General features: G+C 39.8%; 2 protein-coding genes and 1 pseudogene across 4 annotated transcripts; 1 reads left to right on the forward strand and 2 right to left on the reverse strand.

Moving 5' to 3' along the window:
* Positions 1-24368: 24368 nt before the first annotated feature.
* Positions 24369-105981, reverse strand: PIWIL2 (piwi like RNA-mediated gene silencing 2). 3 transcript variants are annotated; one of them, XM_072634896.1, is made up of 23 exons: positions 105868-105981; positions 99739-99972; positions 97735-97822; positions 97446-97590; positions 96704-96910; positions 95261-95371; positions 84942-85059; positions 84343-84467; positions 82906-82986; positions 82435-82548; positions 57817-58005; positions 57006-57090; positions 55990-56079; positions 50004-50144; positions 47608-47721; positions 46766-46954; positions 41578-41679; positions 40935-41051; positions 40518-40606; positions 34861-34966; positions 26014-26267; positions 25391-25498; positions 24369-24656 (listed from the first exon to the last, which is right to left on the reverse strand). In XM_072634896.1, exons 2-23 carry the CDS (start codon positions 99922-99924, stop codon positions 24500-24502), a joined length of 2916 nt encoding a protein of 971 aa, XP_072490997.1. In that variant the 5' UTR covers positions 99925-99972; positions 105868-105981; the 3' UTR covers positions 24369-24499. The 3 variants fall into 3 exon arrangements, with proteins under 3 accessions (XP_072490997.1, XP_072490998.1, XP_072490999.1); XM_072634897.1 differs by lacking the exon at positions 105868-105981 and adding an exon at positions 105541-105608; XM_072634898.1 differs by lacking the exon at positions 57817-58005.
* Positions 31463-32303, forward strand: LOC140529835 (bifunctional phosphoribosylaminoimidazole carboxylase/phosphoribosylaminoimidazole succinocarboxamide synthetase pseudogene; annotated as a pseudogene).
* Positions 105982-117374: 11393 nt separating the features above from the next.
* POLR3D (RNA polymerase III subunit D) lies at positions 117375-127785 on the reverse strand. Its single transcript, XM_072634899.1, has 8 exons — positions 127488-127785; positions 121046-121089; positions 120432-120583; positions 120132-120256; positions 119752-119920; positions 118770-119032; positions 118296-118448; positions 117375-118142 (listed from the first exon to the last, which is right to left on the reverse strand). Exons 1-8 carry the CDS (start codon positions 127650-127652, stop codon positions 118020-118022), a joined length of 1194 nt encoding a protein of 397 aa, XP_072491000.1. The 5' UTR covers positions 127653-127785; the 3' UTR covers positions 117375-118019.
* Positions 127786-144179: the final 16394 nt, after the last annotated feature.

A 144179-nucleotide genomic window follows, 5' to 3' on the forward strand; every position in this document is an offset into this window, starting at 1 on the left:
CCGGGGTGGGCAGCGTGTCTCGGGCTGCTGCAGGAGCGCGCGAGGGGAGGCCGGCTGCCCCACTCAGTAAAGCTCGGGCGGCCAAGCGAAGCCTACCTGCTTTCAGCATGGTCCGGCCTGGACGCTGAAAGGGAGGCCAGCTGCGGAGCTCGAGCCAGCTCCGTGTGGGGACAGCCCAGGCCGCTCCCAGGCCCCCCTTTCTCTGGGGCTCCTTCCGCACCGGGGTTCAGGCCCGAGCGGGTCCTTGACCTCCAGGAGGTTTATTTGTGCCTTTTTACTTCATTTAATATTTCCCCATTGCATGTAAAAAATTAGCCATTTAAAAAATTTTGATTTCCAAATTTTCTCCCTTCCCCCCCAGAAGAAAAGCAGTTTGATTAAGATGATACATATGAGGCCATATAAAACATTTCCATATTAGCCATGTTGCAAAAGAAAACAGGAAAGAGGATGCTCTGGTCTGTACCCTGAGTTCCTCAGTTCTCTGTCTGGCTGCGGACAGCATTCTTCATCATGGATCCTTCGGAATTGTCTTGGATCACTGTCTTGATTGGAGTAGTTTATAATCCTTAGAATATGCTGTCACAGTGTACAACGTTCTGGGTCTGCTCACTTCACTTTGAATAAGTTCCCATAAGTCTTCTCAGGCTTTTCTGAAACCATCCTGCTCATCATTTCTTATAATAATAATATTCCATCGTAACACATCACAACTACTTAACTATTCTCCAATTGATAGGCATCCCCTTAATTTCTACTTATCTGCTAAAATAAAAGAACTGCTATAATTATTTTTGTACAAATAGGTCCTTTTCCCATTTCTTTAATTGCTTTGGGACACAAACCTAGTAGTGGTATTGTGAGATCAAAAAGAATACATCAGGTTTTATAAGCCCTTTAGGCCATAGTTCCAAATTATTTTCCAGAATGAGTGGACTAGTTCACAACTCCACCAGCTGTGCTTTGTGTCCTACTTTTTCCACACTCCCTCCAGCATTTATCATTTTTCTTTTCTGTCATTTTAGCCAATCTGATAGGTGTGAGGAGTTATCCCAGAGTTAATTCACATTTGTCTAATCAACAGTGATTTAGAGTATTTTTGTGTGACTACTGGCATCTTTGATTTCTTCTGAAAACTGCCTGTTCATATCCTTTGACCTTTTATCAACTTGGCTTTTATTTTTATCAGTTTGGTTCAGTTCCCTATATATTTGAGAAATGGGGCTATCAGAGAAACTTGCTCCAAAAAATGTTTCCCAGTTCCCTGTTTTCCTTATCATTTTGCGCCTCAGGATATTTAAAAAGAAGGGGCCTAGGCAATAAACTTGCCAGGGTTATAATCTTACATCTAGAGAAACTACACTCCATCCTACTCCCCATCCCTGAAGCTTGCTCCACTGGTCCAGTTTCCCCCTCACTTTAATATGAATTAAAAAATGCTTATTAAATACTCATTTAGTAAAAGGCAGCTTACTCTCGCTTTTCTTTTTAATACCTATGAAACTGACTTTTTAAATTCATAACTGGCACAGCTCTCTCTCCTCTCCCACTCCCCAACATCGAAGGAAGGAGGGGCCCCCAAAGCTGTCAGACAGAACCAGAAGCTGGGGAATCATCTTAAATCCAATCCAGAGCTGATGGAGGAGGCATCCTTGCAGGCCTCATCCTTGCAGAAATGGAGTTGGGGGCCTTCGGGGTCGATCAGGGAAGTCACAGCCCCTTTCTTCAGTTTGATTAAAAACCACACTTGCCTCTAACCAAGACTACTTGCCTGAACCTTGTGGAGTCTAGATTCTCGGGTTCCATTGCTGCACAGCTCCTTATCCCTGCCCCACTCCCAGAAGAGATGAGGAGGCTCATATTCTGCCCAGCAACCTGAAATTGTTTAATTCTAGAGAGAAAAGGGCAAAATGGCTATTCCCACTGTTATTTGCTTTTGGGCTGGGCAGACCTTTGTTTTTCAGAGTTCCAGCTTTCCTCATACCCTGTAATTAAGGTGTGCCAGAGATGAGGAAGATTATATTCCTTCTGTTTTCCAAGTAATTTCAAAGTAATAAGGTCATCCAACTGAATTTCCCTTTGGGGCCCTTTTCATCTTTATAATAGCTCTTTATAACCACCTCCTTTTGTCTTTGGAATGCAAAGAAGTTTATTATTTAGTCTCACAGCATCTTAGAACAATTGGATACAATAATAAGTGATAAATTTATGGAACACTTTCAAGTTTAAGAAGCACAGGGATTCGTATCTCCACTGAGAGAAGGAAAACTGAAGCAGGACAGTTGAAGAATGTCACATCCTACATCAGGGTCAGGAATGGGAGTCAGGATCCTTGACTCAGCACAATATCTTACCCAATGAAATACCCAAGTACTTCTGGGTTTTAATTTCATCTTTAAATGGCCAGGTCAGGAATGATCCAATCTTGCCCTGCTTCCTTTTATGCTGGGGAAATGAAAGAGGAGAGGGGGAGGGAAAAAGAGGGGTGCAGGGTGGGTGAGGAGGCTGAGGGGGAGAGACAATAAGAGAAAGAGAGAGGGGGGAACAACAAAGTCAGAGAGGCAGAAAGAAAAGGAGAAAGACAGAAAGGAAAAATAGAGAGAAAAAGAGAAAGCCTCCCAGGGTAGGAAATGGCAGGATGGTCAAGTGGATAGAGCTGGACTAGGTATCAACGTGATGTTCAAGGCCTCCCTCTAACACATACTGGTCTATGTGACCCTAACCAAGTGGGTTACTTACCTTCTCAGTCCTAAGCAACTAGGACTATACATTGAACAACTGGTATAGATTTAGGGAGTTAGTTTATTGGGAGCTACCTACATCAAGGCCAGAATTAGAAGCAGAGCTAAAGGAGGTGAAGAAGACAATGCTTTAAACCTGTCTACAATATGGATCCTGTTTAGCTCTCAGGACCATGAGGCCTAGAAGACTTCTCTGCTCCATGGCAGTTCTCTGTTCTTTAAAACTAACATGGAACATGGCAACCCCAAATGTAGCAGTGAACAGCACTTGCCAAAAGGATTGCTCAAACTATAGGGTGGACAGGGGAGGGCATGGCCCCATGATTTCTGCATGGGCCTACTGCTGTTCACTGTTTGCTCCTTTGTTGTTTGCAAGTTGACCCAGGTTATAATTGCCAAAGTCCACATGGGTAGTGTACCACTAGCCAATAAAAGCAGATAAGCTCCTATCAGTAACCCATTAGGAGAATACAGTTACTCATTAACAAGGCTCAGAACCACAGAACTGGAGAGTGGGAAGAGGAACTCGGCAGCCCTCAAGTGCAAACCCTACATGAAGGAGATATGTACTATAAATACCCAACTTCTGCTGGTTCAGCCTCTGCTTAAGACCTCCAAACCTCCAAGGACAGAGAACTCACCACCCTCTAGAGGCAGCCCATTCCACTTCTGACCAGAATGCCCAATGTTTTAACTAATTCTTTATAGCTAGAGGCCTTAACCTCTGAAGAGCCTGATTACCCTCCCACTAAGCAGTGCCTGCCTCGGTTCTACCATCACGTTTCCAAAGTTCAGGCTTTATGTAATATCTAAATAGAAGTCTGAAATGTTAAGTGGCTGCTGTTTCCTTCAGCTCCCATGGTCTTTCATCAAGTTAGCCCTACAGTGCCAAAAGCCAGTGAAAAAGGGCTCATCAGGAAGCTGAGGAGAGTAACATAGCTTTGAGAAAGAGAACAGAGAAGTTGATCTTGATGAGATTGGGGGGGCTGACTCTCAACATCAAGGACCCCTCCATATTTTTTATCTCCAAGGGACAGGTAGTGTTAACCTTTTGCCTCTCATCAGTAACATGAGGCAAGAAAGCTTTTCTGGTGAATGTCCTTCTTCAAAGATGACCTGGGCATGAATGGACAGGGGTTTTCTAGGAAAGGGAGTTCTTCCTCCTCCACTCCACTTGGGCTTCAATGTCATCTTATGTAAAACCGGTTTGAGAAGACTCAGAGGAAATGAATGTGGTATATTTTATTTTTCCAACACTACCATTCACAACTAGATGGGAAGGAGGCTCAATTGCCTTCTGGCTTCTCTTGTCAGTACTACAACTGAAGACTGATGACAAAGCCCCTCTCTAGAGCCTCACTGGGATGTGGCGGTCACCTTGGGTTTTCAAAGTCTGTGCCTCTAGAGCAAAGGCTCTTACAAGTTGTTGCAAGCAACAACTTACTTTGCCCATGTCAAAGTATGATCAAGTGCTCAGTGCTTCACAGTGCCTGTTTCATGGCTGTTGGAACAAATTGTTTTCATCTGCCCATTTGTCCTAGGAAAATCTTCACATGCCTGGGGAAGATACCTCCCCCCAACTCATTGATGGGTTTGATGCTGGGTTTAGCCCATCTGCCAAGATGGTTTACCAGGGTGTGACCACTGCACATGTTATAGCTTCTTGGAGGTACAGTTGAGAGCTGAGTGCCAAACAGAGACCAAAGGTACATGAGCAGTCCTAAAAAAGGCTCAGCCAAGTCCTTACACCAGAGGTGCTGGTCTTCACTGAACACTCCATACATCTCAGATGTCTGAAATAGTGGTAAGAAGAGTGAAGAGAAGGAAAGAGGCAAGAAGTAGCTAAAAGTTTAATTTCTCTACAGCATGGGAGTGGAAAGGATTTGGAGCTGGAAGACCAGGTTCTGTCTTTTGCTAATAACTTTCTGATTGTCAGGTTCCTCATCTATAAAATGACCTCTCAAGTCTCTTCCAGCTCTAACTCTAAGAACCAATGAAAGCGGCTTCTGTTTGTCAAAGGGCTTTGGCAGGAACCTAAACACTGATGAACAAGGGGACACATTGCAAGACAGGGAAAAACCCAGAAAAAAGTTGGGAAAGCATGCCAAAGTTATAAAGCTTCAGGAACCTCCCCAGCAGCCTCTGGATATTGGCCACATAAGTTGGCAAAGAGTAATAAGAGAACTGAGTGTTTCCGTTTCAGTTAGTAAGGAAGGGAAAGAGAATTTTCCAATAACCTGCAGAAAGTACACTGTGTTTCTAACATTACCAAGTCAAAGCCACATATGCACAAAATACAGCACAATCTGCTTACCAGACTTGATGAAAAATTGCAATGATACCTCTACTCAGGTTATCAGGGATAAAGAAAATGCCCCTTTAAAAAAAAGTACTTGAGAGAAAATAAGAAAAGATATCAATGAAATGTATTTTTTAAATAAGAAAAAATAGTTTTACTCATAGACAATCTTGGGAAGAAAGGACAGAAAGCAATGAAGGGAATCCTAACTTTCCTTAGGGGTTAGAAAGCAGAGGAATGACACAAAAAAAGGTTAAGAAGGAGGACCTCCTCTAAACTTTGGGAGCAATGTGATAGGCACCACCAAGCCTCTTTCCCTAGAGGTGAAGTAAGGCTCCCAGGAATGCTGATGGTGATCTACCCAGGCTTTTGTGAGAAAGGTCATCTGATGCTGGTCAGAAGAGTTGTCTGAGTAGTGGAGGCTGCACAACTTTGGGGAAAGGGGGGTGGCAGAGTACTAAGATGTCACTCTGATATGAACAGCAGCGACGCACACTCTTCTCATCAGGTATGGGTCAGAGAATAATGTCCTGAGGCTTGTTAAACCTGATGGCCACTAGCCACTTCCAGGGATTACATGGGGGAATGATTGCAATAAATGGAACCTAGAAGACAAAGATGATGAAGACTTGGGGAAAAAACCCCAATGATGTGAGAAATGCAGGGAATATTTTCACAACTGTTGCTGACTGGAGATAGGGGCTTGACAAAAGAAAAGTTGATTTGGGAAGGTGGTATTTGCAAATAGGATCTGGTCTTCTGATCACAGCTTAAGATAGAGAATTGATGGACTGCTGGCCAAGAATGCCTGACATGGGAGTCAGACCCAAGTCTGGATCCCAGCTTTGCCATTTACTGGTTATGTGATTATGTACTTCTCAGTTTCTTCATTTGTAAAATGGGAATAATAATGGTATTTACTATCTACAGAGTTGTTGTGAAGAAAACACTTTGTAAAACATGTGAAGGGCTACACAAATGTGTCCTTAATAATAAAAAATAACAAAAATAATTTTAAAATCAAAATAATAATAATAATGATAATTGGCCTGGAGAATCATGAACTTGTTACAAACTAAACAAGGGAAAAAACTGCTCATGTACATTCACCTGGCCAGAATTGTATGAAGAAAGAAGAAGCAGGTAAAACAAAGGAAGAATATCAGTGGAGGGGATTAGTAATTATCAGGAGAACAATATCCAGAAAAAATACCATCACTAAAAACAACAAGATGTATCTGTATAAAATTCACAAACTATAGATAATAAACAAAATGAACTAGAGATATTAACATAAGGTAAATATGCCATCATAAATTAAGAGTGAGACTTGGTGTGATGTGACTCATGTCTAGAATATGGTTATTGAATTATTCACCTTAGATCAACAACTCTCAAAATGTAATCCCCAAGAATCTTTCAAGGGGGTCTGTATGGTCAAAACTATTTTCATAATAATGTTAAGATGTTTTAATTTCTAATACAGTAAATATTGGTAGATATAATTTCCATAAAAAAAGCTTCTTGGGGAGTCCTTAATAATTTATAATAGCATCAAGGGTCAAAAAGTTTGAGAACCACTTAGATATATAGGACTATCGAATAATAGCATTCTATATTAAAATGTTTTATGGTAAAGGAAATTTGGGAAATGCTGGAGATGTAAACAAAGGATGATAATAAAATATATTTCAAAAATGAAAAAAAACATATTATTTGTGAAAAAATCCACAAACTAGCATAGAGAACATCTGGATGAGGATGAATAGGAACAGAGAAGTTATAATAAGATCCAAATGGATAAATTACCTAAATATAAAAGGTAACATCATTTACAAAGATTTGGAGAGAAATGGAAAGAAGTACTTTGTACAACTATGACAGGGAAGAATTCTTTACCAAATAAGAGGGGTAATCATGGACAATAGAATAGACAATTTTGACCAAATATAACTGAAAAGTTTCTGTATATACAAAATTCATACAGCTAGAATTAGAAGAGTTGGTTGGGAAAATATTTTGTACCAAATATCTTTGAAAAAATGTCTATTATTATTTAAGATGTATAGTGAATCATTCCCCAATAAATAAGCGGTCAAAGGACAGGCAGTTTTGAAAAAAAGGAATTCAAGATATCATCATGCAAAAGAATACTCCAAATCATTACTAATTAAAGAAGTACAAATTAAAACAAGACTGAAGTTTTATCTTACAGTCATCAGGTTGCTAAAAATGCCAATGGGTATTTTACCTCAGGGGCTGTGGAAAGAAAAGCATATTATTGTATGATTTTGATTGGTAGAGCTGTAAATGGATTCACTCATTCTGGATGGCAACTAGGAAATATGCCAAAAAAAGTAACCAAACTGTATATGCCCTCTGATTCAGTGGTGGCACTGCTAGAACATATGCCACAAGGAAGTCAAAAGGAGAGGGACACGTACAAAAATATTTACAGCAGCACTTTTGTAACTACGAAGAAATGGGAGAAGAGTGAATTCCGTAGGCTGGAAAACAAACTGTGGTATATGAATGAAATGAAATATTATTGTGCTGTTTAAGAAATTACAAATATGGGTAGAAGGGTGGACCAAAATGATGGAGTAGAAAGACAGACCTGCTCTAGCTCTCCCTCCATAGCCCATAAACTATCTGTAAAAAATGACTCTAAACAAATTCTAGGGCAGCAAAAGCCACAAAATGACAAAGTGAAACAGATTTCCAGTCTAAGACAGCCTGGAAGGCCGACAGGAAAGGTCTATTGCACCAGACTCAAAGAAGAGCACAGCCCAGCCTGGGCCACGCAGCACAGACAGGACTGGAGCAGGCTTCAGAGCACAGAATCATGAGTAGCAGCTACAATTCCCAGATTTCTCAACCCATAAATGTCAAAGACAGCTTCAAATGTCAGTAAGAAAGTTCTTTCACCTGGGTGAGAGGGGAGCGCAGTTCAGCCCAGCCAGGACCCTGCAGCAGCATCCACTTTTGGAGCCCTCTGCTTAAAGAATCAGTGGCTGATCTGGGTCTCAGTTCTGAGTGGAGGTCCTGGGGGGAGGAGGAGCACTGGTGTGGTGGAGCTGGTAATGGCTGTGGAGAGGGAACTCTACTCACAGTTCCAGGGCAGAAAAAAGTGCTTTTGGTTGCTCACAGACCAGAGCACAGGCCAGGAGAGGACTAAACTCCTTTCCTTTGATTGTGCCACCCAGAAAGAACTGAGAACTTACAGGTCCCTACTGATATCTCAGAGAGCAGATGCACAAAACTTCTGAAGCCTAGGGTAATATACCCTGCACTTGACAAAGGACTCAAAAATCAAGTAACTGACTGGGAAAATGCCCAACAAAAGGGGAAAAAAATAAGACTATACAAGGTTACTTTCTTGGTGAAAAGGTATTTTCTTCCGTCCTTCTGAATGAGGAAGAGCAAAGCATACCATCAGAGGAACACAGCAAGGTCAAGGCTTCTCCATCCAAAACCTCCAAAATAAATATGCAATGGTCTTAGGCCATGGAAGAGCTCAAAAAGGGTTTTGAAAATAAAGTAAGAGAAGTGGAGGAAAAATTGGGAAGAGAAATGAGAGGGATGCAAGAAAATCATGAAAAGCAAGTCAACAGCTTGCTAAAGGAGACTCAAAAAATGCTGAAGAAAATAACATCTTTAAAAATGGACTAACCCAAATGGCAAAAGAGGTTCAAAAAGGCAAAGCAGAAGTGGCCAAATGGAAAAGGAGGTTCAAAAGCTCACTGAAGAAAATAACTCTTTAAAAACTAGAATGGAGCATATGGAAGCTAACAATTTTATGAGAAACCAAGGAGTTATAAAACAAAACCAAAAGAATGAAAAAATAAGAGACAATGTGAAATATCTTACTGGAAAAACAACTGACCAGGAAAACAGATCCAGAAGAGATAATTTAAAAATTATTGGTCTACCTGAAAACCATGATCAAAAAAAGGGCCTAGACATCATCTTCCAAGAAATTATCAAGGAAAACTGCTCTGATAGTCTAGAACCAGTTATTACAGACTAACCTAAATGGCAAAAGAGGTTCAAAAAGCCAAATAAAAATGGAAAGAATTTCCATTTTTTCCTGAAAGCGATCCCAAAAGGAAAATTCCTAGGAATATTGTAGCCAAATTCCAGAGTATCAAGGAGAAAATATGACAAGCAGCCAGAAAGAAATAATTCTCATATGCAAAAATGCTCTAAATCACTATTGATTAGAAAGATGCAAATCAAAACAACTCTGAAGTGCCACATCACACCTATAAGATTGGCAAACATGACAGAACAAGAAAATGATAAATGCTGGAGAGGATGTGGGAGAGTTGGAACACTAATTCATTGTTGGTGGAGCTGTGAGCTGATCCAATCATTCTGGAGAGCAATTTGGAACTATGGCCAAAGGGCTACAAAAATGTGCATATCCTTTGACCCAGCAATGTTGCTTCTAGGACTATATCCCCAAGAGATCATAAAAATGGGAAAGGGTCTCACATGTACAAAAATATTTATAGCAACACTCTTTGTGGTGGCCAAAAACTGGAAATGAAGGGGATGCCCATCAGTTGGGGAAAGGCTGAATAAATTATGGTATATGAATGTAATGGAATACTATTGTGCTATAAGAAATGATGAACAGGAAGACTTCAGAGAGGCCTAGAAAGACTTATATGATCTGATGCTTAGTGAAAGGAACAGAGAACTTTGTGCACAGCAACAACCACAGTGTGCAAGAGTTTTTTCTGGTAGACTTGGAACTTCATTGCAATGCAGGGACTTAAAAAAATTCCCAATAGTGTTTTAAGGCAAAATGCCTTCCACATCCAGAGAAAGGACTATGTAATTCAATTACAGAATGTAGCAGATCATTCTTTTTTGTGTATTACGTTTTGGTTTGTTATATGATTTCTCCCATTCATTTTAATTCTTCTACACAGCATGACTATAGTGAAAATGTATTTAATAGGAATGTATGTGTAGAACCTATATAAAATTGTATGCCGTCTTGGGGAGGGAGGGAGGAGGTAGAGGGGAGGGAAAGGAAAAAAAAATCTAAGTTATATGTAGTGATTGTAGAACACTGAAAATAAATCAAATTAATAATGAAAAAAAAAAAGAAACAATTCAAGTATGGTGGATATACAATCAGGATAACACAAGATTTAGCAGCTTCTACACTAAGGGATCGAAGGGCTTGGAATATGATATTCCAGTGGTCAAAGGAATATGATATTCCAGTGATCAAAGGAGATAGGATTAAAATCAAGAATCAGTACTCAGCAAAACTGAGTATAATACTTCAGGGGGGAAAAATGGAATTTCAATGAAATAGAAGACTTCCAAGCATTCTTGTTGAAAAGAACAGAGCTGAACAGAAAATCTGACTTTCAAATACAAGAATCAAGAGAAAGATGAAAAGGTAAACAGGAAAGAAGAAACCTTAAGGAACTCTTTAAAACTGAACTGTTTACATTCCTGCATGGAAAGATGATATTTATAACTCATGAGACCTTTTTCAGTATTAGGGTAGTTAGAGGGAATATATATATATATATATATATGTAGATGTATATGGGTATGTATGTATGTATATATTATATGTGTGTAGGTATGTATATGTACATGGGTATGTGTGTATATACACACACACATACACACACATTGACAGAGGGCACAAGGTGAGCTGAATATGAAGGGAGAATACCTAAAAAAAATTAAATTTACTGTTAAATGGAATGTACTAGGAGTAAGAGAAAGAGAGAGGTAGAATGTAGCAAATCATCTCACATAGAAGAGGGAAGAAAGAGCTTTTCCAATGGAGGAGAAGAGGGGGAAGTTGAAAGGAAATAATTGAGCCTGATTCTCATGAGATTTGGCTTAAGGAGGGAATAACACATGCTCACTTGAAAATGGAAATCTATTTTACCCTACAGGAAGGCAAGGGGGAAGGTTATAGAAGAGGGAAGATGATAGAAGGGACAGCAAATTGGGGAAAGGGATGATCAGAAGCAAACACTATTGTGGGAGGACAGGTCAAGCGAGAAAATGGAATAAATGGAGGGCAGTACAGAACAGAGGGAAATGTGGTTAGTCTTTTACAACATAACTATTTTGGAACATGTATGACCTATATTGAATTGCTTGTTTTCTCAATGAAAGTGGGTGGGGAGGAAGAAGAGAATATGGAACTCAAAGCTTTTAGAGTGAATGTTAAAAATTGTTTTAGCATGCAACTAGAAATTAAGATATACAGGCAATGGAGTATAGAAATATATTTTGCCCTACAGGAAAACAGAAAGGATGCGGGATGTCAGAAGGATGGGTAATAAAAGCGAGGACATACTGGAGGAAGGATTGGATGGGGTGCATGCTGTCCTGGGGTGGGAGGTAGAGAGAGATGGGGAGAAAATTTTGAATTCAAATTCTTGTGGAAGTGAATGTTGAGAACTGAAAAATAAAGAAATTATATATTTTTTAAAAAGAAATTACAAATATAGAAAAACTCAGAGGAACTTGGGAAGACTTGTAGAAATTGATGTAGAAAGAAGACAGAAGCACCAAGAATTATAATTAACAACATGACTGCAGTAATATAAAGGAAAATAATACTTGGATTAGTATCAGTAATCAGAGAACTTAGATCAGTGTAGTGAATAATCATGTCTTTAGAGCACTTGATGGTGAACCTCCAGCTCTTCACAGAGAGGTAACAGACAGTAACTGAAAAACGATGTGTACAATTCTAGACATAGCCCATGGATTGATTTGTTTTGCATGACCGTCCTTATTAAAAGAGAAGGTTTGGGATGAGAGACAGTCCCTAACAGGCAGCTATGCGGAGCAGTAGATAGAGTGCTTAAGAGTCAGGAAGAATCATCTTCCATGAATTCAAATCTGGCCTTAGACACTTCCTAGCTATGTGACTCTGGGCAAGTCATTAACCCTGCTTGCCCCAGTTTCCTTTAAAATGAGTTGTAAAAGAAAATGGCAAACCACTCTAGTGTCTTTGCCAAGAAAACCCCAAATGGGGTCATAAAGAGTTGGAAGCAACTGAAAAATGACTAAGCAACAACGACATGGTCCCTTGAAAGTAAGTGATGTAAAAACAAAAAAAGAAGAGATGTGTCTCTAAAACATTTATAAAGAGAAACACTAATTTAAAAAAAAAAGAAACGAGAGATTGAACGGTAGTATACCATAGCTAACTCAACCAGGTGTTTAATGAAACTAAAAAGGAATAATCATTTTTCTTTGACTAGGTAAAGAGGCCATTCTCTGCTTCACTTCTTATTAAGCTGTAATCACTGAAAGGTCGTTGCCTTAGTCAAACTGAGACCTGTTAAGGACTTTAGCTGGAAAATGCCAAGGTCCCCCACTGCATCCTGGGCTATCTCCAGTTGTCCTGATCTCTATCTGGCCACTGGACCTAGATACTTCTGGAGAAGAAAGTGAGTCTGGTGACTGCACAGCCGTCCCTCCCTCCAATCTAATTCACTTCCACGTAGTGGTACTGCCTCCCTGATGTCATGAAGGACAAACAACAACAACCCTGGACAAGTCACTTAACCTCTGTTTACCTTCATCCACAGGAAAAGAAAACAGCAAACCATTCCAGCATCTTTGCCAAGAAAACTCCATGGACAGTACTGGTGTGCTGGGGTCCACAGGGTCACGAAGAGTCAGACGTGACACAACAATATAAGATGAAGAGAAGAGTGACATGATCCTCAATAATACTGCTGACAATGCTAGAACTAGATGGAGCTGATGTAGACACTGAAGGCTAGACACAACAAAAGGCCTACAACCTCACATTCCTCAGGCCTTCATCCCCTCTTATGAACCAGTTGATTTTATGACAGTTTCTGTCCTCTCCAATCCTTCACAGAGCTGCTAAAACAATCTAATGCACACAAGTCTGACTACACCTTTGGTCACAAACCTCTGCTGGCTCCCTGTCATCTCCCTCCTCCTGGCTCTAACCTTTCCTTCTATCCTTACTTCACATCATCTTCACTCATTTACTTTATAGCCTAGCCAAACAGGACACTGGAGGTTCTCCAGTCTGATGTTTTTATCACCCACCTCTGAGCACAGATGCAAGCTGCCCCTTGAGCCTGAAATGCACTCTCTCCTCTCTCCCTCCACTTGTTAAAATCCTTTCATTCCTTCAGTGCACACTACAGGTACAGTCTCCATGAAGGCTTCCTTATATCCAGAGTCTAAAAGTCTTAAATTCTCTTCCCAAATTTCTTTGGTCTGCCTCAAAACATTTTACCTTGTATTATGCATGCTTTTTTCTCTTCAGGAGACAGAGAGCCCTGTGTGCAGGATCTAAATTTTTCAGCTCTTTATCTCAGCACATAACAAGGTGCCTATCGTAGACACTTAATAGAAGTTTTTAGAATTTTCACTCAGGGCATAAATAAAACCAAAAAAAGAACAGAACCTTGCTAGGGAAGATGGAACAATGGTCAACAGAATGAAAGTAGGGCCATTCAGCTCTTGCTGTGTTTCTATTTCTTTTGAGAAGGAGGATGACTTTTGGACTGAAGAGAAGAAAAACAGTAAACGGAGCTAAAACAAAATAAACAAGATGGTGAGAACACCTATTGTCTTCAATGAGTTCAATCACAGGTGGATGCGCTTACTGAGCCACTATCTGTGGACTCTTGAAGAATCAGGGAAAATAATAACAATCTACATGAGACAGTCCTTACTCTGTGCCAGGTACTGGGCTAAGCACTTTACAATTATTCTCTCATTTGGAAATCACCACCACTCTGGGAACTTCAGGTCTTCCTGACTCTAGGCTTGGTGCTCTATCCACTGCACAATCCAGCAACCAACTTCAAGACGCTTACTAGCTGTGGGACCCTAGGCAAATCACTTAACACAGTTTGCCTCAGTTTCCTCATCTGTCAAATGGCCTAGAGAAGACAACGGCAAACTACTCCAGCATCTTTGCCAAGAAAACCCCAAAAGGGTTCACAAAGAGTCCAACATGACTAAAAAGAGGTGAGCAACAACAAACTGGAAAAGGCAAGATTGGAAATAAAGAAACGAACATATTCTGATCTTTAAAAAATTAAATAAAGGCTAGCAGTTCTTTCAACCTATTTCCCAGAGTTTAACTTTTGCCAAAATTACAGATTGCCTAATTAAAGAGATGGTCTGCAAACATTTAGAAATAAAATTAGTGATTGCTAAGAGCTGGCATAGGTTTAAAGAGACTCTCATTTTCTTTTTTGACACAGTGACTAGATTCGTAGACTAGGGAAATGCTGATGACATAGTATACCTGGACTTACAAAAGTCCTATGGCTAGTAAATTCTTACCTCTTACGGCCAGTCCCTGAGATTCAGAATACCTATGTGCCTGAGGAAAACTGCTCTCTTCCCTATCACCAATCGCCATTTCCTCATCCCCATTCACTTCAGTCCTATCATTCCCATGTTCTAATTCAACTCGTCCTGTTCATTGTGCCTTTGGGAATCCCTATTAAATTTTCCCTTACTTTAGACCTCTTACTTTGTTTCTTCCACCTTAGGATCATAGATTTGTAACTGGAAGGGACCTAAGAGATCATGTAGTCAGGGCCCCCCCTCCCCCTTATTTTTCCAGTTGAGTCTCAGAGAGGTTTGAGTAATTTGCCCAATGTCATAAAGGGAGAGGCAGAACCAAGGTTTAAACCTAAGGTATTCATTCTCCAAATCTAATGTTCGTTGCATTGTACTCATGGAAACTAGGTTCCCCTCCTCCTCCACACCAGAAACTGCATTAGACACTGCATCCTGGGCAGAAGCCTCTACTTGGACCCTTTTTCCCTTCCCTTCCAGTTTCCTTTGGAAAATTGCCCTTTACGCCACCCCACTTATCTCCTGGCTTCCTTCCCTGACGCCTACAAACTTCCAGGTTTTCCCAATCTTTAAAAAGTCCTCACTTGATGCCATCCTTCCTTCAAACTCACATCCTTTATTTATCTCTTCTTCCTTGTAGAGCTAAAGTCTTAGTAGAAACTATCCAGTCATCACCTCCACACTTTTCTTATTTATCTCCCAATCCTTTGCAGTCTGGCTTTCAACTTCATCACTCAACTGAAAACTGCTTTCTTCAGGGTTACTAATCATTTCCTAATTTCTGAAGCCAGTGGCCTTTCCCCAGTTCTACCCTTTTTGACTTTTTGGCAGCATCTGTTCCTCTTGGATACTCTCTCCTAAGTTTGGTGATCTTGCTCTTAGTCCTCCTATTTGACTTTTCATTCTTAGTCTCTTTGGCTGGCTTGACATCCATGTCCTGCCTCTAATTATGATTATTCTCCGAGTCTCTGTCCTAGGCTCTCTTCTTTCTCTAGGTAACCTGATCAGCTCCCCTAGGTTGAATTATCATCTCCATGCAGATGACTTCCCCAATATTCTGTGTGTGTGTGTGTTTTGTCGTTGAGCCGTCCAACCCCATTTGAAGTTTTCACTGGAGTAGTTTGCCATTTCTTTCTTCAATTCATTTTACAGATGAGAAAACTGAAGCAAAGAGGGTCACACAGCTAGTAAGTATCCGAGGCTAGATTCAAACTCACATCTTCCTGATTTCAGGCCCAGAGCTCTAACCACTAGCCCCCCAGATCTAACACACACACACACACACACACACACACACACACACACACACACACACACACACACACACCCTAGTTGCCTAGATCTAGTACACACACACACCTCTAGTGTCTCTTGAAGTCCAATTCCACCTTCTTGCTTATTGAGCATTTCAAAATTGATTCCAAATTCTTATAGGCACCTCAAATTTAAGATGTATGAAACAGCATTCATTGTTTTCCCTCCCAAAGTCCACCTTCATTCCAAACTCTCCTATTCCCCCCATCTATCTATAGTCAACTACATTTACAACCTTAAAGTCATTCCCTCCACCTTCTCCTCACACAACCAATCAGCTGCATAATCTTAATGATTATCCCTCCACATCATTTCTGATATTCCTCCCCCTCTCTCTCCATTCATATGGACACCAAAGTGAGACTATTAATTCCCTCATTCTGGATATTAACAGATTACTAGGTATATGCCCCAAGGAGGTCAAAGGCAGAGGGAATGGTAGCACAGATTAAAAATACACACATACAGAGATACTTATTAATATAACTACATATAATCTCTCTACATAAAATTATATACATTATTGTGTATATATGTGTGTATATATACATGTGGGGAGCCCCACAGGTGACCCAAGGCTGTTGCCCTCTGTGTCAAAGCACAAGCACTGGGGGTAGGGGGAGCCAGGTGTCATTGTGGTGCTGTCTGCTTCAGTCTCCTCATCTGTACAATGGGGGGCAAAACAGTCCCACTCCCATGATCGTCTCGAGGGTCAAATGAGATCCATGTCAAGTATCATACAATGTCTAAAAGTCGTAGTGCCGGTTTAAGCCATTTATTACATAAATGACATTATCATCATCAGTACTATTATTCCCATCACTCTGCCATGCTGGGATATAGCAAGAGCACTGGGTCAGAAATCAAAAGGCCTTTGGGGAAAGTAACAAATGAACAATCCCCAGTTTAAAACAAGGATGGTGATCTCTCATCCAGATGTGGATCAAGTATAGTCAGCTTTTAGCCTTTAGCTAACCTTCCCGCCATGTGGCAGCTAGGTAGTGCAGTGGATAGAGCACCAGTGCAGGAATCAGGAGGACCTGAGTTCAAATCTTACCTCAGACACTTGACACTCACTGGCTGTGTGACCTTGGGCAAGTCACTTAACCCCAACTGCCTCCTCCTGGGTCATCTCCAGTCATCCTGATGAATATCTGGTCACTGGATTCAGATGGCTCTGGAGGAGAAGTGAGGCTGGTGACCTGCACAGCCCTCCCTCACTCAAAACAAAGTCAAGTGCAAGTCATGTCATTACTTCTCTGATGGCATGGTCTTCTTTGCCAATGAAGGATGAACACACATATATATACATACTTTTGTAGTGGCAAAGAATTGGAAGTAAAGTGGTTGCCCACTGATTGAAGAATGGCAAAATAAATTGTGGCATATCAACATAATGTGTTGGTCAGAAAGAGGCATATGAAAAAAATCAGAAAAACTTAGGAACTATTCTATGAGCGGATCCAAAGGAAAGTTAGCAGAATTAGAACAATTTCCATAATGCCAACTATTAATGAGGCAAAGGGACACAAAACTGAAAAATGAGAGCGTTCTGATCATTGCTGCTGCCAGTGATTTCCAAGAACTATGAAACACAGAGGTGGTGGACACTAAGTGCAAAATAAGGCATAACATTTCCAGACACAGTCAATGTGGTGATTTATTTTTCACAAAGATCCTCACTTGTTACAACAGAAAAGGGGTGGGAGAGCAACGCTGATATAAAAGAAAGTATCAATGAAACATTAAAAAAGAGTAGGGACAGTACACTGGGACTCAACAGAAATAACATGGCCATTAGGATGCTTTAGTGACTATATTCTCTTTACAACAATATAAGGGCAAACCATATTTATTTACTAGTTTTTGAGTTCAGAGGAAATGGCCAAAATGAGTGCTTTTAGGCATTGTAAGGGCAATTTTTCTGTTGATTTATCTGATCTCTTGAGAGAAAGCAAGGCGCAGTTCATGCTGTTCGTGGTCAAGGCTAACCTCCATTCTGACTGGAGTCAAGCATAGCTAGATCTGGAGCTCTACCCATTTTCTTGTGCTTTTAGAGGTAGGATTACCTGACTGCAAGACAGCAATTACATTTACATAGTATTCAACAGTTATGAAGCATTTTTATGAAGTGGTCCTAATGATTAACTTCCTAACTCCCTTTTTAGATACATTTAGGTGAAATGACCTCCTCAGGCATACCCTACCTCAATTAGCTGAATCTTAAGTGAAACCACCAAGGAAGCAGCTGCACAGGAACACTGCTGGCCACATCCTGCTCTTCTCAAGTCAATGGTTCCCTGTTGCTTGCTAAATAAGGACAAACTTCTTTGCCTGAGATTTAAGGCTTTCCACCACTTAGACTCATCCTAGTTTTCTTTTTAGTATTTATTTTTTTTTGTTACATTTTGGGTTCCAAGCAGTTTCCCTCTTTCCCTCCCAACCCCACATGAGAAAAAGCCAACATTTGCCACATACACATATGTGAAACCATCCAATACGTACTTCAATATAGCAGTTCTTTCTCTGGAGGTGGATAGCATCTTCTTCATCGGTCCTTTGTAATTGATCTGAATAGTTATATAACTCATAACAGCTTAGTCATTTATAGTTACTCTTCTAAGAGAATTGCTGTTACTGTATGAAATGTTCTCTTGGGTCTGCATGTCTCACTCTTCATTATTTCATGCAGGTCTTTCTATGTTTTTCTAAACTCAACCTGCTCATCATTTCTTACAGAACAGTAGTATTCCATCACAATCATATACCACAATTTGTTCAGCCATTCCCCAATTGATGGGTATTCCTTCAATTTCCAGTTCTTTGCCACCACAAAGAGAGGTGCTTAAAACATCTTAAAACATATAGGTTCTTTTCCTTTTTCCCCTGATCACCTTGGGAAACAAGACAAAACAAAAACAGTAGTATTTCTGGGTCAAAGAGTATACACAGTTTTAACTCTTTGGGCATAATTCCAGATTGCTCTCCAAAACTGTGTCCCAATTTTTCCACATTCCCTCTAATATTTTTAGCCAATCTGATAGTTTTGAGATATTATCTCAAAGTTGTTTAATTTGTATTTCTCTAATCAACAATGATATAGAGCATTTTTTCATATGAATATATTTAGGTTTGGTTTCTTCATCCAAAAATTGCCTGTTCATATCTTTTAACCCTTTTATCAATTGGGAAATGGCTTATATTCTTATAAATTTAACAAAGCTCTCTATATATTTGACAAGGTTTTCTATATAGTTGAGATGAGGCCTTTATCTGAGAAACTGTCTATAAAAAACATTCCCCCAATTTTCTACTTTCCTTCTAATCTTGGCTACACTGGTTTTATTTATACACACCTTTTTAATTTAATGTAATCAAAATTATCCATTTTACCTCTTGCAATGTTTTCTATCTTTTGTTTATTCATAAATTCTTCTCCTATATAAATCTGATAGGTAACATGTTTCATATCCTTCTGATTTACCTTATGATATCTCCCTTTATGTTTAGGTCATATGTCTATTTTGATCTTATTTTATAAGATACTGGTCTATACCTAGTTTCTGCCAGATTGCTTTTCTAGTTTTCCCAACAATTTTTACCAAATAGTAATTCTATCCCAAAAGCTTAAATCTTTACATTTATCAAACCAAAGGCTACTATAGTAATTTACTACTATATATTGTTTACCTATTCTATTCCACTGATCCACCATTCTATTTCTTATCCAGGAACAGATATTATAGTGTTATAAGACAATTTAAGATCTGGTGCTGCTAGATATCCTTCCTTTGCATGTTTTTTTCATCAGTTCCTTTGATAATTTTGACCTTTTGTTCTTCCAAATGAATTTTATTATTTTTTATAGATCAATTAAATAATTTTTTGGTAATTTAATTGGAATGGCACTGAATAAGTAGATTAATTTAGGCAGAATTTTCATTATATTAGCTTGGCCCACTCATGAACAATTACTATTTCTCCTGTTATTTAAATCTGATTTTATTTGCATAAAAATATTTTATAATTATCTTCATGTAAATTCCTGGGCCTGTCTTGGCAGGTATACTTCCAAGTACTTTATATTGACAATGGTTATTTTAAATGAAATATCTCTTACTGTCTATTCTTGCAGGGCTTTGTTGGTGATATATAGAAATGCTGATGATTTATGTGGATTTATTTTATATCCTATTACCGCTAAAATTATGGTTTTAACTAGCTTTTCTGTTCAGTCTCCAAGTATAGAGATCTTATTGTCTGCAAAAAAAGATAGTTTTCTTTACCTCATGGCCCATTCTGATTCCTTCAATTTCTTTTTCTTCTCTTACTGCTATTGCTAACATTTCTAGTATAATACTAAATAAAATTGGTTACAATGGGCAAACTTGCTTCACTCCTGATCTCACTGGGAAAGCTTCTAGTTTATCCTTGTAACATACGGTGCTTGCTTATGGTTGGAGGTAGTCGCTTCGTATCATTTTAAGGAAAAATTTATTTATACCTATGCTTTCAAGTGTTTTTTTAATGTGTTATATTTTGTCAAAAGTTCTTTCTGCATCTATTGATATAATCATATGATTTTGGTTACTTTTGTTAATTGATATAATCAAGTATGTTAATCATTTGCCTTATATTGAGCCAGCCCTGCATTCCTGGTATAAATTCCACTTAGTCACAATGTATAATATTTGTGATGTATTTTTGTAGTTTCCTTTCCAATACTTCACTTGGGATTTTTGCATACATATTCATTAACGAAATTGGTCGATAATTTTCTTTCTCTGTTTTTGCTCTTCCTGGTTTAGGTATCAGCACTATATTTGTTTCATTAAAGGAGTTTGGTAGGATTCTTTCTATTATTCCAAATAGTTTATTTAATTTTGGAATTAGATGATCTTTAAATGTTTGGTAGAATTCACTTGTAAATCCATCTGGTCCTGATGCTTTTTTCTTAAGAAGCTCATTTAATTTATTTTTCCAAAATACGCTTATATTTAGATATTCTATTTCCTTTTCTGTTAATCTGGACAGTTTATATTTTTGTAAATAGTCTTCCATTTTACTTAAGTTGCTAAACTTATTGGCATATGTGTGGGCCAAATAACTCCTAATAATTGCTCTAATTTCACCCACCCTATTTTTCTAGCCTTCTCTCATACTCCCTTGTAAACTAAGTTCTAGCCAATCTACACTACTCAATATTCTTGATACACATATTTTTCTGCCTCTGCTTACGTTATTCCCTGTACTTAAAATGCTCCCTGCCAACCAACTACTGTATCCCCAACTATCTTTTAAAGGCCATCTGAAATGCTACCTCTACCAGGAATGACAGCAGCTGATGCTTACACACCTTGCAAAGTGTTCTATATACATTTCTACATTTGCTCTTCGTAAGCAAAATAAGATGCATTTCTGAAAGATAAAACAGCGTCACTCAGGCGGTGTCATAGGCAGGATTTAAAAACCAGGTATCTCACACCTTTAAGTGCAATATGCCTTCTACTATACCGTCACGTCCTTCCCTAATTTCAGTCTTTTCTCCAAGACCTTTCATAGCACTATATATCCTTTTTCCCATGTCTCTTGTTTGCTAATTAATTTTATGTCGTAACTCTTCTTTCTAACTATTGTAACAGCACACAGAGGATAAACTAGCTGACTAAGCTTATACCCCTACATGCAGTAATAAATATATATTGAATCAAATCATAAATAGATGATAAGATGAATTACATCATTTCAACTTTTTGTAACTTTAGAGTGGAGGGTTCAGCTATATAATTTAAATTATGCTATTAGAAAATGATGTCAACTGGAGCAGCTTCACATGGATTATGCTCACAAAATTGCATCAACATAATTATATTTTAACTGTTATATACTGTATTTTCAGCGATAAATTTTACTCTAATTTTTTGCAATTGAAACTACAAAATTTGGCCTCTTATTCAAATGAATTTTTTCATAAAACATCCTGGACAATGAATCTGGCTGACCCTTTATTTAGAGACTATCAGGAGAAAAGTCTGGTGTGACTTCCCTTTGGACTTTGTATTCTGCTCAGCAGCGTAGAGATAAGAGCCTTGTCATGTTCAATTAAACCTGGTGAACTGACGGAGGGGCTGAAGTATAAAAAACACATTAGAGGAGGAAAAGTAACATTCACTCAACATGGCTGATGAATAGCTGATCATGTGGGGCAGCTTCTCTGTTGACCATGGCCCTCACACCCAAAGCAGGAGTAGTCAAGGGGCAATTCTCATAAATGGATAAGATGATCAGGCTGATGAGGTGGAACAGGAAGATCTAAATGACATCAATGTGTACAGTGGAGGCACAACACAACGTGGGATCTAGAGTGGCAGAGAGCTCACGGCATCAATATTTCATATTGCTCTCGCAGGCTTATAGATAATAATATGGTCAAAAGCACTGAGGAAACTCTAGGGCTGTGTTACGTAGTGATGTAACTAAGGTAGAGAGAAAAAGCTTTATCAAGACACTCTAGTAAAGAGTCCTAAAGATGAAGCTGGTGATCAGGACACCACTCACAATTAGGAGGGGTTTGTCTGCCAACTTATTTGTAGTTCTGTTTTGCAGGTGACATTGCTCTTGGTAAGTAAACAACTAGTGCCTCAGGTTCGTTTGGTACTGTGATAAAACACAGTTCCAAAGCATCAGTGGTAAAAACCAAAACAAAACTCCAGTGGTTTATAGTCACTACAATATACTAGCACAGGTTCATTGGCCAAGAATTTTGGAACAATGCTAATGAATCTATCCTCTACTAGGAAAGTACTTAAGGAATGCATCAACCTTAAATGATAAATTACACAATTTTTTTGCCTTCTACTTCTAATTATTCAACATTAAGACTGAAAAATGAGGCTAGGAAACTTAAAACAAAAAGTGAAGGCAGATTTTCATTACACTGAGGTACTGTTTTTAACTCTTCCAACTCTATCAGATAGACAAGATATTAAGAAATACAACTTCAAAAGAAAAATTCAAAATGCTTGCAGAGAGAATCATATCGGAAAGCTATCTGTCAAGTTATAGACCAGTGATTCAACATATTTAGTTCAATGTTCTTAAAATTCCAAATTCTTGGCTTCTTTTCTTCTCCCACTGTCAACATCTAAATATGAACAGAAATGCACCCAAGAAATGACATGGCTCCTATATCACCAATCTCCTATGAACTCTACTGTAAACGAGAACAATTTTCTAATTTTGTTTTTCTAAAGAGTTTTTGGCTAACGTTTCTTTTTTCTCACAATTCACAAATAAAATATACAAGTCTCCTTCCTTTCTTGGGGAAAGAGAAAGATGAGGAGAGGAAGGAATTAAATAAAATCAATTCTTTTAAACAGCAAAAAAATACAATACAATACAGGTGAAAGACTAAAAGGTTAAGAGGGAGACCAAATTGGCCTTTCCAAAACAAAGGGGAGTACATGCAAACATACTGGCATGCTCCTAATTCTAAAGAGGAAAGGAAGAAGCCTTCTTTATGTATGGAAATTTTGACACCTGGACTTTCGTATGTGCATCACCTTTTTAAAAGCTGAGTTGCTAAAAAAAAAAAGTCCCAGCTTTAGAAAACTTTCTAGAAAATTGAATGGCCAACAAGAGGCCACTGTTCAAGGAAATTAAATATTTCAGTTTTCTTCTACATATAAATAAAAAACTGGTGGGAAAGTTGTATTATATTTGAACATCCCTAAAAAAAGGTATCCCATATGCCAAATGTCTCCCTTCTAGGTTTAAGAATCTTTTCTTTAACAAATAGATTAACATATTAATAAGTAAAACAAGGCAGAAGCATTTGCGGTTAGAAGGCAAAATTCAAAATACAAGAATTTAAATCTCTAGGTTGGCAGCTCTAATGCTTAGCCCAACCAAGAGAACTAGAAAGCACATGAAACACAGAAATGGTCCATTTGAAATCTTTGGAGTGCCAGAGACATCTAAAGTGAAGGTTGAAAACAGACTTTTAATACACCTCCCTCAATTCTTTTTAGAGGTGGAAGACTAGAGGTGAAGATGAGTTTTTTCAAGGTTATCTGGTTAGCTTTGCTGAACTGCTTTGTTCTCCCTGTTTTTTATCATTTGTTACAGGGCTGGCTTTCTGTGGGAGGGAAGGACAAGATTAAACAGTGGGAAATTTAGGTGATGTAAAAACAAAGATATTAATAAAAATTTATTTAAAAAAATAAAATAGGCTTTTATGTCAGAAGTGTCATGAGAAATGCTTGCTGAATTGAGCCTATTTCCACAGAAAGGCTAAGCACCAGGCCAGCAGGAGCAATGCCTATTTTAAAGAAACAGTTCTTTATCCTTTCCCAATTGTCCAAATATCTCCTTAAGGAACCTGTAATGACCACATATTTTCTCACCTACAGCACCAGAAAGGATAACAGGGTTTGGAGAATAGAGCTGCTACAGATTCATACAGAACTATTTATCTGGCTTGGAGGCTCTTAAAAATTTTTTTCTATTTTTTCCCAGACCTCCAAAAGTGGCAATGTTATCTCCTTCCCACATGGGGAATGGTAATTTTCAAGTCACATAGGGCTGAAATGACTTACAGTTTTCTTAGCAATAGCAGGTTGAAAAAATAAAATAAATATTACTAGGTTGGGAAAGGGGAAAACAGCAACTCAAAAATGCCACCTGTTGTCTCTGTTGATCCTGGAGAAGTCATAGCTGAAGATTCTACACAAATCCAGAAAACTCATTTTCCTCTTTCTTCAACTTGCTTGCTGACTCTGGGTTACAGGAAAAAGAGCTTCTCACACAACTGGATGGCTGGTTCATGATGTAAGACTTGTCCAGACAGGAAAGCTAGCTTGTGGGCATACTTGCAGGGAGCTGGGACTCTGATGGTGCCAGGCCAATTCCAGTACATGTGGCAAAGCTTGAAAGTTAACCTGGAGGCCAAGAACAGAACAATGCACTCAAAACTACTATATGCTTAAAAACATCTATTTCTCCTGTTGGGCACGCCAACACATCCTAAAGTTATTCTTAACAAACTGAGAACCTGAGATGGGCTGCAGAGTTATTGGAAACTTTCCGAATTGTTTCCCTACAGGGAAGATATTTCTGGTATTATAATTAACTTAATTAGATACTTTGGACAAATTAATTGACCTGTAAGCCTGCCTCTCCTGCTTACTAGATCAAGAAAACTTTCTACCAAAAACAAATAAATTCTTCCAGTTGGCCCAACCAAGAGAACTAGAAATTTAATGATTTCAAAAAAGACTACAATTATGCTAAGAAAATTAAGTATTTTTGTACTGTCCAAATTTAAGCTATATTTTTATCCCCTTGAAAATACTAGTCAAAGATTTCAAGGAATTCAATTGGCAACTGTTCCTATAGTTGGGTCAATCTTAATTTGCTGGATTCAGACTTAACTCTAAAGTCACAACTCTCAAACAGGACCCACAGGACCCCTTTACACTCTTAAAAATTATTGAGAACCCCCCAATCAGCTTTTGTTATGTGGATTACATTTGTCAGTATTTACTGTATTGGAAATTGAAGTGTCTTAGTATAATTATGATAATACTTTTGACCTCATGAACCCCATGAAAGGGTCTCTGATTCTCAAGACCACACTTTGAGAACCACTGCGCTACAGTAAGAAAGGGCTCACCTCTGCATATGGTCAGGGCTCAAGTTTGCAGTGTTGAGAACGCATACATAATGTGTAGGAATGCCACAGCCTTGCCGCACATGATGAGCAAGTAGGTAGAAATCCACCCTGGCAAGAAAAATGATCAAACTTGTGATACAGATCGTATTGCAGAATCACACAATCTCAAGAGCTGGAAGAGTTTTATTCAATATCTATGCAGGAATGCTCTCAATGCAACATCTCCCAAGAAGCCTGAAGACTTCTAAAAAATGAAGAACTCACTAAATGTTCAGGCAGTCCCTGATGATTTTTGTCAAGCTCTATTTTGACTTTGGAGATCTAGATAAGAAAAAAAGAGGACCCTAGTCCAGTTGTTATTTCCTGGAGAGCTGGGAGACATGTATATCATCTCCATCTCCATCACTGTTAGGTTAGGGAAATCTCTTTATCTTCACCAGTTTATTTCCCCAAGCATCATAGGCAGGAGGCAGAAGATTAAAGGGTGTTTTATATACATATAGCCTCTAAGAACAACCCTTCTAAACTGAATCTAGAAAGAGAGAATTTACCAAAAGTAAGTGTCCTCCAAAAGCTGATCTCCCATATCTCCCCAAACGTGAGGTAAAAGGCAGCCTACTCACCACTCTCTGCTCGTGATGGTGTGGTCCACTACAGTACCTGGAGAGGGAGTCACAAAATTATCTGTAGCAGCTGAGTACAGGTTAGTGCTAATTTTTTTCTGGACCACAAACACCACCATCTTGGGTTGGTAGTTTTCAAAAGCTTCAAAGCACTTTTGCAACTGGGGGATCTCATAGCTGGTGACTGTCTTCAGCTGACCATCGGATACTCCATCTCTGTACACCACAATTTTCTCTGGCAGGCAGTGGTTTACCTGAAGTGAAACCACAAATAATACAAATTCCTTATTCTCTCTGAGGATAAGGAATCACTAGACACAGTGCTCATCAGCGAAAGATTCAAACTTGAATTCTTGGGCATATTACATCAGATATATTTGAAAGACAGGTCCAAACATGGTCAGTTTTGCTGAAAAAAGTTCTTGTTCATTTCTAGACTTCCACAGGATAATGAGAGGTCAGGAATATCAAAAGGAGTCATCAAACAGTACACAGAGATAAGCAGTCAAGCAGATCACAGATTTAGAGCTGGGACGTTTTTGATTCAACTGTGTAGGAAAAGGTGAAAGGCTAGTCAGGAAAATGATGGTCCCAATTCATCTGCCTTTCAACTTGGAGTTTATACTAAACCTTCATAATAATGAACCATCATAAACCTTCATAACAATAACATTAGTTAACACTTTTATAGCGCCTACTAGGTACCAAGCACTGTGCTATAAGCTTCACAAGTATTATCTCATTTGTTCCTCACAACAACCCTGGGAGTTATGACCCCAAAAAGAGGTTAAGGTTGCACAGGGTCATGGTAGCAAATTCCTAACCCACATATAAAACAAAACAAAACTTTTCCTTGGCATAGGTATGCCAAGTAAACCACAATTAGTAAAGAACAGTTTATGATGAGTTGGCTTCCCTAATCTGTCTCCCTCAGATTATTATGTGGCAAGCATACCCAAAGATGGAGACTCAAAAGGTGATGAAATAAAGCTAAATAAAACATTCTCGTAGTAGTTACCTTGAAATATTATGGATGTTTAATTCTTTTTAGCTTTTATTTAATATTTTATTTTCCCCTACTTACATGGAAAAACAAATTTTTAACATTTATTTTTAGAACTCTGAGTTCCAAATTCTCTCCCTCCCTCCCTCCCCACCACACTCCCACAGAGAAAGCAAACAACTGCACATAGGTTACACATGTGCAGTCATGCAGAACATTCATAGCAGTCATGGTGTGAAAGAAAACAAAGACAAGAAAAAACCTGCAAGAAAAATCAACAAAGTAAAAAAAAAAGCACATATCAACCTGGATTCCGACACCAACAGTTTTTCCTCTGGAGATGGTTAGCATCGTTCACTGTAAGTCCCTCAGAGTCGTCTTGGATCGCTGTATTGCTGAGAATAGCTTAGCCATTCATGGCCAATCACCTCACAATACTGCTGTTAATTTGTACACAGTCCATTTCACTTTGCATCAGCTCATGAAAGTCTTTCCAGGTTCTTCTGAGAGCATCCTGCTCATGATTTCTTACAGTACAAGAGCATTCCATCATAATCACATACCACAACTTGTTCAGTCATTCCCCAATTGATGGACATCCCCTCAACTTCTAATTCTTTATCCTCAAAAGAGCTGCTACAAATATTTTTGCACATATAGGTCCTTTTCCTTTTTATCTCTTTTGGGATACAGATGTTTAATTCTTTAAAACTGTAGCTAAACAACACACCATAGCATAACTTGAAAAAAATGAAATAACCATCCAGTTTGTTGAATGTTTTGAGGTTCTTATTTATTTATATTTATTATTTAAAAATTTAAAGTTCTTTTTCTCTGTGAGCTAGTTTGCTAGGTTTTTGTGGCATACACATTTTTTTTAATAGTTTAGCTCACAATTCATTGGAAAAGATATTTTTAGTTCTTGTTCAGTACTGCTGAATTCAAAGTTCACCACTGCCATATCATCTGAAGGTATATTCTGCCCAAACAGATAAAACTGGACAATTTCTCAACTTTATTCTGCATAATGCACTGCACAGAATGTACCTAAATTGAAAGTATGTACATGCTTGAAATCAAAGGAACCCTGCCATGAATACTTCTGCAATAAAACAACAATTTAGATCATATTTCATACTTTTATGCATGTCTACAATATCATTCTCCTGAGAAACTTAACATACTTCACATACAGTTACATAACTCATTTGCACATTCTGAGACAGGGGTACAATGGGAAGGGCATTGGTTTTGAAATCCAAAGACCTGGATTCAAATTCCACCCCTGTCACTTACTACCTGTGTAACTGCAAGCAAATCATCAGACTTCTCTGGCTCTCAGAGTTTGTATATATGTAAAATAAGAGATTTAGCCTAGATGATCTCAAGGTCCCTTCCAGTTCTGAGTCTATGATCTTGTTATTCTCCTTATGCTAGAGACCGGGAAACGGAGGCACAAAGAAGTTACACCTTTCTTTGGTGAAAGTAAGAAATAGTCCTATCTTCCTGTTAGCCCCCACCACAACCAGTGAAATGGCCACCACCGAAGGACTGCAGATGGGTAAGAAGCTTGATGAGAAGTCTAAGAGTTGTTGGATAGTCCTGGGAAAGTCCTCTTGCAATCTAAAGACCCGATCACAGCAGGCAATGCAGCTAGAAAAAAATCACCTGGATGGAAAAGCTGCAATCTCAAATAAAATAACTGCATGGATTTTCGAGTTGTTGCAGGAAGCAGGTATCCAACTGCTTTCACTAATAAATGTGGTGAGACAGCTTTCATTTGTACCTCAATGTGAAATGATTCCAATTGAATAGGTATGTAGAAGAATTGCAACTGCTTCTTTTCTCAAAAAAAAATTCTGGTGTCAAAAAGAAGGATACAAGTTCTACCCAACTAAAGTGGAGTTGTTCTTTTTTTTAAATTTATTTTTAGATTACAACATTCATGTCCACAAAATTTTGAGTTCCAAATTTTCTCCCCAGTTCTCCCCTTCCCCACCCCATAACACCTTGCATTCTGATTACTCCTTCCCTCAATGTGTCCTCCCTTCTGTCACACCCTACCCTTCCCTTATCCCCGTCTTCTTTCTTTTCTTGTAGGGCAAGATAAATTTCAATACCCCATTACCTGTATTTCTTATTTCCCAGCTATATGCAATAACAATTCTTAACATTTGTTTCTAATACTTGGAATTCCTACTTCTCTCCCTTCCTCCCTCCCCACCTATCCCCAATGAGAAGGCAAGCAATTCAATACAGGCTATATATATGTCATTTTGCAAAAGACTTTCATAATAGTCACGTTGTGTAAGACTTGCTATATTTTCCTCCATCCTACCCTGTCCCCCCTTTATTCTATTCTCATTTGACCTTTCCCTTCCCAAAAGTGTTTACTTCTAGTTACTCCCTTTTCCCATCTGCCTTCCCTTCTACTATCCCCCTCACCCCACTTGTCCCCTTCCCCCCTACTTTCCTGTAGCTTAAGATAGATTTTCATATCACATTTAGTGAGCATGTTATTCCCTCCTTAAGCCATATGTGAAGAGAGTAAGCTTCACTTTTCCCCTCTCACCTCCTCTTTTTCCCTCCATTGAAAAAGATTTTTCTTATGTTTTGAGTGATAATTTCTCCTATTCCATTTCTCCCTTTCTCCTCCCAATATATTCCTCTCTTACCTCAATTTTATTTTTTTTTACAGATATCATCCCTTCTGATTCAACTCAACCTGTGCTGTGTGTGAGTGTGTATATACTGACAAGAGTCTCAAGAGTTATAAATATTTCCTTTACATGTAGGAATGTAAACAGTTCAGCTTTAGGAAGTCCTTTATGATTTCTCTTTCCTGTTGACCTTTTCATGCTTCTCTTGATTCTTGTGTCTGAAAGTCAAATTTTCTATTCAGTTCTGGTCTTTTCATCAAGAATGCTTGAAAGTCCTCCATATCATTGAATGACCGTTTTTTCCCTTGAAGTATACTTCAGTATACTTCAGTTATTCAGTTATTACAGTATATACTCAGTTTTGCTGGGTAGGTGATTCTTGGTTTTAATCCCAGTTCCTTTGACTTCTGGAATATCCTATTCCAAGCCCTTCGATCCCTTAATGTAGAAGCTGCCAGATCCTGTGTTATCCTGATTGTATTTCCACAATACTTGAATTGTTTCTTTCTAGCTGCTTGCAATATTTTCTCTTTGACCTGGGAACTCTGAAATTTGGCCACAATATTTCTAGGAGATTCTCTTTTTGGGTCTCTTTCAGGAGGTGATCAGTGGATTCTTTCAATATTTATTTTGCCCTCTGATTCTAAAATATCAGGGCAGTTTTCCTTGACAATTTCATGAAAGATAATGTCTAGGTTCTTTTATTGATCATGGCTTTCAGTAGGCCCATAACTTTTAAACTGTCTCTCCTGGATCTATTTTCCAGGTCAGTTGTTTTTCCTAGGAGATATTTCACATTATCTTCTATTTTTTTATTCTTTTGATTTTGTTTTATAATTTTTTGGCTTATCATAAAGTCATTAGCTTCCCTCAACTCCCCTCTCATTTTTAAAGAACTATTTTCTTCAGTGAGCTTTTGAACCTCCTTTTCCATTTAGCTAATTCTGCTTTTTAAAGGCTTCTTCTCCTCATTGGCTTTTTGGACCTCTTTTTTCAGTGGGGTTAACTTATTTTTAAAGGTGTTATTTTCTTCAGCATTTTTTGGGTCTCCTTTAGCAAGTTGTTGACTCGCTTTTCAAGCTCTTTCATGGCCTGAACCCACTGCATATTCATTTTGGAGGTACTGGATGCAGAAGCCTTGACTTCCTCTGACAGTATGCATTGTTCTTCCTCATCTGAAAGGATGGAAGGAAATACCTGTTCCCCAAGAAAGTAACCTTCTACGGTCTTATTTTTTTTTCCCCTTTTTTGGGTATTTTCCCAGTCAGTTATTTGACTTCTGAATCCTTTGTCAGGAGGAGGGTCCTAATGCTCCTTCTCTCCCTGGTACAGTGTTCAAGGTTGAGATTCAGATCAGCTGCTCAATTCCCCCAGTGCTTCACAGATGGACACTGCAGCTGCTGCCACCACTGCTGCCACTGCCGCCACCTGGGGCCAGTGTTGGGGGAGGTGGGGACCCGCTCCCTTTCCACCCAGTTGGGAAAGCCCTCTCACTGACCTTTGAAGCTTTCTTCGGCACTTGTGGGTTGAGGGATCTGAGGCCCTCCCTCCTGGGGATTTTGCCCTGGAGGCCTGTTCCAGTCCTGTTCCTCCCAGTGCCACATGGCCAGGGCTGGGCTCTGCTCCGCTCAGTGTCCTGTAGGATAGACCTTTCCTGTCGGCCTTCCAGGTTACCTTTGCCTGGAAATCTCTTTCATTCTGTTGTTCTGTGGCTTATGCTACTCTAGAATCTGCTGAGAGTTATTTTTTATAGGTATTTTATGGGCTGTGGGGGAAGAGCTAGAGTATGTGCATCTTTCTGTTCCATTTTGGCTCCGCCCTCCTGGAGTTGTTTTTCAAAGATGATGCCAACAATGATCCACAGTGGTCTGAAGAACAAGTTATTGTTGCAAAATGGTGTTTTGCTGGACTTAACATAGGTCTAACTGAAGTGGACATTCCACACAGTCTACTTTCGAAATACTGGAAAAATCCTAGTTACCTCAGAACTATACACTGGTTGACATGAAGACTGAATTTGGTGTTGAAGTAATTACAAAAGAAATTGTTCTTGCTGATGTTACTGATAATGATTCCTGGAGGCTCTGGCCATCTGGTGATACAGCCCAACAGAAAGGCAAACAGTCATATCAAGATCTTAAGGAAGTGACTCCTGAAGACCTCCAGATGATGAAGGAAAACTCTGAATGGGTTGCAGAAAGAGTGGAGTTGCTTCATAAATTGGAAAATCCATGCAGAGTTGTGGTATTGATGGGCTCAAATTCTGATCTTGGTCATTGTGAAAAAATTAAGGCATGTGGAAACTGGAATTCCCTGTGAACTTTGAGTAACATCTACCCATAAAGGACCAGATGAAACTCTAAAGATTAAAGCAGAGTATGAAGGAAATGGTATTCCTACTATATTTGTGACAGTAGCTGGCAGAAGTAATGGTTTGTAACCAGTAATGTCTGGTAACACTGCATATCCAGTACTCAACTGTCCTCTTCTTACACCTGACTGGGGAGCTCAGAATGCCTAGTGATCTTGGTTGTTCAACTACACTTTCATCTAAGGGATAAGCTCAATCTGCAGCCCAGATATTTGGGTTAAATAACCATTTGGTATGGGCACATCGGTTTCCTTGAATTGGCAGATAAGAAAAGATAAGAAGAATGCAGTGCATTTTTAAGTGTGGAAAACAAAAAGATTCTAATTTAGTTTCAAAAAGCATTACCAGAGATCATTCTAAACTAATCACAGAAAAATATTAATAAAATTTTTCACTTGGTTTTATGTTTAAAAAAAAGTAAGAAATAGACCACTGAGTGATCTACTCTAGTTTTCTATTAAGATATCCCTTTTGTTAGTTAGCAGCCTTTACTAGACACAACGTGCAATTTCTACCTTGTAGAAACTTTAGTTACAAAGGAAATGGAGGACGTTGTCCCTAAGCTCAAAGAATTTATAATCTAATCATACAGATATGAAAAAATACATTTAAGTACAACTAATATATTACTGAATGCTACTCTACTTAAACATAAGGTACAACTATAAGGTAATGAGATATTGATTCTGTGAGTCCCAATGAGAAAATCATCATTCACTATGCCTGTCATGAACATATTCTGTAAATTAGAAAACCAGGGCACATGCTACATATGCTAAAGAATGTTCCTTTTTTTTCCTTTTTCTTAAAAGAAGAGAATACCCCAGAAAATCCAGGATGAATAGTCTTGCTTTCTTCACTGCTCCAGCCAGACCACTAACTCATCCCTCTTACTTCACCAGATTCTTAGCATTTAAGATAACAGAAGCATAACAGATTAGAAGATTGTGAACCTTAAAACCCATGTATCATTAGGAGTTTTAATTTTGTTTGAGAGCCATTCAGTGATTGTGAGGAACAGGAGAGAAGTGGGAAGAGAACTAGATTTGAAATGAGAGAACAAACCTGGGTTCAAATCCTAACTTTGCTGTTTATGACCTGTGTGATGACTGGCAAGTCACAACTTCTCTGGGCCTGTTTTCCTTCAACTGTTAACATGAAGGTGTGTTGGACTTGGTGATTTTTAAAGTCCCTTCTAGTTTTAAATCCTATTATAAAAATAGACATACTTCAATACTTTAAGGATCAGCATGGGTTCTCTCTCTAACACAGATCATAACCTCTCTTTGCCTTAGTAGATGATTTTCATCAGTGGTATGGTACAGCACAGAAAATTCATTCACTCTATGGCCAAACTTCAGGGGATGCCTCTTTCCTCTGGTCCCTCTTAGATAAGAGGTCTATAGGCTATCCCAGGCTCATACTCAAAGGCTTTCCAGTTTGGTCAGATATGAAAGAAATTATATTCTGCGGTAATAGAGTCAAACTTTAGTGGTGGCATCAAAATATATTTAAGGAAAATGATTCTTCCTGCTATGTATAGCACAGAACGGAGGCCAAAAAGTTGAAGGCAGGTGGATTTGGCAAATGCAATGAATCACTGAGTTCAGAAAAGATTTTTTAATCTAGGTTTATTCTAGTTCAACAATTTTAGAAATTTCCATATGACATGATGGCAAAATAGGATTTTTCTCCCCCAAGTTTTGGTTTGGTTCCTTGGTTCCATTCTGAAAAACTAACACTGAAAACAATTGTTTGGCTTTGTTTTGAGGCTCAGCTAAACAGCAGGTTCATTCTGAATTTAGTACATGGTTGGACTCAGGTGCTGTTCTAGGCAGTAATTAAAGAAGTGGTTAGGAGCTGAAACAGGGCTGTGGCTCTGAGAAAAGAAGAAAGAAGCCAAGCCAAGAAACAGAGAGGAAGACTTGTACCTGCAGTTACACTGAGATCTCATGATGTAACAGAAAGAGAATGGGACCTGCAGTCAGGAGCCCCAGGTTCCAGTTTATCTCTCCCTGCTTCTGTATGAATGAAACAAATAATTTACCACCTTCTTTATTTGTAAAATGAGATCCTTTTTAGTTCTAAAATGACAAGATGCTTCGCAGGTGTCTTTACAGGAAAAAAGTAGACTACAGATCATTAAATTCTGCTGTAAGTATGACATTAAATTCGTTGGCAGGAAGTTGGAGTAGAAAACTTCTTCATATGTATGAAAGGAACAATTCTACAGACCAGATTTAGTCTTAAACAATTTTCATAGCTTACTTTTCACATGGGCTAAATCCATCCTTATGAAGGCCAAGTCACGTAGATCTAGGTGTACTGTGAACACCTCTATGACAGGCTAAGAACATTGCCTGGCCACTTCTCCAGCCCAGTATCAGCTTAATGGAGGTTACGTGTCAGTTCTCATGGCTCAGTATACTTTAGATATCTGGTCTAGGGTGACGGGGTAAATTTATATTTGACTCATTAAAAGATGAGAGGATTCAGTTGGCAATGACCTCATCATAAGAATCAGGTAAATTCGTATGCCATACTAATGATTTAAATAAAGTCTCTGATAACAGCACTGCTAGAGGAGCATAAGGTCGAAAACATGGAAAGCAATACTGCCAAACTGAAACCTTATTTCCCCTGGTTTGATATGTACCAGTAACTGCTGAACTTAAGACTGTTGAACTTTGAACCTGCTTAAGAAGTCCAATAAATATGATTTGGGTTTCCTTCTACTAAATCATATTTGCTGTTAATTTACAGAGGTCAAGTAGGAAGAGATCCCAAAACTAGAAAAGTCTGGCTTTCCTCACCTCATAGTACTTCTTTAAGGAACCCACCAAGCACAGTTTTAAGCTATCCACAATCTCTTGATGAGGCATCTGGAACACCACTCGGGAATACCATTTGGTGAGAGAGCTGATAAAGGAAAGAGAGAGAAGAGAAAAGACATCCATGGAAGTTTGAATCTCAGACACTAAAGGGTAGGTTTGGTAATTAACCAATCAACGTTTATTATGTACTAGGCACTATGGGGGAGACAAAAAAATTCTTGGTTCTTATTCCCAAAGATTTTACAAACAAATTTGAGAGATTCACTTTAATTCAGCCAATATTTATTAATCTCCTACTATGTGCTGTGCTAGACACTGAGGATGCAACACTCCCTATTACCCTTCTGGGGAAAGAGAAAATTCTCTGGTATTTACAGCCCTTCAGTCTAGTCTCCCCTTACCTTTCTAGCCCACCTGCACCTCATAGTGTACCCACATTGGCCTTCGTGCTGTTCCCCCATACTACCCAGATTTCATTTCATCCTTCTCCATCCTTCTCACTGGGGTTTCCCTGCACAGAATATGCTCTGTCCTTACTTCTGCCTTTCAGAAGCAATCATTTCATTCAAAACTCAACTCAAGCTTCTTCTACAGCTTCCCTTTAGTCTACATTCCTGCCCTCAATATTGCGCTGCAGACTTCAGACAGGGATAAAAGTTGAAGCTGAGATCCTACTCCACTCTATGGGTCAGTGCCACACTGTTCCTATTTGTTTATGAACTTTTTCCTTGCTCAGTGTATAGTCCATGGCTCACAACTGCTGCCCATTCAGGAATGTCACTCTTGGATGCAGACTATTTCTCCAGCATGCCTTCGATGTCTGACCAAGAACTGAGGAGTAAGTTAATAAACCGACAGCTGGGCACAATCCTGCACCCTGTGTGCAGTTCCAGTGCCCCATAGAGGTCTGGGATCTCATCTTGTCCCTGGGCACAGCCTCCATCTTCTTGGAGTCCCTGGACACCAGAATGGCATACTTCTAGCCAGACTCCATTCCCAGGATCCACAGACACCCCTCCTCCCTCCACCCTGTGTTGATGTAGGCTGAAAAAATGATTCACTGCTGACTTTTTCTTTCATTTCCCCATTAGGATTTGGTCTGGTGCATTTTCTTTTATCTGTTAGCAAGAGTTTTGTTGGGAATAGCTTGCTAAACTTCTTATTTTATTCTATTCCATTCCATTCTGCCATCTTGGCTCTGACTATGAGACAGTCTTGCACAGCAGGCAATTTAATGTGGTTTTTGTTTGGTGCAGAGTGTGTGTGTGTGTGTGTGTGTGTGTGTGTGTGTGTGTGTGTGTGTGTGTACACATACATGATGTTATGTGATCAGACCAGTATGTGCGGGATGGGACTAAAATGGAGGGGGGGTAGGAGAAGAGGAAGACTGCAAGTAGGGTAACTAGTTAGGAATCTCCTGCATAAGTCCAAGTGAAAGGTAATGAGGTCTTGAATTAGCATTACAGTTCCAAGCAATGTGTTACTACAGTGCTTGGCACATAGTAGGTGCTTAATAAATGCTTGCTGATTGATTAGAGGCAGCAACCCAGCTGAACTCACCCAACATTCTCCTCCTAACAACTTTAAAGTAACACTTTAAATCAAATTCTGGAGTAGCAGAGTCAACAAAAGGTCAAGACAACTTCGGAGCTCAGCAGGAGAGATAAAAGGGTGAGGGCTAGCCCAGAGTGTACCTTGTGGCAGCAGCTATTTTGGGTGTTTTTAGCCTTAAGATGGTAAAGGGATTAGACAACTGGTCAGAAAGAGACCTTTCACAAGGGACTTTTAAGCTGATACTTGGCATAGGGTCAGTTGTTGTTTGACAGCTCCACTGCTCATCCTCAGTTCTGGATCACAATTCCTGGGCAGAGAGGACCACTTGTAGTCAGTCACAAGAGAGCAGTGGCCTTGGTCACAGTTCCAGGGCAGGGAGAAACACTAGCACTTGCAGCTGCAGGGGAGCAGGGTAAAGACCACAATGAAGACCAGGAAAGCAAAGGCCAGACCTCTTCCTAAATCATACCACCTTGGAAGCAACAAAAACTTGCAGGCCTCCAGGACTAACTCTGAAAACAGCATCACAAAAAAGCCCAACTTTAACATAAAGTTCAAAAGGCAAGAAATAGGCTAGAAAATGAGCAAACAATCAAACAAAAAATAACCTGACCAAAAAAAACTACTATTGAGGTAGGAAGATCAAGACACAAATTCTGAAGAAGATAACACTATGAAAACAGATATAAGCAAAGCCTCAAAGAAATATGCAAATTATACAGAAGTCCAACGAGAATTACTGAAGGAATACGTACAGTAGGGTAAAAATGGGAAAGAAATGAGAGTGATGCAAGAAAATTATGAAAAAGAGAATTAATGGCTTGGCAAAAGAGGCACAAAAAATACTGAAGAGGAAAATCTTAAGAAATAGAATTAATCAAATGGTAAAAGAGGGACAAAATTCACTAAAGAGAAGGACTCCTTAAAAAGCAGAACTAGCCAAATGGACATCAAGAAACAATACAACAAAGTCAAAATAATGAAAAAAATAGAAGAAAATATGAAATATCAAATATCTCATTGGAAAAATAACTGATCTGAAGAAGAGATCAAGGAGGGATAATTTAAGAATTAGTGAAAGCTATGATCAAAAAAAGAACCTAGATATCATACTTCAAGAAATTATAAAGGAAAACTGCTCCAATATTTTAGAGCCAGAAGGTAAAATAAAACAGAAAGAATCTACTGATCAATTCCTAAAAGAGATTTCAAAATGAAAACCCTAAGGAATATCACAGCTAAATTTAGAGCTCCCAGACCAAGGACCATACCTATGGTATGAGAGAAACAAACAGAATAAAAGAAAACTTGGAGATATGATCATGTTAGCCCCAAAGCATAACAAGCTTACTGGCTTCTAACATTTGAAGTGATGCGCTCTGGAAGAAAGACTAAACTTAACCTGTGTGGATCCATCAAGTACTTGGTAGAAATTATAACAATAATTTTAGCTTAATACAAGAATTTTGTCTGGAGTGGTACAAAAACAGATGGGCTGACTCATCAGGTAATAAGTTTCCACCTTGCTAGGAATCTACAAGCAGAAGCTGGATAACCACTTTTCAGGAATGTTAAGTGGGATGGGGGAGGGATTTTGAATGACATAGGTTAAATTAGACAACCTTTAAGGTCCCATTTAATAAGTCATATACTTCCACAACCCTCTAATCAGTGTTTCAAGGCCCCTATGTCTTTGACCACTTAAAGACTATTTTCATTTGGCAGTGTTTCAAGGCCCCTATGTCTTTGACCACTTAAAGACTATTTTCATTTGGCAGTAATACTTTTACCTCAAACTCAATTTAATTTATCTTCTTTTTTTTTAATTTATCTTCTTTAGAAAACTGACTTCCCTGTCCAGATCCCTCACCTGCCAGGTGGCAACAGGACTCTCTGGATAGAACATAACCAGTTAACAAGGAGCAGAAAACCAAAAAAACACCTAAATCTATAAAGTACCTTAAGATTTACAAGGTGATTTACATTCATTATCTCAAACCCTCATGAGATTGGGAGGAAGAGCTCACTTAACTGGATGAAATGACCTCAACAGATAGGATGATTAAATAATAACAGCTTGCATGTCTAGATCATGTGAAGGGTTACAAAATGCTTCACATCTTATCTCATTTGATCCTCACAACAACCCTGGTCTGGTACACAATATCATTATTCCCATTTTGGAATTTAGGAAACAGGTGGAAAGAAGTAAAATAACTTCCTACAGTCAGAGCTGCTGCTCAGCAACTGTCTTAGGCAAGACTCCAAGTTCAGCACTCTATGCACTTCACTACTTAGCAGCCACTTAACTGAATCTAATAAAATAAAACGGAAAGTTCTCCATTTGGGTTACAATCACCTTCTCTAGTACAAGATGGAGAAGGCTTGGCGGCTCAAGTGAAAAAAGGTCTCAGAGCTTCAGTGGCCTGAAAGAACAGTAGTATGAATCAACAGGGTGAAATAACAATTTAAAAAATGCTTTCCTAAACTGCATCAATAAAGCATTGCTTCTGGGATTAAAAGTTAATTGCCCTGCTTTTTCTGTCCTGGTTAACACCCTTGGATTATGTTTGGATCTGGAGAGAACATTTTAGGAAGGACACTGACAATGTAGGCTGTGTCTTAAAGAAGGTGACTAGGATTATAAGGGGAGGAGAGATCATGCCACAGGAGACCCAGCTAAAGAAGCTAAGAACATTTAACTTAGAGAAGATTTATGGGACAATGATCTACACCTTCAAGAATTGGAAAAGCTTTCATGGAAAAGATGATTAAGATTTGCTTTGCATGGGTCCAGAAAGCAGAACTAGGAACACTGAGTGGAAAGATTCATAAGAGAGATTTAGGTTTAATGTAGAGAAAAAATTCCTAGTAATTGAAGCTGTCCCAAAATAGAATGCACTTAGTAGGTGATGTGTTTATTCCTGTCTCTCAGCAACCTAAATGAAGATGATTACCCACCTGACTTTCACTTCCTATACAAAGAAACAGATCCTTTAGGACAATGACTAATGCTAATGACAATATAGGCACTCAGCTGGTTGACCACTTATTAGAGGTATTTGTAGAGGGTTTCATTGGCCAAGTACAGGTTGGACATTAAATGGTCTCTGAAGGTTCCTAACTCAGAGATACTGTGATTATCTGAAACATCAAAACGTGAGTCATCTTTATATTCTCCAGGCTTATAGTAAGTATTTGTTGAAATTAATAATTCCTCATATTAAGGCTGTTATTGAATTTCATGAATTCTTCCTTCAAGATTTCTTTTGAATCTCTCTTCTCCATTCCAATTGACGATATGCCAGTCTAGACTCACACTACTTCTCTACCTGATTTTTAAAATAGTCCCCTGACATGCTGTAAAAAATGGGCATCTATTTGTCCATCTGATTAATCTCTTCCTAGTTTAATCTAATTTCCTTAATTATATACCAAAGTTGGGCTTCCCTGCATATTGCTCCCAGAATATAATTATATTTCTCTACTTCAAAGCCTAACATTATAACCTCCTGTCTACCACCTTAACTTTAAACTCCCCTGACTGGCTTTCAAGATTCTACAAAATCTGTCTTCACTCTACCTACCTAATTTTCATCTGTTCTCCCCTAAAACAAACTATCCACTCCAATAATGAACATCTCATGGGGCCATAGGTTTAGAGCTAGAAGGGACTTTTGGGATCAAGTAGTCCCACCCTCTCACCTTACATATAGATCCAGAGTGGGTGAATGATTTGCTCAAGACCACAGAGGTAACAGATTTAAACTCAAGTTCTCAGACTCCACTCCAAAACTCCTATGTCCTCACTTATTCTGCAGGGCCCTTTTCACTGCCTACTTCCTCTGTTACTGAATGCTACTGTCCAAAGAGATCTAACCGTTTTCTGAGTTACAGTACTCATCTATTAATTATACAATGTTTTATATGTTCTTATAATAACTTTTCATATGTGTTGGTCTTGGCTCCTCAAATAAGCAGAGTAACCAGGCATATCATTTTGCCCATATAATAGTTGCCCATATAACACATAACCAAAATAAGGTGAAACATTAGAGGAACCAAATATAAGGAGCACTTACAGATTGATGCTTGCAACAAAGCCAACGACAGAACGCATCCCCCTACTGGGGTCATGGTAAACATCCATCCCAATCACCATCAGTTGTTTCTGGAAGAGAAAAAGAACAGCCTATCACGTCCTCCCTTCATTTACTATCTGATCCCCAAAACATCCCACCTAGCATCTTTTATATGCTAAAGAGCTATTTTTAAAGAATGGGATAAATTACTACCTACCTGACTTTTACTTCCTCTACAAAGAAACAGGTCACTCAGGAAAATGGCCAGTGCTAAAGACAAGCAGTGGAAGTAAGAAAGCTAAAAAGGTACCTGAAGACTATGAAAACAACTATTTTGGACTCTTAAGGAAGACTAATATGAATGGGTACAAATATCTCACTTTTTATCCAGGAACTGTGTATTTAAGTTCCACTCACCAATGGAATGTCCACTCCCCAAAGTTCTCCACCTAATTTACAGTTAATCTGTAGTAAAATTTTTTGGGCCACACTCCATAGCTTGGTGGGCTGTGCAATAGTTCGAGCATTGATTACCTAAGATGAAAAGAAATTAAAAAAATAAAAATCAGAACCCCTTCATTTTATACTAATCTGATCAGAAATCAATATAAAATAGTGAATATTACTTTTTTTCAAGAAATTATAGTTGGTAGGTGCCATTATCTTATGAACAACCTCAACTTTGGGTTTTCAAGGGAAATAAACTTTCAAAATCTCATAAAAAAATGAAAAAATATTTCTGAGCAAAGCTAATGGAGAAAAACCACTTTTCTTTTTCAAAGCAAAGCCCACATTCCCAAGAATCAGCCCTGTAAAAGCTATCATGGCTTATCTTCTCAAGAGGCAAAACTACTAACCAAATGTGGGCAATGAGCTGAGCATTCATGAAGGGACATATGTTGCTCATCTGGACCCCTCTCATCAGAAGGACAGTAACCAGAGCCAGAATACAATCCGAGTTCTGATAGTGTTCTACAAAATATTTTTCTCCATCTCCTCAACATCCCAAAGAAATCTTGGGGTTGAGCTTTCTGAATCCCCCATGCTAACCCCAGCTCACTTGTGAGGGCACTGGAGACTGCACACAGCACAGCTTCTTGATGGCCCCATACAGATCGTCTCGTGTGCCTGTGATGATGCAAACCACCATCTGAACTTTCCCCTTTAGAAAACAAAACAGATATGTCAGAATTCTGCACTGGAAAGCCAAGCCCTTTCTTGGGACCGTTATTTGGGGCATTCACTGCTCAGGAACACAAAAGAGTCCTTAACAGTGAGCAATAAATCAAGTACCTCAGGTTCCGAGTTTCTTAAATATGGACCAATATTGGATCATCTCAGAGATCCTCCTGGATGGGAAGACTTTTTGTTAGTTTGTTTTTTGTCTCTGCAGGCAGATGTGTCTGGAAATCCATTTTGAAGGCTCCTCTTGAAAGGCTGCTGTAGTAGTTGTGGTGAGTGACAGAGTGGTGCTGAAGGCACTGAGATCTCAGCAACACCCATCAAGAATTAAAATGAGAATTCTAGCACAACTGCCTTAATCTCTCAAAATTTCCAAGGATAAGTTTTTTGGAGCTGGTGATGCTGAGAGCAGATCTTTGAGGGAGTCCTGGCCTGGAAATTTATCAATCTAAATTTAAAATGTCTGAAAGGTCACTTTGGGTCTTTAAGGATCAAACCAATGAGTAGTATGACATATCTTCTACTATTTTCCTCAAATGAGGGTCAGAAATCTGGAACAGTGTGTGTTTATATGCCTGCAAACTAAGAATGGTTTTTACATTTTTAAAATACAACAAAATTTTACTTAAAAATATAAAAACCATTCTTACCTTGGACTTTTCAACCTCTTGTCTAAAGCACACAAATCACAATGGAGCCTGTACAGAAATTTGGTATAGCCCCTTAAGAACATAATCCTAAAGGCCCCATTGCAGGAAGAGGGGGTGAAAGAGGGCTAGGAAAATGGCTAGTAAGGATTGTCAGGAAGGCAATTCAAACAGATACATAGCTCCATTCACCAATGTGACTTCAATAGGCATTTCTAAAATCCACAAGTGCCTTTTCAAATTCCAGATTTCAAGAGAAACTCCACAAGTTTCATCCTTAATTTTGTTAAGAAAAGGAAGAGTTTTTCTATCAGAATCCCCTTAATGCTTAAAACTATAGAGTAAGGTATCTGTTCCTACAAAAAATAAAATGATTCCTTAACAATTAACTACTACTAACAGAGGTGAAAGAAGGAAATTATTTTTCTCAGGGAATAAATGTCCCCATGGTACATCAAAATACTTCTCTAATTATGCAGAGAGAAAATAAAGCAGAATTAGAATCTGTTTGCCTTAAGAGAGGGCAGAAAGACCAACAGGGCCAATGTAAAGTAAGTTAAATAAAGCTTATGCTAGGTAAAGTTGTTCTTTAGCTAGCATGGGTATTACTGAACGTTCTCTCTCCAAAGACTGAAAACAAAATGGATAAGGCCTGGAAAGACTTTTATGAACTGATGCTGAGTGAAAGGAGCAGAACCAGGAGAACGTTGTACACAGCAACAACCACAGTATGCTAGGAACTTTTCTGGTAGACTTAGTACTCCACTGCAATGCAAGGACTTAAAAAACTCCTAATAGACTCTTGAGGCCAAACGCCTTCCACATCCACAGAAAGAACCACGGAATTTGATCGCAGAATTAAGTAGACCATTTTCTTTTGTATTATGTTTCATTTTGTTTTATGACTTCTCCCATTCATTTTAATTCTTCTATGCAACATGACTAAGATGAAAATGTTTAATACGATTATATGTGTAGAACCTATATGAAACTGTATGTCGTTTCAGGGAGGGAGTGGGGAGGGAGGGGGCAAGGAGGGGAAAAAAATCTAAGATATATGGATGTGATTGTAGAATACTGAAAACAAATAAAATAATTTAATAATTTTAAAAAAAGAGAAAGAAAAGAAAAGAAAATGGATACTATAAATGAGAGACCAGGAGTACTACATCAATGAGTGAATTCTGATGCTGCTGAGAGAATCATAACAATATTCTTAGGGCTTATTAGCACAAGGCTCTTCACAGAGTAGGCACTTAAAAATTTGTTGTATTGTAACAAACTACTCCCATTATAATCTCCTGTTTCACTAAGAAAACTGAGGCCACGTGATGCGGGCTCCCTCAGCTTCATCCGTTGGTTCATCAAACCATCTTAGTATCTTTAGTCCATTGTCCTCACTCATCACACAATAGATAATAGTGCTATTTTTGCATGAAGGCTAATTACCCTAATAATATCCCTGATTCCTTTCCCTCTAAAGCTTAACACAAGCAACATTCCTTCTCTTGACTACATCTCCAGACTTCCCCTCTTCACCAGCTCCTCATCTGCCTACCGTGATTCTTGGGTTTTCCCAGTGTTAAAAAAAAGCCTGCCCTTCACATGCCTACTATTCATCTCCTTCACCACTACCTTCACCGCTAAACTTCTTGAAACAATTCTTATCTTGAATTGCCTTCCTAACAATCCTTACTAACCATTTTCCTAGCCTTCTTTCACCCCCATTTTTCTGCAATGGGGCCTTTAGGATTATGCTCATAAGAGGCTATACCAAATTTCTTTATAGGCTCCATTATGATTTGTGTGCTTTAGATCAGAGGTTGAAATGCCCCAAGTAAGAATGGTTTTTATATTTTCAAATAAAGTTTTGTTGCATTTTAAATTGTAAAAACCATTCTTAGCTTGCAGGCATATAAACATACACTGCTCCAGATTTCTGACCCTTGCTTGAGGAAAATAGTAGAAGATATTTTATACTACTCTTTGGTTTGATCCTTAAAGACCCAAAGTGACCATTCAGACATTTTAAATTTAGACTGATAAATTTCCAGGCCAGGACTCCCTCAAAGATCTGCTCCCAGCATCACCAGCTCCTCATGTGCCTGTAACCAGGTCTCTATCTGCCCACTCAGATTCACAGACTGTCACACAGCTAGTTCAAGGCCGAGCTAGAACTTAAACCTTGCCTTGTGACTCCATGTTTTGCTCCTCTGCATAAGGTGCCCCCACGGGTCAAAGACCCCCAGACTGCAGACCATGCCTCCCATAGCCTTTCCATCTTGAATTCAGCTTTGCCCTGGCCTGTCTCCTCCTCCTCCTCCTCACCTTCTCTCTCATTTGTATGTCAAGTTGTGACCTTAATCTTGAGCTCTGGACACTGACTGTGCACTGCCTGCTGTGCAGCCAGCCTTTCCAAAACTCAGCTGTTTCTTCTCCATTTCTCATAAACAGACAGATGTCAATCCCCACCATTCATCTGTTCATTTCAGACGCCAATACCATGGTAGAGGCTCTCCTTGTTACTAATCATCATTGTAACCGTTGCTTAGCAAGTTTTCCTGGCTCCAGTCTTCTCTTTTCAATTCATCTTTCCAGTTTCCAGAACAATCTTTCTGAAGCACATATCTTTTCAGGACACTCCTCTGTGCAAAAGTTTCTGCAAACTCCTATTGCTTCCTAAGTAAAGTTCAAACTCCTTTACTGCTATTCAAGACCCCTCAATCTGGTGCCACTCTAAATTCCCTGTCTCATCCAGTGTTGCCCCTGTATACTCTATACTCAAATGGACTATTCTCTGCCATCAAAAGGAACACTATTCTTTTGTAAGTTAAATTCTATTTCATTTTCATGAAGATCTGTCTTCTTTTCCTCACTTCTACCCACTCCCACTGGGGAAAAAAAAAGAAAACAAAACCCCTATTACAAACATACATAGTCAATCAAAACAAATTCCTGCATTGGCCATGCCCCCCCCCCCCAAAAGATGTCTATCACCTGATCTCAGAAAAATAACAGCATGAAAAACACTGTTTTCATACCTCAATGCCTCTGTCACCCTGCCTTTGTATCAAGGTAATCCACTTTTATCACTGGCCTCATCAGACTTAAAATCCACTTCTCAAAACCTGCTCCTTTCTCTCCTTTTCCTTGGGGTGGTTTACCAACTGCTTAAAGGGTTAAAAAAGTTGTGTGTGCCATGACCTGCTCAACTACAAAAGTTACTTACTGCTAGCTAATCGGGGTACTTTTGTCTGATGGGCCAGTCTAGACTGGCCCACTATGAATTCTGAACCAAGGCAGGCTATAACAGCTAAGCAATAAACATCACAAAATGGCTCCTGGCACCAACAGCTCTGTAATGAGGGAACCAGGGGATTAGGATAGTAAGTAGTTAATTGTGGGAACTGAGTGAACCACAGTAACTCCATCTTGTGACTCAATTCTGGAGCTAGCTCAGTTCCCTTTGTATTCAATTATGGGTCTAGTTCAAATTCTGTCTTGTGAGAAAAGTTTACTCAATTATGAGAAGTAGGAGAAAACCTTATTGTATTGTTTGAACCTAGCCCTGGTATGGCTAGGAAGCTGGACCATCTCTGCCTGCTGTTTAGAGACCCTTAATCAAAGAACTACACTGCGCTGACCAGAAACCCAGTCACATTCAAACACTGATACAAGGCATTTTCTCACAATTTTACATCTCAAGCTACCCTTATGTCTTATCTAGAAAGTGGCTCTGGACTGATCAGTCAGCTATTATTTCCACATTCCTTGGACTGTTTAGAGACACTTGAGGAGAGTGGGATACCCCTTTTTCTGAATTCAGGGAATTGTCCCTGTTTGCTCTTTCCCTCCCAACTTGGAAAGTTCCTAATCTTTCATCCCATTAGAAACCAGATTATCTATTGTTTTGCTGTTTCTTTTTAATTAACTGGCCTTATTTGATTGTTTTTAACATATAAAAGTCTGTCTCCCCCAGGATTCAGGATCCAGCCCTGAGCCAAAGAAGCCTGGTCCCAATTTGTTAGGCAATTGGCAGGCATTACTTAGTAAATCGATTTGCTCAGAAGATCAAACCTTTGTTTCCTCAGTCATTTCATCTTTCATTCACCACAGTTCTTAGCACACTCAATCCCTTAGATAATTAACAAAAGCCAAATCAGGTGCTCTCTCTTGGACACTATATTGTAACAGCTGAAGCTAAGGTCTATAAGGAAGAAAGACTGCAATAAAGTTAGGGAATAAGAAAGATGACAACAGCTTAAAGCCAAAAAGGCCAACCATGTTTGCATGTATATAATATTTCAAGTAGACATGAGCAAGACAGATTCTCACGAATTACTAACTGAAGGCTAATAAAAAAAATAGGTGATTATTATGAATACAATTTTTAAAGGGTTATAAGTCAAACTTATTTACCTCAGCTCCCAGCATGGATTTAATGGTTCTAATGTAGGTCTCTATCCGGTCATCCTTTAGTTCAACCCAGGCAGGTGGGCTCATTTGCATACCAATGGGACCAGCTATCTTCTCCAACATACCAACCAAATCTCGGGCTTGGTCAACAGCTCTCTTTGGGTAAAACAGTGCCCAGAAATGCATAGGAACCTGGGAACAGCCACAAATGTTTAAGTATAGCATAGGTCTGCAAAATAGGTCTTAAGCAAACACTAGAAAACACTCTTAAACAGTCCCAAGTTGACAGTCTGAAGGCCCTTTTCAGGTCTTTGATTTGCTCACTGCATATATACTCCTGGCTCCCTGTGATTGCCTAATTATTGTCCTGTCTTATCTAATTTCTACCACAGAACTGCTGTACTCTATCAGGGACAGAACTATTAAGACCAGGTAGCCAGCAAAGCATATTTTCCCTGCTGTCTTCTCCCACAAACTGCACTTTAATATGGTGGTAACTCTGGATTCTAGTGGCTCCCTTTTTATATCCTTGGAAGAAAGAAGTGTAAAAGAGGGCAATGGACTCCCTTGTCACTCACTGTCCTTCAGCCAGACCAACAGTAAGTCAACACGATGGCTCTGGTTCACTTTGAGGAATCAGTGATCGGTGAGAGTACTATTTCTGCTGCCTTACCAGCCAGTAAGTTAGCATAGAAGGTGAATCCTTTGGGATGGGAATTCAGAATCCACAATCAACCATCTGGCTGGCAGTCTCTTTATAAAAATGGCAATACAGTCTTCTTGCTTCATTTGTCAGAGCCTCAGGAATGCTAAAATTCTCTTTGTCAGTTTGGCAAATTACTCACTGTTAAAATGGAAGGTTCTCGGGTTACTTCCTTAGTCCAGTTTAACTCCTGAGAGGTGATAAATGAACTGTTTCTCAAGTTTATTCTTTCCATTGGTAAAACACGCCCTGAAATCTAAATGAAAAATAATAAGTCTAAGGAGGGAACACCAAAAGATGTAGGTAAATCACATACAAAGTACTGATTAAACTATGAGTTTTGAGACTGGCAAATTTTAGGATAAACACAGTCACTGAGTCAGGAAAAATAAGGAAGCTGTTAAGGAATATGTTAATGCTAACCAATTGGAGGTGAAATTTCTAGGGAATCCCCGCTCTACCTTGCATCTCCCACAATGCCCCCAAGAGATATCCTTACTGCTGCCAGAATACTCTTTCTTCATGCTACCCCTCTGTCCAAAAGTTTCTGAGACTCTCTAGAGCCTCCTGAGTGAAGTTCAAATGTTTCTGCCTGGTATTCAAGGTCCTTCAACCTGTGCCGCACCAACTTGCCTGCCTCATCTCATGCTACCCCCACCATGCATTCTACATTCCAAAATGAACTATTCTCTGCCATCCAAAGAAACACTGCTTTCCCACCCCACTTCTTTTGCACACGTTGTCTTCTTTGCTTTAAATGCCTCTCTTTTTCCTCTTCACCTGCTGAATAGGTGAAGCTGAATAGTCCAGTATTTGTGGCCTATCTCACATGACACTTGTTCCATGAAATTTTATCTAACCCTTATTCAGTTAACCTTTCTCTCTAAGACCTGATGAACACTTTATTTTTCAAGTTATATGATAATATGAAAAGTATCACATACTATGAATTATAATCATCTATGAGAAGAGAAATCTTTTAAATTAGAACCCACTGGTGCTTTATATGGAAATATAAACTGGATTCCTATGGGTTTCTTCAAGGTAAAGAGATGAATAAGCCTTTCAAAGAACAAATACTGGAAGGAAAGAAAAAACAAAGGAGTAAAAGAGCATGTCTCATAGGGCAATATTTTATGAAGTTAAAGGCTAATGCTAAACAAAGGTCACTCTAAGTACTAGAATAAAAATAGCTAGTTATAAGACATAAAAACTAAAAGGAGTAGATAAAAGCTAAGAACAAAAGGGATATGGAAATACAGGAAAGAAGGGCTCTTGGACTAAAATGGAATACACCCAACTAGGTCCGTAAAAATAAATTTGCCTAAACTCTTATGAATTAGGTCAAGATGACTTTTTTTTTTACATTTAGTAGATGTATATGAAAATTTAGGTACTCAAGGAGGGATGCACAGTGAAGAACATTTGACCATCTGAATGGATTCCACAGGGTCACAAATTTAAAGCTCAAAGTGACCTCATATCTTGTCCATCTGGTCCAAACTCTCATTTTACCAATGAAAAAACTGGGGCCCAGAGAGATTAAATCAGTCAGCAAGCATTTAATAGACGTTTACTACATGCCAGCCATTGTGTGAAGCACTGGGGACACAAACAAAGGCAAAAAACAGATCCTGTCCTCAAGGAGCTCCCATTCTAATGGGGGAGATAGCATGATACAACTACGTACAACCAAAATGCACACAGTGTAAATGGAAAGGAATCTCCACGCTAGCACTGAAGGAAACCAGCAAAAACCTCTTGACCAAGCTGGGATTTGAGATGGGACCTGAAGGAAGCCAAAGAAGTCAGGAAGCAGAGAGAAGGGAGAGCATCCCGTGAATGCATCGTTAGAGAGAAGTTACAGAAAGTAAACTTAGGCTTGATGTAAAGAGCTGTCCCAAAGTGGCACAAGCTGCCATGGCCAAGAGGAAGTAGGACTGATTGGTCTCTAAGTGCTCTTCCAACCCAGAGACTCTGAGATAAGAGCACTACAAGATAATCACAATTAATACATAAAGAATGAAAATAAAGGACAGGATGGAGGATAGAAGACCACAAAAGACAAAAAGAAGAAATTACAAAGCACAGGACCCAGACAGCCTTTAGGATGGAAAGATCAGAAAAGAATTAGAAAACAGGACAATCTGAAAATTCTATGGTCTGTATTCAGAAAAAGTCGTATCTGGATGAGGAAAAAGAAAAATAACCCACAGAAATCCTGAAAGCAAAACACATCATATAAAACCTTAAAGAAGACTTAAGTATAGTAAATGCCAAATGGCATCCTTAGTTCTAGTTTGACAAAATATAGCCTATGTCCCCGGAAATGTGGAAAAAATTATGAAAGACACTGAAAAATTAGATTAAGAAAATTCAAGTTTGATGGAAACCCAAAAAGAAAAATTACGACTAGAAAAGGTGCTCCAGAACAAATCAAAAGCATTTAACATATGCATATCACTCCTTTCATTTTCCTAATGTTCCCTGAATCTCTAGTACTGATTCTGACCCCCATCCCACGTTCTTCCAGCTTGCCTTATGCACATCTGTATCCAGACATAGCCCCCATCGTATCATTTCATTGTTGGCCATCTCATTCTTTGAAATTTTCTTCAGCAGGTTTCCCAGAGCAGTGTGGTGCTGTTTAGGGCTTAGATTGATCTGTTGGGTCAAATCCTACATAAAATTCAAAGAGGAAAAAAGGATTATGAGGATTGCTTTTCCTAATTCAGAGCTACATAAATAGCACTGCTTTCAAAGTGTAGATTTGTGAAAACTCCTTCCCAAAGAAATTAGCAAGGATTTACAAGCAGCTCAAATAACTCTTAATATTTACACAATGACTACATTAACATTAACTCATCGCTGAGCAACGCTAAAAAACTTCAAAATTCATTTACATGCAGTGACCCTATTGGCTTCAGATGTCACAGATGGGGAAGCACACTTCTTACTGTTTAGCACAAAAATGATCCAATACGAGACATAGATTTGGTGACATGGCCAGTGTATGAATTAATTTTTGTTTAACTTCTTACTTATTACCAGGGAGACTTAGTCATTGAGAAGGGCAAGAGATATTTAAAAAAAAAAAAAAAGGATCACCAATAAAACTTTTCAAGGAAAAAAGATCTAACCAACACACACACACACACACACACACACACACACACACACACACACACACACACATACACACACAAAGAGACAAAAAGGATGTGCTAAGACTTTTTTTTTTTTTTTTTAGGAAGGGGCTAGTCCTACAAATATTTATTAAAAACATGAAAACAGTGTATGTGTTGGGGGGAGGAACCCCTCCTGAAAATACAAAGGTGAATGAAATACAAGGTTTTAATGATTTTAACAATATTTTAAAAAAATATTACTTTAATGATATAATTTCCAGAAAAGGTACATTTTCAACTCCTAGATCTACAACCTGTCAAGTAACAATAACAATAGCCAACATTTACATAGCACTTCAAGGTTTGTGATATTATCTGTTTGATTTTTTGTAGCAACCCTGTGAGGCAGGAGCTGATGTTAGTCCCATCTACAGAAACCATGACCTACCTAGAGTTACACCAGCTAGTAAGTAAGTATCTGAGGCAGAACGCAAACGTAGGTCTTTCCGGATCTAAGCCCAGAACTACAAATGCTATACTGCCTGGCTACCTCTATACCAAATTAGCCAGGGGATTTGGTTATGCCCATGAAGTAAACTGCAGTAGTGACAAGTTCTATCATTACTTAGCATACCTATCACTTCCAGCTCTAGAGGAACGATTCTTAACCTGTGGTTTGTGAACTTGTTTGAAAAAATCTTTAAAATTCTATTTGAAAATAATTGTTTTTCTTCATAATCCTATGCAAGAAGTCACAAACAGGATGTGAGAGTGAGGAAGGTAACGTGGCACAGAGTGCTGGACTTAACCTCTCCAAGCTAAATGTGTGTGTTCGTCCCTTGTTGCCAAAGAAGACCGTGCCATCAGAGAAATGATGACATGACTTGCACTTGACTTTGTTTTGAGTGAGGGAGGGCTGTGCAGGTCACAAGCCTCACTTCTCCTCCAGAGTCATCTGGATCCAGTGACCAGATATTCATCAGGATGACTGGAGAAGACCCAGGATGAGGCAATTGGGGTTAAGTGACTTGCCCAAGGCCACACAACTAGTGAGTCAGGTGTCTGAGGTGATATTTGAACTCAGGTCCTCCTGACTCCCGCACTGGTGCTCTATCCACTGCACCACCTAGCTGCCCTAAGCTAAATATTCACATTCAACAAAAGTCGTGTCCTCAAGGCTTAATGTATCTAGACGGCTTAATGTCATCAGATTAGAACACTTCTCTGAGCAGGAATAGTTTGTTGCTAATTTGGAGGGAAAGTTGAGTCAATACACAGCTGGCAACAGTAGAGCAGAAAAGGAGTGGACCACTTTCAGAGATTTGGGGTACAGCATTGCATTGGCTCATCTGGGTTAGAACACCTACAAACATCAAGACTGGTTTGATGAAAATGATAGGGAAATTCAGAAGCTTCTAAATGAAAAATGAGAACTCTACAGGGTATGCTAGTAGGATAGTTCATTCATCTCCAAGAAATCAGCATTCATTTCCATCAAAAGTAAAATACAAGTGAAGCTTAGAGAGATGCAGAATTCTTGGATTGGTAAGAAGGCAGACAAAATTCAGTTTCAAACTGATAGTAACAATCCAAAGCACTTTTTATGATGTCCTGAAGGCTATTTGTGGGCCAAAGGTGTATGGTGCATCTCAACTACTCAGGGCAGATGGAACCATATTGATTAGTAATAAGGACATGATCCTGGAGAAATGGGCTGAACATTTGCACAGTGTTCTCCACAGACCGTCATCAGTCAACGCTGAGACCACTGATTGCTTACCTCAGGTTGAAGTCAATCCCTCTCTAGACAAATTTCCAACTGAAGAAGAGATTCTGAATGGCATTAGGCTCCCCTCCTGCAGCAAAACACCTGGTGTTGATGCTAGTCCAGCTGAATTCTGCAAGGTAGGGGGTCCACTGCTCATATAAAAACTGACTGAAATTTTCTAGGCTACATGACAAGGTTATATTCCAGGAGTTCAAGGATGCCTCCAGTGTCCATCTTTATAAAGGTTAAAGAAATATTTTCCTGTGACAATCACAGGGGGGTCTCTCTTAGTCATTACTGGTAAGATTCTTGCCAGAACCCTCCTTAATAGGCTGATGCTTCACCTGGAAGATGGCCATCTACCTGAGAGCCAGCATGGCTTCAGAAAGAAGAACAGTCAATATGGTGTTTGCTGCCTGACAACTTCAGAAGAAATGACAGGAGCAGAACAGAGATCTGTACACAATGTATATAGGTATGAAAAGGCCTTTGATACAGTCAGTCATGAGGGCTTACGGAAAATTATGTCAAAATTTGGTTGCCTAGAAAAGTTCATCAACATTGTATGTCAATGTCACTACAGCATGCTTTCCCAGGTTCTGGATAGTTGACAATGCTCTTGTGAGACTGCATGCCTGATCCCATGCAAGCATGCATAACATTTTCAGCCATGTTGTCAAAAGCCTTCAATGAGGATGAACACAGCATCAAGGTCAGCTACCACACTGGTGGTAAACTCTTCAACTTGAAAAGGCTACAGGGCCCAGACTAATGTGGAGGAAGTGTTACTGCATGATTTTTTTTTTTTTTTTTTGCAGATGACTGTGCACTTAGTGCAGTCCCTGAAACTGAGATACAACAAAATATGAATCGATTCTCTGCTGCTTGTGCTAATTTTGGCAAAAACAATTTACACCAAGAAAATACAGGTACTCCACCAGCCAGTACTATACCATCCATACATGGAACCATGAGTTACAGCAAGTAGAGAAGTTTTGAATACTGTGGGTAAGTTCACTTAGCTTGACAGTATACTTTCCAGGGAGGTACATATTGATAATGAGGTTGATACATGCACCACCAGAGCTAGCTCAGCATTTGGGAGGCTCTGAAGGAAAGTGTAGGAGAGAAGAGATATTAGACTGACTTCCTAACTGAAGGTCTAAGAGCCATTTCACTGATCTCACTGTTATATGAAACTTGGATGGGATACCAGTGCCATGTCAGGAAACTAAATCACTTCCATTTGAATTGTCTAGGAAGATTCTGAAGATTATCTGACAAGATGAGGTACCAGGCACTCTGATGGGCTTGCCTACAAAGGCTACTTCATGGTGAACTCACACAGGGCAAGTGCTCATATGGAGGTCAGAAGAAGTAATACAAGGATACTCTCAAGGTCTCTCTGATGAACTCTGGAACTGCTTGCCTGATATGGGAGACACTGGCACCAGAACAACTTGTATGGTGTGCTCTCATCAAATAAAGTATTGTGCTCTATGAGCAAAGCAGATTTTTTTCCTTTTTTACAAATCATTAATTTATTGTTTTCAGTTTTCTACAATCACTTCCATAAATCTTAGATTTTTCTCCCCCTCCCATCCCCCCTCCCTCCCTGAAATGGCATCCAATCTCATATGGGTTCTACACATACATTCTTACTAAACACATTTTCACCTTAGTCATGTTGCATGGAAGAATTAAAATGAATGGGAGAAACCATGAGAAAAAACAAAACAAAACAAAACACAAGAGAAAATAGTCTGCTTCATTCTGCAGTCCAATTCCATAGTTCTTTTTCTGGATGTGGAAGGCATTTTGCCTCAAGAGTCCACTGGGAATTTTTTAGATCCTTGCATTACTGTGAAGGGCTAAGCCTACCAGAAAAATTCCTCGTACACTGTTGTTGCTGTATACAAAGTTCTCCTGGTTCTGCTCCTTTCACTCAATATCAGTTCATATAAGTCCTTCCAGGCCTCTCTGACATCTTTCTGTTCATCATTTCTTAGAGCATAATAGTATTCCATTACATTCATATACCACTTGTTCAGCCATTCCCCAAATGATGGGCATCTCCCTTGATTTCCAGTTCTTGGCCACCACAAAGAGAGTTGCTATAAATATTTTTGTACATGTGGGACCATTTCCCATTTTTATGATCTCTTTGGGATACAGTCCTAGAAGCAACATTGCTAGGTCAAAGGGTATGCACATTTTTGTAGCCCTTTGGGTGTAGTTCCAAATGAGCAAAGTAGAATTGAAGAAACTCAAGAGAAACATGAGATAACACCAAGTCAGAAAATTCTCCCCAAGTGTTCACATGGACTATTTGTGCCCAACCTGTGGTAAAGTATTCCAAGCTTATACTGGTCTGATCAGCCAGCTGAACACACTGTAACTTGACTCTAACATAGTGATGTCATTTTGGTCCTCTTCGAGAACTAAGAACAACTGATATATTTTACTTCATGCATTTTACAACAGCATCCATAGGCTTCAACAGACGCCAAAGTGATCCAAGACATTAAAAAAAGTTAAGAACTCCTACCTAGAAATTATGTGTCTAGAGAGCTTCCAGCCCAGAGCTCTAACAAGCTATTTAGCTTTACCAAATGACAGCTTGTAAGCATGAGACAGGTTCCTACCAGCAGTTATATAGGAAGGTATGAAAAGTATGAATGACTTTCTTTGTAAATTATATTTATTCTTTGAGACTGATAAATTATAAATTTACCACACCCTAAAAGGTGGTACACCTTACATCAGTGTCAACAAGTGTATAACTGCTATAAAAATGCTTTGTGGTATTGATTCATTTAGCAACAAGAGTGGTAGGTAGGCTTGAACTTTGGCATGAATGAACAGGAAAGAAACCTTTTATTAGATAGCGATCTCTGCCATCACTCCATGTCCTATGTAATAGGACTGACAGCAAACCATTATCAACTGAGACAAGTACTTGAAAACAGGTGAAGCTAACACAGGCTATGGAGAAGACTATATATGGGCAGCTTGCACAGAATATAGGGGGAAATGTGATTTTAATCCAGTTTGGCCTTTAAAAGGTTCAAAAAACCCAAGTCTTTTAGCAGGATTTCTAGGCTAGAATACACTAAAAGGAATTAAGAAAATGAAGGCAGAATTTAAAGGGTAGAAAAATTCTCTGCTCAAAAAGAACACTGCTTATGGCTCTTTACATTTCTCTAACATCTTTCTTCAAAGAGCCACATAGCAGTGTGGGACAGTGATAAGGGCACAGAACTTTGAATTAGAGGAACTAGGTTAAATTCCATTGCTCTTACTTTCCTGTCTGATATTGGGCAAACTGCTTTACCTCTTGGGGTAAAATAAGGAGGTTGGAATAGATGATCTCCAAGTCCCTTGAACTTCTAAAATAATATTTTTCTATGTATTCAAACATTCATTGTATCCTTGGGAAGAAAATAATTTCCCCCTAATTTATAAAGGGGAAAAACTGAAGCATTAAATACTGAAGAGGCTTGCTTAAGGCCATAATAGAGGTCAGTATATACACACCACTACTTTCTCAGCTCAATAATTAAAGATCTTCCTTTAAAGCAACAGTTGTCTTGTTACCTCATGATAATAAAGACCATAGAATTCTAACCTTCATGGCTCTAAAGTCTTTCTTCATTTTTTCTGGGATCCCAGTCATGAAGGATAGCTCTGGAAGTAGTAAGATCTCTCCTTTTAAAAGCTGAGGGAAGAAAAGAAGGAAATAAAGAAGAGGAAGAGACACAGTGGGAAATCATATAGTTTCCTATCACTCTTTGGTGACTACTGACTACATGCCTAGCTGTGTATGTATCATGGCTTTCAGGCACATCCTTCAACTTGCCATATTCAGCAATACATGGTTCTGAATAAGGAAGCAGTTAAATCTCAGTAATTCTACTTTGTTCCTTCATACATCAGAAACTTTCTTAGCTTGAGCTGTTATTTTAAAAAGCAGGTACTTACCAGCAGACTGTACAATATTGACGTTATTAGGAGAAAAGGTAAAACTAGAAGAGACTTGTGTCCCTTTGGTATCCCAAGACACAATCACAGACACACCATGGTGAACAGTGTGGCCACCCAGTATGCATGTGTAGGGAGCATGGCTCATCTCTTCTTTTCCTACTTTTCTCTGCCTTCAGTGTTTGCATCTGATGACATGTGACGAAGCTGGGTGGGGGGTGGGGGGTTGAAGGTTAAGACTGTTTTCTCCCAAGAAAGGAGAATCTACAACTTCCCTAATCAAACTGGTCTCATATTTTAACATTCATGCTCAGGACATTTTTCCTTTTATTTATTTAGATCCTCATGATGTCTTTTGGTGCCTCCTTATGGACACTATTCATGAGAAAGTGTCAAGAAGCAGCTCTGACTATATTACTCTTCACATATATATGGATATATAGTCTTTTTACAATTCCCAAAACATATTCCTCACAACCTCATGAGTTAGGCAGTCATTGCAAAGCTTAAGAGACTCATGCCATACGAAAAACACTGGAATGACTTTGCAACTATGATATAATAATAAATCCATGGTTCCTGAATGTTAAAACACTATTCTGGAGACAGCTGAGAGTAGCCAAGAATGTAACGGAGAAGTGTAGATGCCACCGTCCCACTCACCCGCCCTTGGTTATTCTGCCTCTCACTGGGCCTGTGGATCAGAAGTGGCTGGTCCTCCTCCTTAATTGTAATTCCATAGTTTTTGCTAGAGAAAGGCAGAGGCAGAAAAAAATGTTTAGAAGAATATTCATGTTCCTAAAGTAACAAGTTCCACTAACTGAGCTTCTCAAGCAGTTCTGTGGCACAATATCTGCAAAACAGTCTTTGTCAGGATTCCATTGGGAATAGATCATCCTTTATCAACAGTGTCTAAAAGAAAGATCAATTTAAATTAAGTGGTGATAAAGTAAGGTTAATAGCCTAGAAACAGTTTGTTATCTATTGCCACCAGATTAAAGGCTTTGTTAACCAGACAGTACTAATAGGAACAAATCATTAACTCAGTTACTTTAATGATCTCTTCATGCAGCCTCCTTACCCAACCAGCTATACCAAAATAATGATAGTGACCATTTAAATATATGGTACTTCAAGGTTTGCAAAGTGTTTTACAAATAATTCTCTTTTTATCCTCACAACAACCATGGGAGGGAGGTGCTATTATTATCCCCATTTTACAGATGAAGAAACTGAGATAGACAGCTAATAAGTAACACGCCCAGGGTGGATCTGAAAGCAGGGCTTCCTGACTCCAGGTCCAAGGGTCTATATACTAACAGGAGAAACTACCAGCAAGCAGGAAGTTTAAAAGATAGCACATTCATGCCAAATATCCTGAGAGTTATTCCTTAGTTTATTATTTAAGAAAAATCATGACATTCAAGTCCCTTCATCCTCTTCCTTCTCTGGGTCCATACTCAGTCTTTCCTACCTGTAGTATTCCAAAAATGTAATCTCCTTCCCATCAGACATTATGAAGCTATCTTTTGGAGTTTTATTCCAGTCAATATCATCAATACGATAGGTACGGTTGTTGTATCGGGTTATAACAATATTGCCAACCAGCAGCTTGGTACATTCATCCTGGAAGTTTTCACTGCTCTGTTGATATATAGCATGCCTTTGGGGAAAATAAATCAAAGGATTTTGACTTCATTACTGAACAGAAAAAACAAAATAAAACACAGAAGGGACAGAATAATGAAACAGGAATCAGGGCAGGTGATCTGTCCCTTCCCCGCTCCCCCCTTCTCTCCTTTCTCCCCGTTTCTCTTTGTCTCTTCTTCTCTTTCAGCAAGGTCAACTACTTATAGCTTCAAGTTTCTCATCTATAAAATGGGAATGATAATCACTTCTCTCTGAATTAACTTACTGAATTACTGAATTAACCAAACTGAAAATCACCAACATAATACATAAAATGCTATAAAAACACTTTGTTAAAGGCTACAATGTGGAAGAGATATTGGAGTTGTGTCTGGTCCCTGATGGCAGAGCCAAGACTCATGGGTAGAAGTCACAAAAAAGGCAAAATTTAAGTACTGTGTCTACAAAACTAGTAATTACAGGTACCTGAAAGTAGAATGAATGAGTTGCCACAAAAAGTACCGGATTCTCCCCCATTGGAAGTCTTCAAGCAGAGGCTGGATGAGCCCTTTTTGGATATGTGACAGATATAAGATATATAAGATAGGATAGACGGTCATAGAGACCCTTTCCAACTCCAAAATTCTGTGATTTTCTGATCTGCTGTACATCTCATGCCACTAAAATTACAATTAATAAATTCTTGCCTTGACTTGCCCATAATTTTCACGAAGCTCAAGCTTGAAATATCAAGCTATTGTTGATTCCCAGCAAAATGATAGAAGAGATTATTAAATAAATGGTTTATGTATAACAGGAAGCAATGATCACTAGAAACCAATACAGACTTCCTATGAACAAATTATTCTAAATTTAATTTCAGTTAGTAGACTGGTAGTTCAGGAAAATGCTGTATTATTTCTATACTTCAGTAAGGCCTCTGATAGCCTCATGTACAAAATAGAAAAATATATATATTATACATCTACATATATACACGTATATATACACGTACACAGCTCACACACATATTCCATTCCACTAACACAACCATCATCTTAAATTGAGAGCGTCATCACCTCTCATCTAGACTATTATATTAGTCTGTAATTTAACTTCCACTTTTTTCCCTTTCCAATTCCGTTTCCATATAGAGATTCCTATTTCAGTAACTTCCTTCTGCCTCTAGGATAAAATACCAATTTCTTGACCTGAAATTGGAGGCTTTAATCATCTGGCCTGCAGCCTCCCTCTTCAGACTTCTTTCACAAGATTCCTATGTATGCACTCCATTGAACTAGAATCAGTTGTTACTTCCGGTACTTGACATTTCTCCTGTCCATCCATGTGCTCACAGAAGCTGTCTCCCATACTTCTCACTTTCAGCATCTTTACTTATGTTCTTCCAAGGTTCAGTTCAGGTGTCACCCTTCCCACCCCACCCCCCTGCCCCCAAGAGTTAATGCTCTCTCCCTCTTCAAATTACTTTGTAATTCCTTTTCTAAATGTGTGTTACATCCCCCACTGAAATGGAAAATCCTTCAGGGCAGGAACTCTTTTTCATTTCCATCTCTGTATCCAGCACAAAGCTAGAACTTAATAAATATCTGTTGAAATGAATTTAAGTATGGACAGAAAAGAAAGAAACAGAAAGATTGTCAGGAAAAAGGCAATAGGGTTCAGGAAGTGTTTATCACAAAGTAGCCACAAATAGCCCTGACGGTACAATTTAGAAAACAGGACTCTCTACCTAATATTTCTGAGGAAAACTGGCTTCAAAGCACTATGATAAAGAAGCTTTTGTCTATTTCAAAATGTAATGGAACACATGCTCCAGCCCTCTCTCCTAGTCAGGATGCTACATTTGCCTCTAAGGGTTCCAGAAGCGTTGGCGTGTTTCTCTTCTCTAGACAGTCTATGCCAGCTATTTTCTCTCTCTACTATTAGGGGCCAGTGACTAGCACCCCGATCCAATTTAACTCTCTGACAATGACTGACTTTCTACAAAGGATATTTACAAGTACAGACCTCCCTCCTTTCCTCTATAACACCAAAGGCACATTCACCTATAACACCTCAGTCTCTGGGTTCAAATCTTAGCTCAGTTTTGACATACCACTGGTCTCACCACATTCAAATCCAAAGGTAGCAAGTAATGTTGGACAGGTCCTCATGTAAGCCTCCACTGGGAGGAGGACTAAAGATTAGGGAAAGAGGGATCTGAAGATCATTCCTTGCTCCTTGACACATATGTACTGAGCTGGCTGCAATTGGTGGTCTGATTCTGGGATTCCTGCAGCTTACTTAAGTGATCTTTTGAAACTGTCAGAGACTGCACTCCCTTTACCAAGTGAAGGAGGGAAGGAGTCTCTGAGATCCACTGGAAGGGGACAAGGAAAAGTGCCAGTAGATAGAGCTGACAGGGCTTTTTGAATGTCTTTACAGCCAATCAAAGAACTTCTCTTCCACCACATGAAATGGAACCAATTACAGAATTATCCCTATATGCTCTATAGTCTCTCCAAGGCAGTTCTTTTACATGTTATCACAATTCTCCCAGAAGCTAAGTACCCTGAGCCTCCTACACAGAGACTATAATAGCCAAATAAACTTTGGACTCCCATTACAATTATTCATTTTAAAAATTAAAGTCTTTTTAATGAAATTGTTTTCTGTATTAAATTTTAAATTTTTAAAAAAATAAATTTTAAGTTTTAATTAAGTTAATAAAATTAATTATAAATATATTTACATCTATTTATATAAACACACAAAAATGGAAATATAAAATAATAATTAATTATAATTAAATAACTAATAATTAGATTAATAAAAATTTTAGAAAAAATTTTTTAAAAATTAAATGCTACCACCATAATGACAAAAAGTCAAATCCATCAGTTTTTAATTTTTAAAATTTAATTTTTCCTCTCTTATTTGGAAGAGGAGACAGGTAGAAACATCTAGAATGACTAATTCATGTGTGCCAACCTTTGATCACTTATTGTAGAAAAATTATTTAAGAACTTTCCAGAATCAAGAAAAATAAATGATCCTTTGCCAACAGAAAAATCCATAGAACTCTAAAAATAAGAAGTTAAGAACTTAACTCACCCAGATCCATCATTATCAAACTTTAAAACAACTTCAAAGATAAAAGAATCTTTCAAGCCACTAAGTTTCTCCTGAATGAGGGTCTCCCCAGATTTGTCTGCTGTAGCTCCCAGGTTGTTAAAGGGGACAGATGGACTTCAAATTCAGAGAGACTGACAACTATGCGTTCTGTTCTATATGGGTCATATCCCCCACACAGAGTTCCGCTGAGAATATATGATTTACTAGAACCAAACAAACAAGATAGGGAACACAGAACCAAACTGTTCTACAAAGAATTCCAAAAAGGATGTGAATCTGAACCTGTAAGTAGATAAAAAAAAAACATTACCCTATCATATGATCCCACCTTTCCCAAGGATCTAGACAGTTGCTCCAGAATTATAATGTCACCCTGGGGTTGTAACCAATTCTACACCTCCTCATCTCATCATTCCCCTCCCCCCACTCCTACCAAGTAGGGAAAGAATTTGAGATTTCTAGGAGTCCAGCAAATATGTCATCTAGTAGAAAGGAATTAAGCACTTATATAGTCGTAATGTATGGCGTGCACTGTGCTAAAGTCCCTTACAAATTTATTATCCCATTTAATCCTCCCAACCCTGGGAGGCAAATGCTGGTATTATCACCCCCATTTTACAGTTGAGGAAACTGAGGCAAACAGATGTTCAGTGACTTGCCCAGGGTCACACATTTAGTAAGTGTCTGAGATTGGATTTGAACTTAGGTATCCAATGATTTCACATCCAGTGCTCTATCATCCACTGTGCCACCTTCCTGCCCTCATATAATTTATAATTAAAATGAAAATTAAATTAAGGGGAAAAAAAAGGTCAGGGAAAAGAAGTGGAATGTAAAGAGGATGGAAGGCAGTAGCAATGGCAAGGCAAACCTGCCCCTGGAGTTCAGTCATTCAGCAGCCAGAGGGCAGAACAGCTTGTATGTAGTTTACAAACTAGTCTGACACTGAGCACAGCAAACAGACAGAAGTCTCTGCTAAAATCTGGTATCTATTGCCTCCTCTGACAAAGACATCTCTGCAGCTTAGCCTGGGCTTCAGTTTCCCCTAGTGCCCTAGATTCTGTTGGTCCTCCCATGGACCTGTGACTGTACAGCTTCTAGACTAGAACCTTTCCTTATGAAAATTCTAGCTTCTAGCTTGGTAGGACTTCTCACCTGCGGTGTCACGCACTCTCCCCAGTCAAGAAAGCTTCTATGATGGTAGGGAGCATTCAGATAATACTTTAAAGCTAATTCACTTGGCCCTTATGACAGTCCATTTTATCATCCCCATTTTACGGATGAGGAAATTGAGGCTGAGAAAGATCAAGTGACTTACCTAAGATCTCAAAGAAGCAGGTGAGGGAAGAATCTGAACTCAGGTCTTCCTGACTGAGTCTAGTGATGTATATACTATGCTCCCTAGCTATCTCTGTATCATAAAAAGGCTCATGACTATTTGCCATAGCTCACAGCCATGACAGGATATGGTTCCTACTCTTGGGGCAGGGGGAGAAGGGGAGAGAAGGAAGGAAAAATAATAAACAGCAGCATAAATTTTAAAAATCTGTTTAATGCCATGTTCCTCCCTGTTTGGAGTCATTCCTCTCCAGGGTGCATTCCTGACCCTCACAGAAATCTCTTTTAAGCCTGGAAGCTCACCCTACCCTGGTATTTCTCACACTGCAAAGTTCTCCCTTTCTACTTGGCTGGTTCCACCCATTACCTCCATTTTAAAAGGAGACCCAGGCCAACCATATTTTTCTTCCTCTCCAGGCTACACTCCTATGATGCTTTCTTCAACTCCTACCCCCCATTTTCAATGGCCTTTTATGTATTATCTTCTGTCATTATAATGCTCCTTGAAGGCTGGGACTGTCTTTCCACCTATTTGTATTTCTAGTGCTTAACACTGTCTAGCACATGGTAAGCACTTAATAAATGACTGCTGACTTGACCTGACCTTGTGTCTGTTGTAGGATTAAACACATGGAGAAACTAGAGAAATTCCTACCCAGAGAGTCCAAACTGTTCTTCATCATCATCACCCTCTTCCTCCATCCTGCCTTTGCTCTTCACATTCAGAGGCACACAGTTTGTGATCCTCAACTTCACTCATGCTACTGAAACTTCACCTATCTGTGATGGGAGTTTACTTTCAGGAGCTGTGATTCACCTTCTGGAGGGAAGGAGGAAAGCCTAGCACTCACTTGAAAGTGGGATATAACTAATGTATTGCCAACTGCATCTTTACATATACTTAATAAACCCATTCTGTGTTAACATATCAATATGCTGATTGCTTTCAGCAACAGGAGCACAAGCCATGGAGAAATCTTCAACACAAAGCCCAGAAGTAATGCAGTGAAAAAAGCAGAGGTAAAATATAGACAGACGTGACTACAATAATGTAAACAAAGTCAATATGGAAAGGCTCACTGTCACTAGCATAATGACAAAGTCAAAGAACATGTCTCTCCTTTTTGTGCATAATTACTTAACTATTTTAGGGAATATGCGCTCTTTAGGAGGGGTTTGTTGATAAGTATCTGTAATGCCAAAACAAAACATCATTATTAAACATTCATGTATGGTTCATTTGAGCCCAAAGCTTCAATAATGAGATATGAGTTACATTCTGAGGTGTTCTTGTGGGGATTTTTGTTTTGTTGCTGTTATGAACCTTGGTTCCCTGCATTAGCAGTATGCTGACCAGTGTGGATTAAGCACTTCCTGTGAATGACAGATGAGCAGTGACAAGTAGAGCAGGAAGAGCAGCATAAAGAATAGCAACCTACACTGACACCTAATCACAACCACAGCCATCACTGGTAACCTGGGTTTGCCTGTAGAGAGCAAGCATTCATACCTATTCCTTAGCATCCAACAAAGTCAAGTGCAAGTCATGTCATCATTTCTCTGATGTCACAGTCTTCTTCAAAAACGAAGAACAAACACAGACAGAATTCCCCCTACTTTGTCTTAAATGTTTTTTTTACTGCTTCCACACCACGAATTACAAAGTTGGTCTGAGTTTCCTGATGGTTGTGTCAAGCTGCTGCTCAATTTACTATTCTTAAGAGTTTCCTCACAATAATTCTATAAGGTTAAAATAAGTATGGGGGGGGGGGGTATGTGTGTGTGGCTGAAAACTGGAACTTGTGTTGAGATTGCTCTGCCTTCTTTCCTGGAGTTGCCTTCTACCCTTAGAATACAGCTCCTTCTGTATTCTTTCCTCAGATCTCAGATGACACTGCCTTCACTTGGACCCAAGATCTCTGCCTTCTGCATACCAGCTCTGTGGGTGCCAGTCCCAGCTCAGTCTACAGAAGACCAAAGCCTGGCCCAAGCTGGGAGTGTGAAGCCAGAAGTAATGGCCCTTGGCAACCACAGACCCCTATCCCAGATATCAGGTCTAGGGATGGAGCCAAGATGGCAGAGCAGAAGGTTGGACCTGCTGTAGTTCTCCCCCCAAAGCCCATAAAATACCTGTAAAAATGACTCTAAACAAATTCTAGAGCAGCAGAAGCCACGAAACAACAGAGTGAAAGAGATTTCCGGCCCAAGGCAGCCTGGAAGGCTGACAGGAAAGGTCTACCGCACCAGTTTCAGGGTAGGGCACAGCCCACAGAGCACAGCTCAGCCTTGGCCACTTGGCTCGGCAGGGACAGGACAGGAGCAGGCTTCAGGGCACAGAATCCTGGGCAGCAGCTGTAGTTCCCAGAATCCTCAACCCACAAATCCAAAGATAGTTTCAAAGGTCAGTGAGAAAGCTCTTTCACCTGGGTGAGAAGGAAGCAAGGTCCTGCCCTAGTCCCGGCTCCAGCTGGTCGCAGCATCCGTTTTGGAAACCCTCAGTCCAAACAAAGACCCTGGAGGAATCAAGCAGCTGATCTGAATCTCAGACCTGAGTGGCAGCCCTGGGGTGAGGAGGAACACTGCTGTGGTGGAGCACTGCCATGGTGGAGCTGGAGGTGACTGTGGAGAAGGAACTCTACTCGCAGATCCTGGGCAGAAAAGTTTGTGGTTGCTCCCATATCAGAATGCAGGCCACGAGAGGAGTAAACTCCTCTCCCTTGATTGTGCTACCTTTGGAGGAACTGAGAATTTACAGGTCCCTAGAGTATACCCTCCACTTGACAAAGGACTCAAAAGTGAAGTAACTGTCTAGGAAAATGACAAAAAAAGGGGGAAAATATGAGACTATACAAGGTTACATTCCTGGTGAACAGGTATTTTCCTCCATCCTTTTGGATGAGGAAGAACAAAGCATACCATTAGAGGAAGACATCAAAGTCAAAGCCTCTTCATCCAAAACCTCCAAAATAAATTTGCAATGATCTCAGGCCATGGAAGAGCTCAAAAAAAGATTTTGAAAATCAAGTAAGAGAAGTAGAGGAAAAATTGGAAGGAGAAATAAGAGTGATGCAAGAAAATCATGAAAAGCGAGTCAACAGTTTGCTAAAGGAGACCCAACAAAGTGCTGAAGAAAATACCACTTTTAAAAATAGACTAACTCAAATGGCAAAGGAGGTCCAAAAAGCCAATGAGGAGAAAAGTGCTTTAAAAAGCAGAATTAGCCAAATGGAAAAGGAGGTTCAAAAGCTCACTGAAGAAAATAGTTCTTTAAAAATTAGAAGGGAGCAGATGGAAGCTAATGATTTTATAAGAAACCAAGAAATTACAAAAGAAAGAAAAAATTGAAGACAATGTGAAATATCTCATTGGAAAAACAACTGATCATGGAAAATAGATCCAGGAGAGACAATTTAAAAATTATGGGATTACATTAAAGCCTTGATGAAAAAAAGAGCCTTGACATCATCCTTCATGAAACTATCAAGGAAAACTGCCCTGATATTCTAGAACCTGAGGGTAAAATAAAAAAGAATCCATATCACCTCCTGAAAGAGATCCAAAAAGAAAAACTCCTAGGAATATTGTAGCCAGATTCCAGAGTTCCCAGGTCAAGGAAAAAATATTGCAAGCAGTCAAGAAGAAACAATTCTAATATTGTGGAAATACAATCAAGATAACACAAGATCTAACAGCTTCTACATTAAGGGACAGAAGGGCTTAGAATATGATATTCCAGAAGTCAAAGGAACTAGGATTAAAACCAAGAATCACCTACCCAGCAAAACTGAGTATAATATTTCAGGGGGAAAAATGGTCATTCAATGAATAGAGGACTTCCAAGCATTCTTGATGAAAAGACAAGAGCTGAAAAGAAAATCTGACTTTCAAACACAAGAATCAAGAGAAGCATGAAAAGGTAAACAGGAAAGAGAAATAACAAGGGACTTACTAAATGGCTGAAAAGAAAATATGACTTTCAAATACAAGAATCAAAGAGAAGCAAGGAAAGGTAAACAGGAAAGAAAAATCATAATGGTCTTACTAAAGTTGAACAGTTTACATTCCTACACGGAAAGATAATATTCGGAACTCTTGAGACTTTTCTCAGTATTAGGGTAGTGGGAGGGATTATATACATACAGACAGTGGGCACAGGGTGAGCTGAATAGGAAGGGATGATATCTAAAAAAATAAAATTAAGGGATAAGAGAGGAATATGTTGGGAGGAAAAAGGAAGAAATGGAATGGGGCAAATTATCTCTCATAAAAGAGGCAAGAAAAAGTTTTTTCAATGGAGGGGAAAAGGGGGGAGGTGAGAGGGAAAAAGTGAAGCTTACTCTCATCACATTGGCTTAAGGAGGGAATAACATGTACACTCAATTTGATATGAAAATCTATCATACTACAGGAAAGTAGGGAAGAAGGGGATAAGTGGGGTATGGGGGGGATGATAGAACGAAGGGCAAATGGGAGGAGGGAGTAATTAGAGTTAAATACTTTTGGAGAGGTACAAGGACAAAAGAGAGAATAGAATAAATGGGGGGCAAGATAGGATGGAGGGAAATACAGCTAGTCTTTCACAACATGACTATTATGGAAATCTTTTGCATAACTATATATGTATAGCCTATATTGAATTGCTTGCCTTCACAATGGGGATGTGTGGGGAGGAAGGAAGGGAGAGAACTCAAAGATTTAGGAACACATGTTGAGAACTGTTTTTGCATGCAATTGGGAAATAAGAAATACAGGTAATGGGGTATAGAAATCTATCTTGCCCTACAAGAAAAGAGAGAATATGGGAATAAGAGAAGGGAGGGATGTGATAGAAGAGAGGGCAGATTGGGGGAAGGGGTAATCAGAATGCATGGTGTCTTGGGGTAGGGGAAGCGAAAGATGGGGAGAAAATTTGGAACTCAAAATCTTGTGGAAATGAATGTTGAAAACTAAAAATGAATAAATAAATTATAAGTATAGGGTTCAGACCTGTGATTTCACTAGTATAAGGAATTCTCTGCCAATGCAAGTCAACTAAAGTAAGAGTTGCCTGGCATACTCTGAGGCTATCTGATTTGTGTGGGGGTCTCAAAGACAGTATGTGTCAGCAGTGGGGCTTGAAACTAGGGATTTCTGGCTCTGAGGCTGGCTCTCTATCCACTCGTACCTTGCCTCCTGAAAGTAAACAATATTATCCCTATATAATGAAGAAACTGAAGATCATAAAGGTCAGGTGACCACCCTCAAGCTGGTCAATGAAAGAACCAAAACAAGAAACCAGGGTTTTGACCCCAAGGCCTATACTCTTTACACTACAAGGACATGGTAGCATATCCAGCTTTGATTTGATTAGGGATATCATTGGTGAGTTAAAGGAGGGAGATGCTTCTCTTCTACAACTAGAGGAATGGGAAAGTTTTCCCTAGCTTGGATGTAGGTGATAAATCTATCAGCTACCACTATCAGTCGACCTCAGTGTAGCTGGCTGGCAATGGCTTAGAAACTGGGGATATTAACACAAACTAAAATAGTCCCTGCCCTCAAGAAGTTTATCTTCTACTGGGGAGGCAGACATGTACACATATGGGGCATATACACATGTAAATATATACACATATACGTATGTAAATATAAGGAAATGCGATAGAAAATGGCCCTTGAGCTGAGTTTTAAAGGAAACTAGGAATAGTGAGTCAGAGGAGTGGAAAGAGTACATTCTTAGCACAGAGAGCAGCCAATACGTAAAAATGAGAGACAAATACATAATGAGGTCAACTTGGATGAACCTTGAAGCTCATGAAAGGGAGTAAGGAAAGGAGTATTTGGGTCAGGCTAAGGAGGTCTGAATAGCCACAGAAAAGCTAATATTTGAACTTAGAGGTGACAGGCTCTGGAGTTTACCAAGCAGAGGAATGACACAGTCAGATCTGTGCTTATTGGAAATCACTTTAGTTATGTGCAAGCAGCTATGTGTAAAATGGAATGGAGAGAGGAGAGATCTGAGGCAAGGAGACTAATTAAGAGGCCATTTCAATAGTCCAGGTATAGGCTGAATAGTTCTTCCACATGCACTAGGGTGGTGGCTATGAGAGCAATGAAAAGGGGACAGATTTAAAGAATCTTGCGGTGACTGAAATGGCACCATAATGGCTACATGAGATGGAGAATGAGGAGTGTAGAACAACTGAGGCAGTGAACTTGGGAGACTAGAAGGATGGAGGTGTGCTCCAAAGAAGTAGAGAGAAGTTTGGAAGAGGGGTGGGTCTTTGAGGAAAGATAACAAGTTCTGTTTTAGACACATTCTGTTTGATACGTCTACAGTATATCCAGTTCAAAATGTCCAATAGACACTTAGTGATGCAGGACTGAAGCTCAGGGGAGAGACTGGGGCTAAAGATGAAGATCTCTGAGTCACTTGCAGAGATAATTAAACCAATGGGGTTTGGTGAAGTCACAAATAAGAAAGAAGTGAATGGGGGATGCCCTGTTAGGGCTTATAATCTAGATGGAGCAGGGAAACCTAGGTGATCACTAGAGAGCTGCAACTACAGTACCTCTGACACTTGAAAATGCAACATTCCGCTGTTGTGGTGCTTGGAATGTCCCAGGTACTATAGCCACTTGGATGGCACCAGTAGCCCAGTGAACTTCTATGTGAAGTTTTGTGCTAAGAGGGCTAGACAGCTTTCTAGAGAGCAACATCTAATGGCACAGTGGGTGTGGAGAAGATGAACCACATTAGGCTAACCCAAATGATCAGGGGACATTAATAAAATGTAAACCAATTCCTGAGGCCCGGAGTTGTCTCACTTTTAAATTTGTATCCATAGGCTTAGCACAGTGCCTGGTCCACTGGTAAGTTCTAATAAATACTTGTTGATCAAGTGACTCTATATGATATTGTTACACTTATATAAGCAGTACAAACAGTGCACTAGCCATTCAGAAGTCACTAATAGAGACACAGTAATTGGAAAAAACAAAAATTTGTCCACATGCCTCCAGGTGAGCTACTTAGGCATAACCCAATGAGAATAAAATAGAAGTTGAAGCAGACTTGACCAAATTCATCCAAGAAGCCTGAGCTAAGCCTGTTGGACCACTGCCCTCAATGTTCTAAAAGGGATAAGATGCTTCAGGCTTAAAAACAGAAGTTCCCACTTAAGGAAAGACACTCAGGTGAACCCAAAGAATTGGAGTCTTATTTTCCTACAAATGTGGACAAAATGAGAAAAGGCACAAATCAAGAGTTAATAATGACAAATCTTCAAGAAAGAAGATTTCTGGAATGATTCCAGAACTTTGGTAATGAGCCACAAAGTAGGTTTATTTATGTTTCCCTGATACCTCTATGGGGTCATCTTCCCACCAGATCCTGGATTCTGGGCTCTGACAGGTGAACAGATTCCCTGTCACTTTCTGGCTGTTTCCAAACTAAGCATATAGTCTTTCCCCTCTATGAACTGTCTCTCCCATTAGAATATAAGCTCATTGAGAGCAGGTTCCATTTTGCTGGTTTCTATTAGTAGCCAGTGGTTAGCACAGGGCCTGCCACATAAGAAACATTTAATAAATGCTATCATTTTTTTATTCATAAGGAATTTCTGGTTAGGAAATATTCTTTACCAATACAGACTAGCAACTGTTCTGTAATTGTCAAAGGCAGTATTTGAACCCTGGGTCTTCCTTTCTTCCAGGCTAGCTCTCTATCATACTGCCTCTTTGTTGGCTAAAAAAAATTTTTGATTTGATAAAGCAAAACAATGCCTTAAAAGGTTTTTCTTATAACAAAGGATCTCCCAAGTATACATCAAAACTACTCTGGATTCTTTGAAAGACATAGCAGTGACCCTCTGATCACTGATATCACATAAAGCATAAAACAAGACCTATGCTCACCAAATATGTTCACCACTGTCATGGAGGAGATCCAGTGTAGAGTCCAGGTTGAAGAAGGATTCTCTAAAGATGCTGAGGTCCTCTAGCTGTGCTGTTTGCAATTGGCATTGTGCATGTTGCATCAAGCCCTGGAACACTACAGAGCCTCCTGGATAAGATGCATAAGCATTCCAAAGAGTTAGGCCTAACCATCCACACAAGAAAAATAAGTGGATGAAGAATGATATTGTCCAGACTATGACATGCAGTTAGATAAACAACCTGTCCAGCTTGTCCATGACAGCTATGCCTCAGGCATCATAATGCAAATGAAGGACATGGGCTCAGAATTAAACAGAAGAAGGAGAGAAGGCTGGATTGCCTGTGTGTATAACACCTTTAATAATCCTAAACTTGTCTTTGAAATGAAAACTGATCATTTTTTTAACACCAATATTCTACTGGTGGAATATAGGTGTTGAATGAGATAAACAATTTCAGACATAGCCAATGTGTTTGTTTTGCTTAACTGTGCTTATTTATTATAAGACAGTGTTCTAATTTGGGGGGGGGGGAGGAGGCAGTCACTGGGAAATGACAGAGCTGTAAAAAAAAAAAACCCAAGAACAAGCACTTAAAAATAACTTTAAAAAACTCTTTCAGTGCTGTTATACAACTTAAAGTCAGGGAGCACTACAAACTTTAAAGAATTAAAATTTGCTACAACTTAAAAGACAATGGAGAGGAATGTGGTGGGGGTGAGTGAGGATAATAAAGAAATACATGACCTTAAAAGATGGATTAGTGAAATAGTAAGAGTGAAGAATAACTGTTTGATATCCTTCAAATGTTAAAAGAAAAAAAAAGATGGGCATGCTCCCTACCCCCCATATATTGGATGAACCTTCTTTGGCAAAGGATTGGAGGACATGGTTAAGTTGTATAGGATGGTCTTGATCTGCACGGGAGGGAACATCCACATCTATGAAACTAAACGTGTTTCAGTAAATCAGGAGAATACTGTGGATATCATATACTTGGATCTCAGCAAAGCATTTCACGAAGTTTCTCACCCTATATAGAAGAGAAAGAGAGAGAGGAGGGAGAGAGCAGAGGCCAGGGAAGAGGGGGAAGAGAAAGACAAGGAGAAGGGGAAGGGAAAAGAGAGGGGGGAAGCAGAGGGAAAGGGAAAGCAAGAGATGCAGGCTAAGGAGAATACAGTCAGACAAATTCAGAACTGACTGAATGACCAAATCAAAAGAGTAGTCATTACTAGTTTCAGGTAAAACTTGGAAAGAGTTGTCCAGTGTAATGTGTAATGTAATTAGGGATCTGCCCAGACCTTGCCACAGGGCATTTATCAATGTCTTTGAGAAAACCTTAGAAGGCATTCATATGGAATATGGAGATGGCACAAAGCTAAGAGGGATTAAGTAAAAATGGGTGACAGAATCAAAAAATATCTCACTAAGCTAAAACGAAGGACCAAACTAGTAAGATGAAATCTAATAGGAATAAATGTACAGTTCTATATTTAGGTTAAAAAAAATCAACAGTAAAAGTTCAGAATGAGGGAGATGTCACTAAATAACTGTTTATCTAAAAAGGATTTAGGGGGTTTTCATGGATTGTAAGCCCAATGAATAAACTGTGTAAAATGACAGAATAATTAGCCTGAAGAACAGAAGACTTCAGTGAGAACATGAGAGCCATCTTCAAATACTTGAAGAGCAGTTAGTCTAAGTCTGGTGTAGGGGATAATGAATTTGTTAGAGTAAAAGGATCAGACTTATTGTACTTGGATACAAAGGCAGAAGAATTAAGGACAATGAGTAGAAGTTGCCAAGAGACAGACTTGGGGTTGATAGAAGGAAAAATTTTCTCACAATTTCTGTTCATGCTAAGAATGGGTCATCTTAAGAGGTAATGTGATCTCCCAACTACAGGTCTCTCTGAAACGAAAAGATAAAAGAACACTTGGAGATTTTGTAGAGAAGATCTTTATTATTATATGAACTCTGTGGTTCATTTCAAGTCTGTGATTAATCTGGTTCTGAAAAAAGTTCAGGTTTTATTTGTGATTTTATTCCTTATTTTGTTTTTGCTGAGATCATTAATTTTTTAAAAATGTACTAGAAAATAAATAACCTACGGGAAACCTGGGGCCTTAAAAAACACTTGTTTGGAAGCACAAACCAAATGATGAAGTGCTCAGAAAGATATAATATATGAATAACTGGAAAATAAAAAGACATATTATAGAGAAAATAAAATTTTTTTCAAACAGATTATCTAAAATAAAGAAGCCTACAATGTGTTGCAAGTGAGCTACCAACTACAGAAAGGAAGTGCTGGCAAAGTTTTATGCTTCCAAAAATATTAAGAGGTTTTAGAATATATATCAAAGTTGTATGTGGCAGCCATCTATCACTATCTGGCTTAAACCTACCTTTCCAACCTAACTTCACATTACTCTCCTGCAAGGATTTGACATCCCAGGCAAAATGTGAACTCCTTGCTCAGTCCCACCTTCTAGAATCCTTTCTATCCTTCAAGGTTCATTTCAGCCATTACCTCCTCCAAGAAGCATTCCCTGATCTTTCTCCCCTCCCCCCTCCACTGTTAGTGTAAGGTCCCTCTCAATGTCTGCCCTTTGCACACCCTGACATTTGTTTGGTGAAGTGGGAAACAGGTCTGGGTAGAGATGAGAACTGATGATGGCTCAGCACTAAGAGTCAAGAGTTGGAGAGGGATGTCATAGCAGCAGGTATACCTTGCAAGGCCAGGAGGGTTTAGAGGTCTTAACCAGGTAGCCAGGACAAAGAAAAGCCTCCATCCTTTCTCAAATCCATTCCCTGTGCCATGAATCCCAGGGGCAGAGTTCTTCCAGGTTTAGTATCTGCTTTTCCCTACTGTTCCTAGTGGCATTCAAAGCTCTCCTTAACTTGATCCCCTCTTACCTTGCCAGTCTTCTGACACCTTACTCATCTCCCATGGCCTCTTCAGCCCAGCGACCCTACTTTCTGTGCACATTGGGTATGCCACCCCACCACTCCCCTACCCTGTATGCCTGGAATGCTCTTCCTCCTCATTCCTCTTTTCTGCCTCCTGCTTTCCTTCCCAGGTAAAATTTCACCTTCTACCGGAAAGCTTTCTGCATTTCTCAGGATGCTAGTGACTCTCCTCTCTTCTTATTTCTAATTTACCTTGCATTTATTTATGCAGTCTGTATACAGTTGTTGTATGCTACTCCCTTTACATTGTAAGCACCTTGAGATCAGGGACTTAACACAACACTTGGCCTAAGTAGGTACTTAATAAATGACTGTGGATTAATGAATTGGTTTCCAAGGCTGGAGGCATTGGGGGCAGTGTAGGCAACTGTGGCATGACTCTGATCAACCAATCAGAAGGTGGAAGAGAAGTCACACCCCAGTCTTCCCTCAAAAGCCAATCATGGGGAGAGAGCCAAGATGGCGGAGTGAGAGCAAGTACTCAACTAAGTACTCATCTAAGACAAACTCCTTCAGATACCTCTAAAAAGAGAATGTGAACAAATTTTAGAGTGGCAGAATTCAATAGGAGTCAGAGTGTGAGAGATTTCCAGCCCAGAAAAGACTAAAAGGTCAATGGGAAGGATCTGTTGCACAAGGTTGGGGGAGCACACAGCAGACTGGCTATATCAGTATGGTATGTACCATAGCAAAGCCAAGCAGGAAGCACTGGGCAGTCTGAAGCAGCAGCAGCACTGCAGATTCTCAAACATATCAGCACAGGATGGGGTCCAGGGAAACTGAGTGAAAGAGAAGCACAGCACCCCAGGTAACAGCAATAACTGCTCCTGAGACTACCAGCTAGCAGATTAAATGTCTGTAAGTCACCTACTTGAACTTCCAGGAACCAAGATGGTGGAGTGATTGGTAAATGCTATCCCCTCCCCTTGTTGACCTCGAAAAACCCAGAGAATATTTCCCCAGGAAAAATCCTAGAAGAGTGGGATCAGCTGAAGGAGTAAACAGCCTCTTAGCCCAAGAGGCAAGGAAAATCTCAAAGGGGTGGGGGTCCCTTATGCTGTGGCTCAAGGAGATCACTGCAGGATCAGAGCTGTCCCAGTCAGCACCACCTCAGAAAAACTGGAAGGAAATCCTGAGCCCCAGAGGAGTGGAGCCCATAATCGCCAACACCAGGACCCAAGGCATGCCTCAGCACAGCGAGGGGAATTGGGAAGAGAAAGTAAAGCAGACGGAATTCACCAACCACTGAAGTTGCCTATGTTCTAGCTCAGAAAACTAGACTTCCTTCATCCAGACCAACCCTCCCCCACGCTTAATGCAGCTAGCTCCAGGGTAACTCCTGGGAAAGTCAGAAAGACTTCACCTGGCCTCTGTTTTGGCACACCAACCAGCTCAACACCAGGTAAGCTGCAGCATTTTAGCTTCCAAATGAAAGAACCAGAGGCCACAATACACAAAGCCTCAAGTTCTAAGCACAAAAACCATGGGACAGAACTCCCTGTGCCCCAGAAGCAGAGATTCATTTTAAAAGCCAGGAAAAGAGCAATCATCATGAGCAAGAAGCAAACCAGAAAAGATCATAGAATCCTTCTATGGGAACAAGGCCCAAAATACGAATACCAAAGAGGTCAGTACTGAGACTGTGCTCCCACCTGAAACTTCAGGAGGGAATATGGTCTCAAGCCCAAAGAGCTCTTGGAAGAATTCAAGAAGAATTTTAAAAGCCAAATTAGAGAAGTAGAAGAAAAACTGGCCAATGATTTTAAAAATATGAAAAAAGAAATCATGGAAGAATTTAATAGGAAAATTGGACAAATGGAAAAGGAAGTACAAAAATTAATTGAAGAAAATAACTCCTTAAAAGGAACAATTGGACAGATAGAAAAGGAGATGAAAAAGTTAACTGAAGAAAACAATCCATTAAAAATTAGAATTGGGCAAGGAAAAGCTAATGACTCTATGAGACATCAAGAATCAGTCAAACAGAATCTAAAGAATGAAAAAATAGAAGTAAATGTAAAATATCTCATTGGAAAAATAACTGACCTGGAAAATAGATTCAGGAGAGAAAAGCCATGATGAAAAAAAGAGCCTGGACAATATCTTCCAAGAAATCATCAAGGAAAACTGCCCAGAGGTCCTAGATCCAGAGGGCAAAATGTCATCAAAAGAATCCACTGTTCACCTCCTGAAAGGGATCTCGAACTGAAAACACCAAGGAATATCATTGTCAAATTCCAGAACTATCAAGTGAAGGAGAAAATACTGCAGGTAACCAGAAAGAAACAATTCAAATATCAAAGAGCTACAGTCAAGATCACAGAGGGCCTTGCAGCTTCTACATTAAAAGCTTGGAGGGATTAGAATATGATATTCCGTAAGGCAAAGGAGCTGGGACTACAACCAAGGATGAATTACCCAGCAAAATTGAGGATATATTTCAGGTAAGGAGATGGACATTCAATGAAATAAGGGATTTCTAGACTTTCCTGATGAAAAGGCCAGAGCTCAATAAAAAATTAGATCTTCAAACACAAGTCTCAAGTGAGGCATGAAAGGTAAATGGGGGAAAAAAACCTTGTTATTCAATATGGGCAAACTATTTACACTCCTATAAGGGAATATGATAATTGTTAATCTTGAGAGTTGTATATTTATTATGATATTTAAAAAGGATACACATAGATAGAGGGAGTGGGTATAAATTAAATGATATGATGATAAAAATGTGATTTAAAGGTGCAAAGGGATTGTAATGGGAGATGTGAAAAGGAGAAGGCAGAAATAGGTAAATTATCCCACAGGAAGAGGCACAAAAACATATTACAGTAGAGGGAAAGAGGGGAGAGATATGAGCATTGTTTGAGATGTACTCTCATCTGATTTGGTTTAAGAAGGAAACAACAAGCTCAGTTAAGTACAGAAATCTAACTAGCTCTATAGGCAGAAGGAGGGGATGGGGGAAAGAAAAGGGAGGGGAGGCTAAAAGGGAGGGAAGAAGCAGTAAGGGAAAAGGGGAGTAAAAGGGAGGGGGGCTGAAAGAAGGGAGGGAAGACTGAGGGAGGTGGTGGTCAAAAATTAAAACTCTATTGTGGAGGGAAGGGAGAAGGGAGAACTAAAAGCATAAACGGGAGAAAGAGGATGGAGGGAAAAACACAGATAGTAATCATAACTGTGAATGTGAATGGGATGAACCCTCCCATAAAACGGAGACGGATAGCAGAATGGATTAAAAACCATAATCCAACAATATGTTGTTTACAAGAAACACATCTGAAACATGGGGATACACACACGATAAAGGTGAAAGGTTGGAGCAGAACATATTATGCTTCAGCTGATGTAAAAAAAGCATAGGTAGCAATCCATATCTCAAACAAGACAAAAGCAGAAATAGATCTAATTAAAAGAGACAAGGAAGGAAACTATATCCTACTAAAAGGCACTATAGACAATGAATCAATATCATTATTATTATATATATATATGCTCCAAGTGGTACAGCATCCAAATTCTTACAGGAGAAGTTAAGGAGTTATAGAAAGAAATAGGCAGCAAAACTATGCTAGTGGGGGACCTCAACCCCCCCTTCTCTGAACTAGATAAATCTAACCTCAAAATAAACCAGAAAGAAGTTAAGGAGGTGAATAAAACTCTGGATAAGGTAGGTATGCTCTGGAGAAAACTGAATGGGGATAGAAAGGAATATACCTTTTTTCTCAGCAGTACATGGCACATAGACAAAAACTGACAATGTACTAGGGCATAAAAATCTCACAATCCAGTGCAGAAAGGCAGAGATAGGTATTGTATCCTTCTCAGATCTTAATGCAATAAAAATTACATGTAATAAAAGGCCATGGAAAGATAGACCAAAAATTAATTGGAAACTAAACAATCTAATCCTAAAGAATGATTAAACAACAAATCATAGAAACAATCAACAACTTCATTCAAGAGAATGACAATAATGAGACAACCTACCAAAACTTACGGGATACTGCAAAAGCAGTTCTTAAGGGCAGTTTTATATCATTGAATGCCTACATGAATAAAATAGAGAAAGAGGAGATCAATGAATTGGGCATGCAGCTGAAAAAGCTAGAAAAAGAACAAATTGAAAATCCTCAAGTAAACACCAAATTAGAAATACTGAAAACCAAAGGAGAGATTAATAAAATTCAAATTAAGAAAACTATTGAATCAATAAAATTAATTGTTGGTTTTATGAAAAAAACAATAAAATTAATAAACCTTTGGTTAACTTGATTTAAAAAAAGAAAGAAGAAAACCAAATTACCAATATCAAAAATGAAAAGGGTGAACTCACCTTCAACTAGGAGGAAATTAAAACAATAATTAGAAATCACTTTGCCCATCTGTGTGCCCTTAAATTTGACAATCTAAATGAGATGGATGAATATTTTAAAAAAATGCAAATTGCCCAGAGTAGCAGAAAAGGAAGTTGAATACTTAACCCCATCTCATAAAAAGAAATTGAACAAGCCATCAATGAACTCCTTAAGAAAAAAATCTCCAGGACCAGATGGATTTGCAAATGAATTCTATCAAACATTGAAAGCACAGTTAATTTCAATACTATATAGAATATTTGGGAAAATTGGTGGAGTCTTACCAAATTCTTTTTATGATACAAATATGGTGCTGATATCTAAACCAGGAAAAACCAAAACAAAGAAAATTATAGAATAATTTCTCTAATGAATATAGATGCAAAAATATTAAATATTAGCAAAAAAGAATACAGCAACTTATCACAAGAATGATACATTAATGACTAGGTGGGATTTATACTAGGAATGCAGGGCTGGTTCAATATTAGGAAAACTATTGGCACTACTGATTATATGAACAACAAAACTAACAGAAATCATATGATTATTTCAATAGATGCAGAAAATACAACACCCATTCCTATTGAAAACACTGAAGAGTATAGAAATATTATGACATAATAAGTAGTATCTACGTAAAACTACCAGCAAGCATTATATGCAATGGGGATAAGCTAGATGCATTTCCAATAAGATCAGGAGTGAAAAATGGATGTCCATTATCACCACTGTTATTCAATATGGTACTAGAAATGTTAGCTTTAGCAATAAGAAAAAGAAATTCAAGGAACTAGAATAGGCAAAGAAGAAACTAAGTTATCACTCTTTGCAGATGATATGACCATATACTTACAGAATCTTAGAGAACCAGGTAAAAAACTACTTGAAATAATAAACAACTTTGGCAAAGTTGCAGTTTACAAAATAAACCCACAAAAAATCATCTGCATTTCTATATATTACTAACAAAGCCCAACAGCAAGAGATAGAAAGAGAAATCCCATTTAAAGCTACAGTAGATATTATAAAATAACTGGGAGTCTACCTGCCAAAACAAACCCAGGGACTATATGAACACAATTATAGGACGCTTTTCGCACAAATAAAGTCAGATCTAAGTAAGTGGAAAAACATCAGTTGCTCGTGGATAGGCCGAGCTCATACAATAAAAATGACAATTCTACCTAAATTAAATTACACATTCAGTGCCATATCAAACAAACTACCATATAATTATTTTCTAGAGCTAGGAAAAATAATATCAAAATTCATCTGGAAGAACAAAAGGTCCAGAATATTACGGGAACTAAAGAAAAGAAATGCTAAGGAAAGTGGCCCAGCCCTATCAGATCTCAAATAGTATTATAAAGCAGCCATCATCAAAACCACTTGGTACTGGCTAAGAAATAGAGGGGCAGACCAGTGGAATAGGTTAGATACTCAAGATACAGTCAATGTATATAGCAATCTACTGCTTGATAAACCCAAGGACCCCAGCTTCTGCGATAAGTACTCACTGTCTGACAAAAAATGCGTGGAAAACTGGACACAGACCAATGCCTGACACCATACAGAAGAATAAAGCCCAAATGGATACATGATCTAGGTATAAAGTCTGGTGCTATAAACAAATTAGGGAAGAATAGTGTATTTGTCAGGTTTACGGAGAATGGAGAAAGTTTTGACCAAACAAGAGATAGAGAGCACTATGAAGTGCAAAATGGATGATTTTGATTACATTAAGTTGGAAAGTTTTAGCACAAACAAACCCAATGCAACCAAGATTAGGAAGGAAGCAGGAAACTGGGAAAGAATTTTTGTAACTAGTATCTGTGATAAAGACCCAATGGACTCTTGAGGCAAAATGCCTTCCACATCCAGAGAAAGAACTATGGAACTGGATCACGGAATGAAGCAGACCATTTTTTCTTGTGCTATGTTTTATTTTTCATGGTTTCTCCCATTCATTTTAATTCTATGCAATATGACTAAGGTGAAAATGTATTTAATAACAATGTATGTGTAGAACCTATATAAGATTGCATGCCATCTCAGGGAGGGAAGGGGAAAGAAGGAGGAGGTAGGGGGAAAAATCTAAGATATATGGAAGTGATTGTAGAAAATTAAAACAAATCAATTAATTAAAAAAGGGGGAAAAAAGCCAATCATGGGGCTTGTCTAAAAGGCAACCATACTTTCACTCACTGTCATCTAAACCTCCACCATTCTGCTCACTCCCCTAGTTTTCTCCCTCCTGCTCCAGAGTGGGACCCTCAGGGAAATTATAACTTTGTTCAGGGCACCCTCACCAGCAACTGTGCCTATACCTTGGGAAAATGGTCATCTTTCTCCATCCCCCTTATCCCCTCCAAGCATTCCTATGCCTTGCCCTCCAATAAGGCAGCTAAAATAGGCATTGCTTTAGTTGTTAACAGCCCCTCTCTACATCCTTTACAATTTAAGTGAATCAAAGCAAGCTGCAAGAAATAAGCAAACCCTTTCTACAATCCAGCCATAATGTTCCTCACATAGAATGCTCTATCTCCCAACTCCAGGCCTTTGTACTAGCCATCCTCCATACCTGGAATGCTCTTCCTCTACACCTCCACTTCCAGGAATCCCTGGTTTCCTTTCAGTTTCCTTCAGCCTACTATGGAAGACGTTTCCTGTTCCCATAAGGTATTATTGCCTTCTCCTCTAAGGCTATGTTGATTTGCTATGTCTTAGGTAAACATACATACACACACACACACATACACATACAAACATATACACACACCTTTTTCCCCCATTAGAATGTGAGGTCCTTAAGAGAAAAGACTTTTGTCTTTGTATCCCGAGGGCTCAGCACAATTCCTGACAAATGCTTGTTGATTGATACTTAGAACCCAGATCAGAGGGATTAGTGAATCCTTGCCATCACACCTTTTAACTATAATTTCATTAGCACCCTAGAATCCCTTTACCCCTCAGAAATTCTACCACACTTACCTTGCCAATCTCCAAATCTGGATAATCCCTCTGTTCCAATACCTAACTGGCTGTTAAAGGCTTTACAATCACAAAACTATTTTCCACTAAGGCCATTACAAATTCAAGCTCTATGACCACAGCCAAACTTTCATTGATGCTCAACAACCTTTTCATACCTCCTTTATTAACTCATCAGATTCCCCAGAAACTATTCCAAGCCAACATCTCAAAAACCCATCTTATTCAAATGACAACTTCCACTTCATTGGAAACACCAAGGGTAACCAACATAATAAGCTCAAATCTTTTTTCCATACTTCAGAACTTCTTTATCCATCTTCTCCTGCCTCAACAGAAGATGTGTTCCATCATAATAAAGCCAATCTTTGGTTAAGTCAACAAGCATTTATTAAGTGCCTACGGAACGCTAGGCATTATGATAAGCCCTGAGGGAAAAATTATTGTCATCTTTCCAGGACTCCTCTGGTATACATCTATCAATCACTCACTCCAACTGCTCTTTTTACCCTGTTTTAAAAAATGTTTTAAGTCTTCCCTATCTCTAACAACAACAACAAAAAAAGACAACAGCAGAACAATTTTTCCTTTACCCTATTAGTTCCTTGAGTATTAACTTTCTTTCACTGGGAAATTTTTTTTTCTTTTTTAAAAGTTTTATTGATGCTTGTTTACACCAAATATTTCCCAATCGTGTCCCTCCTCTAATAGAAATCATTCCCTTGTCATAAAGATAGTTAAGCAAAACCAACTGATAGTGTGTAAGCAACATCTGATACCAGGAGTCCTTCATCTCTCTAGGGAGGAGGGACAAATATGTCTCATCCCTCTGGAACCAATATTGTTCATTTGAGTTCAGTGGCCTTTTAGGGTCATTTTCATTTACACTGCTATAGTCATTGTACAGAATTCTACTAGTTGTGCTTACTGTACTCTGCATTAGTTCCTATGTCTTCCTATGTTTCTCTGAATTTTTCCAATTCATAATTTTTTTACAGTTCAGTAATTTTCTATTCATATATCTGCTTCTTCAGCCATTCACCAATCAATGGCCACCTGCTTTCTTTCATATATTTTGCTCCATAACAAGTATTACTGCAAATACTTTTTCTCTTGCCTTTGACCTTCCTGGGGAGGGGGGGGGGTGGGGAATGGACAATAATGGGATCAATAGATCAAAGTACCTAAACAATTTAGTAACTTATTTCTTATAATTCCAAATAATTTTCTGAAATGGTTGCAATCAATTCCCAACTCCAGTAGTGCATTAGTATGCCTATCATCCCCAAACAGTCCCAATCCTATTTCTTTGTTTTATCATCTCTTCCACTTTGATGGGTATGAAATGAAAGCTCAGGTTATTTAACGCATTTTTCTTTCATTATTTTGGAACATTTTTCATAAGACTATTGCTGGTTTACAACTCTTCTTTTGAAAACTGTTTATATCGTTTGGTGACTTATCAGGGAATGGTTCTCAGTCTTAGGCTAGAATATATATATGTGTGTGAATTCCTTATAATCCTTGGATTATCAGGCGTGTATTCAAGCACTGCCAAACTGAGAAGAGTGACTTAATTCTATCACTAACCTGCTTCTCCATATCATCCTACCAATCTACTCCTTTACCCCTTGTCATCTGGTTTCTATCTCCACCACCATTATACATACTAGGTTTTTTTTTAAAAAGTCACTAATAATTCTTATTTGCTAAACTGAATAGCCTTTTCTCAGTCCCACCATCTCATTCACTCACATAACATCCAACACTGAGTCATTTCGAATGACTTTATGGGAGACATCAGCCAGCAGGAATAGTCCTCCATCTGTCCGTCTGATACTAGCTGCATAGCCTGGCCAAATCTGCAACCTTAAATGAGAAAGAAGCCAAAAATCAAAAACTAAAACCAAGTGCTCTTTAATCCAGGGATCTTGGAGAAAGACTAACAATTTTATCCTCACATTTAAAACAATGGTACTAGACAGAGACTATTGTTCCCTTGTAACAATATGATGGAATTTGATAATTGACAGTCAAATCTATTATCAGTTTGATTTTACTTTAAAAATTTGAAAGGAAAGCATTTAATTAGATTATATAGATTTCATCATATCATTCCATTATTCATTCTGTTTTTATAATCAATAAACTATAACATTTTAAAGCCTGAAAAGGAAAGGAATCTGTGAAGAACACGCAAAAAAAAATTAGAAATATGTTACCAACCTGTGTTGTTGTAGTATCATAGCACTTGCAGGGTCATAGAAATTTCTTCCCACAAGTTTCATATCTAAAAGTTTCATTACCCTGACAAAAGAAAACTCCAGGATAAGTGCTCTGTCAGAGAACAATTAATTCCCAACTCTAACAGGTCTTCCTCTGTCCCATAAGTAATAATTTTTATACAGTTAAAATAGACTTTCAAAAAATAAATGAAAGTTACTGATATACTCATTTTGAGGCAGAAGTACACAAATGCACATATATGTATGCATCTGTGTATATATGTATAAAATCTTATTTTTATTGAGAACTCCCCCACTCCCTTATCTAGAAAGCCATCCTTTATAAAATAGATTTTTAAAAGAGGAAAAAAGCAGTTCAACAAAACTAATTAACTTTATATATATAACTTTACACATATATATATATTTCATGTAACTTATTACACACATTATATGTATGTGTGTGTATTTGGTGTAACTTCATGGCTAATAATTTGCCATAATAAAATAAGATATACATTTTGGTGCAACCTCATTGCTAGTAATTTGTCATAAAAAAAATTCGATCTATTTCCCTACTTGGTAGAATATACCTATCTATAATTACTAGAAAAGAATGGAAGAGCATTCACTTTTGAGGTTTTTAATCCATCACGTTTTTCCCTAGCAAAAGAAAAAAATCCTCTACTAAAAAATAAAGAAAGCTATTGTCAATTACCAAAAAGAAAATGGAAACGGTATTCCAGCAAACTGAAAAAAGGTAGTATATTAGTAGGCTGGTCTTATGAAAGTTACACATATTCTTAAAATGAAAACAAATAAGAGCAGCCATTAAAAATCTCCAAAAAATATAGTGTACAGCATAGGTGATGTGCTAAACTGCTTGCCTTCCTCTTCAAAAAATCTTTACAAGGGATGTATTGATGGAGAGAATAAGAGAATAGATGGATACATTCATAAAGGATAGCAATAAATATGTCTTTTTAAAATTTCCAGGAAAAATTAATATAGTTAAGAAGAAATCTTTTGGTAGATATTTCTACGTATCATTTCCAAAGGTGGAAATGATATATATTATATAAATATATAATATATAATTATTTATTTATGTATGTTAATTTCAAGAGTCCCTATTGGAGCCCAAAAGACCATGTTTCCTTACCTAACTAATCCAAAATTTGTTTTCATAGACCTAACTCTCCTTACTGGGCTTTTTGAGAATATAATCCTTAAATGAGACAGCTCAGTGTCATCCTTTCTAAGTGTTCAAAATTTTAAATTAAGCCCAAGCTGTAGGTAATGCTAACCATTCTCCTCAAGAACATTAGTATTAACTTGAAAAGGGAGCGTGAAGACAAATTAATTAAAAGAGCAAGTGTCCAGGTTGCCTAATATTTCTAGGAGAACAAGCACTACTTTATTCTCAACTGGTTCTCACCTCCGGAAAACAACATTGTAGAAAGGAATACACAAGTCAGAGCTGGGTTCCAAGATCTTGGTCATCTGAATTTTGATACTTATCTCAGTACCATCAGTCTTCCTCTGACTCTTCAACTCAACAGCCTAACAAGAAATAAAACTCAAATGAAAATTATAAATGGCAAGTTTCCAAGCTTTAACATATTCTAATTGTGTCTTACACATGAATTATAGCAAATACTACTAGGCAAAACCACAACTGGATATGAAAAATTCTTAAGCTCCAGGAAAGCATTACTCACATTACCAAAGTAATAAAAATTCACAATCAAGAGCTGAAGCAGGTACACATTAAGATTAGGGATTCAAAATAAATCTCAATTCCTAGATGTAAAAATTTCCAACCACTTTTCTAGAACAAGAAGGTATACCTGGATTTACTATTCATGCAAGTACCTTGCATATGCAAGAACTTGCAGGCTATTCTTTACAAAAGCCTTTTCAAAAATCAGTTAGAATTTATAAATAAAGCATTCAAAGACTACAGGTTTTCCCACCATTCAAACCCCATGATTATGCCAAGGTGGCCATTTCAAGAACAATTCCTTTGTGTCTTACTTGCTGAAGTCTAATGGGCAGATAGAGGATGGATCCATCAAAAGCAGTGACATCTCCAGTGACAGTTCGATGGTCCTTCAACATGCCAAACCTCATACTCTTGCATTCCACATTGGGGCTGGGAATCAAGCAAAGGGTTCAAATTCAGTTTGAGTGAAAAAAAGTATCATTTCTTACATTATCACTAGTAAGAGGCAGTTATGTTCATAACTGCTGCCCCATCTAGTGGCTACACAAAACCTTCATGGCAAAGTTGTGTGATAAAGTTTAGTGTGAGATTCATAATTAAACAAGAAAATCAGAAACCAAACAAATGATACTCATTTAGCTATGTGTGAAGCCCAACACTGTGTTAGATAGAAAGATAATTAAAACAATAAATTCCATAAACATTTACTTAACTGCCTTCTACGTGCAAGGGACTGCATCAAGTATCTTGAAAGATAGAAAGAAAAAACAATTCTCAAGGAGCTGGGAAAGGACAACATATACTTGGAAATGCAAATGTGCATATACATATATATGCATATATATAATACACATATACAAATATAATATATATAATATATAAACCAAATGTATGTATATATATAATATGAGATATGTATGTATAATGTATATAACAAAGTAACATGGGAGGACAGTCAGTCAATAGGCATTTATTAAGCATCTACTATGTGCCAACCCCTGTGCTAGGTACTGGGGATTCCAAGAAAGGCAAAGATAGTCCTTGCTCTCATGCTCACAATCTGACAGAGAGACAATTTGCTGACAACTATGTACAAACAAGCTACATGCAGGATAAATAAGAAATCAACAGAGGGGAAAACATCAGAGTAAAGAGGCACTGGAAAAAACCTCTTATAGAAGGTGGGTTTTTAGCTGGGACTTGAAAGAAGCTAAAGAAGCTGAGGAGGTAAAGATGAGGAGAGTGTTCCAAGCATGGTGGCCCAGCCACAGAAAATGCCCTGAGATGAGATAGAGGATCTCGTCTGGACAACAGGAAGAGGCTGGTGTTGCTGGAGGGAAGCCTATGTGATGATATTGTTTAAGGGTGGGGAGGGTGTAAGAAGACTGGAAAGGTAGGCAGGGGCCAGGTCACTGAATGTCAAACAGATAATTCTGTATTTGATCCTGGAGGTAATACGGGCCCACTGACTAGAGTTTATTAAGTAGGGGAATGACATGGATTGGACCTACTTTTTAGGAAAATCACTTCGATAGCTGAATAGAAGATGAACTAGAGTGGGGAGAGATTTGTGACAGGCGACCAACCAGCAAGATATTGCAATAATCCAGGTGTGAGGAAATGAGGACCTGTACCAGGGTGGTGGCAATATCAGAGAGAGAGGGAGCATATTTGAGAGATATGGCAAAGGTAAAACTGACAGGCCTTGGTAAGATTAGATATTAGGGGGGCGGGGGGAAAGAAGGGAGGGTGGTTGGAAAGATAGTGAGGAGTCAAGATGACACCTATGATGCAGGTCTGGGGGAATGGAAGAACAATCCTCCAATAAGTTGAGTCTGGAGTTGAACAAGGAGAGACTGATCTGGATTTCCTTTGGGAAACTGCAAGGATAGATCTACAAACTATGGGGGTTAGGAAATGCACCCCAGAGGTGACAGCAGAGGTGAACCTTAAAGGAAGGTGGGGATTCTAAGAGATGTTAGGAAGAAGAGACTGTATTTGAGGAATGCGGAACAGCAAGGAGACCAAAGATGGACTGTCAGGTTCTGAGAACCACAAGTAGGCCCATTGGGATCAAAAGGGAACATGAGAAGAGGAGTAATGTGAAATTCACCTAGAAAAGTATGCTGGAGCCAATGTATGAAGAGCCAGTCAGGACCCACTGAAGATTCTTGAATAAGAACGACAGGGCCAGTTAGTCACATTACTGTGGCAGCTGTGTGGAGGGGGAAACTGGAAGCAGGAAGTTCAATGAAAAGGCTGTGGTCAGAGAAGGACAAGACAATGTCGCAAGAGCTTGCTCATGGAAAAGCACTTCTGATTAGGTCACATATCTAAGCCCACCCCTCAAAACCAACCTTGCCCTAATGTACCTTCCAATTTAAAAGTGAACTCTGAGGGAACAAAAATGGGGTGAAATATGACAGCAAAGAGAAAATAGACCATATTCATTATTTATGGGAAACATAATAGAACATACTATAATTCAGAACAGAATATGGTAAAGAGTATTATGTAAGGTTTATTTAAAAAGGGAGGTTTATTTCCAACGAGGGAGAGATCAGTGACAGTTTCTAGCAAAGAGGCAGCATTCAAACTGGGTTTTAAGACACATGAGCAGAATTTCAAAAACAGTTGGAGGAAGATGGGAAAGCATTCTGGGCATAGGGAATGGTGAGTGAATACAAGAGGTCCAGGGGAGTGGAAGTACAGAATTTGTGGAAAGGAGCAGAGAAAAATGATCCTCGAAAGTAAGGAAGCCCCAGGATTTGAAGATCCTTGACTGCTGGGCTAAAGAGTTTGAACTTTGTCCTTTAAGCAGTAGGAGTCACTGAAAATTATTGTGTAGGATTAACGGAACTAGATCTGTGTCAAAGGAGGATGTTGTTTGAAGGATGTTGTATAGAGAATGAATTACAGGCTACTGTAATAACCCAGGCAGATGGCTATGGGGTTCTTTTAACTCTAGGACCAAAGGTATCACATTTAATAACTTTGGTGACACCCTAGATACTACAAGGCAGGCAGCAATACAGAGGGAAAGAACATATCTCACCTCTGACACTTGTTACCTGTGTGGCTCTGGACAAGTCATGACCTCCCAAAGCCTTATTTTTCTCATCTGAAAAATGTGGGGGCTAGACTAGACGGCCTGAGGCTCTAGATTTATGAACACAGAAAGTGGCCATTCTATGAGCCTGCCAGCATCCCAAGCTAAAGAGTGAAGCATGTTGAAAGATATGAATTTCCTTTAGGATCTTACCTGCATATCTTTCAACATGCTTCACTCTTTCAACAGATTTTTCCCAAGACTGAAATCTCATGTACCGGAAGGATTATTTCAAGGGTCTAAAAGTCACATTCTCCCAAAATAACTGCAGGTACAAAGTAGCCTGAATCTCAATCAAGTTCTGAAGTGCACTCTAAGTAGATACTCAGCAATTCTACCATTCTCCTCTTCTTGAGTCCCTACAACACTCACTGTAGTTGCTGTTATAAGTATTTATCCTTAAATTTCCAAATGCTTTCTGATTCTTTCCAATCCTTACTCTCAGAGGAGTTTGCCTTTTATTTTACAGAGATCAGTTGTTTTGATTCTTCTTCTACTCAACCTGCTGCTACATAGATTTTTTAATCCTTCCTTCTAGTCTTGGAGGACTAGAGGCTCTTTCCACTCTTTAAACCTAATCTTCTCATTTATGCTAATGAATTCATCCAGTTTCTGACAGAAGGAAAGATCTGGTTCCCAAACTTACGGTTCCTCTCTAGCAATCTCCAATCCCACCCCTATGCCTGCAAAGCACCTTTGACAAAAAATTCTTTTTAAAAGATACCTTGATAAAAATACTTTTATGTAATATTATTGATCACCCTAGTTCACTAAGTGCCTATAGGTGTCAGGCACTGTGCCAAGTGTTGGCAATATAAATACAAGCAGAAAAGCAGACTCTGTCCCCATCCTCAAGGAGTTTATACTCTAAGGGGGGAAGACAATACATGAAGGGTGATTGGGTGGGTGAGAGAGATGAAAGCACCCAGCAAGGAGAAAAAGCTAAAAGGGTCAAGGACCGTAGCCTGAACACTAATGAAGATATGATTGGCATAGTCATCCTCCTTAAAATAGTGGTTCTGGAAGGAACTAGTCAATCAGAGGCAGATGTCACAGGGCTCTTCCAATGGGAGAAGTCCAAGGGTGGCATAAGCTTCCAAGATGAAGAGGTTTCTATGACCTGGTGGAGAAAGTCTGGAGAGTCAGAAGGGCAGCAGGGAGAGGAATGAAAACCTGACTTAAAATTTTTTCCTGTTCCCTAGTCTTCAGATCTTCTCTACTCATCCAGACTTAGAATCTTGGAAGTCACCCTTGACTTCTCCTAATACCAAATCAATCACCAAGCCTCAACAATTTTCCTTGTCCCACATTTATCCCTTCAAAATTCACAGCGTCTTCACCAAGGCCCTTATCACTTCAAGAATTACAATGGTCTTCTCAGTGATTCCTTATCTACTATACGTCCTTCCTCCAACTTATACTGCACCATCACTGTTTATCACACTATTCCTCTGCTTCAGAGCTTCGAATAAAAGAAACCAATGAAGCTAGTAAGTCTGGGTTTCAAAAATTTTGTTTGTAATACCTGATATGGGAGACCATGGTGACAGAATGCACAAATGTGGATTACAATTTAATATCCAGGAAGGCTGAGAGAAGGGAAACTGCCAATCAGAGAGGGGGTGGAAAAGATGTAAGGGAGCACAAATGAAATAAATCATATAAAATTTTAAAGTTTTGCATGAACAAGATCAATACAACTAAAATGAGACAAATGGGAAATCAATCGGGGGAAAATCAAATGGGAATCAAATGGGAAAAAACCCATTGCATCAAATATCTGAATAAATACCAGATATGGAGACAACTGACAAATATTCAGAGATTTTCCCCAGTAAGTGTTGAAAGGATATGAATGTTTTTCAAAATAAGAATTGCAAACTATATAAAAATACTCAGTATTAAGAGAAATATTCTACATTAGGAGAAAAATAATACATACTAAATATTAATATTAAGCAAAATATTAAGAAATGCACATTAAAACAACTGAGGTTTCATTTCACAGCCATCAAATTGGCAAAGATAATAAAAGTTAAAAGTGTTGTAGAAACTGTCTGAGAAATACAAATACACTAATGCACTGAACTTGAATTAAAGGCAATAACCAATAGTGGTGGTTCCAGAAGGCAAATGATGGAACACAGCTTTCTCATCTCACTTGAGAAGTGAGATATTACTGGTGTAAAATGTTGCCTGCACCATCAGATATGGTTTCTCTTTTTTAACTGGTTTTGCTTAATTTGTTTCTTTGTGATAAAGGAAGACTCTACATGGAAGAAGGAGATGGTATTGGCGCATGTCTATGACATAAAAGCCCAAGGACATAAATAAATAAGGTGACCTTAGGCAGAATTTTGATTTGTTTTTTAAAGCAGAAGGATACTATAGTAAGCAAAACCTCTCCCCTGTTTGCTCTCCTAAATAGAAGGACCTATGACTGCCTACCTAATACAAATAGGATAAAAACAAAATTTCTTTCACAGGGCATTTAATAGCCTCTACAATCTAGCTCCACCCTACCTCTCCAGATTCGTATTTCACAATTATCTTTCACCCTTCTTTCAAGGACTGACTACCAATTTGGAATACTAGCTGTTCCCTCACTTCACATGCCATCTCCTGCCTCTGTTCAATCATGGAAGGATTCCTCCATGCCTGGAATATATTCTCTCATCTCTACTTAACAGAATTTTTTTCTTTCAGGGTTCAGCTCAGGTGCCAATTATTCAAAAAGAAAACCTTCAGTGATCTTCCAGATGAAATTATTCTTTCTTTCCTCAAATTTTCTTGGGACACTCTGTCTAGAAGTCTCCTCTGGCCCTATCATACACACCTTCCATTATAACTGCCTGTGTATACATTTGATGAGCCTTTGTACAACGTCAATTCCTTGAAGGCAAGGATTGCTCATCAATTCAACAACTGTTCGTTTCTATGTTCTCTGTTCAGCACAGCGTCTGGCACATAGTACATATACTTAATAAACATTCAACTGAATTAAACTAGAAAATGACTGAACAAATAGCAATGATATTCCAAAATGGAATAGTTATTTTTCTGCTGAAAATGCTCAAGAAAGACTACAAAATTATAAAACACTGAAGAAGGAATAAAGCAGAATTTGAAAAGCTTACATGGTGTTTATAACTGCATAAAATAAAAACATTCAAATATAAGGCCATAAAAGTGATGGGAAGGAGGTATTTTCAATTAACATAATTTGCTAAACTAGGTAATTTTCCTGAGATGGGATCCATACTCACCCAAAAACAATCAGTTTAGCCACACTGGAAAAATCAAATATATGAAGAATGGTTATTGTTCAGACAATGACATGAAATTGAATGAATGGCCCATGGAACTAGGTCATTACTACATACATCTTGGACAAACACTGAAAATAGACAATGAATGCAGCCCAGAAATGAAGAGAAGGAAGTAAGGAAGCTGAGTTACAGTGGGAAACTGTGCAGTGCCTTTGACAATGACAACTTTTCCCTTGAAACAAAACACCTCATCTTTCCCATTCTTCCCCCTCAAAAACAAACCCCAAACCCTCTCTTTCTAACACCAGTTTTTCCTTGATAATGCTTTATGGTCACAAATCATGAAAGCCCACAGTATCCAAAATATTAAAGTTCTAGAGATTTCAAAGAACAAGAGAAAGATTGCATGACATGCAGAAACACGCTGAAATATTATTGGGCACCAAAAGTCATAGAGAAGATATCTTTATACAGAAGAGACAATGAGATAGGTTTCTTAAGGAGCAAAACACGTATTCAATCAACAAGAAATAAGCATGTGCACGCCAGGCACTGTGCTAAAATGCTGGGAACAAAAAGACCAGCATGAAACAGCCGATACCCTAAGAAGTTCACATCGCAGTGGAGGAGATGACACACACATACGGTGCCACGGGCATTACTTGGGATGAATAATCATTTTAATATGGTTTCCTGTTGTGTATGCTTCTAAGAACCCCACGGTGACGAATACTCAGCACTGAGCAGATGAACCTGGGATGAATGGATTCTCTCACCATTAGACAGTTTTCTGTCAGGTGTGTGCTAGCTTTTGTGCCACACACACGCTTCATTTCTTTCCTTTACTGGCTTTTAAAAATGGCTATTACTGGAATAGGTTGAACAAATAATGATTAATGAACTTCATGAAATACTCTTGTGCCAATAAGAAATGACAAAAGGGATGGTTTCAGAGAAACTTGTAGGAATTACTGCAGATTGAAATAAGCAGAACCAAGAGAATATACAACAAAAACAACACCGTAAAGACAAACAACTCTGCAAGACTCTGATCAATGCAATGACTACCCACAATGTCAGAGGACTGATGATGAAGCAGACTACCAACCTCTTGAGAGAGAGGTGATGAATCGTGGTATAGAACAAGACATTTTTGAGATGAGGTCAATGTGGGAATCTGTTTTGCTTATATACTTATTGTGCATATGTACCACAAAAGTCCTTTCTTCTCCCAAAAGAAAATACATTTTGTTCATCTAATTCCAAGTTAAGAACCTCACAGGCACAGGTTTCTTAATATTAGGACAACAAGAACACCAATTAAAAAATAGTTGCTACATAGAAAAAATGTTTATCATGGGCAAGAGGGATCTGAGTATAGAAGATGGAGAAAAGATCTACTAAATGAAAATCACTCTCATTGTTGTAAGAAGTCCAGGTGATCTGGTAAGACTTGGACATCTTTAGTGGACTATCAAGCACCTACCCCCAAAAAAATGTTTTAGGGATTTTTCCTCCATTATATTTATCTCCTTTGGACCTTGAAAGCTTGTCTTCATTGAGGGAATGATGAACTCTGATAAATACTGATATAATAAGAAGCATAATTATTCCAGAATTACAGAAATTTCCAAATGGAGATGAACTATTGCAACTCAACCTTATAACTTGCCACACATCACAAAAGCTAAGAAATATTTCTAAACATAATTCAATGGCTTAGAAACTTGTCTGATTTAAACCTCACTGAAAACCTATGGCTATAACAAAAACTAGACATGGAAACAAAAAAGGGCTCTTTTCCAAAGGTATGTTCAATATCCAGTGTGATAAACTTGTGGCTTCAATGCCAGACTGTGTAAACCAAATGAATACAGCAAAAGGTTATAGCATATTCCAAGTGTTTTAAAGATATAAGGTATTATTTTTGGTAGAGTTGTAAACTGATTCAATCATTCTGGAGAGCAATTAGGATCTAAGCCCAACAGGCTATAAAAATGCGTACACCCTTTGGCCCAGCAATACCACTTCTAGGCCTGTATTCCAAAGAGATCATACAAATAGGAAAAGGACCCACATGTACAAAAATACTTGCACAGCAATTTTTGTGGTGGCAAAGAATTGGAAATTGAGGGGACATTCATCAATTGGAGAATGGCTAACCAAGTTGAGATATATGAATGCAATGGAATACTACTGTGCTATAAGAAATGATGAGCAGATGGACTTCAGAAAAACCTGGAAAGAGCTGAATGAACTGATGCTGAGTGAAGTGAGCAGAACCAGGAGAGCAGTGTACACAGTAACAGCCACAATGTGCAATGAACAAGTTTGATAGACTTAACCCTTTTTAACAATGCAAGGACCCAAGACAACTCCAAAGGACTCATGATGGGAAACACTGTCCACATCCAGAGACAGAACTATGGAGTCTGAATGCAAACTGAAGCATATTATTTGCACTCTCTCTCTGTTTCATTTTTTGTTTGTTTCTTCTTTCTCATGGTTTCTCCTGCTGGTTCTAATTCTTCTTTACAACATGACTAATGTGAAAATATGTTCAATATGAATGTATAAGAAGAGCCTATATCAAATTACGTGCTTTCTTGGAATGGGGGGAGGGGAAAGATGAGGAGAGAATTTGCAACTCAAAATCTTACAGAAGTGAATGTTGAAAACTAAAAGTAAATAAATTAATATTTAAAAATAAAATAAGCAAAAAAAGGTGGAAGGAATTATGAGGTTTATGACAGAAGTCAACAAATTTAACAACTGAAATCTGCCACAGACAAAGCTTTTCCTCACAAGTGTATATGAATGTCTCTCTTCTCCTTAACCCCTCATCACACTTTCTGTCTCTACCACACCTTCTGGGCACTTAGTCAAATGATTATGCCACAAGTGAAGGGCTCTGCAGAAGGTGGTACATAGCAGATACACTGGAGGAAGTTTATTGATTGTTAACAGTTTGAACACTCCAAATCAGAGACTGGATAATATGAATCAGTTGACTGAGAGGTCCTAGTGCAATTATCTGGACAGAGATGAAAATGGCCCAAGACTATTAGTTCGAGTAGATGTTGGTTACATCAAGTGATGAGAATTATGAATGAGCTGCTCTTTAATTGAACCGTGTGTACATGTCTTACTTCGCCCAATGAGATTGGAAGGTATTTAAAGGAAGAGGCTACCTTGGCCTCCCCACCCAAATTATTAACCTACATTGTTAGCTCTGAAGTATTTCTTAAACTGTCAGTTTTTTGCTTGGTTCATTCATTTTGGGTGATTTTAATTAACCTACATTGTTAGATTAATAACAAATACTAGTTCAATTAAGCCAAACAGGGAAAAGTGCTCATACTGTGGCAATTTATTTGCAATAGATAATATACCAGACAACAGAAAGGAACCCATATTCAGCCCCAGGTTCCTATACCTATCCATTTAGTGGGTAATCTTTTGCAAGCCTGACCAAAATCCAGGTATGGTATGGTTTGAGTTCCCCCAAAACACAGATTGTGCCTAGCTTCAATTGAACTTCAGTGATATATAGAAGCAGTACCTCAGTCTGTTGACCTGAGATCAATCACTTCAGTTCTGAGAGAGTTAAAAAAAATTTTTGTTCTACTGTGAAATCAGGCATATACATACACACAAATGCATACAGTGAAGCAAGATGTTCAGAGCTTAAGAACAAGGCTGACAACATTAGCAATTACCTCAGGATCCTTTCCATTTCTTCCACTTATCTCTAATTTTTCATTCTTCCCCTCTTTTCCAAAATCAGATCCCCAAAGTTACCCATACTTGTCTGGGGATAACTCCGGAGACTGACAGGTCCTCTCCATTTAATTCTCTTCTGTGCCATGTGACAGGTCACATTTTTGTCACCCTATTTCTCCATAACTTTGGAGCTGGCCTCCTACCCATCCAGGGCAAGGGAGTAATATAAACAAAAAAAATTACATCCAGTCTTCACTTATTTTTCTTATACTGTTTGCTTCACACATGAAACTGGAAGTAAAAAAAAAATCACCTTGCTACCAGACACACTGAGAAAATGAATAACAATTTAATTAATTTTCAAGATGTAAGAATGGGAAAATAGTCTGAGCCAGAACACAACAAAGATTTTCCATGTATGTCACATCTATAATCTGATCACACACTGTACCACTTCAAAGTGCGGGAGAAATTCATTATTATTATTATCAATTTTAGAAGGAGCAAAAAAGAAAAAACGTGCCATCACCTGAAAGTCACGTGATATTGATATACAGCTTCGTTCTGACAGTGTATTTTGACCAGGTTCAATCCCAAAGGTTGGGGGGTTCCTTTTGATCCTTGTTTCACAAGGGGCTCTCTGGGAAAAAATATGCACATCAAAAAAACAACACAAGAATAGACAAGCTGGAGAAAGCAAGAACATATCATGATTGTGCTCAGGGATCTAAGAAATTCTAGAATCCAGATTCAAGTTTTGAACCACAATATTAAGAGACACATTCTTAGCAGAATCTGTCTTGAAAATTCAATTCAAAAAGCATTTATTAAGCACTTACTATGGGTGGACCACTCAGCCAGACTCCAGAGGATCCAAAGTTTAAAAAACCCTCTCTCTGCTTACATGGAGTTTACAATCTAGCAAAGGCATCATATACATGCAAACAGCTATAACACAAAATATTACATGCTAAGTACATTAGAGAAATGCAAAACAAAGTCTGCAGGAGAAAGGCCATTACAGATAGGGTAGAATCAACTCTAAGAAGCAGGATTGCCTTTCTATTTGAATATTACAGAGAGGCAGCATGGCATCATGAATAGACAGTTGGCCTCAGAGTCAAAAAGACTTGAAATCATCTCCAATCTCTTGACATTAACCTGGAACTTAATCTGTCAATGGTCCAGGCAAATAAGACTATGAAGTGCAGAGATGATGCAAATCTGCACTGACCAAAGGAGCTGCCTCATCTAAGTTTCACATTATCAATGAAATAACAGGTCCAATCTCAATTCCCAGTTCTGTAAGTACTATAGTTGAATTTAGCTGGGTTTGAGCATAAACTAACTCATAAGGAAGGATTTCAGTAATGTTTTTCTCCCGCCCCCAGTTAACTTCTCCAATTTGGTATTACGATAAGGAATTTCTCCTCTACAAGTCTTACTGCACTGCCTCCTTTGGTGTAGTGGTAACCCTAGGTTATCTAGAAAGATTTCAAGAACAGTTCTGGAAACTGTGTCTACGTCATCCTAAGACTGGACTAGTCAAGTTTGGAGAGGATCATAAACAGAAGGTGATGATTTCTTAGGCCACAAAAATTCATGAAGCTATCTACTAAAAGTGTAGAGGTGTTGAAATATTTATCAGTGGAGAGAATACCTATGCCAACTAAAATACAAAGTTCTGTGAATATTTAATACAAGCAACTGCTCTGTTAAATCTGAGCTGGAGGGAAAACACCGAGCCATGACTCTCCTCTCTAGCAAAATTATCCAGTAACTTTCATCATTTGTGGCCTGTTCTTTACAAATCACATAATCTCTCCAATGACCAAAAAAATGTTATTCCCTGTCCTATTGGGACTGTGGTCTCATGAAAAGTGTTCTCTCAGTGCCCCATGCCTAAACATACAAGTTAACTACAAGGTTTTCACAGTCATCATACGCCACAAAGGCCATGCTCCTCACTTACTTTTTCTCCATCTGCTCAATAGGAATATCTGGAGGGTGATCGTGATGAAGGGGGAATGAGGATTTGGGTGATGATAGTGACAATGATGATGATGATAACAGTGGAGTATTTGGGAATGATGAATCACTTGGTGCTTTATACATTGCTCTGCCAAGGCCAGTAGCTGGTCTTCCCAAAGGAGCTTCCAAGGTACCTCTTCCAAGTGTCCTAAAGTCATAAAGGTTACAGATTTTTTAAAAATTCAGCACTTTCATCGATATTCCATTGTTATCACCTCCAAATCTACTTTATCCCTAGAACAGTCTACTGAGCACAGCTTTATGAAAATAAATCTCAGAAGACAATGATATGAAATAGAGCACACTACAAAAGCAAAATAAAATGGTCATGTCCATCAACTACTTTTGGTACTGACCTTCTAGATCACTTCCTGTATCAGAAATGGAATATCAGTGTACCTCACTAAGTTTAAAAATTATTTCAGGATCTGAATTAGACTTCCTAAGAGGGAGACGGGACAATATATTAATTGCCTTATCAGGAAACCGCACATTTCCCCTCTTTTGAGCAAAAGGGAATATAATCGCCTGCTATTCCTAGAAAATGCCTAAGGTCTGTTATCACAAAAACAGTTTCATAAAGATAGGTAGGTCAAGCTTTCTTAAAAATTTTTCTTTTGTTCAAGGTCAGTTAAATTAGCTTTCTAAATTTTAAGTTTGTCTGAGAATTCAAAAACACATACCTATTCCAACCAAGGGAGACTGATGCCATCTTGCTGTCCCCAGCTGCCAACACCAAAGGGCCCGGGAAAGCTGGTTGATTCAGAAGCTCTTCTTGGCCTTTAGACATCATATCAAAACTCAAGCCTCGGCCTAAAATGCCTCTACCTTAATAAAAAGGGTCAGATATTGGCTAGAGTTATAGGCTGAAAAGAATTTTCTAAATGATCAATTTCTTTGGAGACAGAAAGCACAAAGATGAGAAAAAAGAAAGCAAAGCACTGTGGTGTCTTTGATCAGTCTGCCACTTACCAAAGGTAGGTACCTCTCTTCTCAAAGGAGGCTGGGTTGCTGTTTCAAACCCCAGTCCACGGAACATAGATGGCAAACTGAAAGACTCCTGTATAAGAGCAAACAATAAGTAATTATTAAGTGAGAGAATTTTCAAGAGCCAAAAGTACTAGTGATTTTCTCAAGCTTCTGGCACCAATGAAGGTCCTTTACCTTCTTTATTCAAACTTGCTAGTGCTACAGGTTGAGGCTTAAAAGCATAATTCAACCTCTTAGTAACATTATTATTGGGAAACAACCAATTTACCTTATCAGACAACTGTTCAATAGTTACATTTCATGGGGAGAGAATTTAACAGTAGCTAACTCTGAAAGGGAAAAAAATCCAAAAGTTGTAATAGGGAACAATTATATTTAAGCATAACTATAATAGCAGGTAGGGTGGTGCGGTGGATAGAATGCTGGGCCGGGTGTCAGAAAGACTAATTTTCATGAGTTCAACTCCAGCCTAAGACACTTACTACTTGTGTGGCCCTGGGCAAGTCACTTCACACTATTTGACTCAGTTTCTTCATCTGCAAAAAGAACTGGAACAGGAAATGGCGAACCACTCTAGTATCTTTGCCAAGATGACATCATAAAGTTGGATGACAACAACAATATGTAAGCACAGGTGGAACAAATACGATTTTGAAAGGACCTGTACTTTATTTTCAGTTCTACAAATAACACCAGCATATAATTTCACAGAACTATTGGAACTTTTGGAGCTAGCAAGTACCTTGGGTCATCTAAGTCCCAGTCACCACCCTATTTTAGAATTAGGAAAATTAGAATAGGGAGGGTGTTTAGTCGAAGATCATGTGGCAAAGGGCAAAGCCAAGACTAGAAAAGAGATCTTCTAACTCTTATATATCAGTGTTTTTCCCACTGTACTCCATACCCCTGAATTTCAGTTTGTCTTATTTAGAAAAAAAAAACACACATTTCAAGGAGGGTGGATAAAATATCTGTGCAAAATAATTTCAGTACAAGAAAGGAATTATATAACTCTTGGCTGGAATAAGTAAAGTGAGCTGTATGTTAAGTAGAGAATACAAGAAATCAAAGTTTTTTTAAATCCATTCAAGTTTCAGGAATTTCCTGGATTACTGAGATAGCAGAAATTAAGAGGGGAAATGGCCTAAATGAAGTTCTGATTTTGGTGTCAACTTTTCCGCAAAGCTGACTCTTTTAGAACCACAAAGATTTCATTTCTCTTACAGTTCCTCAATTGCGATAAGGTTTGCCTACAGCCATTTACAGATTAGATCCCTTGTCTCATGTTACACTTACTACATTACAATAACGTCAGTATCATACATGAATACAGAGGCCTCAAGCAATTTGAGCATAATCCTACATTGCTGAAAAATGTTTATCTTCCTGCAAAACAAAAGTACATTTTACACTGCTAACTAATGGCTCAGTCAGGTTTCCCCCTTGATTTTCTAAATCCTTTTGTTAACTCTGGGTTGAATTTAAGTCGGCAAGTATTGTTTCTGTCATCATACACACACAGGCTTAAAGACACTAAGTATTTATAAATCAAATCACTTTGGCTAAAAAAAATATAAACAAATGAATAGCAGCAGTTGCTAAAGAAGTTATACTCCTTTCCCTCAGGGCTTAAGAGCAAAGAGCCTTATCAAAATAACAAACAACAAAAAGCTCCACTAAGCTGACAACTAGATCTCTACAATAGTGGCATACTGGAAAACAACAACTACTGCCATGACCACAGGGAAAAAAGAATCCTTAGAAAGCAGCAAATGGTCATGTCCTGATTTGTCTCCAAAATGACTTCTTACAAAATCTGGAAAGGTCCCAAAGGGAAGTGGTTATGTACAAATCTCAGAATCCTATCTGTGAAGCACTTTCCTGTTCATGACTAAATTCTAAAAGGAAGAAAATCAAAAATAGCCAGACAAAAAGCATGTTCACAATTAAACAAGAATGGCATTACCAAGCTTCCTAAGTTCTTACCTGTTGCTCATAGTGCAGGCCTGGTTCCTTCGACCTCCCCAATGAACTGCCTTGGATTGCCTGCCCTGCCCTGCCCACAGCCGTGTCCATAAGTTTGGGAACATGTGGCCGAGATCCTGGCAGCCGCATGCTTGGAAGTGAATGGAAAGGAGGAGTTCCTCTGAATGGAGGTCGAACAGGATCCATCGTTTGGCTGTAGAGGACATTGGTGTTGATCCTGTTTTGATTAATCACCTGTCAACAGGAGCAGGAACAAAGGGTCATAATTCATTCTATCCCTTCAAAACAAGTCCATAAGAATATAAGAAATACCACAATTCCCCCAAACTCCTTCCCAATTCCATGAAGCTAGTCATTCTTATTCTAAGAGTGGCTCTAAGATAGATTTTGGAGCAAAATATCAGCCAATCAACAAGCATATATTAAAAACTTACTTTATATGAAGTACTTTGCTAGATATTTGAGATACAAGTAAACACATGAAATAATCCCTACTTATAGGAACTTATATTCTAATAGGGAAAACAAGCATATACATAAGTACATGCAGAATAAATATAAATGAATATGAAGTAGTTAAATAAAAGGTAGTTTGAGGAGGAGACTACTAGCACTTGGAGGGATCAGAAAAAGGCTTCATGAAGAAGATGGTACAGGTTTGTCTTTTAAGAAGAGAGGGATTCAAATGAGGTGAAAGGTGGGAAGGAATGTATTATGGGTATGTGGCACTGCAAAGGCACAGATGGGAGATGACAGGAAGGGAGATAATGTCCAGTGAAGCCAGACACGTTGGTGCTGAGTTGTGAAGGGTTTTAAGGCTAAACAGAGAAGTTTGTATTTCAGACTGGAGGCAACAGGAAGCCCCTGGAGTTTTCTGAGATCCAGAAAGTAGAGTCCCCTCTACATGTATCCTTTATTCTGTCCATTACTATCTTCTATAGCAAACAGCAACCTCAATCCTCTCCCCACCTCCAAATCTTCAACTTCCCCTATTTTACTGGTTCCTTTCTTACTACATTCAAACATGCTTATGTCTCCTCATTTTTAAAAAAAACATTCACTAGATTCTACCTTCTCCTCAAGCTATCATCCTGTATCTTTCTTCCTTTTCTTAGCTGCTCATGAAAAATTCTGCCTATATTCACTGTCTCGCCTTCCTCATCCTGTCACTCCTTAACCCCTGCAGTCTAGTTTCCAACTTCATTACTCAACTGAAATGACTCTCTCCCAAGTTATCAGTGATCTCTTAATTGCCTAATCAGATGCTTTTTATTTGGCCCTCATCCTTCTTGACTTATCTGACTTCTTGACTTGACACTACTAAGCACCCTCTTAGGAATATTCTCTTCTCTCCGCTTTTTCATGACACTGCTCTTAACTGGTTCTCCTACCTATATGACCTCTCCTCCACTACCTTTGCTGATTCATCATCTTTATCACACCCCCCTAACTAGGACATTCCCCCAGGTTCTCTCCTGGTCCTCCCTTTTTTTCCTTTTCACAAAACTTCTACAAAGCTTCAAAGAACTAATCACATTGTCCAAAATGCTGCTTCAACACTGAATCCAGTACTTGTTATTCAGGAAAATGTCATATGAAATATAGTAAGGCTCTATAGTCTGGGAAAAGTCTAAAAAAGCCTAAAAAATTCAGGTTACCATAATATATACCATGTATTAAAAGAAAAAAGAAAAAGAAAAAAACTCTTGGGGTAGAGATAGGGCAGTCATAAGAAGTAAATAATTTGAATTGATTTCACACTCCTGATATGCTTATCTCCCCTTCCATCCAAATCAGATGTATCAGCTACATGGTACTAGTAAATATGGTAAGACTAGTGAAAATATTGATGAGCTACAGAGAATTTTCATATCTCTTAACAAAATCCCACCCTAAGTTATTCTCCCTGACATCTGTAACAGCTAGAGCATACATGTTTAAGGAAATACTCATATCTGTTGTTCAGTCATGTTTGACTCTTTGTGACCCAGTTTTCTTTTGTGTTTTCTTGGCAAAGATGCTGGAATGATTTGCTATTTCCTTCTCTGGCTCATTTTACAGATGTGGAAACTGAGGCAACCAGGGTTAAGTGACTTGTCCAGGGTCACGGGCTAATAAGCGTTTGAGGTCAGATTTGAACTCAGGAAGGTGAAATCTTTTTGACTCCAGGCCCAACACTTTATCTATTCTGCCACCTAGATACCCCAATAATATCTCTGGGTCTCCCTTTACTTCCCAGTTAACCCCTGCCCCTTACTTCCCAATCTCAACATACAAAAGTGACGTTCAAATTTATACAACTCTTTAAAGGCCTGCAACCAGCCAGAACTATTACTAGGAAAACAGGCTCTGAAAGGTTAAGTGTACTGCCCACCACAGGACTAGAGCTGGGACTTGAACCTAGGCCTCTTCTGACCATAAGCAGAATGCTCTTTCTAGAGCCCAGTAATATGTCAGTGGAAAAACTTGAATAGCACTAAGAAGATACTCAAAAATATGTCCCATGCCTGCCATAATATTTAACATTACTGCTATCAAAGACATTCATCTGAGTGAAGATATCATCTGCAGAAAGACCCTATTAGAGCGTACATGTAAGAAGAACTTTTTAGTATGATGTTTTCAGCCACATTGTTAAATGCTTTCAATGAGGATGAACACGGCATCAAGGTCAACCACCGCACTGATGGTAAATTCTTCAATTTGAAAAGCATACAAGCCAAGACCAAAGTGGAGGGACTGTTGGTGCATGATTTTCTGTTTGCAGATGAGTATGCACTCAATGAAACTGAGATGCAACAAAGTATGGATCAATTCTCTGCTGCTTGTGCTAATTTTGGCCTAACAATTAACACCAAGAAAACATAGGTGCTCCTCAGTCACCACCACATCATCCATACGTGGAACCATCGGTTACAGCAAATAGAGTTTTGAATGCTGTGGGTAAGTTTACTTACCTTGGTAGTTTACTTTCCAGGAATGTACACATTGATAATGAGTTTGACACATGCATTGTCAGAGCTAGCTCAGTGTTTGGAAAGTAAGAGAGAGAAGTATTAGATTGACTATCAAACAGAAGGTCTACAGAGCTGCTGTGCTGACTTCATTGTTGTATACCTCTGAAAACTGGACAGCATACCAGCACCATGCCCAGAAACTGAATCACTTCCATTTGAATTGTCTTAAGAAGATTCTGAAGATCCTGACAGGATAACATACCAGACACTGAGGTCATTTCTTGAACTAAACTGCCAGGCTTTCAAACTCTGCTTCAGAGAGTGCAACTCCAAAGGGCTGACCATGTTGTTCGAATGCAAAAAGACTTTTATGAAGAACTCGCACAGGGAAAGTGTTCACATGGTAGTCAGAAGAAGCAATATAAGGACACTCTAAAGGTCTCCCTTAAGAATTTTGGAACTGATTGTGTGACATGGGAGACATTGGCACAGGACTGCTTAGCATGGCATACCCACATCTGAGAAAGTGCTGTGCTCTATGAGCAAAGCAGAATTGAAACAGCTCAAAGGAAATGCAGGATAACAAATTCAGAATCCACCCCAAATGTTCACATGGACTATTAGTGACTCCCTATCTGTGGCAGAACATTCCCATCTCGTACTGGTCTGATCAGCCAGAGTCAGACACACTGAAACTTAACTCCAGCATAGTGATATCATTTTGGTCCTCTTAGAGAAGGAAGGATAACAACCAACTAACCAAGAAGCACATAACGAAACCTAACCAAGCAAAAAAAAAGGGCCTGTAGGAATAAAGCACAGAACAGGTCAATGGTTGTTTGCAGTTTCTGGTTTCGGATTTTTTGGGGGGTAGGGTAGATGGTGAGTGAGGAGAGAAAAAAAAACTTCAAGTATTATAATGACTGAAAAAAGACATCAGATCTTGGGAGTGGTAGAAGGGAGATAAGAGAAGGACAGTATATGAGGAACCTGGATGACAAAGATTGTAACAAACAGAAGAAATGATGGATGGATAAGTGGTTAAAGGATATCAACAGTTTCACTCAACCTGCAAACTTTAATCATATTAAAATTAGGGTAGAGTCCAGAACTGATTTTACTGGGGTAGGAACTTTGGGGTGAAGAAATTCCCTCTCCCAACATAGGTGGACCACCTTATCAGCAGCTTAAGGTTCTCTTTAGAAAGGTGCCAAATCCACAACGAAGTTAAGCGAAAGCCAAAATGAGTTAGAGGTAGTACTTGAATTGAGGTTTTCCTGCAATTTTCCAAGATCAGCTCTCTATTCAGCACACAACACTATCAAACCATATGAAAGATTCTACCAATCAACTAATAAGCAAAATGTACATTGAAATCATTTAGGTTTCAAATGTCACACCCAGCAAAATGGCAAAGATGACAGAAGATAGAAATAATCAAAGTTTGATGTAGTATAGGAAAAACAGCATATTAATACAATGTTGGTGAAGCTATGAATTGGTTCAACCAATCAGGAAAGCAATTTGTAATTATATTAAGACCATGATTAAATGTTCATTCCTGGGAATCCTACTAATAGATATATAACCCAAGGATGTCAAAGACAGAAATGTTCCACAGACACCAAAACGTTCATAGCAATACTTTGTGTAGTGGCAAACAAATGTAACAAAGTAACCGTCCCTAAGTCTGGGGATTGCCGAACAAACTGTGGCATACTATTTCAATAGAATTCTCCTGTATCTTAATAACTTATGACTAGGTAGAATTCATAGAAGCAGGAGGACTTATATGAACTGATTCAGACTGAAGCAGCAGTAGGAAGGCAATTTACATAATGACAACAATAATATAAATAGAAAGAAAAGGAAAAAACCTAAGCACTGTGTAATTATAACAACCAAGCATTGAGTGTAGGAACAAAACTTAAAATATATTAATTTGAAGAGAAAATGTGCCTCCCTCTTTGCAGAGGAGGGGGAACTATAGGTGTGGAACACTGCTCAGTGTCAGGCATGGTTATGTGTTGCTTAGTTTCACTTTTTTCCTTTCTTTTTATTCTTTGTTCTAAGAGATGGCTCACAGTGCAGGAGAGAAGACAGCTATATTTGGAAATGGAGATAATGTAAAAACAAAACATAGCAATAAAAATTTATTTAAAAAAAGAGGGAAGTTACCAAAGACAAACATTACTTACTTCCCAATTTTGCCTTGGGCCTAACTTTGCAAGAAAACCCTTTGGATCCCTCAAAATCCCAGCTATGTAGAGAAGTTTTGGGTGGTGTACAAACGTACACCAGAGTCTAGTTTGAAGACTCCTGAGGTGAAATGCCTACTCCCCTTTGGCTATTTATTCTCCGTGGTAATCTGGGCAAATCAAAATCAAGTCTCCAGTCTTTATCTAAATTTCTCGATCTGTATAAAGAGTAAGACAAAGTGGATGTTGTCTTGTTCAAACATTCCTGAAGCATGTCTCTATTCCAGGATTTTATTTTACTTTCTCATTCTACAGGGAGACCCTTTATTTTTGCTGTGACTCTGGATAAGTCTCTTCCCCTCCTCAAATCCTCGGTTTCCTCATCTGTAAGATGAGGTTGGTTGAAATGATCTCGAAGGCCCCTCCCCTCCCCCAACTCTCAATCTATGGTCCTCTCCCTGATCTCGGTCAACAAGCCAACCGCTCCCGACCCAAGGGTCAGGTCATGCCCTTCCCCAGGGCCAGCGCCCCTCCCTTCCCCCAGCCTGGTCTTTTCCTCTAAGGCTCCTTTCCTTCTCCTCCCAGCCCACCTCCTTCCCCTCACAGTCTCCTAACCCCCGGGTCGCCCTCAGCAGGCGCTCTCTCACCCCTTCCAAGCCCTCTTCCCTTTATGGCTCCCGCAGGTAAAGGAGAATGGGTGGGGCAGAAAGGGAGCCACGGGGATCGGAGCGGGTGGGAGGTCGCGCGACTCAGAGGTACAAGGGCGGATGGGGTCCGCGTGCTGGCGGAGTAATAAAGTCAGGGGGCCCCGGGGCAGCCACGTGCTGGTGAAGGGGTTCAGGCCCCTCCCCCTAAACTTACTTCCCCTCCCCCCGTCACAGTCCCGGGTGCCACCATCACCTCCCACACCTGTTGGGCCTCGCCAACACAAGCCGGATTCTGGAGACCCCCAACCGGACTGCGCAATGACTGACCTGTACGGTAGAGAGCTTCGCGCTTCGAACTCCCTACCGGTTCTCACTCCTTTTACCGAAGGAGCCGCTTCTCCTCCCACCTCCGGTCCCTTCTTGCCCCCGTCCTGCGCTAACGTTTGCAACCAGGACGCTAAACCCATTCATTGGTTTTGACGCACGCCACTCACTTGTTCCTTGCCTCTCATTGGCCCCTCTTTTCAGAGGGGGGCCTATGGGGGAAAGCTATTGTCTTTTCCCCCCTATCACAGCGAGTTACCTGGATTAGACCAAAATGGTGTGAAGGCGGGGAAGAGTTTCAAAGTTTGAAACTCAGTACAGATCACCCTGAAACAACATTTACCTATCATATCTTTCGAAAATATTAACAACTTTGTTGGGAATGTCAGCAGAAGTCACCCAAAATACTCTTTAAGCTTCGGTGACGTTGGTAAAAGTTGGTTGGTCCTGTTGGGGGTGGGGTGAGATTGGGGAAATTGCCCAGAATTGGGAGGGACGGTTGTGGAGGGTGTTAAGAGTTTCCTAGGGAGAGCGCAGGGTCGAAGCTCTGTGGTGTTGAGTGGTATGGTATTTTGCGGCTCTTCCTTCCCAGCAAATGGAACCCATGACACTACGAGACAATTCATAAACCCGATTTTATTGCAAGATCCGGGGCTCTTTAGTTACAAAAGTCTTTCTCTTAGAGAATGATGGTGAAGTTTCACCCCCTCCTTCTCTCCCCTCTCCATTCTACCCCTATCCTATGTCTCCTGTAGTTCTAGCTGAGCCCTAGCCTTGCAGTTAGAAGACCTGGATTGGAAATCCTGCTTTGCCAACCACTAAAGTGGCGTCAGGCCTACAGTTGTCTGTTTCTTATGTGTGAAACAATAATATCGATATTTGCCACAAAAGTTGCTACAGAGATCAAATGAAGTTAACTAAGTGACTTCCCTTTGCCTCGGGAATCAAGTGTAAACTTATTCTGGCATTCAAGGCTTTGCACACAATCTGGGTTCAGTCTACCTTGCAGCTTCCTCATAGGGTATTCCCTTTTATATACTATATGTTCCAGACCAACTCCATTAATATTGTGTCCTCTCTAGGTTTCATGCCTTTATTTACACTGCCCCCTGTACTTGAAATAGATTCCCCCATTCCTGATATCTATTCTTTCCTTCCATACAGGTCTAACTCTACAACCTCTTATTCCTCTTGTATCTAAGTCCTTCTTATTCCTCCATTACTCATCCCTGCACTGCCCTAGCTGGAAATGATCTTTTCATTTTCATGTTCCTCATTATGCTTTGTCTGGACTCCTGTCAAAATCAAAGAATTTTAGCACTGGAAGGAATCTCAAGGGCCAACTAGTCTAACCCATACCTGAACAGGAATCCTTTTTTTTACATCTACTGATAGTGAAGCCTTGACATAGAAGGTCATTTCATTTTAATATAGTCCTCATTGTTAGGAAATTTCTTATCAGACAATTTAATTCTGCTCTTAACTCAACACAAATGTAAACATTTGTGCATAAAATAGAGCTGAAAAGAATATATGCCCAGTTTCAAATAAAATATACTCCCATTTCTGGCTTGAACTGTGTCATGAGTTTCCTTGCCCTTCTACCCCCACCTCTGGATTACCTTCCATTGAATCTACAAGTACTGGGATGTTCCTCCTTCCCCTCAATTCTAGCTTCACAAAGTGTTTTCTGCGGAGTAAGAAGATACTACACAGTGGATCAAGTTCTAAGAATGTTACAGTAACAACGCACAAGTTTCCTGCTGCAACAGAAGTAAAATACATTTTCAGAAATGGGAGGGCCATATACTAGAGAGGGCATCTGTCACATTGTTATAACTAGGGATTTTGGAATCTCAGGCAAGCCAGGCCAGAGACAGGGACTGGGCATGGCAAAACCTTACCAGCAGCATCCTGAGAGCCCACTTTCAATCTACCGGGCTTCACCTTCATTGTTCCATTCAGGTGGCTTTAATGGTAAACCACTTGCAGTTGGGACATTCAGTAAAGGGGCCTATTTGTCAGGTAGTAAAGCCTTCATGGGAGGAGGCAGAGTAGCAGGTGGAGGAATGGCAGTAACCATGGACTTTTCCCTCAACCCTAGGATGTGGTGAGAACTTGTGGCAAATGCAGTAGGAGGCTACTGGAGAGGGGGGTGGTGACTCAGTCCCTGCCTGGCAGAGAAGGAATTTTGTACTTTGGATGCAGAGGCCTGGAGTATTGTACTAAAAGATGACCATTATGCACAGGGATTATAGACCAAAGGTCTAGTGAAGCTTTGAATTTCACCATGGGCCAACTGGATTGATTGAATTGTAGTCATCCTACCCCAATTCCAGCTCTAGCATGAGAACCTATACCTTTGAATCCCCACTTTAGCAAAGAATGGACAATCAAGAACAAAGACTTTCTATTCTGGCTAATTACTGCTTTAAAAAGATGGAAAATGAGAAATCAGAAGAATAGAATGGGGAGATAGGATACAGGGCAAGAGGTTTCAAAAATGAAAGTCACAATGGAAAATGAAATGGTGGAAGGAAATAATTAAAGTTGAAAGAGAAAATGTCAAACGGGAACTATATATGGGTAGGAAATATCTGATTATATTTCTCCCAGTGTGTAACATTGCACTCTGCATATAGTATGCAAATAATATTTGTTGAAGTGAATTAGAAAGAAAACTTTTAGACAGAATAGAAAGAACACCTCTGAGAAAAGGAAGAAAAGGGATAATAAAACTACAGCCATAATAAAAGGAAAGAGGCAGGATAGATGAGAAGTGCACAGCTAGATTCACGGTCAATCAGCAAAGCATCTGTCAGCAAAGGGAAGATTCGAGAAGAAAGGAAGAAACTAAAAAGTAACTAAAGGGTTAAAAATCAAGATAAATCTAATCATTATTCCAAAATGGAAAGTAAGTTGTTGTAAGATAAACATAGCACACAGGAGGGCTGCTCGCACAGGTTCCCTCTTGATCTGGTCAGACAGGAAAGACACTAAGAAGGGGTTAATCATCTTACTTTATTCTAGTCTAGTTTTCTTAGAAGAGGATTGCTGGTCATAGGAGCACAACTCCTACAGCATTCCCTAATCACCCTTCTTGCAGGGGCCAGCAAGAAGCGGGGGCAACTACCCCTATCTCTTGATGGAGTCAATCCATACAGGCACAACTTGTGCATATCTCCTAAATCCCCTTAAGCCTCAATGGGGGCCAGTTGAGGCAAGCAGTTTCCCTCCAAGCCTTGATGGGGGATGATCAAGGCATAAACAGCATTCCAGCTTGTACATTCAACCCTAAACTTCCCCATTTACTGACCAAGGATCACCAGCTTTATAGGGCAGCAGACAAAGAAGGCACATTGCCAGCAATAGCCTCACAAGTTTACATCACCTCATCCCTATACCTCACTGCACAGCCAAAGTGGATGTTTATATTATCTATCACTATGTGATGCTGCACAAGCGTGATGGAGATGTTTTGAACCATGACTGTGGGAATTCATATCTAATACAGGAGATTGTTATGGCTATGGATTCTGGGAAACTGAACTCTAAGAAATAGTAGCAAAAATTTACTTTACACACACTAAAATCCACCTTACTTACACTAAAATTCACCTTACATGCACTCCATCCAGAGCACATACACTCCACCTTACATCCACTTCTCCAAAGAGGTTATGATACTTCCCCCATGCCACCATAGACAACTCCACCCCTGGGTCCAACCTATCCTATGGGGATGTGGCACAAAAGCACCCTCAGGGTTCCTGCTTAGCTACAAAGTTCTCATCTTGACCCAGAGCTGGGTCCTGAGCACAGCAGGTTCCAGGGATCCTGACCCCCCACTTCTGTCACTGGCTCACACTGCCTCAACTCTGGCATAGCTCATCCTCCCCCAGACTCACTCAGGGAGGTGCTGCTCCAGCCTGGGTTCTGGGAACAGCACAGTTTTAGGGCTTTTACCCCTCTAGCACAGTCTAAGGAGAGGTTACTCTGACCTGGACTCTCTCTAGCAGAGCCTCCCTCACACTGCCCTGGCTCTGGCCATTGCCTTGCCTCTGAGAAGTTCAAAAGAAACTTCTCCTCTGGTTCCTTTTTTATCTCTATAGGAGCAGGTGTCTTTCCTCATTTCTCCTTGCCCGCCTCTGCTTGGAGTAATAAACAGGTATGAATTCCCTGTCTGTTGTTCCATGGTCTTTCTTTGGTTCGGCTGAATCCAGTGTGGACCTGCCTGGAGCTGAGCTCCTGTGTTACAGTTCCTTAGCACAATTCTAAATTTTCAGCTGTCAGACAAGAACATACCAAAATATAGGAAGTCCCAAACGTCTTAGTTCAGTTTTAAGCTTCAATGCTTATAACCATACTAAGACTTTTAAGACACCTTGTGTTAGTATTATAATGATAATTCATTATAATAATAGCTAGCATTTATATAGCATCTACTATGGGCCAGACACTATGCAAAATATTTTATAAATATTACCTAGCTAAGTAGTTGAAACTGGTTGAACTAAGATTGTATGTATAATCCTGCTGTTAGCTTGGAACCAAATCTGTTAGTTATCATAGTTGTGAGACTATTGGGAAAATAAGAAAACATGATTCAAGAGTTAGAAAATAGATTCAGGAGTAGAGGTTCTTCTTTGTCCAAAGGATAATCAAACTATATATAACTGTTGACTCAGCAATACCACTATTAGGTCTATATCCCAAAGAGATCATAAAAAAAGGAAAAGGACCCATATGTACAAAAATATTTATAGCAGCTCTCTTTGTAGTGACCAAGAATTGAAAACTGCAGGGATTCCCATCATTTGGGGAATGGCTGAATAAGTTGTGGGTTATGAATGGAATGGAATACTATTGTGCTATAAGAAATGATGAGCAAGCAGATTTCAGAAAACTCTGGAAAAATGTATATGAACTGATGCTGAGTGAAGCGAGCAGAACCAGGAGAACATTGTACACAGTAACAGTAATAGTGTGTGATAATCAACTGTGATAGACTTAGCTCTTTTCAGCAATAAATGATCTAAGACAATTCCAAAAGACTCATGATGGAGAATGCTATCCACATTCCAGAGAAATAACCATGGAGTCAGTACAGATTGAACCATACTATTTTCACTTTGGGGTTTTTGGTTTTTTTTTGTGGTGGTGGTCTTTCCCTTTTGTTCTGTTTCTTCTTCACAACATGACTAATGTGGAAACACATTTAACATGATTGCACATGTATAACCTATGTCTAAATTGCTTGCTGTCTTGGGGAGCGGGAGGGAGAAAATTTTGGAACTCAAAATCTTATAAAAAATGAATGTTGAACACTATCTTTACATGAAATTAGAAAAAAAAATACCATTTACAAAAAAAAGGAAAGGTTCTTAATCTTTTTTATGTGTCATGGTCCCCTTTGGCAGTCTGGTGAAGCCAATGGACCCCTTCTCTGAATAATGTTTAAATGAATACAGCATAAAATAAAAATATATAGGATTATAAATTAAACCAGTTATATCAAACTAGTTTCAAAATATTTTTAAAAAAACAAGTTCATAGACCCCAGGTAGTAGAGTTTGTAAATAACAGGTGTTCAGTTTCTGTGGATTATCTTTACCCTTATATTTCACAAGGGAAGTTAAGTGGCACAGTAGGTTAGAGTGCCGGGTTTGGAGTCAAGAAGACCTAAGCTCAAAGCTGGCCTCAAGCAATTATTGTGTGACCCTGGTCAAGTCCCTTAACTTCTTTGCCTCAGTTTCTTTATCTGGAAAACAAGGATAATAATAGCACCTACTTCACAGGGTCATTGTGAGGGTCAAGTAAGTGCAAAGCACTTAGCACAGTGCCTGGCACATAGTAAGCATTATAAAATATTAGCTATCATTATCACTACAGTTGATGATATTGATAAAATAGAAAAACTGACACACAATAAGTGTCTGCCCAAAATCATAGGGCAAATTAGGGTTCAAACTAGAAAACAGGTCCAAAACTCACTAAATCCTAGCTGAATATTCTGACCCTTGGTCCTGCTATCTCTTGGGCAAACGTAACAAAAAGAATCTTGGCAGACCTCAGAATCTATCTAATCCAACCCCATTTCATTTTACAGAGGGCAGCTAAGTGCTGCAGTGACTAAAGCAGAAGTCCTAAAGGTAGGAACACCTGAGTCTTAATCTGCCAATTACTAGCTCTGTGACCACAGTCAAGTCACTTAACTGCTGCCTGCCTCAGTTTCCTCAATTGTAAAATGGGAATCATAATAGCACCCAACTCCCAGGTTACTGTGAGGATCAAATGAAATAATAATTATAAATTATTCTGCAGAATAATAACTACCAAAGTGGCAGATTAGATGCTACAACCCAGTTGAAGTGCCCCCCCCCAATATTCCACTCTAGACAACTTTAAAATAACTCCTCAAAGAAAATTTTTGAGTAGCAGAGGCAACAAAAGGTTGGGGTGACACTTTTTTTCTGGCTTAAGAAAGGTCTGTGTCACCCAGAGCTAAGCTGCAGCACCAGTGGAGGGCTTTAGAGATTGTTGCCACAGCAACAGCTTCAGGAGCTCTCAGTCCAAAGAATGTAAGGGGATCAGACAACTGGCTGGAAAAAGATTACATAGAAAAACCTGGACTTATATGAACTGATGCTGAGTGAAGTGAGCAGAGCCAGGAGAACATTGTACACAGTAACAGCCACAATGTGTGAGGACTGTTCTGGATAGACTTAGCCCTTCCCAAAGGACTCTTGATGCAAAATGCTATCCACATCCAGAGAAAGAACTATGGAGTTGGAACGTAAAACAAAGCAGACTATTTTCTCCTTTGTTATGTTTTGTTTTGTTTTTCTCATGGTTTCTCCCATTTGCTTTAATTCTTCTATGCAACGTGACTAATATGAAAATATGTTTAATGGGAATGTATGTGTGGAACCCATATAAGATTCCATGCTTTCTCTCTCTTGCTGTTGGGCTTTGTTAGTAATATATAGAAATGCAGATGATTTATGTGGGTTTATTTTGTAACCTGAAACTTTGCCAAAGTTGTTTATTATTTCAAGTAATTTGCATGCCATTTCACAGAGGGAGGGGAAGAAAATTTGGAACTCATGGAAGTGATGGGGGAAAAAGCTCTTTATAACCCACAAAAAGAAAGAGATTACAGGTGAACCTTTGTGAGTACTAGGTGTAGCTGGCACTGATTGGCAACTTTATTGCCCATAGCAGTTCTGGGTTGCAGTTCCAGGGTGGAGAGGAGTTCTTGAGGTTGGTCACAAGGGAGCAAGGCCCCTGGTCTCAGTTACAGGGCAGAAAGGAGCACTAGCTCTTGCGGCTTCAGAAGAGTTGGAAACTGAATAGAAAATCTGGCATTCAAACATAAGTCTCAAGAGAAGCATAAAAAAGGAAACGAAGTAACAAAGAAAAAAATCATAAGGAACTCAATAAGGTTAAATTGTTTACATTCCTATAGGAGAATATGATTCATGTAACTCCTAAGAATCTTATCATTATTAGGGTAGTTAAAAGGAGTTTACATAGACAGAGGGTGACCTAGTCAGCTGAGCTAGTCATCCCATTTCTAGCTGACAGTTTGAAATGAACATCCCGTAGGGATCTCAAACTTAACAGATCTAAAAACAACTTTTAGAAAAATCATCCTTCCCCCTTCCCCAACTTCCAAATCACAGTTAAGAGTACCACCCTCCCATTCACCCAGTTCACAACCTTGGTGTCATTCTTGAATCCTCACCCTCTCTTACCCCACAGATCCAATCTGTTGCCAAATCTTGTCATTTCTGCCTTCACAATATCTCATCCCCTTTCTCCCCATTCACAAACCTGCCACAGGCCCATATCACCTCCCTCCTGTGCACTGCAATAGCCTTCTAACTGGCTTCCCCGCCTCTTCACTTCTCATTCCAATATATTCTATACTCAGTTAATCATGTTTCGTCTCTTCTCTGTTCAATGAGCTCTAGTGGCATCCTATTACTTCCAGGACCAAACAAAAAGCATCTTATGTGGCATTTAAAGCTCCTTGACCCTTTTCTGTTTTCAGCCTTTTTCCTCCTTACTCACTTCATGGCATTCTAGGATCCAGCTACACTGACCTATTTGCAGTTCCTCAAACATCTGTCTGGACGTCTTTGCACAGCCTGTTTACTCTGCCTAGAATACTCTACCCCTCTTCTGTGCCTTTTGGGTTCTTTCAAGACTCAGGACAAAGACCACTTTCTGCAAAAGGCTTTCCCTTGTTCCCCTAGCTGCCAAACACCTTCCCCTTTCAGACTGCTTTTCATTGACTTTTATACATTTTGCGTGGTCCTAGTTATTTACGTCTCCCCCATTAGAATAGGTGCTCCTTGAGGGGACAGATTTCCTTTGTATATCCCCAGTGCCTGGCACATAGTAAATGCCTAATAAATGCATATCTACTAAATTTAAGTTTTAAGCCACCAACCAAAACTGCAGTGCTCACCATTCTTAGGAAAGACATGATCTTTCTTCAAAAATTTTAAGAACTGGAACCTACAAGGACTTGATTTCACTCATCCCAAGAATGGACTAGGGTCAATGGATAGAAGTTGTAAATAAATAAATATAGGCTTGAGATAAGGAAAACTTTAAGTACTATCCAGTAGGTTGTCTGAGGCTGGAGCACATCTTCTCACTGAAATTCTACAGAAAGGTGGACACTTACTTGTCAAAAGATCGTTGCTCAAATATGATCTAGACTGAACAGCCTCTGAGGACCTTTTCACTTTAGAGAGATCAAGATCTGTAATTATTATCCCTGTTTTATGGATGAGGAAAGATTCAGGTTCTGACTTGCTCATTCTATAAAGTGGCAGAGCTGAAGCTCAAATTCTGCACTGTGGATGCCAAGATCAATGAATATTCTCTCCATTACACCACGCTGTCACCTACCGTAGCAGTGTCAAACTCAAGTACAAAGGGTACTAATCCCTACGTAAGGATCCCTGTGGGCCACATTAACAGTTTTAAAAGGTAGTTATCCGTGTTTTATGTTTACTTTGCTAACAATTTTTCAATAACATTTAAATCTGGTTCTGGCACACCACCTCTGGCCTACAGCAAAGGGCCCAAGTTTAAGATAGGTGCTTAGTGAAACAATATGTTTACAAAAGATCTTGCCTCACAGATCTCTTCTTGGAGATGTTCCTCATAGAACAGCTAAATGACCTCTTTCCGTAGGATCTCTAGTTTTCTATCTGTATTTGCTTAAGCTCCCTATCATATTATCCATCTAGTACACACTGTGGCTCCACAAAACTTTGTAGGCAAGGACCTAGTTGTAGAGAGGATGTGGAATCTGTTTTTGTGTAGTTTTCAAATACAAATCTTGGCTGTGCTCACTTCATTTTACAAATGCCCTTCCCTTTGTATTTGGGTTATGTTTTCACAAATTATGTATACACACAGCTGCAGTTAAGTCTATACAGACTTTCGTTCCATTCATTGCATGGAAATGAGTGAGTAAAGATAGGTGATCCAGAGACTCTTACTGGAAGACAATCTCACTTCCCTCCTCTTTACTCTTGACATCTCATTTGTGGATCAGGAGGATGGAGAGAAGTGAAAAGGATGCCAGTGCAGGAAGATTGATTTATTGTCACTCAAAACCTAAAGTACTGAAGAGAGGCATGCTGAACAGTTTTATACTGGGTACCCCTTATTCCCACTCAGGAGTTTCAAAGAGTGAGGGCTAGAAATGGTGAATCCTGGAGGATACCTAACACGTCTGAATTTAGCTTCAGAGCCTAAAATGTCCTTATTCTTCATCAAAAAGAAATCACGGAGTTTATCGTAGAAATACATTGGCACAAAAGTCATTAGCAGTTCTCAAAGAGTAGCTAACAACAGCTGCTAGCATTTCTGTACCATTTACAATATTATCTCATTTTATCCTCCTAACAACCCTGGGAGGTAGATATTGTTATTATTCCCATTTTACAGAGAAGGAAAATGAGGTTGACAGAGGTTCAGTAACTTGGCCAAGGTCACTTGGACAACACATGTCTAAAGCTGGATTTGAACTCAGGTCTTCCTGACTCCAGACTCCATCCAATGTGCCACCAGCTACTTTAAAAGAAGAGGAGCATTAACTATGACCCATAGAGTCAAGGGGAAGCCGAGCTCATCTGGCATTTCTGGTCTGCTTTGTCACCCCCTCAACCTGTGGAAATTGTGCCTAGACTGATGAACTTCCAAGAAAGTCTTTCCTCTCCAGTCATCTTATTGGTCTAGATCTTTGATTTCATGACATAGGGAATATCCAGGGATGAATCTTCCTCTATCAACATAGATCAGCAACTGTTCTGCAACTTAATTCCGAGGCCCTGAGAAGTTGTGACTTATTTAAGGTCACACAGCCATTAAGTGTCAGAAGCAGAACCTGAACCCAGGACCCTCTCACCTCCAAGCTTGCTCTCTAGCCATTATCCCAAACTGTTTTTTCTAGGATAAAAACAGGAGCTTTTCCAGGACAAAGTAGAGATGCATGAACTTACTAGTCATGTGAGCAAATGGATACAGCAGTAGCCAAATGTTCTATTGACCTCTGTACTCACTTACTAACCAAGTTTGTGGATGATGGGACCAGGGAAAACCTCATCCATGACTGATAGAGTGGTGGAACAGAATGAAGGAAAAGAATTTGCTACAGGAAATCAGTGTCCTCACCAGGATCACTTAGAAGTGGGGAGAAGGTCATTTTTATGAAATTGTAGCCTACTGTGGCCCCATTTCCATTTGATAAGCAGCTTGGCAGGCTCGCCGCAAAGGGCTTCTTGGGCACAAGTTTCTCTACCAATGGAGCTCTCTTCTCCTAAGAAATCATGAACTCAGCTCTGACATCATTGCTGGGGAGGGGGCTGTTAGTACTGGCCCACAGATGCAACGCCAAGCCCCACTTTGGACCTCAGATATATTGGGGTCAGCTACAACTGTGCCTTTAGAGACCACAAGGCTAGAGAATAAATATTTAGACTAGATTTTTTCCCTTTATCCATGCAAAACTGCAGTACTACACCTTCCCTGAACAAGGCAATGCTTTGGGAGAATATCTGGAAGTCTTACATATTCTACTTTCCAGAAAATGAGACAGGTAGCATGCATAATGACATTGTGTAGCTAATGTGGGAGGACACTCAGTACAGCTGAATCAGGAGGTATACAGATTCTATTAAGAAGGGAAAGGACAGGCAAGCTTCTTCTCAAGGGACTATCTCTTGGAGGGATGAAATGCCTGGTGATCCAAGACAAGTACAGATTTCCCCAACTTGGCTCCCTCTATAAAGCCCATTGCTTTTTTCCTATCCGGGAATACGTCAGACTTTGACTGGAGATGGTGACAATACCTTAGGGCCACCACAATTATCCCTCTCTGAGGGGAACCCGGCTACTCTAGCAGAGGAAAGGTACTATAGTGGTTAGGCTTGGGATAGGCCCCCCCAAATCAGTTACAAGCACATGGAGATGAACAAACACTGTGTTGACAGAAGTTTCTCTATTCACACCTTCCAACAGAGCCTACTTTCTAGCAAAACCTTGGCCTAAGAGTCCAGGGCAAAAAAGGGCATCCTGCACAGTTTGTGTTTCAGGACCTTTAAAAATAGTAGATTTTCCTGTGTTTTCTGCTTGAGAGAGGTAAAGCTAGAGTCTTTTCCTTTGAGATACAGTTGACCAAGAAGGACTAGGGGAAAGAGTTGGAGATCAAGGTACAGGAAACATCTATACTTCCATCCAGGAGATTCAAGTAAGAAGAAAACCAAAAGAAATAGTCTTATTTTCCATGGCTCCAACTGGGTCTCCATTGCCCTTCAGCACATATGGATACAGTTAGTACAAAAAGGGAGAGACATAAATATACAGTATAAATAGAGCAGGCACAAGCCCATAAATACAGCAGCAGGCATGGGTATATTATTTCCATTCTCTCCAAAGGCTATCAAGCCATTCATTAGCACTTGAGAATAAGTCATTGAACCCTTATAGTCTCTGGACAGCCAGCCATGATATTTATTGGAGGCAGGAGCTATGGGTTGGAATGGTCTTCTGGATCCCAAAGGAGTTCAAGAATGAAAATCCTAGGACAAAGAGCAAATGGCACCCCTTTCACCCTCCGTCGGCTGGTTCTACCGCTGTTTGTGATCCAAGAGGGATTCGAAATCAGGGGAACATACAAGCTTGTGTTTCACATGGCCCAGCACTGTCAGATCACCTGTTCTGCTGTCTCCAATGCCCACAGACACCAGCTCCTACAAGTAAAGGAAGAATAATCTCATTGCCCCTCATCTCAATTTTTCCTGAACTCCAACCAACCCAAACTCAGAACCTGGCTCCAAATCCCTCCCAAGGAACTTCACCCCATACACCCTTAAAAATTTATTGGTTATGCCTTTCAAATTTACCTGCAGAAAGGAGCAGGAAGTACCCACTGTTACATCCAGAGTCACTTTGCCCAGAAGCAGTTGCACCTTTCCCGATTTTCGGATAAGCAGTTTTCCCACCTGACCCTCTGTCAGGTCACTCAGGGTACAGAGGTTCTCTGCCAGTTTAGCTTCCTACAGATGAAAAAGAAGAGAAGTCATTATCACTTGTGCCAAGGAAGTGAGCAACCCTCTTCCCTGTGTTGAACTATCCCAATAAACAGCAGTATTAGGCAGGGAATCAAAGGGATTGAACTCTTGGCTCTTCAAAGAGCCCCCCCAAAATGAGTCAAGGAGAAGCAAATGAAGAGTATTCCTGACAAAAGTCAGGCTAGAATGAGAACGATACACACTCGGAGCTCCCTCCATTTGTGACCTTCAGACCTCTCTTCCCTGGGAAAGTGCCAAGCTCATTGCCCCAGCTATCTCCCTCACTTCCACTTTTCATGATCATACCCGGTCTTTCTCTGGCTTCACGAGCACCATCTGCCCATCTTCTCCTTGAACCTCTGTCTTGATGGGTTTGATGTCCTGGGTAGGAGGCTGACCAGGAAGCGTGTCAGGCAGCTGCAGGAACAAAAGCTCTTCCTCCTTGGCAAAGCTCAGTTCCCTGAGTAAGTCTGCCACAGACACATCTGGAGGGAGTCCAGGTGCTGTTCGGCCAGGCCTGGATGGGGCAGCTGCCTTGGCCTCATGCTCATCTCGTGGTTCTTCTTTTACTGCATCAGAGAAAGTGAATGAAGGGATTTCTACCAGGAAGCTTTCCTAGAGGGGTGTGTGTGCGCATGTGTGCGTGTGTATAGAAGTTTGGAAATCTTTGCACTTAAAAGAATTACAAAACTCATTTGAAAATACTTACGTATTTATGAAATTTCAATGTTTTAAGGATCTTACAGCAAGTGACCCAAAATTGTGCAAACTGAGAGATCCATAAATGGATCTAATCAAACAAACATTTAGAAAAGAAATTGAATACAGTTTTGGAAAGCCTCTCTGACACAATTTTCAGACCTAGGAAGCATTCCCTAATTCCATGATATGGTCATAAAAGAATGTATCACAACATATATTGTAACATATGTTGCACCAGCCTTAAGGCATGGGAATATGTGTGCATTCGTCCTCTGTAGGCTTCTGATGTAAAGTGCTCCTTCAAGTCACAATCCAGAGGATGCGTCTTGTTCCTGAGCATTCTCCCATTCTGCAGGCAGGCATGGCAATGGGCCGGAAGAGATGGGAACAGACAGTCAAGCTACTGGTGCTGGACACAGCCTGGTGTAGGGCAGCAGCCAGGCAACCTCCCAGCGTGAAAGGTCCTATTTCTCTGTAGCCAGCTTGGGGAAACCCTTGTCAATGAACAGCCCTTGAAGGGACGATTTGAGCATTCCTGTGCGGGGGAGGCAGTGAGACAAGCTGGAGGGGAAGGAGGATACCTTACCTTTCAGTGCTGGCACGTCCACCTCCATGCTCTCCTCCTTGGCTCTCCCCAGCCAGGGCTTGACATCAGGCTCTTCAGTCTCTTCTTTAAAGAGCCACCCTGAGTGAGCCAGAGGAAGCTGCACAGGCTTGTTTCGTGTATCATTCTTGAGCCCTGGGTCATCTATGAACTGCCAGGAAGAATCAGACTCTTGTCACTTGGCAAGAAGGAAATGTATACATTCAATGGTACCCAACTTGGCCTTTTCCAACCAAGGGGGCAGATGGCAAAAATCCCCAAGACTGGCTGCTGTCCAGCCTTTGGGAAGACACATGAGCTCTTCTTTAGTCATGTCTTCCCAGAGGCCTCCCCAGAACCTCCCCTGGACCCCTGATACCTACATCATCCTTCTCCAACATGCGCAGGATTTGTTTGGTTTCCTCATCTGTTTCCCTCTTCTCCTTTTTAATGTTGATAATATGAGATGGGCCGAAGTCTGACACATCCACTGTCTTATCCCAGTTGCCTGTAGGAAATCATTCAGCTCATTTGGGATAAGGACGAGTCCAAGAGAACACCACTAGGGACCATCAACCTCAGCCCCTTGTTGCTGGTGGCAGGTGGCCTAGCCAGCTACTCCCAGCACCCCTACATCTCACTCCAAGCCATTCCTTCCATTCTGACCCCCAATCTTATTGTACCTTTCTTCTTCATCATTTCTGCAGGACCCTGCTCAAAAATGGAGTGGGACTGAATCACTTCTGGACGGCCCCTTCCTCGACCATGCCCATCTCGTTGTCGATCTCGATCCCTCTCGCGTTTCTCTTTCTTGACTGATATTTCTTCCTTTGGCCTGGGGAAAAGGAAGTGTCACTTTGCCTAAGAGCAGTTGTACCCTATTCTCCCCACCTCAGGGATACAGACCTTTTCTCATCTGGGGAGCATTTCCTTAGTTTTGTGGTTCAGTAGTCATGGGGCCTTATATTTCAATTCTAAGGGTAAAACAAGTCAGAACTCAAAATGGAGTCCAGCTCCTTCTGTTCGTTCTTTGCACAGACCCTTATAGTAGGATTCCCATCACTTCCAACTATAAATAACTCATAACTAGTGAAATACAGAATTTAACACAAGATATTTCAGGAATGGATTTTTGTGACTACAGGGATGCTAGAATGAGAAAGATTTCAAAGGAAAGTCTTTAGTTTTTCTTTGCCTAACTAGAGCATGAGCTTTAGACCACCTTAACAGTCCCAGAGTCCCAAGACCCTAAAACAGTTAGAGGAGGGGAGGCCTCACAAGAGGCCTAACCACTTACTCTTCCTTGATCTTCCGGCTAATGATGTTAGGAGTGAAGGTTTTCTGGAAGTAAAACAATACAAGTCACAAAGCATAGAACACCACACCAACCATCATCAACTTTTTTTTCTCACCTATACAATATTATAAACTAAAGAATCAAGTTTTACAGAACTGGTAACTGGCCTAGGAAGAGAAAGTATCTAATGCCCCATCCATGTCATGTAGTAAAATAGAATGGAACTCCCAACTCTCAGCCTTACTTTGCCTTTATTTGTGGCTTTACCTTCACTCTCCCTGCTCCTCCAAATCTCCAGCTTTACATCTATGAAGCTTTACATCTTTACATCTAAAAAAACAAGTTTATTCTTGATAAAGCACAGATGTGACACTAACAGATTCATGCTGGCAGTGTTCCCCACTGGCATGGGGTCCAGCAATCCCTCCCTTCTCTGGGCTAACTTACTCAACCCAACTTGGATACATGCTGGTAGGTTGGGGGCAGTGCATTCTTTCGGGGAGTGGGCTGGCCAATGATCTAACCACACTGCCATTACTCATGTTCTAAGGGTACTATGGGTAACCTGGTGTGTGGGAGGTTATACTCTTATCATTGTAGCTTCTGAGCCCTTAATAATGTACTTCCCATTTAAATAGGTCAGTCACTAATGATACCTTCAATTCTTAATCTTGAAACAAGAGGCAAAGCAATAGTAATAGAAGTCAAAAGCAGAAATAGTAAAAATGTAACAATCTACAACTAAAACCGAGTCACACTCTTCCACCAATACAGTATCTGTGAGGGAGAACAGGCACACACATAGAGAAAGTTAGCAATGAGGCAAAAGATTAAGGAAACTCATGCACAAAGCAACTCATGACTCTGGACTGCAAGCCTGAATGTCAGTGGTCTCTTTTAAGCAAGGGTCTCTGCCACGCATCATCTGCTCCTTCCTAAGCCTCCCTCTCTAGTGTCCTGATGCAGGAAACTACTTCTCTACTTTCTTTTTAAAAAGTTGCAGCATTACACTCTTGATGAAGCAGTAACTCCCTTAAGCCTGGAATCTGTCGACCTAATCAGGTCTGCTCTGATCTCTGTGGGTTATAAGAGGGCTTCCCCTTCCCAAGATGTAGACAGCTAATAGGACAATGCCAATGTTCCCCAGCCAGGTCTTCAGACCACTAAGAACTGTTTTCTCCAATCAGCTCTCAGCAAAACAACATCTCCTAGGAGCACAGATCACAGCCACACAGATACAATGCCCCTCTCTCCCCCAGGTGGTTCCCTTTCAAGTCACAAAGGATGGCAAAGGACAACACAGGCAGGCAGCTATGGTTTCTTCATCTTCCTTTTCACCTTCTGTCTTTGCCTGGTCAATTCTGATTCCTAAGGCTTCAAAATAGGACCTCCTACAAAGAATAATCTATTTCTCACTCACAAACTCAAAACCTCCAGTTCTATCAGGCACAATACAAACAAAAAATATACAATTTTCCCATTGTTCCTCAATTTAGCTTTTCAGACATTTCCTTTAAAATCCTGAAAAGGACCATCTATAAATGAAATTACAGACAATGCCTTCCAACCATCCCTGCCTTTAGTCAGGACTTGTGACTTTGAGCAGCTTCCAAAAAGGCCCCCTAAGTATATTTATTTGAGAAGCAGTTTACTCTCAGGTTCTCAGAAATGTCTCAAGTTGCTTTCCTCACATGAATATCCTTTTTATGCTTCTTATGGTTAAAAAATAGTCTCTGTAAGGGATGATATCTTATGCTGATTAAGATTCCATTACAAAGGCGGTGCTGACCACATCCACACAAAACAGTGTAACAAACTGAGGTGATTGCGCTGAGCTGCTTCTGCCGTGACTCAGTGGGTGGTTAGTGACTTAAGGAAATGGCTGGGGGAGAGGTGGCAGCTCTAGTCATAGCACTGGTGTTAAAAAAGTAATCTGAAGTCTAATTAGATATTTTTACTCCTATCCCATCTCCAACCTATCATTCACCAGTTACTTATCATCTTCCTAACAAGCTGTTCTGATCTCATCACTCTTCTACTTAAAAGCCTTTGCCTCCCAAATAAAGTCTAAGCATCTTATTTATTTGGTATTCTTGACCCTCCATAGTCTGGTTCTAACCTGTCTTCCCTGACTTAGCTTGAAATGTTACCTGCATGCACTCTAGCCTCCTGACAAATAAGACTAATCTTATAGATAGTGCAAAGTACACTGGACCTGATGTTAGGAGGGAGCTGGGTTTGGAATCGAACTCTGACACTTAGTACTTATGTTACTGTGGGGAAGTTACCACGTCTAGCCTCAATTATAAAGTGGCAAAATAAGTATAATAATATCTGGAGATGGCTGTCACAAAAATCTAATGAGATAAATATGTACAAAATGACTTAATTAGGCTTACCAACCTTAAAGCTCTAGATAAATGTCTTGATTTTTTTGGGGGGGGAGGGAGCTTTTGGGAGGTAATGGGGTTAAGTGACTTGTCCAGGGTCACACAGCTAGTGTCAAGAGTCTTAGGCCAGATCTGAACTCAGATCCTCCTGACTCCAGGGCTGCTGCTCTATGCACTTCACCACCTAGCTGCCCTGATCATCAATTATTATTTGTTGTCCCACTCTCTCCTTGCTTCTTAACTCCTCTCTCCATTATTTCCACATGTTAACATCCTTCCTTTTCTGAAGCCCTAATTTATGAATACCTCCTTAATCCCCCACATGGCATCTCAAATTTCTTATGATACCCTGCCTAGTCCTTTCCTTCGTCTTTACGGCATTTTACCCTTCTAGCCTATTTATATACAAACCCTATTCTTGAGGTTGGAGTCTATATCTTATAATAATGATAATAAGCACTTATATAGCACTTCATGGTTTGCAAAGCACTCTGACACTTCATTTCCCCCGGCTGCACTCATTTCAGACTTCACCGCCACCTTTCTGCCACTGCATTTCAGCTTCCTTTTGTGCGTGGCTTTCCTTCATTAGACCATAAGCTCCTTTAGGGCTTTACATTCGTATCCCCTCCTGGACTCTCCTGGGGGTGGGAAAAGTGTGATTATAGATAGTAACTGTTGCTGCTTCCCTCCCAACCTGATGATTTTCTTTTCTGTGCCTCATTAAAGGGGTCATGCCCTGGTTACCTCTTAAACAGGCCTATTCATTGAATGGATGTTACCTCACCCTAAGTGAGTACCAGCACAGACCTTGACCTAAAGGGGCCCAATGCATCTTGGGAATCTCCTGGGTCAAGTGCAAGTCATGTCATTATTTCTCTGATGACATGGTCTTCTTCGGCAACAAAGGACGAACACACACACAAACACAATTTCTCCTTAAACCTGACCTTCCTCCTAATTTCTTCCTCATTTCTGTAGATGGTACAATCACTGGTCTCCCTTGTGACCAAGGCTCAAACGTAGCGAGTTATCTTTCCTGCTTCCTTCTTTCCTCCCCAGGATCTAATCCGTAGCCAAGTCCTATCAATTTTGGCTCTATGATCCCTCTCAAACCCACCCCCTCTTCTCTACTCACAAAGACATGAGCAGAGTTCGGGTCATTCCTACCTGTCACTTAGGTTACTGTAACAGAAACACAGAAAAGTCAGAGCTGGAGAGGACCTCGGAGACCACATAATTCACGCCCTTTCTTATACATCCCTACTTGCTCTTTAAGGCTGATCTATGAGAAGCCTGCCCCAGCTAAAGGCTGCATCTAGCAAAGGCCTAGTTGAGAGCAAGCACTTAATGCTTGTTGAACTGAATTTTCAGCAAGGCTGGGGTGGCATCATGGCAAAGACACTGCACTTGGAGAAAGGCCCCAGTTCCAACATTTAGTAGCCCTGTGAGCCCCGCAATTGTGACCCCAGCGAGTCACTATAAAATGGAGAAAATACTGTTGGTAAGAAAGTGTTTTTTTGTAAACCTTACAATGCTATAGAAACGTGAGTTGCTTTCTCCTGTGGTGACACTTAGGCTTGTCCTTGGACAAAAGAGACTGCCTTTCACAGGTCTGTACTAGAAGTTCTTCCAGCCTGGCAGAACCTTCCCTGGCTTGTTTTCCCCTCGTGTAATCCCTGTGGAAATGGAAAACAACCCAAGAACCATGGTACTGAGTTTCTAAAGCAAAGAAGCCGGGGTTGGGGGGCAGTGCTGAAGTGACCTCTAGGAGTTAGAAGACTTAGACTGCTATCTTGTCTGGTAAAATGTGGCCTACTCGCTGCAAAAATGGAGAGCATAACACCTGCATTATCCACCTCACAGACAGTGCTGAGGACAGCATTTTGTAAATCACACAGTGCACGCCCGTGGGCCACCGTCATCACTTTCATCACCACAAGGTTGACAACCGGTTGTTGTCACAAAAGGTGGTCTTTTTTTTTTTTTTTAAAAGCCACAGCAACACATGAAGGTGGCCTGCCTGCTGGGTAGAGAAAGAGCTTTGATCTGAGTCAGTGAAATCTCAGGTCCTTTAAGGATAAAAGAACTGCTATTATCATTACGGCTTATTATGTATCCTTGACTATTCCTTCTCCTTCACAGCCCATCAGTTGCTGAGTCTTTGTAATTCTACCACTAAACATCTCTTGTATATATCCCCTTCAGTCAGAGAACCACCAGCCTAGTACAGGCCTTCATAACTTCCTAGGCTACCTCAACAGCCTTCTACTGAGTTTCTTCCTTCTCCCACCTGACAGCCACACAGCTGCCAAATCAGTTTTCCTAAGGTCTGATGATATCACTTCTCCCACTCAAAAATAAGTTGCTGGGGGTGGCTGGGTGGCTCAGTGGCTCAGTGAATACAGCACCAGACTTGCAATCAGGAGGTGTTGGGTTTAAATCCAGCTTCAGACATTTACTAGTTTGTGACCTCGGCAAGTAACAACCCTAGTTGCCTCCACAAAAAAAAAAAAAATGTCAGCAGCAAACTCCTGTTTGGCATTTAAAGCCCTTCACAGTCTGACTCCACCTTATCTTTTCAGACTTATCCCATATTACTTCATCTCACACACTTTCAGTTCCAACCTAGATTACTTACTCTACCCCCATGCCTTTGTATAGGCTTGCACGAAGTGCCTGGAAAGCTCTCCTTCCTCACCTCCACCTCTTGGAATCCCTAGCACCCTAAGACTAAGTTCAAGGGCTAACCTTTCTGGATTTACCACCGCCACAAAGTACTCCCCTTGGGCTCTTCTCTCCTCTAACTCCTTATTTGTGTTGTTCAGTCCTCATTTCTAATTCTGAACCCATCTGAGGTTTTCTTGGCAGATACAGGTTTGCCATTTCCTTCTTTAACTCATTTTACAAATGAGGAAACTGAGGCAAACAAGGTTAAGTGATTTGTCCAAGGTCACAGTGTCTGGGACTGGATTTGAATCCAGGAAGAAGAGTCTGACTCCACTCTGTTTGGTATTGACTTGTCTGTGGATATGTGATGTCTTCCAACACAACATAAGCACCAAAGGAAAAGACTACACTCATTTTCATTAGGTGGCATATAACTTAATAAATGTCTGTGAAATGAATTTCCTCTTCAAGTCTTTTCTGATGCTTTATCTTGGGAAGGAAGCAACTGGGATGCCAGAGGAACACAAAGCATCCAGTACAGACCACTGCTGTCCAAGGACAGGGCACTACTGGCTATGGGCAGACAGCTTCATCACCAGTCTGGCAGTAAAGGGATGGAATTTTTCAACCATACCAACTCCATGTGCTTTCTACTAGGCAGCCCAAGATCAAATGTGACCTCTGAGGATGCTTACTGGTTGTGTGACAACGGGAGAGTCACTTCACCTCTATCTGCCTCAGTTTCTTCATCTGTAAAATGGGCATCATAACAGCACCGGCCTCCCAGTATAGTTGTGTGGATCAATCGAATAAACTATTTGTAAGGGTTAAGGTATTTATTTGTTCAGCACAGAGCCTGACACGTGGTAATTTTATTTTGTCTCATTTAAAGGTTTTCTTTTTAATGAAGCACTATAAGGTTTAAGGGCGGGGACACCCACACTGGAGACATCAGGGGTCCCGGCAGCGAGGGATCCACCTAACTGGACAAGCTTTCCCTACGTGCACTGGGCAGTCCTAAGGCCATAACGAGGGCACAAGCCAACCAAAGCCCTTACAATTTCAGAGGGGAATGAGCTGTGATAAACTATGTAAGCAGATAAATATGATTTGGGTTGGGAAAGAACACTAAAGACTTTGGCAGGAGGGGGCTTCCATCAGCACCAAACCTCGGGGTTGAGCCTGGAAGGGCGCCACAGGCATGAAAAGTACAGAGAGCAAACCGACCGTACAAAGGCTTGGAGGCAGGAGATGAAGTCTACGGAAACCGGCCAGAGGAAATGGACTGCAGAGAGAGGAGGATGGAAGAGCGTGCAGGAGGCCAGGAAAGGAGGGCTGGAGCGAGCCTGGGCGGGCGGCCTTCTGGAACTACCCTTTCTTACCTTCTTGACGCCCCCTAGAGTGAGGTCTCTGGAACGGATGGAAGGGAGGCGGCCCGGGGTTAAGGGGGCCGCGGGCCGCCGCCCGATCAGCCCCCGGGCCCCTGGCAGCGAGGGACGACTCCCCCCGGCGGGGCCCGGCTCCCCGGCCGAGTTGCCCTCAGACATCCTGAGAGGGCCCACAACCTACAGCCACGTGGCTGAGAAACCTCGGCCAGGAAGGCGCAGCGCCCACCTCGAGCCGCTCACGCCAGCCTCGCCCCCGCCGCCATGGCTGCGACTGCGGCTGCGCCTGAGAACCGGGCGGAACTTGGCGTGTAGCTGCTGAGGGCCACCACCTTGAGGAAGGGCGGAAACCAGTCTGGCCCACCGCTTCCGTCTCGTTTCCTTGCAGGTCTAGGAGACTCTGAGACGAGAGGCGGAAGTTGATAGACTAGGATGGGCGTCGCCATTTTAGTAAAGGGCAGAAGCGAAAAATGCCGGTATCCTTTGCTTCTTTCTACGGCCGCCGTAGCTCGCCTCAGTACGCAGTTTGGGTGTAGCCGTCTTCTGAAAGGGCAAAAGGGCGGAAGTGCGGCCGTGCAGGGGGAGGGGCGCTACGATAGAAGGGCTGCGCTTTGCACGCGCATGCGCTGGAACGTTTGCTAGCGCTGAGGGCCTCACACGTGGAGTCTGGGTGCTCTTTTCGCCTTCAGTCAGTAAGTGAGGACGAGAAGAACGCGACGAGACAACTCCAGACCCCAAAGACCCTACCCTATCCATTAAGCACCTGCCGTGTGCCAGGCTCTGCATCCCCTAAATGCTGGGGAGACAGAGGCAAAAAAGACCGTCCCTGCTCTCCAGGAGCTGAGGGGCTAGCGTGGGGAGCAATGTGTGAACGGCTATGTACGATAAGCAACAGAAGGCATGCTCGAGGGTTATAAGCATATGCAAAACATATGCAAAGTGCAATCAGCGCACTTGTGCTAGCCCAGTAGCCCTGGCCTAAAACGGTTTAAAGCAGGAGGTAGCGCTGGCGCTGACGTCCGGCCTCCGCTAGGTGGCGCCATAGTGCACCTGGAGGCTGCACCTGGCCTCAGGAGGGCTCCATCCACACGAGTTCCAAAGTGGCCTCGGCTGGGTGACCCTGGGCAAGTCACTTTACCCTGTCTGCTTCAGTTTCCCCATCTGTAAAATAGGCTGGAGAAGGAAATGGCAAACCCCTCCAGCACCTTTGCCAAGAAAACCCCGACTGGGGTCACAAGAGACCGGAAGTGAGAAGCAGCAAAGGCCAGGCTGCAAAGAGCTTTCAGGACCACAGGGGGCCTGTGTCCGATCCCTTGGTGTTTGCTGAATGGGCAAAAGGGCATGGGATGAGGGCTCGAGGGGTCAGTAGAATCCAGGGATGGGTTTTTAAAGAATGAGCACTTTTTAAATCAGAGAAAGAAACCCCTGGATGGGAGGAGGCCGGCCTCTTCAAGGCCTCTCCTCCACAAGGCCTGTCCTGGTTCTGCCTGTCCCCTCCCCTCCCCCTCCCCCTCCCCCTCCCGCCGGCGCTTCTTCTTCTGAGGTTGCTGTCCATTCCTCTGGGTCAGGCAGTGGACGTGTGTCCGGCGAGCTCCGGCCACCGCCCTCCCAGGCTCCTGGGGAAGACGAGGAACAGGTATCTGGAAAACAGCCCAAGCTGTGCTCAGGAGGGATAGGAAGCAGTTAAGAGAAGGAAGACACAGTGGCATCCTGGAGAAGGTGGGCTTCCTAGAAGCCAGGGAAGCCAGTAGTGGAGATGAGGAGGGAGAAGACTCAGACACGGGAGCCAGCCAGAGACCATGTCTGCAGCCAGCAGTGGGGTGTCTGGTCCCTGGGAACAAGATTTCCTGTTTTCTTCCACAGAGATTTTGGAAAGGGAACTTCTCCTTGGGTGAGACCAAGCCCACTGTCTTGAGTAAGTTGGGTTGAGCTTAGATCTTATCACGTACCCATCTAAAGAGTTTGTTGATTCTTGGGTATGTTCTGGTAAATTATATTATATATATGTATGCATATATACATATATATACATATATATATATAGTTTCCTCTGATTTTTGTTTGTTCGTTTGCTGGATTAATGGATTTACTAGCTATTCACTATTTATGATGGGTTTTTTTGTGTGTGTCACTACCATGTGGTGGGAAGGAATCAAGCCAGCAGGTGTCAAAGTGGGTTTGGAGCTACCCTCCTCCTTTAGAGTACCTAGGGAGGTGTCTTTCTTTCTGGATCCTTACAAATCAGAGCAATATTTATGGAGGCAGAAAGATATAATTCTAATCTTGTATTCCTCTTGGAGACTGGAGAAAAGAACAGTCTGCTTGGTAGTGCTCCTGGGATCTTCCTGCTTCTGTCTCCCAACTGGTGTGCTGACAATGGTATATCCACTCACCTCTCCTTAGAGGTAAGCTAGACTTCAGATGATTTCTCTCCATGCCCTGAATGAGCCTCATCAATGGAGGGGAGCCCTCCTAGCTTACACTTTGATGATTTGTTTGTCCCATGAATTTGCCCCTCATGAATAGAGATTGTTTCATTCTTTGTATTCTATATTTGAATCCCCAGTGCCTTGCATAGTGCCTAGCATATAATATAATTGTGTTTATCCTTCATTTTTGAAGAAGACCATGATATCAGAGAAATAATGACATGACTTGCACTTGACTTTGTTTTGTGTGAGGGAGGGCTGTGCAAGGTCGGCAGCCTCACTTCTCCTCTAGAGCTATCATCAGGATGACTGGAGACAGCCCAGGATGCACTGGGAGACCTTGACCTCTTTAGGCTAAGGCCTATTGAGTTACTCACTTAGAGTGAGGTAATGCCCATTCAGTGAATAGGCCTCTTTAAGCTCTTAAGAAATGCTTTTTGATTGAATCAAATATATATATTTGATTCAATATACATTGAAGATGCATATATATATATAAATATGTGTCTGTGTCTCTGCGTATTCTAGTGCTTTGTGAATCTTAAAGTGCTTTATAAATGTAAGAATTTTTTTCTTCCATTAACATTTTTAAGGTTATTTATTTTCTTTGCATTATAATAATGTTTCTTACCACCTGAAGAGCATCTGTTAAAGTAGGAAAAAATTACAGTCTGTGAGATTGGAGGGCAGGGCCACATAGATGAAACCCAAGTATAATAAGGAACTTTGAGAGTTTGATCAAAACCACAGTATAATAAGGACTGTTACTTTGGTAGTTTGATTATAAAGCATCTGTGCCTGATTGTTCTGTGACACTCTTGTCCATACCCTCTCCTAAATCCACAATGTGCTGAGGGCCTTTTTCTAACTCTTTTGATATGTTCTGGATCAAGTGATGTATGTGACCATCAGTTATCCCTCTACTTTGCTACATAATAATAATAACTAGCAGCTAAATAGAACTTTCAGATTTGCAAAAGCACTTTGAAAATATCATCTCATTTGGTTCTTGTGACAGCTTTTAGAAGAAAGGTCTATTATTATCCCTGTTGTACAGATGAGGAAACTGAGGCACACAGCGGTTATGTCACTTGCTCAAGATCACACTAAAAAGGTGTCTGAAGCTGGATCTGAACTCAGATCTTCCTGACTCCAAGTTTAGCAGTCTTGCTAAACTGTTCCCCCTAGCTTCCTATATGATTAGTCAATTTTTTTTTTGTGGTCATATCTTTCTCTGATATTTCTTTTGCCACCATTTCTGCACAACTCCTTATTTGCCATGTTACAGTTTACTCACATCCACCATATGCTTTTCCATTGCCCTTTGAGTGATCCCCGACTTCAATTCTGTAAAGGATTGTAGTTTTCCATGACTCATAGCCATATGGCATCACTGGAAGGATATTGGTGATAAAAAGATGAATCTTTATTTTGGTAAAAAACTTAGGATCATTAGCTTATAGCAGGAAGAGGTCAAGGGAACTTCTGACTTCCTGGCCTGGGGCCTAGAAGATGGATATGTTCTCTGTTCCCTTGCTGAAGTACATGGGCCATGTTAAAATGATGTAGTAACACCTTATTGTTCCCTGTAACTGGTGGGTTGTGTTGAAAATGTGTTAAAAGGAGCTGTCCCTTCCATGGACTATAAAAAAACTTGGGAGAAAAATATCCGCATTTGGGATGCACCGGGTGTTTTCTCTCTGTTGGAATTACAGCAAAGGGAAGAGGGAGGGAGGAGATTTCTCTTTCTCTGTCTTCCCCAGGCGCAGCAGTGACCCCAAACAGAAAGCGTGAGAGCACATGCTTGCCCAGATAAAACTGAGTCCTAGGCCATTTGCTTCTTCTGCATTTGTTTCCCTCCTTGACCCCAGGTCAATGAACAACAATTCTGAGAAATGAAGATTTCCAACCTTGGCAACTGGAATTGGATGCCATCTGCCTAGTAGCTGATGATTCCTGTCACGGCATTCTTCTCAAAGAAAGAAATGACCATAGAGGGGATCACCCTAAAACACGTGAGATTCAAGAACCTTGCCTGACTGACCAGAGAATCTGAACCTTGTGACTTCCTTGGATAATGCAGATGTAAGGTGAATGTGATATAGCAGTCCTGGCTTTTTTCAGGAATACAATGAAATTGGTTTTTACCTCTTTGGATAGTGAGTATATTTTATGACTTATTTTTTGTTTCTGTATTTCTTAATATCTTGGGCAACTTGGTGGCAAAGTAGGTAGAGTACCCATCTTAGAGTCAGGAATACTCATCTTCTCAAACTCAAATCCAGCTTCAGACATTTCCTAACAGCTGTGTGACCCTGGTTAAGTTGCTTACCAGTTTGCCTCAGTTTCCTCATCTGTGAAATGAACTGGAGAAGGAACTGATAAAGCACTCCAGTATCTCTGACAAGAAAGCTCCAAATGGGGTCGAACAACAATGTTAATACGTTCTTATGAGCTTCTTTGTACCTTGAGCATTTTCTGTGGTAGAGGAAATAAACTGCTGCCTCATACGTGATGTTTATGTTACGAATCGAGTCCTGTTTCTAGCAGGGACCCTTAACCCATGCCAAGCACTGCCTCTTTAGTAAGAAAAGAACATTTATGTAAGGAAAACTGATGGAAAATCACCGCCCTGGACGAAGCAGGGAAGAGAGAGACAGACTGTTCTAAGAACCCGTCACACAATTGTCCCTCAGATGAATGTCCTGAGGAGAGCTATTCAAAGGCTGAGCAGAGACAGGAAATAATGACTTCTCGACACTGGCTCATCAGCTCACTTGCGTGTGATTTTTTTAATTTATCTCTACCATTTAAATTTTTTCCAATTTTTAGACATTTTTATTTAAAGTTTTGAGTTCCAAATTCTCTCCCTCCCCCCCTTCCCCCCTTAGAGCTTCAAAGTCTGTAACTGACAAAATTACAGACCAAGGCACTCTACATGAGCAATGTTGGATTCGTAGCTGAAAGAATGAAGCATTTCTGGAGTTTTATCTTAGAAGGCAAAGAGAAGTCACTGACCACCCAGAGGCTCTGATTTGAGGCATCAGAAGCTGTTGAGAAGCCAGCAGGAGGACAAGCTTTGAGAACAGGCTACAGGACAGATTAGGAAGGAGGACTCCAGCTGAGACAGTTCATGCTTCTGCTGCTTTGCTGGGTGTTTTCTGATTGGAAGAGAAGCTTTGCTTTGTTGATTAATTTGGAGGAAAGCTGGAGCTGCCTGCTGCAAGCTCATTGGATAAGAGATGAATCTTGCCACTGTGTGAAGAGCTATTGAGTTGATTGCTTCTGTAAGTGCCATAAGCGCTGAGAGAGGGGGAACCTCTCAGGAATGCCTGTTTTGCCCTCTTCTGCCATTTCTGGTTTAAGAAGGGGAAATGGGGGGAAAGATGGGTATTGTATAGATTTTGCTATGAATTGTGCTTTGCTGTGAGAAGTTTAGAGCTGACTGGATAAAGCCGAGTCGCCTGCTATTTGCAGATCTTGCAAGAGAAGTTTGCCAGTTCTCTAGCTTAAGGGAGATGCTTGTCATGGAAAGCAGGAACACTTTTCCTAGTGCCGTTTTGTTGGTTTCTAGGAGCAAAGAGAGTTTGTCGTTGGTTCATGGGCTCAAGAACAAAGAGATGGATTTGTACGGCAGGGAATAGTGAGGACCTGAAGGGGAGCAGCTGAGCAGCTTCCCACAGTGAAGGACCAATAACATCAAGGCCTTCAAACAAGAGTTGAGAGCTCTGAGGACAGGGGTTTCCCCACTCATGTGTCTGTCTGCTAAGTTTCTATGAGTACATGTGTGCTCACTCTCCCTCAGAGCATGGTATGTCTTGTTAGGAGAGTATGACCCAGGTGTATGAGTGTATTGTTACAGTGTGGTTGTTCTGCCTTTGTCTTCTATGGAATAAATGTGATGATTATTTCTGCTTTTGCGTACTGATAAATAAATATTATGATTGTTCTTGTTTTTGCATTTATTATTTACAGAAATTATTTTGTGTTAAATAATGGTGCCTGGGGGATTGATCTTGCATAAATGGGAAGCATGTCGGGGGGAGCTCAGGAGCTGCAGCAGTGAAGAAGAGGAATACAGCCCCCTACCTCATACCAGGATTATCTCTAGGATCCTGACAGGAGAGTATATTGAATTATGGCATCATGGTTGTTGCCCTAACTGGGGAACTCCAGATCTGCCAGTGTTGGGGGAGAATCAGCCCGAAAAATGTGGGTGGCATGTCATGCCTATACTATACACATTTCAGGGGGAAACATGGGCCATAGTTGAGTTTTGTTTTAGAGATTCTTTTTGAGTCAGTCTATAGCGAGGGCAAGCAGCCAACAGACAAAAAGCAAGCCTGAGTTCCTTCTTTGGGGTCAGTGTTCCTAGGCAGAATCCAAATCCCTTTGGACCCAGAGCTGGAGCCCCCCATGGGGGAGGACTCCCTAGGTCACAGGTTCCAAAAAAGAATTGTGTGATTTCTCAAAGGGAATTTAAGGTATTCTCTTCCTGTTCAATTCTGGGCCTGGCTTAACTATGAGAATAATTAGGGTAAAATCACTCTTGTGAGTGATTACAGATATCAGGATTTTTTGCATTGTTTTGGGGCTTGGTACAATTGGCACAATGACATTCCAGAACAAGAGGACCCAGAGAATCTTGCCATCTAAATATATTCCTGGGGAAGCTAGGTGGCATAGTGGATAGAACACTGGCTCTGGAGTCAGGAGGACCTAAGTTCAAATCAGGCCTCAGACGCTTGCTAGCTGTATGACCCTGGACAAATCACTTAAACTCTATTGCTTCCCTCCAAAAAATAAATAAATAAAGGATATGCTTTCTCCAATTTGGACTTTTCATCCTTTTCATGACTTCCTTCATGATAGTGGCAAATGAATGGTGAATGTGACTTCATATTTAAGTCTTCCTGTTCTATTATAGTATTCCAAATCCTGTCAGTTGCCAAGCATTATTAGGTTTATATCCCCAACATCTTTTTGCCTTTGACTCCTCCTCTCAACTTTCACTGAAATCACTCATCCCATGCCTCATCTTTCCTAACTGAGATAGCTGAGGATTTCCCCCTTTTATTTTACGAGAAAATAGAACCCCTTCACTGTGAGCCCCATCTTCTCCTCAGCTCACAACCCCTCAATAACACCTCTGTCCCTCCTTCTTTAATACATTCTCTAGTGAAGAGGTGACCTTTTTCCTTGGCAAGGCCAACCCCCTCCAAGGACCCTGGATCCCATCCCCTCTAGTCTTCTTGAGAAGATTGCCTCCACAATCACTTCTCTTTCTCATATTAAATTTCTTCCTATCTACTGACTCCTTCCTGCTGCTTAAAACTCCTTCACCCTTAAAAAACTGTCACTAGATGCCACCATCTCCTAAAGCTATCATCTGTATCTTTTTTCTCCTTCACAGCCAAGCTCCTAGAAAAAACTTGCCTCCATTTCCTCCCCCTCACTCACTTTTTAGCTGTCTGCAGTCTCTCTCTTCACTCAGCTGAAACCTGCTCTCTCCAAAATTACCAGTGATCTTAAAAAAAAATTGTCTTGCTATCTTTTGTTTTTGCATTGCTTACATTTCTGCTATATCTTTCCCCCTCTCCCTCCAAAAAAAGCCATCCCTTATAGCAAAGATTTTTTTAAAGAGGAAGAAGAAAAGAAATTTTCAGCAAAACAAATCAAACATTGAAAAAAACTAACACTAAATGCAGTGTCCCATATCTGTGGACCCCCACCTCTGCAAAGGAGTTTGCAAAAACGTCTTCTGATAGCTCTTCTTGGAAAACAAGTTTTACATAATTTCACAATATTTGGTTTTGATTGCTTCGTGTTGGTTGCTCTTTCCATTTACATAATTTGCATCATTAGGTGTATTGTTTTCTTGGCTCTACTTACTTCACTTTGCATTAGTTCATATAAATATTTCCAGGCTTTTCTGTATTCATGTTTTTTTCATCATTTCATATTCATCATTTTTTATAGCACAATACTATTCCATTACATTATTGCACCACAATTTATTTAACCATTTCCCAGTGGATGAGCATCTTATATTTGAGGGCAGGGACCATAAAATTTTTGTCTTTGTATCTCCAGTGCCCAACACAATGCCTGGCACATAACAGGTACTTAATTAATGTTTGTTGATTGGTTAACCACCCTCTCTTCTTAGAAATTTTTGTCTTTTTGCATTTTCCCGTAACTGTTCTCTTTTGGTTTTTATCTATCTGTCTGACTGCTGTGTTGAGAGGTGAGAGGGACCTGAGCTAAGGTTGTAATTGTATGTATAAAGAAAACAAAAGATTTGATGCTGTAGAGACACAAATAGCAAAATCTGGACATATGGGGTGAGAAAGAATGAGGAGTCTTGAATGATACTGAAATTGTGAACTTGGGTATCTGGAAGGATAGTGGTGATCTTGGCAACATCAGGAAAGTTCAGAAGAGAGTTGGGTTTTGTATTGGCTGTGCTGAGTTTGAGGTGTCTATAATTATCTCCATTTTGAAATGTCTAATGGGCAGTTGGGAATGGATGAGAAGCGCTCAGAGGAAGGACTAGGACTGGAAATGCTTACATAATTGATAAAATTATCAAGTGGGTAGAGAAGAGAAGTAGGACTAAGAGAGATCCCAGCATATACCTACAGTTAGGAGGCATGGTAGACTTAAAGAAAACAGGCAAGGATTGAAATTAACCTCTGAAGGGAAGTAGAAGAGAGAATCAATTGTTGTTGAATCCTTTCAGTCATGTCTAACTCTGTCACCATCTGGGTTTTTTTGTTTTTTGTTGTTTTTTTTTTGCAAAGATACTGGAGTGGTTTGCTATTTCCTTCTTCACTGATTTTACTAAGGAACTAAGGCAAACAGGGTTAAGTGACTTACCCAGAGTCACACATCTAGAAAATGCATTTGAACTCAAGAAGATAAGTCTTTCTGCTTCCAAGCCCACCATTCTAGCTGCCCAAAGAGATCAATTAGGGAAGAGTGAAAAAGATTATCTGTTTGAATCGAAGGCCCAGTTGAGATTAATAACAAATTTACAAGGAACTTATTTGGCTTTGTTGTGTGATCTCCTCAGCTGCATATGAGCAGGAATGGAGGAGGAAGATGGTGGGAGTGATCCAGAGTTGGGGTTTGGCAAGGAATAAAGCACTGTAAAATGAACTGACAAGGAAATGGCAAACCACTCCAGGATCTTTGCCATGCAAACCCCAAATGGGGTCATGAAGTCAGACACAACTGAAAATGATGGAACAGAACAGGATAAGGGAATAAGGGATTTAATGGTAGACCTGGTTTACTCTAGGGTTCAGATTGAAAAGGGAGAAAAGTGAAATTAAACAGTGGAGATAGACTGTATCTGGACTGTTATTCTGTATATACCTTTATCCTGTATATGTTTCATATACAGTTGTTTGCCTGGTGTCTACCCCCATTAGAATGTGAACTTGTTGAGAAGAGGAACTATTACACTTAGCACAACATTTGACATATCATAGTTCAGTCTTCTTAGTCGTGTCTGACTTTTTGTGACCCCATTTGGGGTTTTCTTGGCAAAGATACTGGAGTGGCTTGCCATTTCTTTTGGCTTATTTTACAGATGAGGAAGCTGACAACAACAGGGTTAAGTGACTTACCCAAAGTCACACAGCTAGCGAGTGTCTGAAGTTGGATTTGAACTCAAGAAGATGAGTCTTTCTGACTTCAGGTCTGGTGCTACTGTGCTATTGTGCCTCTTTGCTGCCCTATCTGACATATATTGAGCTCTTAATAAATGCATATTAACTGAATGACTGTGCTCTGAAAGAAATCAGAGAGGAAAAGGATCCATATGTATAAAGGGGGTTTCTACCTATTGAGGGGATAAATAAATCATGGTGTGCTAATGTAATGGAATATTACTGTGCCATAAGAAATGGCTTAAATGGACAGTTTCAGAAGAAACTGATGCAGAGTGAACAGAATTAAGAGGACAATTTACACAGTGACAGTAATATTATAAATAAAAACAACTTTGAAAGAGTTAAGAACTCTGATCAGTGTAATGGTAAACCAAGGGTCTAGAGGACTGAAGGTTATACATGTTGCCTGTTTCATGACAGAAAGGTGAGAAACTTCAAATACATAATGAGACGTACATTTTTGGACAAGGACAATGTGGGAATTTGTTTACTTAACTATACATATTTATTATTAAGATTTTATTTGTGTTGTTGTTTAATAGAAGGGGGCATCAACGACTAGAGACATAATAAATGTTTGTCAAGACAAAGAATTAAATAAAAGAACTGGGAAAACTGGAAAGCAGTATGGCAGAAATTAGGCTTAGATCAACAACCTATGCTGTGTTCCAGAATGAATACATAGCATGAAAATTAAAAGATCATGCCATAAAAAATTAGAAGATAGGCAGATCATCTGCCTTTCCCAGCTATGGATAGGAAATGACTTTTTAATGAAAGAAGGGATACAGTAAGTTACAAAAGATAGAATTATTTTGATTACATGAACTTGAAAATCTGTTGCACAAACAAAATTAATGCCTCCAGGCTAAGAAAAGAAGTAGTCAGATGTGTGTATGAGTGAAAATAAATTCAGATATCTCTCATCAGTCTTTGATATCCAAGATAATTAGATAGTTAACAGAATGTCTAAGACCAAAAACCATTCTCCAGTAGATAAGTGGTCAAAGGATATGAATAAACAGTTCTAAAAAGAATAATTGCAAAGTCTTGGCAACCTTATGCAAGAATAATCTAGATTCCTACTACTACTAAAACAAACACAAATCAAAACATTCTGAGCTTTCACCTTACACCCAGCAAATTGGTAAAGATGATAAAAAATGGGAATAGTCAGTGTTAGAGAGGTTGTAAAAAACAGGCCCACTAAATTGTTTTTTGTAGAGCTTTTTTTTTTTTTTTTTGTGATCTGGCAAAAAAAATATTTCTGGAAAGCAATTTGGAACTATAATAAAGGAGCTAAAATGTTCACACCCTTTGACTTAAAGATTCCACAGCTAGACAAATACCCCCGAGAAAGTCAAAAGAAAGGCTTCAAATGCATCAAAATATTTAAAGCAGCACTTTTTTTGTGTGGTTGTGAAGAACTGGAAACAAAGTAGATACTCAATGACTGAGGAATGGCTAACAAACTCTGATATATTTGTATAATGGTACAGTGCTTTTTTATAAGAAACAAAAAACGTAATACATACAGGAAAATCTTACAGTGACTTTATATGAACTGATACAAAGTTAATTAAGCTGAAACAGGAGAGTAATATATTACAATAACTGCAACAATGTAAATTGAAAAAAAAAACAGCAACTAGAAGACAATAAAAATGAACATTGTAAAAATTATAAAGAACAAGCTTGACCCTCACAAAAGAGATATGAAAAGACAGCCCCCCCGCTCCCCTGAAGAGGTTGGAGTCCATGGGTATGTGACACTGGATATGCATTAGATTTTTTGATGTGTTAATTTGTTTTGTTGAATTTTTTCTCTTATTTTTCTTCCTTCTTTCCTTTTTCTTTCTTTCCTTCCTTCTTTCCTTCCTTCCTTTGTCCTTTCCTTCTTCCTCTCTTCTTCCTTCTTCCCTTCTTTCCTTGCTTCCTTTTTAATAAGGGATGACTTTTGGAGAGAGGGAAGGGGGAGGGCTACAGGGAGAAATATAAGTTATATAAAAATCTATTAGAAAGAAAGAAAACGACTTCTCAGTTCCTCAGTATTCCTTAGAACATTCAGGGAACACATAGCAGCTACTCTCTTGGGGCCCAAACTGCCAGTGTGAATAGAGGTATGGGAGAATAGCCCTAGAACATGTGCTGCTGCTACATGTAAGGCATGCCACATAAAGGCCAGAAAGAAAAGTAGGCATGTTCCTTGCTCCTCACTGTCACTTCCAGACCCTTATTCTGCCACCATCACTGAGCAACCTCACGTCCTTTGAGGTCCAGTTGTCTCTATTATCCTATCAAATCCCAATCACAGTTATTTACCAGACTTCAAGTCACTCTCCTTTTTTTTCTAGGGAGTTCAGAACCTGTCTTATGGTCTACCATATGCTCTACCTCAGCCCTTTCCCTTATCTGACCTCTGCTTGAAGACCTCCAACGAACAGGAACGTACCACCTCTCCAGGTAGCCCATTCCATATCCAGAAGGCTCTGATGATTAAAACATGTTTCTTGATGTCCAGTCTAAATTTACTACTTTGCAACTTTTTTACATTTCTCTTGGTTCTGCCTTCTGGACCCAGATAGAACAAGCCTAATACCTCTTCCATATGTCCTTCAAATATTTGAAGATAGCTATCATGTTCTCCTCAAGTCTCTTTTCCAGGCTAAATATCCCCAACCCCTTCAACTGATTCTCATATGAGAGGAACTCTGGGCACTTTGATATGTGTATTGTTCTCCTTTTGTTACTTTCTAGTTTATCAGTAGTCTTCTTAAAATGAAGCACAATACTCCAATTGTGATCTGACAGAGTACAGAAGTATTATCATTTCCTAATTCCTGGAGAAGGAAATGGCAAATGGAGAAGGAAGTGGTAAACCACTCCAGTATCTGGCAAGGAAACCTCAAATGGGGTCATGAAGAGTCCAATATGACTGAAAACTCCTAAACAACAAAATTCCTGGAAGCTATCTATGCCTCTCAATGCAGCCAATGCTAGCATTAGTTTTTTTTTCTTTTTAGCTGTCGCATCACAATACTGGCTCATGCAGAGCCTGTAGCCCACTAAAATGTCTTTTTCAGAAGGGGAAGGAGAAGACGATAAACATTAATTAAGTGCCTGCTGTATGCTAGGCTTTGTGCTTAACTCTTTACAAATATCATATTTTGATCCTCACAACTCTGGAAAGTAGATGCTATTATTATTCCCAGTTTACAGTTAAGCAAACTGAGGCAAATAAAGATGAACTGATTTACCCAAGTTCACACTAGGCTAGTGTCTGGAGCCAACTTGAACTCAGTTCTTCCTGACTCCAGGCCCGGTGCTGTATCCATTGTGCCCCTACCCCCGTAATCTACATCCCCTATCCTGTACCAGTGACGTGAACTTTCTGAATAGCAATGTAAGACTTTACCATGATCTCTTTTGGATTATACCTTATTAGATCAAATCCAGTGCTCCAGCCTGTCATAATCTTTTGGGATCCTGACTTAGTCAACAAGCATGTATTAAGCACCTATTATGTTCCAGGCACTGTGAGTACAAAAAAAAGCAAAATGACAGATAGTTCCTATTCTCAAGGACCTTGTAGTCTAAAGAGCGAGACAACATGAAAATACTAAGTGCAAAAAAGATATATATGGGATTAATTAAAGAAAATCTCAGAGGGAAGGCACTAAATAGAATTAAGGGAGATCAGAAAATGCTTCTTGTGGAAGGTAGGACTTGAGTGAAGCCAGGGAAGTAAGGAGACAAAGACACTGAGCATAGCCGGTGAAAATGCCCCCAGTCCAGACATGACATGTCCAGTTTGAGGAACAACGAGGCCAATGTCACTGGACTGCAGAGAATGTAGAGGGGAGGATGGTGTAAGAAAACTGGAAAGGCGGGAAAAGGTCATATCATGCAGTTCTTTAAAAGCCAAACAAAGGATTCCATATTTGATCCTCAAGGCAACAGGGAACCATTGGGGCGATGTGGTCAGGCCTGTGCTTTAGGAAGGTCAGTGTGGAGGATGAATAGAGGATGGACCAGAGTAAGGAAGAGCTGTGTATAGCAGGGAGACCAATTAGCAGGCTATTGTGACAGTCCAAGAGTGAAAGGATGGTTAGGATATTGCTCCTATTGCACCTAGGTAGTATGCCATAAGAGAACAGCATGTTGGATTGAAATCAGGAAGACCTTAGCTCAAATCCTACCTTAGACACTTGTTAATTCTGTGACCCTGGGCAAGTCATGTAACCTCTTAACCTTAGTTTCTTCTTCCTTAAAATGGGTCTGATAATAGCAGTTACTTTATAAGGTTGTTGTGAGTATCAAGTTAGATAATGTATGTAATTGTAAATCTTAAAGCACTATATAAACACTGGTTATCATCATCATCATCATGGTTAATATGATCACCATTATTTTTCACCATCTATTTTCTCTAATCCTTTTCTTATTCTACTGGTTGAATGCTGGGTGCCCTACATATTTGCTATCTGATCTCAAATGGGCCCTCACAACTACATGGCAATCAACAAAGTCCTACTCCAATGTTTCGTTATAATGTGGAGGTGACGTTGGATTCTCAAAAACTTTGCAAGCCCAGTGCCATTTCTGACTGGTTCTTCCCTGCTGAAAAGGCTATGCATATAGTTCAAGCAACAGACAGAGTATGCTTTCTGAGGACTAATGTAATTATAGATAGGCTCATCATCAGTTGACTAGCCACTTGGTGGTGAATTCTTTGATCATGGAGATCTATAAAAGTTTTTAAAAATTCAAAATGATGGGGAATATTAATTGAAGAATAAGCATTTATTAAGTACCCCAGTCAATAAATAAACCTTTATTTATTTTTCCTCAGGGAGCTTGTATTTTATTGTACACAAATAAGAAAAAAATATGTGTGCAGAATTTTTAAAGCTAATTTTTTCTTTTGCAATCTCATGTACTTTATTTTTTAAATAAACATTTATTAAGCACCATGTTCTAGGCACTGTGCTAAGCTCTGAGAATACAAAAAGAAGCAAGAGACAGTCCCTGCCCTCGCTGAACTTCCAATCTAAAGGGAATGAAAACATGCAAAATAAATTTATGCAAAACAAACTATATTTAAGACAAATAGAAGGAATTGAGAGGAAATGGAGCAGGTTTCCTATAGAAGGTGGGATGTTAGTTGAGACCTAAAGGAAACGAAGGAGCTCTGTAGTCAGAGTAGAGGAGAGAGAACATTCCCAGCTAGAGAAAATATCTGGAGCCAACAGATGGAGTGTTTTTTTGTGGAATAGTCAGGAGTCCAGTGTCCCTGGCAGAGAATAAGGTGTAAGAAGACTGGAAAGGTAGGAGGAGGCTAGGTTATGAAGGGCTTTCAATGCCAAACACAGCGTTTTGCATTTGATCCTGGAGGCAATAGAGAGCCACTGGAGTTTATTGAGGGGAAAGGAAGGGCAGTGATACATGATCAAACCTGCCATGCACTGTACTATATAGTGAGGATACACACCAAAGAAAATTAATTTTTTTCAATCTTGACATTCTCACTGTAAATTAGATAAGAAGAAAGAAGTAATTGGTAGCTAAATGAAAAATAGTTCATTGATTCTCCTTGGAGAGGCAAATAAAGGAGTTAGAAGTGTCTCACCTCCTGCATGAATCTCCTACATGTACTCTAGGTTTTATGTAGCTGCTTTTCCCATCTTTGCTCTCTTTGGTGCTAGTGCTACCTCCTCTATCTCACATCTTAGGGTGTGATATTAGCTTCCAAGTGCGGAGGGCTCTACTGTCTCTAATGGTAAAAAAAAAAAAAAAAAAAAAAAGCTTTGCTATGGAAATCCTTGTAAATCTTTTCCATTTTTCTCTTTCTGTTGTAATTCCATTTTCACCTTCAAATGCCTTTGGGATGACTACTCAGTTGGAATTCTCACCAATTCTACTTTAAATTGGTTTTACCCTATACTGTTTCTTTCTATTTTGTCTCTAAAAATGGGTATAATAATAGCTCCTACCTCCCAGAGTTGTTGTGATAAGAAAATGATATATACAAAGTGCTTTACAACCCTTAAAGTGCTGTGTAAATATATGTTAGGTATTATTATGAGTGAATCTGTCCATCCTTCCATCATCTTTCTGCGTAAGATCTTAGAAATGAGTTTGTATTCTAAACTGGTGTTGCCCTTGATGGACACACTTTTCTGATTGACAAGTAAGTCAGTTATTTGGCAACAATTGTGTCATTTCCAGCACTATGAATAGTTCCACAGAGATAAACCTTACCTTATTGTCAATAAACAGGTAAAGAGGATTGTCGGAGATGGTGGCGTGTTAGGACCAAGGGAAAACCAAACCATTCACGAATACCCCAGGATAGCTCTAAATGAACTAGAATGAACAGTAATAAAGTAAACCAAGGGAATCTGCTCCAAATTCCTTTATCCAGTTCAGGACTGTGTAGGACTGCCAGGATCCTGCTGAAGACCTAAGTGGAGATAAGACAGAATAAGTGGAAGACATAATGCTAACTAAACAGCCTGGTCTTAAGAGCAAGGCAGCTCTGGCTGCAACCCTGAGCAGTGTCCAGACAGTCTTGGCCTCAT

The sequence above is a fragment of the Notamacropus eugenii genome, chromosome 1 (genome assembly GCF_028372415.1).
Source record: "Notamacropus eugenii isolate mMacEug1 chromosome 1, mMacEug1.pri_v2, whole genome shotgun sequence".
In the NCBI taxonomy this organism is placed as follows: Eukaryota; Metazoa; Chordata; class Mammalia; order Diprotodontia; family Macropodidae; genus Notamacropus; species Notamacropus eugenii.

Bases quoted from the DNA above. Each gene is read 5' to 3' on its own strand.
- PIWIL2 (XM_072634896.1), bottom strand. From the start codon at position 99,924: ATGGATCCTGTTCGACCTCCATTCAGAGGAACTCCTCCTTTCCATTCA. The intron at 84,468-84,941 runs GTAAGACACAAA...ATTTCTTGTTAG, and splicing joins TGCCCATTAGACTTCAGCAA to GCTGTTGAGTTGAAGAGTCA. The intron at 34,967-40,517 runs GTAAGTGCTCCT...TTCCTTTATCAG, and splicing joins TTTGTTGCAAGCATCAATCT to CTCTCTCACCAAATGGTATT.
- POLR3D (XM_072634899.1), bottom strand. From the start codon at position 127,652: ATGTCTGAGGGCAACTCGGCCGGGGAGCCGGGCCCCGCCGGGGGGAGT. The intron at 119,033-119,751 runs GTAAGGTATCCT...TCTCTGATGCAG, and splicing joins GGACGTGCCAGCACTGAAAG to TAAAAGAAGAACCACGAGAT. The intron at 118,143-118,295 runs GTAAATTTGAAA...CTTTACTTGTAG, and splicing joins CTTCCTGCTCCTTTCTGCAG to GAGCTGGTGTCTGTGGGCAT.